The 144,179-nt window shown below is 41.5% G+C and overlaps 1 protein-coding gene across 1 annotated transcript; it reads left to right on the forward strand.

The window, feature by feature from the left end:
• The first annotated feature begins 3,993 nt into the window (after positions 1 to 3,993).
• Cd109 (CD109 molecule) lies at positions 3,994 to 109,808 on the forward strand. The gene is made up of 33 exons (XM_059268272.1): positions 3,994 to 4,472; positions 5,550 to 5,722; positions 24,104 to 24,132; positions 25,948 to 26,178; positions 30,845 to 30,970; positions 45,015 to 45,054; positions 49,289 to 49,373; positions 51,007 to 51,103; positions 51,638 to 51,779; positions 52,423 to 52,532; positions 54,726 to 54,950; positions 56,235 to 56,336; positions 56,425 to 56,487; positions 58,010 to 58,186; positions 60,285 to 60,437; positions 65,062 to 65,136; positions 65,826 to 65,886; positions 71,126 to 71,267; positions 72,122 to 72,239; positions 75,392 to 75,505; positions 78,867 to 79,085; positions 79,855 to 79,999; positions 81,249 to 81,425; positions 90,104 to 90,185; positions 92,504 to 92,732; positions 93,791 to 93,956; positions 95,656 to 95,843; positions 96,293 to 96,448; positions 97,315 to 97,380; positions 101,677 to 101,816; positions 104,812 to 104,959; positions 107,207 to 107,309; positions 109,332 to 109,808. The coding sequence occupies exons 1-33, from the start codon at positions 4,390 to 4,392 to the stop codon at positions 109,496 to 109,498; spliced, it is 4,332 nt and encodes a 1,443-aa protein (XP_059124255.1). The 5' UTR covers positions 3,994 to 4,389; the 3' UTR covers positions 109,499 to 109,808.
• The last annotated feature ends 34,371 nt before the right edge of the window (positions 109,809 to 144,179 follow it).

A 144,179-nucleotide genomic window follows, 5' to 3' on the forward strand; every position in this document is an offset into this window, starting at 1 on the left:
CCGTCACATCCCAAGAGACCTTGTTTTACTAGTCAACCTTTGAGACTGCCTTCCATTATTCTACTGATTTTAGCGTCTTTGAGCTCCTTTGGAGGAGTCATGTTGCTTTGCTCTTTTATGTTCCTTGAATTTTATGCACCATGATTTGAACACCTGTTGGTTTAGAGCTCTCTTCTGGATTTATATTGATCTTCTCATCGAACAGCCTACTTTGGACAGCTCCATCCCCAGTGCAGCTCAGAAAGGAGAAAACAAATTGCTGTAACATCCACCACATCAAACTGTCCAAGATATAAACATATAGCTATATACCTAACATTGGTTAAAACCACTAATATATCACCAGTGTTCATGAAATAAAAAAAAAATTGCAAAATTAACACCAGGTGTCACAAAGTTAAAAATTATTTAGGGAAAAATGTGCAAACGGTTAATGAATGACGTACAGGAAGGAGGCAGGGGAAGGGGAAAAATAGAGGTGAGGAAAGGTTAAATAAATGAGAGGTAGAAGAGGAGGAATGTAGAAGAAGAGAAGCAAAAAGAACAAAGAAAGAAAAGAAAAAAACCCCCGCTGTTTCTGAGGAGTTTGAGAGAAAAGTTGAATAAATGTAAGGGAAATAAAAAAATACAAATGAGAGGGAATTTTTTTTTTTAGACAGGGTTTTTCTGTGTAGCTCTGGCTGTCCTGGAACTCTCTCTGTAGACCAGGCTGGTTTCAAACTCAGAGATCCACCTACCGCTGCCTCCCAAGTGCTGGGATTAAAGGCACGAGCCACCACACCCAGCTGAGAGGAATTTTTAAAACAGGAAGATAAAGTCAAAAAGTGACTGAAAGGATAGTAGAAGAGGGAAAAGTGACAAGGCAGAAATGAAGGAAGAATAAAAAGGAGAAAAAAGATTTTCCAGTAATGAAAACAGTGTGCACACACATCATATATAAACATATGACAAGGAATAAAAAACAACACGGTTTTTAAAATGGAGGAAATCCAGGACAGTGCCAAGAGGGTGGGAACAGAAAGGGGACAAATGGGGAATGCGCAGGACTGGACAGCCTGCTCCTCAGAACATGGAGACTGTGATACATGCACCGGGTGGGGGAGACGCGGTGAACTGGGGACTCCTGTCTTTCCTATGGTTTATGCTACTGCTGAGTCTGTATTGGACATGTGCCCAATGTCTGCCAGAGCTGTGTTCACTTTGATAGTTCCCCTTCTATGAATCAGGGCCTCTTTAGCTTTGCAGTCTGTGAGCCGACTAATCATACACCCTGGGTGGCTAATGTTGTAACTGGAAATTGTCTCCCGAGTGTATTAGGACTGTGGGACTCAGCGCAGCACTGAGTTTGGTACAGGTAGAGGGCCTCTTCCCATGCTTTCAAGATCTTCCAAGTGCTTATCACCATGCTGGAGGGATGCTCTTCAGAGTTCTTGGGTCTACAGCGATGCAGGGCAGTTTCCTCTCTCCCCGTGAACCAATCACTTGGGGAATCTTGTCTCACTGAAACCTGCAGCTGGTTTTGAGGCTTCTGAGGGCAGGGAGCTTTTCTTGGTTAGAAATGCCAATCTTTTAACCTGTGCTGTGTTGGTTGGCTTTGGGATGGGACTTCTCATGTTGCCAGACTGTAGGTGCTGTGTCAAACTTTTAAAATTTATTTTTATTTTTTGCACTTTTCAGCCTTCTAGCACCAAGTTTTTGAATTTCTGAAGCTTTTCCTAATTTTTTTCTTTCTTTCTTTCTTTCTTCCTTCCTTCCTTCCTTCCTTCCTTCCTTCCTTCCTTCCTTCCTTCCTTCCTTCCTTCTTTTCTTCCTTCCTTTCTTTCTCTCTCTTTCTTTCCTTCTTCTTCTTCTTCTTCTTCTTCTTCTTCTTCTTCTTCTTCTTCTTCTTCTTCTTCTTCTTCTTCCTCTTCTCTTTCTTCTTCTTTTGAGTACAGTCTATTCTTTCTTATAACAGAGTTGATGCCTATATTTCTATAAAGCTGAGTCTGTTACCTAATGTGTATTGTGAGGAGGAACACAGAAACCTGGAGGTTATAGCAACTTAAAGTCTGCACAGTTGGAATTAACCCTTTGGTGTTGGGGGAATATTATTAAAAAGTGTGTTGCATTTTTTCCTACTGCTTTTGTTAACAATTCAAAGATATGTTTGATTCAATAAAATTAACCTGTGAGCAGGAGGCTGAGTCAGCAAGCAGCTGACAGGAAGTGGTAGGGAGGAACCACGTGTAGCCACCCTGCGGCCAGGGGTTTTTAAGTGGGGGCTGAGAGAAGGATGCTGGGTCTTTTGGAAGATGCCAGCAAAGGGAGAAGGTTAACTACTAGCTATTCCGCCTCTCTGAGTGAGCAGAATTCCACCTAAATATTGAAGGTGAGTTTTTTAGATCTAGATAAAGTTTTCCTTAGTAGCTTTGAAAGAGTTGGTGCCTCTCAGGCTGCAGCCCTTGCGGCCTCACTGCTGCTGGTAGCAGTGGAGTTGCAATCTGGTCAGGACAGCTGTTGCTTAAGGGGCATTCACTGCAGATAATAAAAAACAGATCACAACACTTTGGTCTTAACCCTTTCTGTTAATCTTGGAATGCAACATTATCCACCCACAGCTTGGAGTCCCTGGCTGAATTTTGTCCACTACTATGAAATCAAGTATTGGGAAGTAATTCACTTACTCCAACTTCTTTGGCTCACCAGAGTGCCCCTAGTTGCCCCTTCCTGGAGAGACTCCCTGTGGACGACTGTCTGGATGGAAAGATAAATTGCAGTTCCCACCCAGGACCTGCTGAGTCGACTTCCACATCTTGATGTGATTCTCACACACCCTGGAGTGTGACCAATACAGATTTAGAACTCTTTGTCCGCATTTGAACCTGCTCCTCCTCCCTGTACCAGGGAGGTGAGGAGACCAGCCCAGCAGTAGCAGCTGTGCCAAGAACCAGCTGCACCCCAGGGCATGGTCAGACACTTCTCACCATACCCAAGTCCTGCTTGCACAGGAAGATGACCACTAACAATAGGCTGCCCTTAGAACAGGACACAAGGGACATCTTCAGACATTCAGCAGGGCGAACAAGGGCGGGACAGGAAAGGGAGGAAAGCAATTCCTGTTCTTCCAAAACCCTCACTTTGCCCAGGTGCCTCTTCCTCCCCCTTTTTAGCACACAGCTGTGCTCCCATGCAGCTCTTTGGTCGACGTTTCTCTAGTTTCCTTTTGCCCCCAACTCGACTGTCACCATCTAAAATTCCTTTCTGGACCGAGAAAGTTCAAGTCGTCAGGCACTGAATGTGCCTGTTTTCCTAGTCGTTGGCAGTTGCCCGCTTTTATGGTGTAGCCATGGTGAAACCTGAGTCATCTCAAGACAGGGATGGTGCCGAACAGGGTGTCAGGGAAGCAGCTTCAGAAAACCTGGGCTCCGAGGAGCTGGGGGTCAGTAACTGCCGGGGACCAGCGCCCCTGGACACCTTGCTTCTCAGCGGAGCCTTTCTCTCCCGACCTTGTGTTCTGACAAACTGTTAAAAACTCGGGATTTTAGTGAGGACTTTCCGCAGAAAACGTGTTCAGCAATAGCTTCAAGGATACAAGCATCTTCCCAGGCAGCTGCTTCTGAGTTTCAAGTGGCATTACCTAACTTTTTGCTTGGGCCAGAATGTTTTTTCCCCCACTATGTCTTTTTTTTCCAAATAAAAATTAGGTGCTGGGGTTTCACTCATGGCTAGGTGCCGCCCTCTTTTAAATCAGAGAAATCATAACATTTTCTTAGAGAGGAAAGTATACCTCAATTTTTATCTTAAGAAAAAAGTTATTTTCTGTTCTTATATATATACACGTTAAATAACTACCAATATATACCCACTGGTGTGTGTGTGTGTGTGTGTGTGTGTGTGTGTGTGTCCAGGCACGCGCGCGCTTGCCATTTCCGTAAACTTCTGACTCATCGTCTGAAGGACAATGATTGATTTTTTTCCACTTCTCATAGCTGCTATGAATTGCTGCTCACAAGGATGGGCCTGTTTATTCACTCCGGGCATCGCTGGTAGAGCGCTAGAGTAAACAAGTCCCCTGGTTCCCCGTGGCCGAGGAAGTGGGCGCCCTCTGTTCTCTCCCCGGAGCAGGGAAGGTGGGGCCAGGTTGTGGCCACCGCGTGCAGAGACCGCTTTTCTCAGCCACCGGACAACCGACGTTAGCCCAGGAGAAGCCAGAAGCGCCATTGTGATGCAGCGGGATGGGTGGAGCCATCAAGTCTCAATTTAGATCTCTCTGCTTTTAGGCGCGCCCATTTCAGATTGCTAAACCCTGGCGCGGAGTGGGGGGGGGGTGAAAGGCAGGCAGGAGGTGGCCAGCCACACCCCGCAGGGCGCACACTCGGTGGGCTGCAGACCCCGCGGGCAGACGCCGAGATGCGCAGCCGGAGCCTCCTGAGCGCAGCCCACCTTCTCTGCATGTGCGCCGCCGCCGCCGCCGCCGCGCTGGCCGCCCCGGGGTAGGAGCGCGGGCCGGGGTAGGGTGCAGGGAACGCGGGGACGCGCGCGCGGCCTGCGGGACCCACCAGGGGGCTTCTGCGGTGCCCTTCTGCTGCGACAACTTGCCAAAGAACGTCGTCCTGGCTCTAGTCCACGTTGCTTTGCCTTTTGCCTCTCAACTTGTTGCTTCTAAGTAATGTGCCTCTTTTTTTTTTTTTTTTTTCCCTCAGAGACTTTTCTAAACAGGATGTTTCTACTGTGACACTGTCGGTGTGACTGAGGGGACTGGAGAGTGCCATATCAGAGATTGTAGGAAGATTAACAAGCAATTAGATAGTATAAAGTACTCCATTTCTGAAGCTTTTTTTTTTTAATCATCAGGAAAGAAAATTATTATTATTATTATTATTATTATTATTATTATTATTTTTATTCCGGGGGTGATCATTTATAACTCAGGCTGGCCCCTATAGGGAGCCTGGGCAGCCGTCCTGCCTCAGTAGCTTCTTGAGTGTCAGGGTGTTAGAAGATTAGGTGTGCACCACCACACCCGGCCTCTTTGGGGGACTTAGATGCTTACTAACCTGGAGATTTCATTGCTAGCATTTATTTTCAGATGGTGATTTCAATCATTCCCCCCATCTCTCTTGGGTGGATAGGCAAACACGAAGATTTGAGCAGGAAAAATCCCAATTCTAGGTGTGTGTGTGTGTGTGTGTGTGTGTGTGTTTCCTAATAACGTGGAGATGAGGTCATCTCTGAAGAGACTTGGAGACTTGCATTCTGCAGTGACTTCTGCATGTTTTGTTTCCCCCCTTTGGCTCCTGTGCATTTGAACCGGTTGAGGAATTACATTTTCTGTAGCATTTTTCATGGCATTACCAAACGAAACATCAGTGGCGCCATTTTAATTGTAATTACTGTAAGTGGAGTAGTGTGGAGACCTCACTCTTCCAGAGAGTGCGCACAGTGGAGGTGTGCAGGAGGAGAGGAGGGAGGGGAGACTGTGGTCGGGAAGTAAAAAAAACGAATACATTTAATTAATAATTAAAAAAAAAAAAACCACCTCTGATTTTCTTTTGCTGGTAACTCTTCAGGTCCCGCTTTCTGGTGACAGCCCCAGGAATCATCAGGCCCGGAGCCAATGTGACAGTTGGCGTGGACCTTCTGGAACATAGCCCCCCACAAGTCACTGTAAAGGCTCAGGTGTTAAAGAAGGTTTCCAACAGAACGGTCCCCGTCCTAGAAGCAGAGGGAGTCTTTGAACGAGGTAAGATAAACTGGGCAGTCTTACAGGCATAGCTGGAGTGTGGTGATAGAGCCATGGGTCTGGTAGCCCAGCAGAGGAACACACGTTTTCAGCTGTTTCCAGAATGCCCGTCTGATTCTCAGACCTGGGAAGTCTGAAATTGTCCCTGAGTGTTCTACCAAGTGGACAAAGACCCAGCCAGGTTCCTTCCACACGTGGCTTCATCACAGCGCATCTCCTGAGACTGCAAGGGAAGAACACCCGGAGTTTTCTACGGGGGAGGTGTTTGGGGGCCAGGCCCGGAAATGGTGCTTGCCACCCCTGCTCGTGGACAGACAACAAGGAGGCCGGAAGAGCAGGCGAGAGTTTGCCCCAAGAGCCATGGGCAGAGCTAAATGCTTGTCTCACATCATGCCAAGCTTATTGGGTGTGGTGGATTTTACTAAATAAGCCGGTGGGAAGGAAGAGAAGAGCGATTTGGTTGTGTGGAATAGTAGACCCAGTGTTATTGAGCAAAAAAACCCCCAGTGACTTAAAAATGATGTGAGTATGTGGGAAGTGGAAGGGAGCCGTGTGAAAAAGTATCAACTATTTATAAAAAAACCAACATCTTTTGTTTCGAGTTTGAATTCTAATCTGGTTCAGGATTATATTGGGCCCAGGAGTATCTTTTTTTTTTCCCTTCAGTATTAAGGGAAAATTAAATCTAGGGGTTATTAATTAATATATAAAACATCTTTTTTCATTAAAATGGATATTTATTATGTTTTTTTTTCCTGGCTACAAGAGCACTATTTGCCCAGTGAGTTCCAATTAAATGGCACCCAAATGTTAACTAAAAGTGTGTGTATACCGGAAACTGAAGTGTAAGTTTCTCTGTTGTTGAGTTATTTACTTTGAAATCATGTAGGAGTACATAATGCAGGGTGGATGGGATTCCACAGTAGTTCTTTATATAAAACTGTATCCTTGCCGGGCAATGGTGGCACATGCCTTTAATCCCAGCAGTTGGGAGGCAGAGGCAGGTGGATCACTGTGAGTTCGAGGCCAGCCTGGTTTACAAAGGGAGTTCCAGGACAGCCAGGGCTGTTACACAGAGAAACCCTGTCTCAAAAAAAACCAAAAAAAAAAAAAAAAAAAAAAAAAAGAAAAAAAAGAAAAAAAAAAAGTATCCATTACCAGTATAGAAATTGGAAGACATCATCAAATGGGATGAAAGTTTCTGCATACCTGTGACTCTTTCTCTATAGGAAGTTGGCTGGCTACAGGAAATTCAAGCTGGGGTTAAATTCAGAAGAGGGTTATATGTGCTGGGGCTAGGGTGTTTTGTGTATGTGTGTGCATTCACATGTGTGCCTTGTTTTTGAGAAAGGATCTGTCATAGACCGGGATCTTGCTCCTACGAGCTACTGTGATTCTAAACAGGCCACTTAACTGTTCTGAGCTTCAGGGTTCCTCATCAGTGAAACATCGGTAATGCACCTGGCCGTCTTGTGCTGTTGTTACCAAGTTAAAATCTTTTAGTATGTAGTCCTACACATAATAGCTACTAGCATTAGTAGTAATAGCCCTAAAGAAGCAGATCTAGGAAGCACATCCCTTCATACATGGGGGCAGACCTTAATTTCTACCATTAGACTTATCATTTCTGGAAATGAGCAAACCTTGGTTGAGGTAGTAGCTAAAGACACACTGGAAAATGTGTCAAGTCAAAGGAGATAGTTCTTAAGCAGCTTCATCTTCATTATTTATTCATCAGGATTGTATGATTTTTGACGGCAGTTTCCCTGGAATGTAGTGGACCAGAAGAACGTGAATGAGTTTGACAAATATTTGGGCTTTGCTTGGACATTTACACACTCTTGTTTCATGTTTTAAATTTAGCTGTGTTTTATTTTGTGTGTATGAGTGTTTGCCTCCATGTTTGTATGGGCATCATGTACATGCAGTACCTGAGGTGGCCAGAAGATGGCATCAGATCTGGAACTGATGTTATAGACAGGTGTGAGCCACTATGTGGGTGCTGGGAATTGAACCCAGGTCCTCTGGAAGAGCAGTCAGTTCTCTTTTTTAAAAATTTTATTTATTTATTTATTTATTATGCAAACAGCGTTCTGCCTGCATCCCTGCAGGCCGGAAGAGGGCACCAGATTTCATTACAGATGGTTGTGAACCATCATGCGGCTGCTGGGAATTGAACTCAGGTCCTCTGGAAGAACAGCCAGTGCTCTTAACCTCTGAGCCATCTCTCCAGGCCCGTAGCCAGTTCTCTTAACTGCTAAGCTATCTCTCTCTCCAGGCCCCCTCTTATTTTAGAATTCTGCTCTTTCCCACACTTTATCACTTTCTCCTCTATAACAAATAGAAACTACATTAGGGATTCATATTATGGCTTGGTTTGAATGTCGTTATTCAATTTTTTTTTTTTTTTTTTTTTTTTTTTTTTTTGAGGAGCATCCCTCCTCTGTTCAAGGTTAGAATAGAAGACCCTGGACCAGAATGGACCTTTGAAAAGGGAAGTGGGAAAATGCTGCTTTGCCTACCCCGTGTCTCTTACTTTTGTTGACTTTTCAGGCCATTGACACTCACATTGCTAGAGGGACTCTCCCTCTTTGAAAGGAGGATCTTACTCTACAGTGGGAGGCTGTCAATTGTTCTCTGGAGCAGATGCTTCCTGTAAGGTTAGGGCTTAAGGATGAAGACGTTCCTGCCTCCCTTTCCTCACATCCTTTGCTTTATCTGCCTTCTGCAGTCATGACAGCAGGCAGATGAACGAGGGCTTCTAAGTCTGCAGGGCCTGAGTCTTTATAGAATTTGTGTTTTATTTTTTCCCGTCACATACATTCAAACAGGTTCATTTTCAGTCTGATTAGTTCATCAGTTTCCTCACATAAAGGTTTTTAATAGAGAGTTATCATCTAGCAGAGCTTAGGAGAGAGATGCCTTTGAGAGATTAGAAAAAAATCCCTGGGCCAGGGCTGTGTGCCACAGCACAAGCATGTATTTCTAGCTTAATTTGCATCAGAAATACTATCATTACTATTATTAACAGATTCAGATTGCACAATGGGCTTAATTTTAATGATTTTGGTGGGTTTTATTTTAATTATTAAATCATTTTTATATGTGTGTTTCAAGACAGGTCACATCTATCCCAGGCTGGCCTTAAACTCCTTATGTAGCTGAGGTTCACACTGAACTTCTGATCCTCCTGCTTCAGCTTTCCAAGTGTGAGTTACTACTCTTGGAATGTCCTTGAAATCAGCCTTCATCTCTCTTTCCCTTCTCCAACCCGAACAGTTTGTTTAGAAGCTCCCACTATTTTTTTCAAACAAAATTTACTTCAATAGCCAACAGTAACCTTTCCCTCAGTCGAAGAATTCATTGCCACTGGTTCCGTGTAAATCTGGTTTAAGAAAAAAGCCTGAACCGGAAATGCCGTCTGAAACATGGAGCTCCAGTTTGGGAGCTCTACCTGGGCATCTCTGGTGAGTCCCTGCCCATCTGGAGGCACTGTTTATTTATTTGGTCTCTTTGAGACAGGCTCTCACTATACATCCTTGGCTGGCCTGGGGCTCAATATGTAGACCAGGCTGGCCTTGAGCTCACAGAGCTCCTCCTGCATCTGTTTACTGAGTGCTGGGATTAAGTTGTGTGCCACCACCCCTATGCTGCTTATTTTTTGTGTTGCTTGGTTCTTTGCCTTCCCTTTGAGAGAACGAGATGAAATGGGCTCCATATCTGTGTCCTCTGATAACTTGCTTTTCGATTTTGTGCTAAACTCTTGGCGAATTAAAAGAATCTGTTTAGTTTATTTTTTAATAAGGAAAACTCTGGGGCTGGAGAGGTGGCTCAGCAGTTATGAGCGCTTGCTGCTTTTTGCAGAGGACATGAGTTCTGTTTCCTAGCACCACCCACATTGGGCATCTGTAATTCTAGTTCCAGGGTATCCTACACCCTCTTCTGGACTCTGTGGGCAAGTGTGTAAAGTAGTTAAAACAGAATTTGAAATACTACAGTTGCCCTCCCATACAAGGTATTAGCTGGAAAATGAAAGAAAAATCATGCAGCCTAGTTAGGATGGTCATTTGGTGGGGACAATACTGTCAAATGTACCTTTCATCTGCGTAGATCAGGATCTGTCCCATGGTTTTTACGAAAGTACGTTAATTAGTGTAGTGTGTAGGCGGATCCCAGGGCAGGTTTTTACAGGCAGCTTTGGAAGGAGAACTCAGTCTAAACCTGTAGTTACATGAGAATGACTTCTAAAGGGTGTAGGTTCTTCATTTGTGCGTCTTTGCCGTTGTGTGGGATAGATATTAGTAGGGGTAGACACTGGGGCCGGAGGACCTAGACATGCTTGGCTTTGGAGCCAGATCATGTGTTGCCAGTGCTGGCCGTTCCCTCTAATGGTCTTTTGACTGTGGGGCTGGAGGACTGCAGCAGGGTTTAATTTCATTATCTGATAACAATGATTTCTGACTTAGCATGACTATGTGCTTATTGCGAGGACTGAATGAAGAAAGATGTAAAGCACTTAGCAGGACATAGTAGCTACAGTTCAAGAAAATAGCTACTGTTATTAGAGGAGAGTATTAATAATTCATGTCCAAGGTGATTATTAATCTCCTATGGAGATGACCCTGAACTTGGGACTCTATAAAAAGCATTTACATCATGCGAACGGGAAGGCATATAGCACATCAGTACTGTTTGTTTACAATGCCCAGCACAAAGCATTTCATTTCTACCTACCCAATGAAGCAGGCACTCTGATGCTAATTTGGAGACTGAAACTAAGAGAGAACATTGAGTTTCTCTGACTTAAACAACCTGAGGTCGGCTCTGTCTCAGTTGCAGACAGAGGTATATTTATCTATCTTCCTCTAAACCATCTTTGGATTTGCTTGCAGTAGACTAGACTCACATCTAGACCTAATGTGGATCTAAGGAACTGTAAGCTGAATTAGGCCCGGTGATACACGCCTGTAATCCCAGCACTTAAAAGGCTGAAGCAGAAAGATGGAATTTGAGGCCAGCCTGGGCTACGTATAGAGACTCTGTTCCAGAACAAAAAAAAAATAGGGACAACAACAATCACAAAAGAATTGAAAGATGAAGTGTCACCTTCTCTCTGAACTTAGTTATGACCACTGGGGAGTTTTGGACCTGGGAGGGGACATCAGAGTTAAGTCAACTCAATTACCTAATTGGTGGCTGAGGAGAGGCCTGGTGTCTGAGGCCCTGCCCAAAGTCTAAGTGCTTGTTGCTGGCAAAGCTGGGAATGAATCCTACTTCTCCAAATCTTCAGCCCAGTGTTTTTTCCACTGTCTTCTAGAAAATTCTCCTACCATCTTCGGAAGCTGTATCTAAGATCTAGGATATGTTTATAAATGTCAATTCTTCTTATATGGAAGGAAAGAAAAAGGCGAGTGAAGCTTACAAACCCCTGAGTACCGTGCAGTGTCCTGTTTTAGCTCAGGGTGGAGTCGCTCCTGATGGACTGCTGAGAAGCAGCGGGAGAATTAATTGGTCAGGGCACACCGGAGATCTAAATTCCATCGCCGTGTTTCCCAAGGTGTGAATTGCACTTATAAAGTGTAGATTCACTGCCACCCTTTAGACATGGCTGAGGTCCAGGTACCTATGTCTCCTCTACCATCATCTCAGATGATTCTCAACAACATTCAATGAGAACACCAACCTGCTAGTGTCTCCCAAATTGTAGTTGACCAAGTTTGGGAAGCCTTGGGAGTGAGAGGCAAGCCTTGGCAAGCTTGATGACTCACTCACTCTGAGAGAAGGCCCCTCCTGATAAATTTCGATGCTTGCTTTTCAAGTATCCCCCAACCTTAAGCATTGGTGTTAATTTTCAGTACTAAAACAACATGTTTGGGGGTTTAATTGTGAATCAGTGACTGAAGTTGAAAGTAAACACACGAATTCTTTTAACTGCAAGTTAAACATGCGTTGCTCATCTAACACTGAGTCACTGTCCTCATGACTCACCGGAGGGCTGTGGTGGAAATAGAAAGCAGATCCTGTAAGAATTTGGGATGGGTTACTGTCGAGCCTTCATATGCTGTTAAGTCGGCTTTGTTATGCTAAAACTTGTCATGTTTTCAGAGATGTTCCTTTTCATCAATTTAATATTCCGTGGATGAATGAGGGGTGAGGAATAAGAGGAAGGATAATAGTGGAAGGTCTGGAAGAGTAATACTTGAAATTAAAAGTGCAAAGCTGAGTGAGTGTAGTGGCTCACACCCAGAACTTGGGATGCTGAGGCAGGAGGATTACCATGCATTTGAGCCCAGCCTGGGTTACAGAGTGAGACTTTATTTCAAGAAACCAAACTCACCAGGCAATGGTGGCCCATGCCTTTAATACCAGCACTTGAGAGGCAGAGACAGGCAGATCTCTGTGTTTGAGGCCAGTCTGGTCTATAGAGTGAGTTCAAGGACAGCCAGGGCTACATAGAGAAACCCTGTCTCAGAAACCTCAAAAAGCAAAACAAACAAAACTAAACGAAGAACCCAAACTCTACCCTCCCCAAAAGAGTGCAGAGAGGTTGGTCAGTGGGTACTATAGTATAGGTACCTGGGAGGAAGAAGTCCTGAGGAGCTGTTTCTCAGTAGAGTGACTAAATGTAGTGTAATGGATTGCATATCAGAAAGCTACAAAAGGTGCCAGTTACGTGGTTGAGCAGATAAAGACATTTGCCACCAAGCCTGAAATCCTTAGTGTAGTCCCCAGGACCCACCCACACATGAGAAAGAACAAGCTGTCTCTACAAAGTTGTCCTTTGATCTCCATACACGGTCTATGGCACACACACACACACACACATACACACACACACACACACACACACACACACACATAACTTAAAAATGTAAAAAAAAAGCTGGGTGGTGGTGGCTTATGCCTTTAATCGACAGGCAGATCTCTGAGTTTGAGGCCAGCCTGGTCTACAGAGTAAGTTCCAGAACAGCCAGAACTACACAGAGAAACCTGTTTTGAAATCCCCTTCTCCTCTTTAAAAAAAAAAATCTACAAGATGATCTTGAAAGTTTAAACCATAAAGAACTGACAAATGTTTGATCTATGATTTAAAATTTATACAATCTATACATGCATTGAAACTTCACATTGTATTCCACGAATATGTATAATTTTAATGTATCTCTTACATTAATTAAATTTGTGGCTTGGAGGATTGGACCAGTTCTAGTCTCACACACTGGGTGTACCCAGAAGGGGAGGTGTATTTCCTTCCCATATGTGCAGATGAAATTCAACACAGTTTGCAAGCAACATTTTTTCTCTTTGACTCTGCACAATACTGTTGTTACCTTCTACTTTTAGAGGGCTACAGATGCTCATTCATAAACCCCCTCCTTGGCTATGACATATCTGGTGTTTGGTGGGAACCATTATTTTACACTTTAGAGAAGGGAAGGGTGTGCTGGAGGAAGGAGCTGACTTCCAGGGCGGCGGTTGGAGTGGAGGTCTCGAGAGGCGGAGAGTGGTTTCTGCATTTGTTTTCTGAAAACATGCTTCAGTTTTTCTCTGTGAATCTGGGGAGGCAGCCAGGTGGAGGCATCCGACAGGTGGTCTTGAAACTGTAGGCGGGGAAGGAATCTTAGGCCTTGTTTTCATAGAGAATGCTAGTATTTAAGATACCAAGACTACCTGAGCTGTTCTTGTAAGAAGAACGCTGATGATGACAAGCTTGGGCGAGGAGGCAGGTCACCGGAAGGCATCGACAGGCAGGAGTCGGGTGGCTGGAAGATGGCGCAACACCTCCGAAAGCCAGGGGGGAGAGCGAAGAAAGTTCCAGGCAGGCAGCTTATTTTTGTTCTTTTTGACACACTCTCACCAGGTAGCCCAGGCTGGCCTCAAACTTGTGATCCTCCTGCCTCTCTTTTCTGAGCGTTGAGATATACAGGTGTCTGTTCCCACCCCAGTACCACTTTTTTATTTGATGAAAGAGAAAACTGCAGAGTATGGGTCAGGGAAGAGATATTTTCTGAATGAAGGGGTAAAATTAAAGTGGAATTTGAGGAAGACTTGGGCATAGTTATAACCTTCCTTTTAACTGTGTAGATCTGTCTGTCTTCTTCTGGGTGGGGCAAAGGAGAGGAATGTCAAAAAGAAAAACAGGTGTTGAGCTCTTCCCTGGTGGTGCCCTAGACTGGGCCACTGCTGGATTGGAACAAAAGGGTTGGGTCGCACGCGCGCGCGTGTGCGTGTGCGTGTGCGTGTGCGTGTGTGTTAGGATAAAAAGGAAAGGACTGGCCAGGCAGTGTTGGCACACTCCTTTAATCCCAGCACTCGGGAGGCAGAGGCAGGCAAATCTCTATAAGTTTGAGGCCAGCCTGGGCTACAGATTGAGAGGACACCCAGGACTATGCAGAGAAACCTTGTCTCAAAAATGAGAAAAAAAAAAAAAAAAGGGTTGTTTGTGATGGACGTATGCCTCCCAAGAGGTGCAAGGGGATGGGATGTAAGCTTGTTCCCCCATGATTGCTAGTGTATGAGGTGGCATTCTGACTCACCATATTTTAGTCTGGGTCAAGATAACGATCACGCAAAGGTACAGTGACAGGGCTTGAGGTGGAGGACTGTGCTGGGTCCCAGTCTGGCTCTCTCTTCTGCTCTTTACTTTTCATAGGAAAGTTCTCGGGATTGACTTTCTTTAGACAACCAGTGTGTATTGCTTGTGCAAACTGGTGTATTTCATGATGCCATTTTCACACACATCTGTCATGCTCACTGCCCCCTCTCTTGTCCCTGTCCCTCCTGGTTGTCTCCTTTCTCTCAATCGTCCCCGTTCCTTCATGTCATGCATGTAGCATCCGGGTTCCACACAGGAGGAAAGCACATGGTGCCTGTCTTAGGTATGGCCTCAGTTTGCCTGCCAGGCCCTGGCTGAAGGAGCTCCAGGGTCTATCGGGGCAATAGCAGTGGGTAACACGTGGGCAGGTCTGTGGGACTTTTGGTTCTGAGGAAGTGATTCACGAACTGAAGTCTAAAAACCAGACTGAGTGGTGAAGAAGTTGGCCTAAGTGGAGAGGAATGTTTTCTAAGAATACCTCGTAGCTTCCTTGTAGCAGGCACAGTTAGGGATTTATGTTTATGAAAAAATAGCTACAGGACAGTTTAGCATGACTCTGTTGAAATGTGTTAAATATCTTAAGGACTATAAAGAAGGCATTCATTATATTCAGTATTTAAAATATTTACTGTGTGACAAACTCTATGAGATTATGTTGTACTGAGTGTTTTGGAAATAATACCTGGGTCTGTACTGTCCTATTGGGAGGCACAGTGGGTCAGATTGGGCGTTCTAAAGCCATGTTCGAGCTGAACTCCTTATTTTATTTGTTTTTTCTTTTTCTTTTTTAAAGTTTAATTAATTCATTTATTTTACATTCTGACTGCAGCCTCCTCTCCCTTCCCCACACACTTCTCCCCTCCCCACTCCACCCCTCCTGGTATTTGCTCAGAAAGGGGCAGGCCTCCCACGGGCTTCAGCAAACCATGGCATAAGACCAAGCACCTTCCCCTGCATTCAGGCAGGGCAAGGCAGTCCAGCATGAGGAATGGGTTCCCCAGAGCCAGGCAAAGTGCCGGAGACAGGCCTGCTCCCGTTGCTGGGAGTCCCACAAATAGACCAAGCTACTTAACTGTCACATATATGCAGAGGGCCTAGGTCAGCCCCGTGCAGGCTCCCTGGTTGTTGGTTCAGACTCTGAGTTCCCATGAGCCAGGCAAGCCGTTTCTGTGGGTTTTCTTCCGATGTCCCTGACCCACCTGGCTCCTACACTCCCTCCTCCCTCTCTTCAGCAGGACTCTGGATCTGGGCCCAGTGTTTGGCTACGGGTCTCTGAATCTGCCTCCATCAGTCACTGGATGAAGGCTCCCTATAACAATCTCTGTACGTTTCAAAGCCAAGAATTGCTTTTCCATTTGCACTGAAACTTAGTTTAAATTTTTCTTACTTTTAGTGAGTTTCTGCTGGACTTTATTTCACTGAGCCACATACATGGGATGAAACATTATGTATGAATGTCATATCAAAATATTTATAAGCAAAGGGGGGTAGGAAAAAACAAAAAAACAAGAAGAATATGAAAGAGTCCAAGGGAAGGTTTAAAAGAGATTGTGAAATATTTATATTTTCTGTATTGACTCAATTAATTAGTATTTTTTTTTTGCCAAAATGACATTAAACTGTTAAAAAGAAACACTGTATTTTTAAAGTTCTATTTTCCACATATTTGTGGTGGAAAATTGTCCTCCTTTTGTAGTTCATCTGGAGATGAAATAATTTCTGCATAAATAGAGAATATTTAATAAACTGGTAAAGAGGTAAAACATATTAACAGTGGGGAAAACCATAAGTTTATTTTTGCACATGACTGCATAGCAAAGAACTGCCAAAGATATTATGCCTGCCTCAAATATTAAGTTGGGCAGATACATGGTGGAAAAATCCTTTTTTTTTTTTTTCATAGAAAGTATTTCTGGACCTAGTTTATTTCCAAATGTACACTATTCTTTCCGGTCGGTGATTCTCCGGAGCTGCTTGGTGGGGACAGTTGTCAGGCAGCAGATGTATTACAGAGTACGTTTCAAGAGCTAAGGAAAAGGTTCGTTCTTGTGTATGCTTATTACACAACTTAAAAATAGCCTTGACTCTATTTGTAAATCAAATGGCCAGTTTTTTGGCTGTGCCAAGTGTGAAGTCAGCAAACAAGGCTTCTTTTGAGGTGCTGGCTGCTGAGGGGCAGAGGCAGCAGTCTGGAAGGCTCTGAGATGGCCTCTCTCTGGTCATATGTGAAAGTGATCTGAGGTTCCAGTTGTCCAGAACAAGGAACTGTAAGAACCTTACATCACGGAGTGCATCCTCAGTGGTCGAGAGAGTGTGGCTTGCCTTTCAATAGCCATTGCCCTTTTCTGAGTGGAACCTGACCAAAGGAGAAATAAAAATGTTCCCAAAGGGTTGCAAATACTGTCTCAACTGTTAACTAGCAACCACAGAGAAAGGGGCTATTATTTCCTAACTATCCTGCTTCCCCATCCCCACCCCTACTTTTATCATTTGGTGACCCAAGTTATTGTAAAATCTTTTAACTTTCAAATAAGTCTGGTGCTAGGACTTAGTAAGTGCCTAAGAAATTCCAAGATGTACTTTTAAAGAGAAAACAACAGCAATAGCAATAAATAACATTAAGCATTTATAGTTGACCTTTCAATAAGGACTCATGGGATGAGTGGTAGGCCTCTAGTGTGTCTGTCTACACAGTGTCTGAGATGCTCCCTATATCCAGCAGGAGCTAGAGTCTGGGCTGAGACCTCTCTGCCTCTGGACTCTCAAGGCTGGCTCTGTATCTTTCCTGGTTCTGGGACTGATGTGGTCATAGGTCTGTAGTGGGACCCAGGCAGGCAGCTTCTCCAGTTTTGCTCTCATGAGAGAAAACCTTCAAAGGTCTGAGTTGACTAAAAGCTACACCCCAAACAAAACAAAACAACCAAATGAGTGCTACTGTGGAATGAGATTTCTAGCGAGCCTGTTAGGAATTGCCGGCGTGCTTGCCCTCCAGTTAACCAGTTATGGCAGATTCCCAGCGGCTTTCCTCTTTCCCTTGTCTGATGTCGCTTGGGTAGAAATCCATGCCCACATCCCCACCCCTCCTCAGTCTTTGTAAATCTGGTGGCTGTGGGAGGTGGCCTGCGTGTCAGACCAGAGGAGAGAGGAAGCACATGGTTTCTGACATTCCCTGGGCTGACAAAATAGACGACCCTAAAAATTTCTCCTGAGGCGACGAAAACCGAGTCCCTCTCAGGAATGGGCTGTGGGGGAGCAGTTCCCTGCAGTTCAGCTTTTTGTTCTTGATTCTGCCGCAGGATTCTGTGGTGGCTGCTGGGTTCTAGCAACCCACATCCACTGCAGGAGCAAGATTCTTTCATCTAAGCTGTAGGGTGTGTCCCAGCCCTCTGAATCTAGGGCTTTGTGGGCCTGTGTCCCCCCCCCCCCCAGGGTTTCCTCTGTGTTGTCCAGGAACTTACTATATAGACCAGGCTGGCCTCGAACTCTCAGAGATCCACCTGCCTCTGCCTCCCAAATGCTGGGATTAAAGCCATGAACCACCAGGCCTGGCTTTTTTTTTTTTTTTTTTTTTTTTTTTTCTTCTTCTTCCTGGTTTTTCCAAACAGGGTTTCTCCATGTAACAGCCCTGGCTGTCCTGGAACTTTCTCTGTAGACCAGGCTGGCCTTGAACTCATGGAGATCCACCAGCCTCTGCTGGGATTAAAGGAGTATGACACCACACCCTTCTTTTGTAGTCCTGTTAGCTAGAGACCTGACTTGCTCGGGTTGCCCCCTCCTGGGGATGGCTTGTATAGGTACCAGGATCTGCACAGAGGCTGAGGAAAGCTAGGGATTCCAGATGACTGAGATTTTAAACCTTTATGATTAAGGAATTGGGGACATTTGCGAACAGACCAACCAAACGAAACTCTGACAATACTCAGCAATACAAGAGAGGTAAACTGCTAACCATCCTGAGACCATCCAGATCTGGGTTGGTCTAATGCTGGGACCCAAGAGTCAGGCTGCCAGTTGAGAGTCTTGGGTGATCCAGGGCTCCAGATCTCACTTGTAAAATAAGAATAATAGACTTATTGGAACATTCACCCAGAATACCTCTTTCCACGGAGCTCCTACTTTGAACGGACACTTCTTTTTTTATTTTTTTTTATTTTTTATTTTTATTTTGCAGTACAGTTCAGTTCTACATATCAGCCACGGATTCCCTTGTTCTCCCCTCTCCCGCCCCTCTCACCTTTCCCCCGGCCTACCCCCTATTCCCACCTCCTCCAGGGCAAAGCCTCCCCTGAGGACTGAGATCAACCTGGTAGACTCAGTCCAGGTAGGTCCAGTCCCCTCCTCCCAGGCCGAGCCAAGCGACCCTGTATAGGCCCCAGGTTTCAAACAGCCAACTCATGCAATGAGCACAGGACCCGGTCCCACTGCCTGGATGCCTCCCAAACAGATCAAGCCAATCAACTGTCTCACCCATTCAGAGGGCCTGATCCAGTTGGGGACCCCTCAGCCATTGGTTCATAGTTCATGTGTTTCCATTTGTTTGGCTATTTGTCCCTGTGCTTTATCCAACCTTGGTCTCAACAATTCTTGCTCATATAAACCCTCCTCTTTCTCTCTAATTGGACTCCCAGAGCTCCACCCGGGGCCTAGCCATGGATCTCTGCATCGAGATCCCTCAGTCATTGGATGGGTGAACGGACACTTCTACCCTGAACTGAACTGAAGTGGCAAGGCCCATGGTGTCACAGCCTTTACACTTTGCCCAAGCTGCGGAAAGACCTCATAGGCCGATAGTTCACTTTATTTCTGTCTTTTGAAGAGAGTTGGAGTGCAGGTCTGTGGAAATATACGTATTGCTTTGATTCGTTAAATGGAAAAAAATTGTATTCTGTCAGGTCTGTTGGCTGCTTCATTGTTTCTAAATAAAAATTTCAGAGTCCCATCCTCCAGGACACGGCTGTAGAACAGAAATACAGTTCAACAGTGTAAATAATTGAGCATTCTCCAGTGCCTGTATTACAAAAGTAAAACAAAACAGATAAAAATTAATTTTGATAATTCATTCTATTTGAGCTAGATGACTTATTATTTGTAATTGCAGATACTGTGATGACACAGAATCCTTATAAAAGCCATTGCTGAATGTTTCACTCTATGCTTTGTTATAAGTCTTAGGACTCAGGTGTATTTTACAGATGTCACAGGTCTGGTACCTGCTCTGTGGGATAGCATAGCTTTAGAGGTTTGCTGGAGTTTTTTTTCTGTTTCTCATCCCCGTGTGCTTGTTTGAGATTTGTTTCCATATTAGTTATTTTTGAGCTCAGGCTGGCCTCAAACTTGCTGTCCTCCTGCTTCAGCCCTCCTGGGGGTACTGGGATTGTGGTGTACCCAGCACTCCAGGCTTAGCTTTGCTAGGTTTATCTATCTATCTATCTATCTATCTATCTATCTATCTATCTATCTATCATTTATCTATTTATTCATTTATTCATTCATTCATTCACTCATTTATTTATTTATCTATTTACTTGTTTATTTATGTTTTATTGAGGCAGGGTTTCTCTCTGTAGCCCTGGCTGTCCTGGGACCTGCTCTGTGGACCAGGCTGGGCTAGAAGTCACTGAGATCCACCTGCCTCTGCCTCCCAAGTGCTGGGATTAAGGGCATGCACCACCACCACCGCCCAGCTGCTAGGTAATCTTGTTTGTTTCAAATATTTATTTGAGCAAAGCAACCCCCAGGTGGGTTCTCCAGTCCCAGAGAAGTCACATGCCCAAATGAAAGCAGGGAGCTTATATAGCCTGTAGGCGAGGAGGCATGATGGCGAGTCTGCCACAAGCTGGGTTTAGTCCAGGACTTGAGGACTTAAAGCTGAGACCACCCTAGTCGGCTGGTAATCTCAGGGGAGGGAGCTGCAGTAGCTGCCAAGGGTATAGAATGGACTTGGTGGTGTCTTCCTGTTGTTTGGAGATTCTCTGAGTGGGCGGGGCTTGGAGAGAGAGGAATGGGGTTTTCTGGGTCATGCAGGGGAGAGCTGGAGGTTCCAACTGAACAACACACACACACACACACACACACACACACACACACACACACACACAAATTAAATATAATTAAAATATAATTATATCATTTTCTTTTTCCTTTTCTTCCCTTCATCCCTTCCCATGTACCCTTTTCCTCTCTACAATTGATGGATTCTGTGTGACTGTCTTTTAAGATTTAACGTTCTGCCCTCTTATGTTCTCTTTGCATAGCCTCTCTCCAGCTATATTCATGGTTAACTGACTCTTTTGTGAAGTTCTGTTCCCAAATTCATGCCTGGGAGGACTACCTCATTCCTAAGTGTGTATAGAGAATGCCTGTTAGTGTATTTCAACAACTTTAAAAAAAATTTTGTGAAGTAAGTTGTATTTACATATCTTTAAAAGATTTTTACCAAATATAGTTGCTGATACAGCCTTTCAGTTTCATTTAAATTCAGTACAGAATTTATGTATCCCATGAGAAGTGAAAGCTTAATGAACATAGATTGTTCATGTATAAACTATGTTTGGACCCAACAGGCATGAAATGGGCATGTCAGAAAGACACCTGCATGTCCGTGTTATTGCATCACAACTCATCCAGCTAAGAGGTGGTAACAACTTCAGTGTCAGTGAACAGATAAACGGGAGAGGAAGATAATGTGTGTTTTCCCAGTGGAATACTGCTCTCCTCTGAGAAAGGAACCCTGCCATTTGCAACAGCGTGGATGAATCCGAGGACACAGAGTTGTCTCATGACACGTGGTCTTCAAATGTTGAGCCTAAAGAAATGGGGAGTAAAATGGTGGTTATCTAGCAAGGGGCTTCGGGGGAGATGTTGGTCAAAGAACAAAAGATTCCAGTTAGACAAGAGGAATAAGTTCCAGGGTGCATCATGGCTACGATTCCTACTGGCATTTTTATGTCCTCAAAAACTGCCACCAGTGAAAGGTTCTAGCAGCAAATATGAACACCTGTGAGGTAATGCATCTTGAATTAGCCATTCCACAGGTTATACATGTATCAACATCATATTGTCCATCATAGATTTATTTAATCTTTTTCCTGTTAAATAAGATAATAAAAGCCATCAAAAGATAATAGTCAAATTGGCCCCATCTCATAATTGCCCTCTCCTGGCTCTGGGCTCTGCCTAGCCAACTCTTGGCTTTGGTGGGGTCCCAGTGCCCTGCCCAGCTATGCATTTTCTTCCCTGTTTCTTCTCCTTCCTCACCTGACTGATGCCTCCTATCGCACAGCACTAGAGGTCAGGGTTAATTTCTGAGGTACCCCTTCAAAGTGCTCCTTGTCCTCAGTCACTTTTTCCACATTTTGTCTAATGTCCTATTATGTCAGACTCCTGCCCTGTGCAGGAGTGCTTACAGTCATTAGATAAGCTGACCTATGCTGGGTAAGAATGGTGGTGAATTGCCGGGTGGTCCCTGCAAACCTATTCATGTTCTCTTGAGTTTACCAGAAGAGTGGTGTTTGAAGTGGATGTGCACACATCTGGGAATATACAAGACTGTTCATAATAGTGAAGGCAGAAGATATACTAATTTTTACTCATTTTATTTTTGAGACAGGTTTTTGATATGCTGTAGCACGAATCTTAACAGGTCTTATTAATAAAATCAAACCCAGGGCCAAGTATTGGGGTGAACGCTGAAAGATCAGAGAAGCAGAACAAGCCACAACAACCTCACCTCACCAATTCCTCAGCTGATCCTGTTTCCTCAGACTGGAAGCTTCTCAGTCCTCATCCAGAATGGATCTCAGCTGAACTGTTGCTCAAAAGCCTAAAAGCTTAACCAGGCTCTAGTTCACTCCTTAAATACCTTTCTACATCCTGCCATCACTTCCTGGGATTAAAGGCTCTTGTTACCATGCCTGGCTGTTTCCAGTGTGGCTTTGAACTCACAGAGATCCAGATTTAATGCTAAGATTAAAGACGTGTGTGCCACCATTTTCTGGCCTCTATATCTAGTGGCTGTTCTGTTCTCTGACCCCAGAAAAGTTTATTAGGGTGCACAATATTTTGGAGAACACAATATCACCACAATATGCAGCCCAGGCTGGTGTTGAATGAACTATGTAGTCCAAGCTAACCTCAGACTCAAGGTGATCTTTGCACCTTAGCATCCCAGGTGCTGGGGTTAAAGGTGTGAGCCACAACATTCAGCTGCTTCTGTTATTATTTTTGAGCAAGACTAAGCAATTTGCACTTTTGATATTTAATATCTTGAATTAGAAAGAATATGTATCCCACTTTATAAATGTAGATTGAGGGGTTGGGGATTTAGCTCAGTGGTAGAGCACTTGCTTAGCAAGCACAAGGCCCTGGATTTGGTCCTTAGCTCCAAAATAAATAAATAAATAAATAAATAAAAATAAAAATAAATAAAAATTAAAAAAAATGTAGATTGGTATTGGCAATAAATGCCACATGCTTTACTGATGACATGCTTCCTCATAACACTTGGAGAACTCTGCTACAGAGGCAAGCTGTTATCCTGATGGATGCCTCTCCAAGCTCTCTTATACTTTGATGAACATCAAGTGCTGCTATGTGTCCTGAACCATTCTGTATATTGAAGGCAACAACAGTCTTTCCACAAATCACTGTATGAGTTTGGAACAAATATTAACATTTTTTTTTTTTTTTTTTTTTTTTTTGGTTTTTCGAGACAGGGTTTCTCTGTGTAGCTTTGCGCCTTTCCTGGGACTCACTTTGTAGCCCAGGCTGGCCTCGAACTCACAGAGATCCACCTGGCTCTGCCTCCCAAGTGCTGGGATTAAAGGAGTGCGCCACCACCGCCCGGCAAATATTAACATTTTATGAATGAAAATACTGAGCTGGAGAATCAGGTTCAAGGAGAGGGCAGGAAAGGAGCAGATTCATGATAGAACCCTGAGTGTGGTCTGAGTTCAGAGCCTGTTGTTAATGCCTGCTCTGTACTGTGCCATGTTCTATTATCTCCCTGCTCTCACATGGTAGACTCACATGAATTCTAAGAGGAGAGGGACACTGTGGTTCCTTTAATAAAAAAGTTTTTCAGTGAAAGAACCAAGGGCCTATTATCACATCTGATCGGAGCTTTGAATAAGTACTTTGTCGATTAACTTGAAACCATTTTTCCTTGAAATAAATGGATCTGATGAGAAACTGGCATGCGGTAAACTATTGGTCCTATTTTTAGAAACTGTACATGAAAAATAGTCTGTACCACCCTGATCCTCATGAGTCACTTATGAGTCCCAGCTCACCCCTGACATGACTAATGCCTTCCTTTATCATGAGTATATGAGAACATAAAAAGTGAGCCTCACCGTGGGTGGAGCTCAGGGCAGAGCACATGCTGGATGGCATGAAGCCCTGGGCTTTATCCCTTGTACTACAATCCCCAAGTAAAACAGATCAATAAGCTTCGAACCCCAGGTTTTCCCCATATCCTTTCTGAAGCATCCCTCAAACATCTGTAACCTTAACAGTGCTAGAGCAGTGGAGACTGAGTGTGACAGAGGGGCGGAGCTTACTGGGATTTGATCACTGGCTGATGACTTTTTAATCTGGATCTTTGCCACAGGATAGGTTACAACTTCTTGGTTATTTTGGGCATTAATAAAGCTGTTTTGGTTTGGCCAAGTAAGTTTGTGGTTCTATCCATATCTCAAAGAGTGCTAAGAGTTTGGTAAGTCTTGTGCTGTAACATTATATTTAAATTTTGACAAATACTTTTTCTTTCATGTTTTCTTTTTCAGGCTTTTTCAAGATTCTTACCCTTCCATCAGTAAGTATCTGTTTAAATTATTTGGTTTCCATAAATAAATAAGTTAAAAAATTGGTTTCAGAAATACTTTTCAAGCTGGGTATAGTGGTGCGTGCCTTTAATCCCAGCATTTGGAAGGCGGAGGCAGATGGATCTCTGAGTTCGAGGCCAGTGTGATCGATAGAGTGAGTTCAAGGACAGCCAGGGTTACACAGAGAAACCCTGTCTTGAAAAGAAACAAACAAACAAATAAACAAACAAAACAAAATCCTTAAAACAACCACAACAAAAAGAAATACATTGTAACTACGGCATATGTACCTTTTTATTGGCTCTTTATTTACATTGCTTGTAAATTTGACTTGAGTTTAGTGCAGTTTTCAAATATTTAAGAGCAATAATACTTTAGGGAGATTGGCTATTATCTTCTCAAAACTCCTAGCAGGGATTTTTCTTCAGTAAACTGGAGTATTAGAGCACCTCAGTGTTTGCCCTACTTTCACTTCAGTGAGTTTCTTTTCTTCCTTTGTTTGTATTTTTAAAGACAGGATCTTTCTCTCTCTATGCAGCCATGTATTCCTGGCTGGCTATGAGTTTATGGAGATCCGCCTGTTTCTGTCTCCTTCGTACTGGGATTAAAGGCATGCATCACCACACCCAGAGGATTTTTACTTTTTTTTTGGTTTTTCGAGACAGGGTTTCTCGGTGTAGTTTTGGTGCCTGTCCTGGATCTTGCTCTGTAGACCAGGCTGGCCTCAAACTCACAGAGATCCGTCTGGCTCTGCCTCCCAAGTGCTGGGAATAAAGGCGTGGGCCAACACTGCCCGGCAGATTTTTACTTTTTTAAATTAACATTTAAAAATTACACAAAGTAGTTTTCACTATGATATTTTCATGCTTTTATACACTCTATTTTCATCATCCACCCTTATTACCCTCTCCTGTCCCCCTCCTATCCCTGCTGACCCCTTCCTGTTCTCAGCTAGTTTTCCTTTTATTTCTGTGTCTTGTTTTAGTGAGCCAGTGCAGACTCCATTTTTTTTGGAAGAGTGGTAGATCAGAGACTTTCTGAATATATTGAAAATCACCACATCAAGTTGCTACTAGATTAGTAAAGCACATGCTGGCTTTGGATGTGAACTGGTGTCCTGGACTCCCATTCATAACTCTCTAAGCCTGTTTTCTCTGTGAAATAGTTTTAGCAGGAGAATCCAGTTAAAGAGTGGGTGTGGTATTGGATTGAGGGATTATCTTCGGGTCAAATGATATAGAACATGTCAACTGTTCAATATGGCTTCTGGCTTGTTCATACTCAATGGTAGGATTTCTGTTGTTATTAATTCATTTTTAAAAAAATGGTGGTATAGCCAGCAAGACACATGGTGAACAGGGTGCAGGAAAAGAGAGCATCCTAGAGGAGGGCCTGAGAGAGCGCATCAAGGAAAGAGATTTTGGCCTTTCATAGGCTGCTTGCCTCAAGCAGAGAAAGCATGGGAAAGCTTATCGGGGAGTCAGGTGCCCAGCCTCAACAGGTGTGAGTGAGCACACACTTGGAACGGAAGCGGCCAGGTGATGTAACTGTTGCTCAGAGACAGCTGTGGGGCGTGCGTCCCTCATTCCAGACACTCAGTGATCTAACTGAAGAACAGAGGGCAGGATTTGAAAGGAGAGAAAACAAATTGTTCTGCTTCAGTGCCTGTGAAGGATACGTTTTCCCCAACACTGGAATTCCTTCTGATAATGCCATGTGCTTAAGTTTTCTATCCTAACTTGTAATTACCACCTTTTTAAGGTAAAATGGTGAGACTTTGATATGTCTGGTCTTTCCCCACCCAGCTACCTCTGAACAGTGCAGATGAGATTTATGAACTACTTGTAACTGGACGTGCCCAGGAAGGGATTTTATTCTCCAACAGCACACGCTTATCATTTGAGACCAAGAGAATGTCTGTCCTCATTCAGACAGACAAAGCACTCTATAAGCCAAAGCAAGAAGTGAAGTTTCGTGTGCTCACACTTTTCCCAGATTTCAAGCCTTTTAAGACGTCGCTGAACATTTTCATTAAGGTAAGTGGCAGACAGAAATGAAGGAAGGAATCCGTGCCATCTTGATAAAACTGTCTTGAGACTTCTGCTCATGTTACAGTAATTCCTTAGCATTTCACCTCAGAAAGGCTTCCTTTCAACATGGCCATCCTCTGAATGGGAAGGGAGGTGGTGGAACCTGGGTCAAGGGTTGAGGCTATGGAGTCTGTCTGTTCATATCTAGTGCTGGCTCCATCGCTGACCTATCCATTCATCAGCTACTTACTGAACTTCTGTATTCCAGGAACTGACAGAAGGCACTGGGCAGATTAAACCCCTATTCACGTTGAATTCAGTTCTCCATGGGTAACGGGAAGACTGATTAATGTACAAGCATACACTTGAGGTGGTAGACATTCATGTATCTGTGTGTAGGTGTGTGACAGTGCATGGTGGGGAGAAGCAGAGAACCGGAGACAGGATAGAGAGAGTGAGTTCATCGTTAGTGCTTTCTCTAGAGTTGCCGGAGAAGAGCTGTGTGAGCAGAGACCTGAAGGAAGTACAAGAATGAGCAAATGAAAACCAGAGGAGTCAGCGCATACAAAGGCCTGAAGCACACTGAAGAAATAGTAGGCCATTGGCATACGGAGATCAAGGAGTAAAGGGACAAGCATTAAGAAGTGATGTTAGCTCTAGGTGCTGGGTTGGAGGATTTGGCTCATATTCACTCTTGTTGGCTGTTAGATGGCCTGAATTTTACATGGAGTGAAATGAGAATGTAGAGAGCTGCACTTGACTTTCTGGGAAGGATGCATAGAGACCTCCCTCTGTTAGGTCTGGCACTAAAGGATCCTACCGGCCTGGCCAATCTGTAGTGCTCTTGCCCAGGAGAGGACGTTTATACCAAAGTTCAGTGCTTAGAAACAGTGAGCAGGGATGGCTAAAAATCCCCTTTGATCCTGGGTTGTAAGTTCAGGACACGGGTTCAAGTCTAGCCACACTCCTCACTGCAGAGACCAGGTTGCTATGAATGTCTGCTTCATTGTTTTCCAGTGGAAAATAGAGATTTGGAACAGGATGGGTTAGGCTGAAGTGGAGAAAGGCTTCTAGGGTAGCTTGTAAGCCAGCCTGCCAAGAATGGCTGTGACTAAGATGCTGGTATGCAAAGGAATCATAGTTGGGGTGAGATAGTTATCATCGCAGCATGTTGATAGGCTCATAGGCTATTTATTCTCTATCCATCTTTCCTGTCTCAGTAACTGACCACAGGAAGGACAGGGGCCTCAGAGGCCTTTAAACAGCCATGGAGAAAGCATGCTCTATGTTGCCCTGAATTCTCTCCTACAGGCAGTTTAGCATTACAATATGGAAGTGAGTGGCTTTGACACTGTGGTGGCAGCTGGCACAGATGGCTTCTGCTTTATTTTTCTGGATATTCTGCTTTAAAATTTTGCTCTGAGTGCAGGCGAATGACCTTGTATGGATATAGTCGTATCTAACTCAGAGGGGTACATCCCGTCTGAGTGCAGGTGAATATGTGTGGATACAGCTAGTGACGGTGTGGAGGGTGTATCCCGTGACTGTGCTCTGGCACTCTGGCCCTCCCGCCCCAAGAGCGACTTCTTGAAGCAGAAACATTAGTTCAGCCTCCTTTTGCTCGAAGGGCCGTGACACCAATAGAACACCCCACCCCACCCCCGTAACTCCCCAGCAGAGTTTTTGTGTTCCTTTTCCCTTAGGCAACACTGAGAATTACTGTTTTAGTATTTCTTTAATCTTTGTCCATCTGATTGAAGAAGCCCAGCGTTTCATTGTTTTTATTTCCTCAATCACTTGACAGCATGTATTTATAACCATTTGTATTTCTTCCTGAGCCCTTTTGCTCCACAGCTCTCCCATGCATCAGCATGGTGCAGCAGAGGTAACTGCTGCTTACGATGCCTGACCCAGGAGTTTGCCCAGGAGACAGTGACCTGCCCACTCTTGACCTGCTTTCGGTCACTGATTTTCAGTTCCTGGCTGCCACTGCCTCCTCAGTTCTCAGCACCCTATTTACCTCCAACTTTCATACCCCTTCTCTAGGAGGATTTTTTTTTTCTGGTTTCTAGTAACTGGACCAGCTCATTATGTTTAGACAGAGGATAGAGAATAGGAAAACATGCGTGATCTTTGCTCTCAAGAGTTCATAGTGTAGCTGGAAACAAAGATTTTTTTTTTTAAAAAAAAAATGAAATATTTTAAAAAAGGACTTTGCTCCATTTTACAGTATGTCATATTCAAGAAGAGTAAACTCCAGATGTGCAGAGGCTATCCTCAAAGTAAACTCCAGATGTGCAGAGGCTGCCCACAAAGAGGTCACTGCTGCTGGAGGCTTATGCAGCAGACAGGAAGTTGAGCTTACTTTACTAGTAGACAGGAGAGGGAGGACATTCCTTGCAGCAGAGTCCAGAGGTCTGGACTTTGGTGGTGAACAGCAAGTGAATCTGTACATTGGGAAGAAGGTGACCCTTGGGTCTGCAAGTGTGTAGACTTCACTCTGTGGACAGAGCGAAGCCATCTTCGCCTAGGGTCCTGCTGTGATTATAACCGACACCGTTTATTTGCCTGGGTCTGTGTCAAGCATTTCAACCCTCTGCTTCCTTCTCAGATCCGTTGTTCCAGATGAGAGTGGGCAAGAGTGAAAGGATGTGGTTAGTGGCGTTAGTTAGAGAGTGGGGCGTGGTGGGCATTGAGCTTGGAAAGGAGACAAACTAGAGAGAGAATGGGACAGAGTCAACAGAGAATGGGACAGAATGTGGAGATGAATGCTTTGCATGGATACTGCATGAAGCCGTTCTTGTCTGTGAGCTTATGGGAAGACTAAAGCATTTCCCGTGGTCCCCTGGTTAAATAGCTCTCTGGCATATTTGGCTGACTGAAGAGTTGACATGGGTTTGAATTCTGAGTCCCATCATGTGTTGTTGCTATAGTATGGGGCCATGCCAGTCAATTACAGTTGAGCGTGTACTTAACCTCTCCAGCAATCAGCTTTTTTAACTATAAGGAGAGGTTACTTCTGATCCTCTTTCTGCCTCCTTATAGTATCATTTCTACTTTCATATCACACACGCATGGGGCATACACACACACAGACACACAGACACACACACACCCCACTCCCTCTGTATTGAAATGTAGATTCCATGTATGAGAGAGAATGTGTTATTTGTCTTTCTGAGTCTGGTTTATTCATGAAGGAGAATTATAATTAGAGGCAAGCTGGAGTACCCAGCACAGTGGGCCTTTAATGAATGATGGTGCTGTCTCAACTGTGAGAATTAATGTCTTCCCTCCCTCTTTTTCAGTAAACATAGTCATTTTTTTATGACATTTAAATACATGTATATCATTTATTTTGTTGATAGTTATTCTCCATCACCCTTCCTTCTTCCCCTGGTTCCCTCCCCTCCCCTAGAGAGGCTTTCATGTTATATGTATGTGACATGAATATATATCTGTGTATGATGGCCAAAGTAGTTTTTGTTCTTTTTCCTCTCATTTCTCTGTCCTTTAGAATTCTTTCTCCCCTCACATAGTACCATTTCTACATAAAACACACACACACACACACACACACACACACACACACACTCCCTCTATATTGAAATGTAGATTCCATGTATTTGTCTTTGTTAGTCTGGCTTATTTTGCTTAATATATTGTCTTCAGTTGTTCTGTTTTCCCATTAGCGGCACAAATGACAGAACTTCATCCTTTATTGTGTGTCTATACCACATCTTCTTTGTCCATTTCTATGTAGACAGCCATTTAGGCTGGTTCCATTATCTTGGCTATTGTGACTAGTGCTCAATAAACATGGACGTGCAAGTGTGTTGACCTAGATTCTTTCAGATGTATGCTGAGGAGTGGCAGAATCAGATCATGTGGTAATTCTAGCTTAGTTTCTTGAGGACCCTCTATTCTGATCTTCGTATTTCACTGGTTTGTATTTTCGTGGGGGTTTCTTTAGGCCACTGATGTAGATTTTCTGGGGTGCATGCTGGCTGTGTGTTCTCTGTAGAAGGAACTATGGCACCAGGAATTAAAAGGTGGATCAGAATCAGCGTGGTCTGAGGAGAAGTAATGGGAAAGGAAGAAATTTTGATTTTTTTTTTCCCTTATTGGTATAGGGCTGTCATTTTCCAAAAACTATGTGTTGTTACTTTTCTGGGTGCCGTGACAAAATACCTTTTAGGGGCACCTTAAAGAAGGGTTGATTTTAGCTTATAGTTTGAGGGTACTGTCTGTCATGGCACGGGATGTGGTGGTGATAAAATGCAGCGGCTGCTGTGGTGGCAGGAGTGAGAGTCAGCTGGTCACGTGACATCCTGTTGAGGCAGCAGAGGGAGATGAATGCTGCCTGTCTTCAGGCTTCCTTTCTCCTTTCCCCTTTGATTCAGTCCGGGTCGCGAGCCCACTTCTAAAGTAGGTCTTCCGTCCTCAGCTACACCTTTACAGATCCCCCCAGCGGTGTATCTCTTGGTGGTTCCAAACTCTAATCCAGTTGACAATGACGTTTAACCATCACACTCTCCTAGTGTCGTATTTTGGGGAAAGTTTTGGATTGACTAGGGGAGGTGGGTACTGCCAGGCACCGTTCCCAAGTAGGAGACACTTGCACTTGGATAGCCTTCCACAGTTAACACACATGGTTTGGTTTTTGTTTTAGGATCCGAAGTCTAATTTGGTTCAACAGTGGTTTTCTCAGAAAGGTGATCACGGAGTCGTCTCCAAAACTTTTCAATTATCTTCTCATCCAATACTTGGTGACTGGTCCATTCAGGTTCAAGTGAATGTGAGTATAAATACGTTTTTTGGGGAGGACATCAAAATTATTTAAATTGTTCATGTGGAGAAATTTCTCCCAAGTCATTCTATGAACAGAAAAAAATTACTATGAACATCGAGACAATTTAAGTGACTTATTGCTTATTTGTTATATTTCTCAATAGGTTGGCCTCCATTACAGTCATTGTCTTTTTCCATCACAGGATGTTTGAAGGTTTAAGCATTTTGTCATTTTGTTCTAACACAGAATAAGTATTTGCTTATTTATTAATTGCACGCATTGACTCTTTGAAGACTGAGAACTGAGCACAAAGCTGTTCATCTGGCACATTTTCTGTTTCAGAATAATGATTAAAATGAGTGATTGGACAAACCTGCTCTGTTCTTGCGACAAGAAGTAGTGGCTTTACAGAGTCACGCTGACCCTGTTCCTCAGGCCTTTCTCCTCAGAGTTCCTACCTGGTTCCTGTGTTTGCTTCCCTCATGAGCGTGTCTGTAGACCTAACAGGCAGGAAGTGCCCTCTGTAGCTCTCGGCCTCAGCTCTCTCCGGTGCACCACCATTTTTATTTTTTAGTTAGGGTTTATACTGCTGTGATGAAACACCATGACCATAAGGACTTTGGGGAGGAAAGGGTTTATTTCCCTTCCTCTTCATCGTCGTAGTGCATCATTGAAAGAAGTCAGGGCAGGAACTCAGAGGCAGGAACTGATGCAGATGTCACAGAGGAGTGCTGCTCACTGGCTTGCTCTCTCCATAGCTTGCTCAGCCTGGTTTCTTATATCACCCAGGACTACAAATTGCCAACTCCAGCAGCCATCAATTGCCAGCAGTTGCCCAGCTAGCGGTAGGACTTTATGAGCTCCTCCCTCATCCATGATGGGATTTTGTTTGGCTTGGTCTTGTGCATGTATTACTCATGAATTTACAGCCCCTTTTGAGTTCATGTGTGCTGTGGCCCTGTCATGGCTGTTACCATTGGCTCTTTGTAATTGTAAAAATTGTAATTCTTTCATCCTCTTTTCCATGATGATACCTGAGCCTTGAAGGTGATGGGGTGTGACATAGATGTTCCATTTGAAGCTAATTACTTCATAATCTCTAACTTTCTACATGTTGACCAGTTGTGGGCCTCTGTATTAGTCACTGTCTGCTACAAAAATAAGCTTCATTGATAAGAGCTGAGAGATGCATTAATCTATGGTTTTAAAGATGGAACTTAGGGGGAAATTTAATTCTGTGTCAACTTAGCAGAATAATAGTATTGGGTTCTCCTCTAGGGCCTGTGACCTAGCCAGCCATGGGCTTTTGGCCTCGTTAGTAGTACCTGGCATGAGTTCTGTCTTGTGGAGTGGGCCTTAAATCCAAGTAAAAAGTAGTTGGTTACTCAGATAACATTTGTGCAACTATTACACAAGTGGGCATGTCTTGCCAGGCAACTCACTATTGTAGACATGTGGTCACACCTGAGTAAGACTTGGTTATTTTCATCCCCTAGTGGCACATATAGGACCTTCCAGATAGCCAGTAGGGAATAAACTTCCAGATTGGTACCAGCTTGATTTCTCCATGTCCTGTAATTCAAATCAGGGTTTTACCATTACGTTCTGGAGGGTAACCAAGAGCAATGGCAATAGCCGGTAATGTTTGGGGGAACTATGGGATCACACAACAACAACTTGAAAGGAAACTCATACCACGAACTGGACTTTTTATTTGCTAGTTTCTGGTGTCTGGGAGAAGCATCCCCCATCTCCCCATTTCATTATAGGGTAACTCCATTTTAACTTCTTTTATATGTATATATTTTAGGAAGCTTTCAAAGTAGTAGTTTTCTATATGTTGCAGGTTTCTATATGGCCTTTTCAAAGGTCTTTATTATTAGTTGTCATGACCCGCCTCCATGTTCCTTTTTCTACAATACAGATATTCTTGATTCAAACGAGACTTATTGATAAAAGGCTTTGGCAAGTATGTAGAATGCAGATTTTATGACCTCTTAGAATTGCCATTCCATTATTAAGATATTCTCAAGGGAAAAACTCAGAGGAATAATTTAGTTCAGTTTTTGAGATATTAAGATATTTAACTTCTTGGATCTTTCTAGTTGGTACTTTTTCTTTTTATTTGTTTATTTTTAAGAGAAGGTCTCATTATGTCTACTTCTGTCTCTGGGGTGCTGGGATCACAGGCATGTACCTCTACATATGGCTTGCTCTATTTAAAAGTAAAATGACCAGGTGATGGGTCAGTGTCCCTGTCACATCTCAGTCTTGGGGTGCTCCTCCTTAGGATTGGATGAAGGGGTCATACCTGATGTAACTGGTAAGCTCATTTGTCTGGTCTTTCTGATATGAGTTGAAATATTCACAGATATAATTCGTTATTGGCAAAAATTACTCATCAGTTTGTGCTTCAAAAAAGTAAAGGGGTAACCTTAGAGAGGAAGGTTATTTGCCATGGAATAATCCTCTTGTACACTATAAAGATTTGTCACTTGAATTTGCTTAATAAAATGCTGATTGGCCAGTAGCCAGGTGGGAAGTATAGGCAGTGTGACCAAAATAAGGATGATGGGAAGAAGAAGAGCGGAGAGAGGAGTTGCCAGTCAGACGCAGAGGGAGCAGGTGATGGATGTGTCATGCTAATAAAGGTACCACCATGTGGCAAAACATATGAGTTAATTTAAATGTAATAGTTAGCTAATAACAAGCCTGAGCTATTGTCTGAACATTTATAATTCATGTTCAGCCTCTGAGTCAGTTAATAGGGCCCAGTGGTCAGGACAGGAAATGTCTGTTTACAGTTATTCAGTCGTATGTTGAAACTCAAATGAACCTTGATATTACTCTGAGTGAAATCAGTCACAAAAGGACAACAGCTGTGTGATTTCAAGTAAATGCAATATTCAGGATATAGAAAATCAGTGAAAGACAAAGTAGAATGGGGGATGCCAGGGAGTCATGGGACAAGGAGGTGGAGTTGGTTTGATGGTGTAATTTCTGTTCTGCAAGATGAAATTCCAGAGATCTGTTGCCAACAATGTGGGTAACAACACCACAGAACAGTGCTCAGAGCAATGGTTAGATGGCAAATTCATGCCACTGTAATTAAAATAAGTAAAAAAAAGCCGGGCGGTGGTGGCGCATGCCTTTAATCCCAGCACTCGGGAGGCAGAGCCAGGCGGATCTCTGTGAGTTCAAGGCCAGCCTGGGCTACCAAGTGAGTTCCAGGAAAGGCACAAAGCTACACAGAGAAACCCTGTCTCGAAAAACCAAAAAAAAAAAAAAAAAAAGTAAGTAAAAAAAATCAGTGTTACCTATTTGTGAGATATGTTGGTCATCAGGGTATAATATTTACATTACTCTATAGTTTATGATATGCAGATGAGTTAATTTTTAATAAGTTTTTTATGTAAATCCCAGAAGAGGTGTGAGATGATGGGTCAGGTGAGATGCATGAAATAGCACTTGCTTGAAGCAGCATAATGAAGGAGTCCTGTGGAAACTTAGTTGTGGGGACTGGCTGACAGGTCAGGGTCAATGCTAAGGTCCTTTGAGGCTCTTACATCTGCCGAATGGCCAGCAGTGTCTTTGCAGATGTTTATATACTTACCAACTTTAACCTTGTTAATTTTGCCTATCTTACTGAATGTATGACATGGTTTTAAAGACTATTGAAGGCAGTGCTATAAAAGAGGTTCATACATGCAGTGAGTGTTCATAATATTTAAGTATTCATAAGTATTAAAATAATATTTTCCTGATTTGTAGCTTAGTGTAGTAAAAACCAAAACAAAAATCTAGACATTAGAAAAATATGAAATTTGAAAAGATCCAGGAACTTTTGGACACTGTGAGAAATGCTGATCTTCAAATTTGTCTCAGTATAAGCACTGGGCTGACAGACTACTATAATTAAACATATCTATATTATATAATAAGTATATAATGTAAATTTTATGATAGTTGACATCTACTATCGATAAAGCACAGACACAGTATTTATATATGTTCTCATTTGTTCTTCATATGTAATTCTGTGATATGGGCACATCTGTGTCCATTTTACAACAAGAAGACCAGACCCTAGCAAATTAACTTCTCAAGTATACTGGTATAGGAGAGGAGAGTTGTTTTGACCTCTCATTTGATCTTTATTTAGTTCAGTCCAGAATCAACGGCAGCTTTCTGGCCCCTATATTCCTTTAAGACTCAGGTCATCCACTCTAGAGCAATGAACAACAATGGTAATCTACAAATAGGTAATGAGTATGTATGTGTTCCAGACCTTGGACCTGACAGTGTTTGCATGTAAGTTAACAGTTATTAGATGTCTTGATCTAAATGCAGTTTTCCCCTTTTCATGTTTTAGAAGGTATCGTTATCCTTTTCAAGACAAACGCTAAGTGCTTATTGTTGATAAAATGTCAAAATGAGGTATAACAACTACGAAAAAAAAAAATAGACCCCCCTTTAACAAAATTGATGGCCACCAGGGGTCAGTATAATCAAAGGCATGTTTGAACATTGGCCCTGGCTGCGGCCCCGCTTCTGGTTTTCGTCTGCTTGACTCCTGGTTTGCACTCACGGACTTGTGTTTTATCACCTACTTTTGCTTTAGCAGGGAATCATGACTACAGATGGAATATACTCATTATTTGGATGCTCCACTATTAGATAGTGTGTTTGCATTTTTTTTGAGGCAGTGACCATTCTCAGTACAGAACTGGGGAGAATTATTTTCAAGAGAGAAATTTGAAACCTCATTCTATCTATAGAAAAACTATAAAATAACATCAGCATCGCAATGGAAAGACACTGTCAGAGGTCTCACGTGCAGTGACTGTAGATAACCAGGAAGTACAACTTTTAGTCACATGTCCCCCCAGGTCAGGAAAGGGATGCTTTAGTGAAACACTCTGTGGGTTCCTTGGCATTTATCCAGTTCTAATGTTCATTTATAGGAGAAGGCAACCAGTCATTTGCTGACTGTTAGCCTTTCTAGAATAACTTAAATTGCATTTGGTCATCATGCATTACTTCCTTTCTTTTTTTTTAATTATATAATTTAAAAAAATTTGATTCTTTGGGAATTTCACATTAAGCATCCCAAACCCACCCAAGCATTGCTTTCATTTTCAGGGTTTTGAAGTAATGAAGAGTTGTGTGTGTGTGTGTGTGTGTGTGTGGTATGCATGTATATGCATGTGTGGAGGCTAGAGCAACTTCTATTGTTCTCCATCCTATTTAAAAATATTTTTTTTTTTTTAAAAAAAGTTTTAAACTTAACTACTGAGCTCAATTTTTTTTTTTTTTTTCGAGACAGGGTTTCTCTGTGTAGCTTTGAGCCTTTCCTGGGACTCACTTGGTAGTCCAGGCTGGCCTCGAGCTCACAGAGATCCGCCTGGCTCTGCCTCCCGAGTGCTGGGATTAAAGGCGTGCGCCACCACCGCCCGCAATTTTTTTTTTTAAGACAGGATCTGTTTCCAAATCCAAAGTTCCTGCGGGTATCTTTCTGTCTGCCCCTGAGTTCGGGCATCTGTCTGTCTGCCCCTCTCGATTCTAGATACATGTCACCACACCCAGCTTCTATGTGGTGGGTGCAGGAGATTTGGGCTCAGGTCCTCATGCTTATGCACAGCATCTCACAACTGAGCATCTCCCTAGCCCAGCTGCTTTCGGTTGACATTTCTCGGTCTTTATCCCCGTCTCTCGGTCTTTATTCCCATTTCTAGGTCTTTATTCCCATTTCTAGGTCTTTATTCCATTTTTAGGTCTTTATTCCCATTTCTAGGTTTTTATTCCCGTTTCTAGGTCTTTCACATGTAGATGAGGCTGATTGCAGGTCTAAGTGATTTTTCTATGCATTCATAGATATGCCAGTTTTTCACGTTGTTATGTAATGTTACAAAGCAACATAATGTTGGGTTTGTAAATGGAGGCAGAAGTTTCTGTCCTGCCAGAAACTCTTAAATACCCCGCTTCCCAAATCACCACACAGAAGCTTGTATTAATTATAAATGCTTGGCCATAGCTCAGGCTTATTTACTGACTAGCTCTTACACTTAAATTTACCCATAATTCTTATCTATGTTTAGCCATGTGGCTTGGTACCTTTTCTCAGTTCTGCCTTGTCATTTTGCTTCCTCTGTCTCTGGCTGGTGACTCCGGACTCTGCCTTCCTCTTCCTAGCATTCTTAGTTTGATCGCCTTGCCTAGACTTCCTCTCTGGCTACTGGCTAATCAGCGTTTTATTAAATCAGTTTGAGTGACAAATCTTTACAGTGTACAAAGAGGATTATTCCACAGCATGGGTTTTAATGCTGGACCTCACAGATCACTTAGATCCATCTATTCATGGAGGCAGACACTGAATAAAGGCATGTGACTGATGAGGATTATACCATTCTAACAATGTTGGGACAACAAACTAGACTTCCTAGTATTTTCAATTGCATCAAATTAAATTAATTTATGTGGCCATTATTGCAGCTTTTAAATAATAGCCCTTTTGTTGAATTTCAGTTTCATCAGGTCTTGCTTTATGCATTGGTGGAGACTTTTCATCTCTGCTACATGGTTTGAGGGAGACAAGGTGGATTAAATTCTCACACATTACTTTGTTCCCAAGGTGTCTCAGATTTTGGCCACAACAATCATGCTTTCAGTTGCAGATCTGAGTCCAGGAGATTCATGTTTTAATATATAAATTACTAGATAGCTTCTATCCAGGCATATCTTTTATTATATTATTAGGGATTAGCTGTTACCTATTCAGTTTATAACCTTGACTACATGAGGCATAATAAGATTCACTTTTACTTATTCTTTTATTTTTAATTTATTTTTATTTTATATGTGTGAGTATCTTGCCTGCATGTATGTATGTGTACCATGTGTATGCCTGGTGCCCCCAGAAGCCAGAAGAGGAACTGGAGTTATAGCTGGTGGTGAGCTGGTGTGGTAAGCTGGCATGTTGGTGCTGGGAACTGAACCTGTGTCCCCTGGAAGAGCATTCAGTGCTATTAACCATGGCACCATCTTCCAAACCCTCATTAAAAAAAGTTTTATGTTTAATGTGTATGGATGTTTTGCCTGCATGTATAGTTTTTTTTTTTTTTTTTTTTTTTTTTTTTTTTTTTTTTTTGAGACAGGATTTCTCTATTATGTAGCTTTAGCTGTGCTGGAACTTGCTCTGTAGACCAGCTGGCCTTGAACTCACAGAGATCCACCTACCTCTGCCTTCCAAGTGCTGGGATTAAAGGCAAGAACCAACACCACCTGGTACATGTGTATTTTTGTATTACATGTAGGCCTAGTGCCCTTGAAGGCCACAGAAGAGAATGTTGAATCCCCTGAAACTGGAGTTACAGATGGTTGTGAGCTGCCGTGTGGGCTCTAGGATTTCAACCCAGGTCCTCCTCTGGAAGAATAGCCAGTGCTCTTAATCACTGAGCCATCTCTCCAGCTCTGTTAAGTCTTTCATGTGAAAGATTTCATTCAGCTTATTAGGTTTTATGGAAAGACCCAGGAGAAGAAGGGATCTAAGTTGAAGATGTAGAAGAAGTCAGGGATTGACGATGCTGTGAATCTTGTGGGGAAACAGAAAGGAGACTCCAGGTGTAGAAAAGTCTATGCTACGGACAACAAAAATGGAGACACAGAAGAGAAGACGAATCTTTAAGAGAGACTAAATTGAAAGGATAATTTGGACTCTACTCCTTCCGTGGTGTCACTCTCTGGTTGGTCTTCCCAAAAGAAAAGCCATCATCTGACCTCTCTGCCTACTTCTCCTCAGTCACTGCAGTTCTGGCTTGTAGGTTCCTGCTTGCTTGTGTTTATCCCTTGTTACCTCGTACACACTGGCATTTTGCAAAGTTTGCTTTTCAGTTCATTTCATAATTCATTTTAGGCAAGTCTGCTCATAGGCACGCTCTCAGCTTCCATCTGTATGCCAATGACTCTCAGATTTGTCTCTTTGAGAAAACCTAGGCCTCCGAATCATCCTTGCCATTGTCCTCCACCATAGCTGGCTGTTCTTCAGCATTTTCTGATTGACTGAATTATTCCACCCTCCTTTCCGGCTGGTAGCTGGTAGCCTTAGCATTCTCCTTGACACCTTGTGCTCACTTAAGCACCCACATCCAGCCTCTACCAACTTCTCTGGTGTCTATGCTTATGTACATTTCAGATGGGCTCATTTCTCCTTTCCTGCTCTACCTCCTCTTTCAAAGCTGGCATTAGTTTCCCTAGATATTGTCAATGTCTCTTAGTCATCTTCTGTAAATTTACTTATTTCCATACTTGCAGCTCATTCTCTACACAGCAGTAAATGTAATCTAAACAGTAGTTGGATCATGTTATCCTCCAGCCTAAGCTTTCCAAACACTTCTCATTGCTCGCAGAGTAAAATTCACATTCCACTGTTCCTTTCCCAAGGCCTTGCTCGATCCCGTCCAGCTTCTCCATCTCATCTCCAGTTTTATTCTCTGCAAATCTGACCCATACTGTTGATTATAGTTTGTAACTACAAATACGTATATTTGATAAGCATCTTTTCACCAGACCAGACTCTCCTTGCAGGGAAGATACCTCCCACGTCCACCATAGTGCCTGGCACTCATTTTCTGTAGAAGGAGTAGGTAAATAGATGGATGGATGAATGGTTCCATTATACTTGCACTCCTGCCTTGTGATTCTGATTCGGTGGCTCCAGGGTGGGAATTGGACATCTCTTATTTATTAAGCTCATCATAGATGGCTCTGATCAATTTGGGTTGAAATCCCTAGAGAAATACATCATAACTACAGTTTAGAGCACAGATGTTTGTGCTCTAAACACAGCAAGGAAAGGGCAATGTAAATATTAATAAACACTTTCAGTCACTTGGCAAATCCTTTTGTTGGCTGTCATTCCTCCAAGTAAGTCAGCCTAAATACACTTTTATATGGCACTTTTATATGATGATGATTCCATTGTGATTTTTTAATTTTTATGTTTTTTTTTAAACCAATTTTATGGTAAAAATCAAAGAGGAAGAAGATTGCCTAATACTTTATAGATAATAGGTTCAAGCATATCCAGGTTAGTAAGGATTCAAATGATGCGAAACATGGGACTTTTCTCTTGTGTGCAAGGCCAGAGGCAGCATCAGTGGGCACACATGTGAAAGTGGCAAGACATGGCCCTACAACAAGGAGGTGAGGTGGTTTATATAACAAGTAGAGAGAGCTCTGAACTGGGAGTCCCAAGGTCCCCAGAGGGCCTTGGCTTCGTTCAGCAAATGCAGAGAGCGATAGACTAGGAGTCATTCTAGTCTAATCTTCCTCCCCCTCCTCCTCCCCCTCCTCCTCCCCCTCTTCCTCCTTCTTCTTCTTCCTCTTCCTCCTCCTCCTCCTCTTCTTCTCCTTCTTCTTCCCCCTCCTCCTCCTCCTCTTCTTCCTCCTTCCCCTCCTTTTCTTCTCTTCCTTCTTTCTTTTTTTGGTCCTGGGGATTGAACCTAAGGCTTTTTTTTTTCCTATTTATTTTTAATTTTTAATTTTTGAGGTAGAGTCTTATGAAGTTACTCAAACTGGCCTTGAACTCAACTCATAACCCTCCTGCCTCAGCCTCTTGAGTAGCTGAGATTGAAGGCCTGAGTTGCCACAAGCAGGACTTTTCCTTCTTTGAACTAACTTGTGGAATTCTTGACACTCTTGGTATTGCTAGGAGATATTTTGTTAGTCTCCATTGATTGGCAGCTCATAACCCCTCCTTCAGCTCCTGCGCATCCAGAGCACACACCTCCTTCTTGTCCTCTTCATGTTCCCACCCAACCTGAAGTTGTTTGGATCTGTACAGAATACGCCCACCATGATGATTTACTTTTTGTATATCCAGTTGAGGGAAATTTCTAATGCCTTCTTTGCTTTTCAGCATTCAGGTGGTACAGATCAACCCCATCACAGCATGTACTCTTTGTGTTTTCTTTCTTTCTTTCTTTTTTTTTCTTTTTTTTTTTGGGGTCTTGAGATGGGGTTTCTCTTTGTAGCCATGGCTGTGCTGGAACTTGCTCTGTAGACCAGACTGGTCGAGAACTGAGAGATCCACCTACCTCTGCCTCCTGGGTGCTGGGATTAACGGTGTGCACCACCCCCACCAGGCACAGCATGTACTCTTGGTCCTGCTGTTCCTTGTAGTGGGCCAGTGAGTAACCTCTCTTTAGTTTTCCAAGTGTTCCGAGAGCATGTGGTAGATTTATTTTTAGCTTTTTTGAGACTTCTCCTCACTGATTTCCAGAGTGGCTGCACCAATTTGCAAACCCATCAACAGCAAGTGAGGGTTTCCCTGGTCGCCACAATTTATAGATTCAACGCAATTCCCAAAGTCTCCATAACACATTTCACAGAAATAGAAAGCAAAAATATCCTAAAATTCACAGAACCATAAACAAACCCCGATAGTCAAAGCAATTCTGAGCAAAAAGAACAGTGCTGGATGGATTAACATTCCAGATTTCAGGGTATTTTGGGTGCTTTTCACTATCATGACACTGTTGTATAGTTGGAACGGAGACCATCTGGCCTTCACAGCTTAAAGTGTTTAGTGTCTGGACTGTCTAGCCCTTTACAGGGAAAAAAAAATGTGGATCCCTGTGCTGGACCACCGGAAGTACTTGGTATCCACATTTTGGTTTTTGTTTATATATGGCACTAATGGCTACTGACTGTCAGAATTGTTATTAACTTTAGGTAGTTCAGTGTTTTCTGCCTTTTCCCCTCTGTTACAGGGCCTCACCAGGGAACCCAGACTGGCCTGGAATTCTTTTCTAGCGCAGGCTGGTCTACTTTACACTTGCTATTCCCCTTTATTTACTTTATTTACTTATTTTACATTTTTTTATTTTTTGAGACAGGGTTTCTCTGTGTAACAGTCCTAGCTGTCCTGGAACTCGCTTTGTATACGAGGATCCTTGAACTCAGAGATTCACTTGCCTCTGCCTCCCAAGGGCTGGGATTAAAGGTGTGTGCTACCACCCCCCGGCTTGTATATGACTTTGTCTCAACAGAGATCATCTCATTCCCCAAGCTTTTTTTTTTTTTTTTTTTTTTTTTTTTTTAAATTTAAACCTTTAAAGATTAATTTACTTATCTGATTTATAAAATGTCCTGTCAGCATGTAGGCATGTATACCATGTGCGTGTCTGGTACCCTTGGAGGTCAGTAGAGGACATTGGATCTCCTGGAACTGGAGTTACAGATAGCTGTGAGCCACCATGTGGGTGCTAGGAATTGAGTCCAGGTCCTCTGGAAGAATAAGTACTCTAAACGCTGAGCCATCTCCGCTCACCCCTGTACTTACTTGTGTTGGCCTCAGTAGGGAGGCCAACTGTTTCAAAGACTAGGATTGTGTATCAGCAAATCGGGCAACACAGATACATCACTGAGAAGAGACTAGCTCTCTGAATCCTATTTAGAGTGACACCCCCTTGTGGTAAGCTGTTCTGTGTGCCAGACTGCAGCAAAACGAGTGCCGCTTCCCATGGCTGGACATGTTTGCTGAGACCATCAGAATCCCTGATGATGAGACAGAGTGCAAATAAACAGAGAACATGCCTAGAGTCTGTCTTTGTCCCTCACAGTGTCTGAGCTTGTAGTCATTTATACTTTTTTTTTTTTTTAAGAACTACTTTGATATTCTTTTTTTTTTTTTTAAAGATTTATTTATTTATTATGTATACAGAAGAGGACACCAGATCTCATTACAGATGGTTGTGAGCCACCATGTGGTTGCTGGAAATTGAACTCAGGACCTCTGGAAGAGCAGTCAGTGCTCTTAACCTCTGAGCCATCTCTCCAGCCCCATTTATACTTTTTGTCGTTGTTATTTGGGACAGAGTTTTTCTGGGTGGCCCTCTCTGTAGGTCAGGCTGGCCTCGAACTCAAAAGTCTGCCTGTTTCTTCTTCCCGAGCACTGGGACTAAAGGTATGCACCACCATGTCTGGCTCACTTCTGCTTTTTAAAACTGGGTAGCTCTCTGTTGTCTGAGCTTGTAGTCACTTCTACTTAACACTATGTAGGACTCTGAACGCAGATCTGTATACATTCTACCTTGACTTTAGAGTCCTAGAATATAGGAACTTGGTGGTGATAGTAGAGACAGTTTCTGAAAAACGCAGTTATCTCTAGTTATCCACCACTACATAAGTAAGCCCTAATAAACTCATTTTTTGGGGGCTGGAGAGATGGCTCAGTGGTTAAGAGCACTGACTGCTTTTCCAGAGGACCCAGGTTTGATTCCCAGCACCCACATGGCAGTTCACAACTGTCTATAACTCCAAGATCTGACACCCTCACACAGAGATGCATGCGGGCAAAACACAAACGTGCCTAAAATAAAAACAAATAAATTAATAAAAAACAACCTATTTTACTCATCATGACCTTTTATGGTGCTGTTGTTACTATCTCATTTTGGGGGCAGATGTTAATTTTATATCTCCCTGGAAAAGCCAGGCAACAATTACCTTCTTGATTTGGTTTTTGAAGATAACAAAGTGTAGTGAATCAGATACACGCAGCTTATAATATTCCTATATATGACATGCAAACAGTTGAAGTAGGGATCATCAATATGGAGTTTCTTAAGGCTGATCCAAATGACACATTTATTTAGAACACACACATATATATATATATATATATATATATATATATATATATATATATATATATTTAGAAAAGGTTCATTTCAAATTATGTCGATATGCGTGTGTGTGTGTGTGTGTGTGTGTGTGTGTGTGTGTGTGTGTGTGCAGGTGCCCACAGAGGCCAGAAGAGGGCATCAGATGTGGAGCTGGAGTTACAAGGGATTGTGACCTGATTGTAGGTACTAGAAACCAAACTTGAGTTCCTTGGAAGAGCAGCAAATATTCTTAACCACTGAGCCATCTCTTCATTCCCTATTCAGTACAGCCTTTAAATGATGATATTTAAACCAAATGTTAAACTACTCATTTCTTTCAGCGTTGGTGATTAAGCCCAGAGACTGACATGTGCTTATTAAGTGCTCTGCTACTGATCTACATCCCAGACCTAGACAACTATTTTGTCAGCATATGAAGATTTGTTTTATATTTTGAAGCGAACTGTGTTTTTTCTTTTAAGGTTAAGTAATATGAACCAAGTGTGGTGCCTCTGGGAGGCTGAGGCAGGAGGATTACCATTAATTTTAGCTTAGCCTCCTGGACTACATAGTTTGTTCCAGGCCATCTTGGGCTCAAAAAAAAAAAATTCTTAAAGCTGACACTTTAGATTAGTTGTGATTTCTAGGAAAGATACTATTTTTTCATTATAGCTCTGTTTGCTGTGATAAACACAGGAGATCAGGTTTAGAGTACAGGTTCATAGTGAAGTTACTTAGCTATTTGACCATGGTTTTTGTTATTTAGACTTCGTAGTTAGTATTGTAAGTTAGAAAATGATATAGTAGAAGACCTGTTTTCTTGTGACTCTTGAAAAAGAGATTAATTAATGATATCTGTTAAAGTAGGGTAGGATTTATTGATTTAAATGCTACAGCAGAAAATAATTCAAGGAGTTAGAAGGTGGAATATGTTGATTCATGATGACTTTGTCTTCTTGATTCTTTGTAAACATTTTAATTATGAGTAATTTCATTTTTTTCATGTTTGTCTAAAGTCATATCCAAAACAAACTTGAAGTCATTTTCTGTTAGTTTGATATGTATTATCATGGCTTCATAAATTTATGAACTCTTTAACCTAATTTTTGTTTTGCAAATGATGTATATCAGATTAAACAGTTTGTTTAAATGACTTGTAATTAGAGAAGTTACCTTTTTATGTGAACAAATTGGGAAGAAAAACTGTCTCACAAGCTTGGTACTGCAGTTGACTAAAAATAAATTTCTACAGATGAAAATAAATTATTTTGATCTTTAAACCATTGTAAATGTAATTCAAAAATTAATTTTATAAATAGTTTTATGCAGATAAGAGGACAAACTAAACTAACTCACACTTTGTTTTTGTCTTTTTTTCCCAATAGGATCAGCAGTATTATCAATCATTTCAAGTCTCAGAATATGGTAAGAGTTCCTCTATTTATTTTGAAGGAAAACATCCATTTATTACTATCTATAGAGATGAGAAATTTTCAAGAGACATGCTTCTTAAAATAAAAACCCCAATAAGGGTAAAACTTTAGTATTCCTTGTAGGATCAAACATATAATTTCCTTTATAAATGTTCTGAAATTTCATTATAAAGAAAAAAGTAGGCAAAATATCTAACATTCCATAATGTCAGTTTTTCTTTCTTTCTTTCTTTCTTTCTTTCTTTCTTTCTTTCTTTCTTTCTTTCTTTCTTTCTTTCTTTCTTTCTTTCTTTCTTTTTGTTTTTGAGATAAGGTTTTTCTTGTATAGCTTTGGAGCCTGTCCTGGAACTCACTCTGTAGCCCAGGCTGGTCTCGAACTCACACATATCTGCCTGCCTCTGCCTCCTGAGTGCTGGTTTAAAGGCATGCGCCACCACTGCCCAGCTGTCAGTTTTTCTTAAGAGAATTTTTCATTTTGTTTTTATTTTGTTTTTTTGATATTTATTTATTTTTATTTTATGTGTATAAATGTTTTTTCTTCATGTATATCTGTGTACTACATATGTGTAGAGCCTGTGGAAGTTGGAAGAAGTTGTTGGATTCCCTTTGAACTGGAGTTACAGATGGTTGTTAGCTACCATATGGGGGTGCTTGGAATAAAACCTGGAAGAACAGTCAGTGCTCTTAACTGCTGAGCCATCTCTCCAGACTTGTTCTCTTTTTTTTTGAGAGAGGGTCTCTTTACATAGTATTGTCCAGAACTTGCTTTGCAGACCTTGCTAGCTTCAAATCTCATCTCAGCATCCCGAGTACCGGGCTTCCCCCATACTGTTGTATATATAAAACAAACTTTTTTGACTCTTTGAAAACTGAACATTGGAGTTGAGGACATGGTTTCATTGAGAGCATGGGCAATTCCCTGGGTTTAGTTCCCAGCACCACAAAAACCAAAAAAGACCAATTTGACATTGGTGTTTTTCTGTATCTTGATTTGGTCAACATGGTGGAGACAGGACGTCTGACTCAGGCAGGTTACCTTCTTGCAGGTTCCACATTGCTTTGTAAGCTCACAAACGAAAGTAGTGGATCTAGCTGTTTCTCTCAGTGGATAGAGAGGAGGCAGAGACGAGAAAAAGCCCAGGACCTCCCTAATAGCTGATAAATTAAGTAGTGGCTTTTTGTTTATGGGTGAGCCTTTTAGTTTGATTTGCCTAACATTCGATGATCACTCTTAATTTAGGCAAAAGAATTCTGAAACACAGTTTGTTCCATCTTTGTGACTCTAACTCCTGTGTTTCCCAAAGTATTTTCTTTTCTTTCTTTCTTTTCTTTTTTTTTTTTTTTTTTTTTCCCCGAGACAGGGTTTCTCTGTGTAGCTTGTGCCTTTCCTGGATCTTGTGGATCTTGCTCTGTAGACCAGGCTGGCCTCGAACTCACAGAGATCCACCTGCCTCTGCCTCCCGAATGCTAGGATTAAAGGCGTGTGCCACCACCGCCCGGCGTGCCCAAAGTATTTTCACATCCATATGTCATGGCCTGGAACAGGACTAGCAAAGTATTTTCCTGTCCTGGGACTGAAAGTAGTAATTTGGTCTCAGTAGGCCTTAGGCATTTGTTATAATTGCTCGTCTTTGTCTGTGTAGAATGTAGCAGACACAGACAATACGTAAGTGAACGCTGCTGTCATGTGATAAACTTATGCATCACCACATATTTCTCTTTTGATTTTTCCAACCAATTAACATTAGTAAAAGCTGCTCTTAGCTTATGCTGGCCATACTGTTCTGACCCCTGATCTGGAACTGTGTGTGTCACCCAGAGGCCCTCACCATACACAGGTGTACAGTCCTTGACGTGTATCTAGTCCCAATAGAGATATGTTATACATGTAAAATTCACACCAGATTTCCAAGACTTCATGTAAGAAAAAAAAAGTTGATTAATAATAAATTTTAAGTTTTGGCTAAATGTTAAAACAAGATTTTAGGGCTGCAGAGATGGCTCAGAGATTAAGAGCACTGGCTGCTCTTCCAGAGGTCCTGAGTTCAATTTCCAATAACAACGTGGTGGCTCACAACTATCTATAATGAGATCTGGTGCCCTCTTCTGGCATGCAGGCACACATGCAGGCAGAACACTGTATACATAATAAATAAATCTTTAAAAACAAGAACAAAAACCCATGATTTTAGATGAAGTAAGAAAAATATTATTGTACTGGTTGGTTTTGTGTGTCAAACTGACACAAGCTAGAGTCATCAGAGAGGAAGGAGTCTCAGTTGAGGAAAGGCCTCCGTGAGATCCAGCTGTAAAGCGTTTTCTCAATTAATGATCAGTAGGAGAGGGCCCAGCCTGTTGTGGATGGTGCCATCTCTGGGCTGATGGTCCTTTGTTCTTTAAGAAAGCAGGCTGAGCAAGTCAGGGGAAGCAAGCCAGTAAGCAGCTCCCCTCCATGGCCTCTGCATCAGCTCCTGCCTCAGGGTTCCAGCCCTGCTTGAATTCCTGTTCTGAATTCCTGCAATGGTGGACTTTGATCTGGAAGTGTAACCCAAATAAACCCTTTCCTCCCCAGCCTGCTTTTTTGTCATATCAGTATAAACTCTAACTAAGACAGTTACAAAATTGATTTTATGTGTTGTTGTTGTTGTTTTTTAAAATGTGATCACTAGAAATGAAAAATTATAAATGTTTTATTTTTATTTTATTTTTGTTTTCTTTGATCAATGTTCAGTGATTCTCAACTTGTGGGCTGTGACCCCCTTGGGGTCGTGTATCAGATATTTACCTTATAATTCATAACAGTAGCAAAATTACAGTTATGAAGTAGCAACAAAATAATTTATGGCTGGGGGTCACCACAAAGTGTTAGGAAGGTTGAGAACCACTTCTCTAGAAGAAATCATAAGGAAGCAACCTTTTTTTTTTTTTTTTTTTTTTTTTTTTTTTTTTTTTGAGAACGGATCTTACTGTATAGTCTCTGCTCCTTGGAACTTACTAAGTAGACCAGGCTGGACTTGAACTCGCAGAGATCCACCTGTCTCTGCTTCCCAAGGGCTAGGATTAAAGAAGTAGGCCACCATGGCTGGCAGTATCAAAATTTTTGTGTGTTGTTTTCATATTTCACTGTACTAGGTGGTTACATGACCTAGATGAGGTACAGTTGTGGGGTGATTGGTGGGCAATGTATAATATTTGAAGAGAGAGCTTTTGCGTTTCTTTGGAGAGGAGTGTGTAGGAGGATCATAGTTGCTCTATGGCACTTTTCTAAGCCTCCCTCCCAGACTGGTTTAGAGTCTAGCAGTGTTCTGGCACATTCAGTGCCTTTGGCCCATGGGTTTGCCAGATAATACTGACTTACTAGCCCTTTTGATATTTATATAATGTTAATTGTGTGGTGAGGTCCATTATAGGAGTCTTATCTGTTTCTTTGATCAGTGACATTATAAAAACATTTCTGTAGGCCCAAATCAAAATATCAAACATTTTTTACTGTGGTAGAGTACTTTATTTAAAGTAGTATTAATGGTAAAACATATTATGGCAGCCATAGAGATAGTTCAGTGGTTAAGAATGCTTCTTGCACTGGGTGGTGGTGGCGGCGGCGGCGGCGGCGGCGGCGGCCTTTAATCCCAGCACTCAGGAGGCAGAGGCAGGTGGATCTTTGTGAGTTCGAGGCCAGCCTGGTCTACAGAGTGAGTTCCAGGAAAGATGCAAAGCTACACTGAAAAACCCTGTCTAAAAACTTAAAAAAAAAAAAATGCTTCTTGCTTTTGTAGAGGGACCAGGTTTGGTTCCCAGCACCCACACGATGGCTCTGTAACTCCTGTTCCTCCAGGAACACCTGTAACTCCAGTTACAGGGGATCCAGTGCCCTCTTCTCATCTCCACAGGCTCCTCCTGCACATGTGTAGTGCACATACATACACTCTGGCACTCACACATACATGCAAAATGGATGAGCAACTAAATAAATAAATAAATGTAAAGCAGTCAAACAAAATCTATTTCATTATTAGATAAAGTTGACCCTAAGTAAGTATTTCTAATTTTAAATTACCTAAAGGGCTTTTAAATTTATGTTAATGTGTGTATGAATAAATCCAAGTTCAAGAAATACCAATTATCAACTAGTTAGAACAACTCATTTTTTTTTTTGTTGTTGTTGTTGGGTTCAGCTGAGGATGTCGGTAAAACAGAGTCTTTAAAAGATTGCTTTTCTTTTCCAGTGTTACCGAAGTTTGAAGTTACTTTGCAGACACCATTGTATTGTTCTTTGAACGCTAAGAATTTAAGTGGTTCTGTCACAGCAAAGTAAGTTGCATTTTTTTCCTTTGGTATGGCTCTAAACTATTGTAAAACAGCATGACAAACAGCTCTGTACACACTTAATACAAGCACAAGGTTTTGCTTTTTAAAAAGACCCTAATGTATAGTAAGCAAACGTCTGTAATACTTCATTTAGCACAGTGCAGATCTCCACAAGTCTTTGCATCTGTAACTCTACTTCGAGCTACCATTTCTAAAATGTTTCTCACAGACTAGTGACTAAGGGGTTTGTAGAATACATTGTCAGGTTTCTACAACATTGTGTATTTAGTTGTTGGGAGATGGCTCAGAACAGGAAAACAATCTTAACCACGGGGTCATCTCTGTGTCCCCAGCTTCACATTTAAACCAAAATAAAAAAAATTGTCTTTAAGAATATATTAAGTTATTATTTTAAACACTCTGAGCTATCGTATGATATGACTGTTTTAAAATATAATATTCTGGCATTCTGATTTTGCTTGTACTTAATATTTAAGGAGACAAAGGCCATGTTAGGTGCAGTAATTTTGATGCTGAGGTTTCCAGCCAGGTCTCCACTAACTTCACCACTTTTGTTTGGAAGGATGGTATATTTGAAGGTGGATTTTTTTTCTTCCTCATAATTTGGAAACTTCTGTATTCGCTTTGGAGTTGGCCCAGAAGAGAGGTTATTTCTGTATCTAATTAACAGGTTCAGGAAACGTCAGTTTACTATTACAATTTGTAAAATGCAAAGCAAAACTGGCTGTAAGGGTTGGCCCAGTGTTTGAAATAGAGATGGGAGGAGCACAGCAAACACATTTAAAAAGATTTTCTGGCAGTGAAATGGTTTACTGAAGATCACCTTTCTTTTACATGAGGAAATGTTTCTACTATGAGAGGGAATAATTAAGGAAATAAAAAAAGACTGTGAAGTAGCCGAGAATGAAATTTGACACAAGAAGATGAGTTTGAAATGATGGTTAAAAAATACTATTTAAAGTTTCCTTGCAAAAAAATAAAGTCAGTCTTTTGGTAGCTGTATATGCATTTGGTACTCTATAGTCTAAGATATCCCCTCCTGGTGAATCCTGGGATGTGTGACAGTTGGCTATGGTGATTATAACTTCAATTAACATTCAAACATTTTTACAAGCTGTAATGGCCAGTCTAGCGTTGAAAGATTTTTCAAGTCTTTTAGAGCTCACTGCGCCTTCCTGTAATGCTGGCACTTCCTCCTTGTCCTCTCAGTGGGCGGAGGCCATGGACAGGCAGTGTTTGAGCTGATTTTAGATTCTCTGGTTCCGAGTTCCATCTGGACCTAATCTGAAGACTCACCATTGTAAAGGACATTCCTTGTTCTTAATGTTTTCCTTGTTGTTTCATGATTTCTTGAGACAGATGGTTGAGAAGTAGCTCACTCCAGCCTTGAATTTGTCCTGTCTCAGCTTGCTGACTGCAGGAATGACAGAGCTAACATGACTCCCTTGTGCCCCCCCCCCCTTTTTTTTAAATTGTAGGAGAGGTGTGTTTTAAACATAATTCTTTTCTGTTGGATTCTAGTGTCTGCTTATAGAAAGTGATATGTTTGTTGTGTTCCTCTGACACCATCAAGTTGAAAATGTAATAATACAACATTTTAAAAATTGTTTTCCAGGTATACATATGGGAAGCCAGTGAAGGGGGATGTAACACTTACATTTTTATCTTTATCCTTTTGGGGACCGAAGAAAAATATCACCAAAACCTTTGAGGTAACTTTTGTAGATATTTTATAATTTACAATGGGGACATTTTAAATCTTGATTAAAAAAATAATTATAGAACCCAGCTGGTTGTGGTTGTGGTGGCATATGCCTATTATTTCAGCTCTCGAGGGAGATGGAGGAAAAGAGGATCAGTAGTTCAAGACCAGCCTCTGCCATCTAGCAACTCTTAGGCCAGCTGGGGCTTTGAGACTGTCTCAAAAATCAAAAAGGAGCCAACAACAGAGATTAATTATAGGAACCACAAGAGAATGTAGTACTTATTGAAAGTTTATACCTGTTTTCAACATAATGATATAAAGAATTATGACTCAAATCACAGTGTGGAAAATTTAACTTTTTTTCTAAAAATGAAGTTTCATACAGAATTACCAAAGTAATACTCTAAGAACATCAAGAACTTTCTAGCATTAGAGATGAGTGAACAGAGCAGGACAGAACTGTCCAATATGACTTAGAGTTTTGTTTCTAGAATTTGAATTCCTAAAGTGAAAAGTAAAATGGAGTTTTTAAACAAAACAGATACATGGATCCACAAACTTCTCTTTTGATGATAAAGAGATGAAGAAGGTAATGGATTCCTCGGATGAGCATTCTGAACACATGGGCCCGTTCATCCCCGGGCCCATAGAGATTGTAGCTACTGTGACGGAGTCACTCACAGGTTTGTAGCCATAAAGAAGGTAAAGTCCTGTGCTGTTTCTTAGCTGTCCACTGTACCACTAGTCTCAGGAGAGGGTGTTCACTGCTTTCCTAGAGAGGTTATTTAACACTGAAAACTTTAACTTGTAGGGTCTTTGACAAAAAAGTGAAATTCACTTTCTATGAAAGTCTGTACATCAACTACCTATGATAATAGTAGCTCCTGCATATTTTCCCCATCCCAACTCTGTTTTTCTAGCATGAAAAAACACACAGGAGGCCTACATTTTCAGCAGACTGGCTTCCTGCTTTTTTTCTTCTTCATCACTTACTCTGAAGTGTCGCCTGTTCCTAGACAGTTTGCTCTTTTAATAAGAACACAAGAGTTAATTGTTAGGAGCCTTCTATTACTATTTTAACAGATTGATTCCGTTGACTTAACAAGCAAAACCTCTCCTGTCTGTGTGCTTTCTTCTCTTGGTGTACAAACCACTGAGGGAGACCACCATGCTGGAATTCTGTGCTGATCTTGGGACCGTCGTCAGTAACGGGAGTAGGCTTATGTGCCCTGATATCTTCAGCCCCCTCAGTAAGAAGCTTAGGTGGGCACAAGCCATCGGTGAAATACTGCGTTTGCTTTCTAAATGGTGCAATCCCCAATACAGGTATCTCAAGAAATGCAAGTGCCAATGTGTTCTTCAAGCAGTATGATTACGTCATTGAGTTTTTTGATTATGCGACTGTCTTGAAGCCCGCTCTCAACTTCACAGCCACGGTAAGTCGGTGTACTTGTTACCGTCCATGAGCATGAGTCTTAGTGGGAGGTCACGTGCTCAGTGTCTTTAAAACTAAGTCAAAGAGGAGATTGGTTACTTTTCTTCTTTAGCTATATGAACATGGAGAATTGCTCCCAAATGACCTTTGTGGTTTCTAAGAACAGCCCCCATTTTTTTTTCCCCCAAAATACACTTAACTAGCAGTTTGTTTGATATGGAACACAACATTGAAGCTTTTATTAATGAAGAAATGACTGTCAGAATTTTTTGTTTGATGTTAAGGACTAAATTTTAATTTCATCAAAGGTATAGTGTTAAAAATTATTATTGCCGGGCAGTGGTGGTGCGCGTCTTTAATCCCAGCACTTGGGAGGCAGAGGCAAGTGGATCGCTGTGAGTTCGAGGCCAGCCTGGTCCACACAGTGAGTTCCAGGCCAGCCAGGGCTGTTTCACAGAGAAACTCTGTCTCAAAAAAAAAAAAAAAAAAAAAAAAAGATTAAATAAATAGATAAATAAATAAAATTATTATCAAGGATGTTCTTTTTTTCAGAAAGAATATTGAATTAGTACTTAATATTTGAGTAAATTAAGAAAATGAACTTTTCATTTCTTCATCTTCATAAGTATGCCGTTTGCTCATTGCTCATATTTATGCTCCCTCCCCCGCAATTTGAGTGAATTTTGACGATGTGCAGGGACAGGCTTATGAAACTGAGGGAAAGTTTGCTTTGGGGGTGGGGATGGAGGTTATTAAGGGGTGGTTTATGGAAGAGGAAGCCTTGAATGATGACAAGATTAGCAGTGTTTTAAATGTCTGAGCCCTGGGGTGGGAGTCAGGGAGAAGATGACGTAAGACCAAAAGAGCTGCTGGAAAGGATCAGGGTGCGTTCAGGAAAATGGCTGGACCCGGGCACACGCCGCTGAGGACTTGGCTTGGTTAAACAGGAAGAAAAGCTTAGGGAACTCTAGAAGACCTCGAGCTCGGGAGGGCCTCATGATTGGGTTGAACTTTATGCTTTAGGCAGTGAGAAGACTTGGAACCTCTGAACATGGTTGGGTAGGGGTGGGGTAGAGCATGCGTGGGGGAGGGAGGGGGGGAGGGAGGGAGGACAAAAGCAGTGCTGGTGGAGGACTGTTTGAGGTCTGCGAGACTAGGAGGAGCCCTGTGGTGGTGGCTATAGGCATGGGGAGGGAGAGCAGGGAAATATGGGACTTGGTACTCACTGAGTTTAGGAGATGGAGGCTAGTCTGTCAGGATGGCGGTGGTGAGTAAAAACAGGAAAGGTAAGATGGTTGCTGGATGTTAATGAGCTGAATTTGAAGTGACTGGGTGTCAGGTGGAGATTTCCTCAAATGGAGCAATTGCGTATGAGCTCCAGGGTACCGGGAGGATAGGAATTTTGAATTTGGGGTATAATCACAAAGAACTATGATGCTAAGCCAGCTGAGTGTTGGACATTTTGTAGAAAGGAAAAGAGTAAGGAACCAAAGGGGACGCAGAGTGTTACCAGACTTGGGGTCATAGCTAGGGACCCAGTAAGCCTTGTTTGGCCACCTGTCCTTGAGAAGCTAATTAAAGCAGACAAATTAGTGGTGAAAACCAAAAAGGAGATTTATTCATTGTGGCCACAGTGGGAAGAGGACAAAGAGATCCAGCGACCCCATCCCTCCAAGTCTAGAGGCCCAAGTTGGCATATCTAAGTAGTCGCAAGACACGGCAAGGCATGGTCCCACCAACCGATGGTCCATCATTGTCTCTCCTGTAAGGTATCTAATCAGCCGAAGCTCTGGGAGAAAGGTTTTTCCTCTGGCTGGTCCAGGCCTTTCTCATCTCCCAGCATGAGATTCCTGGGGAAATTCCAATGTCTTATGTTCCGTATTTTAGTAATCTGATAGCCAAAGCACAGGATACAAGTGTCTATTTCAAATATCTTCCCTCTTGCCAGGCCAGTTACAATAGAGTGCCAAAAGAGTGATAGGAAGCAAAAGTGTTGTGGAAGGCAAGGAAGCCATGAGTAAGGAGGCAGTGATCACGTGTCAGACACTTCCTGGAGAAGGGTTACGGAATGTAGTAGATTGGGGTGCTACCAATAATTGTAGCATTGTGGGTTCAGCATTTGGGAACAGCACAGACAGAAACTACATTCAGCTGGGCTATTACCTGTCTTAAAATATTTTGTTTTAATAATCAGGTGAAGGTCAGTCGCTCTGATGATAATCAACTAACCCATGAAGATAGAAGAAATAATCTAAGCATAGAAGTGACCCAGAGGAAAAACACCAACATCTGGAACATGTGGAACAGTGGAGAGCAGGAAACGGATGATGTCCAGATCCTAAATTATACCGTCCCCCAAAATGGAATCTTGAAGATTGAGTTCCCGATCCTGTACAATTCCAGTGAGCTATACCTGAAGGTGCAGTCTCTTTCCATGTCACAGCAGGGGCATTATTGCTATTGTAATTTTGTGGGAGACACCTTCTCAGAGTTCACAGGGCACAGGAAGTGGACACACATCTGCTTCAGACACAGGGAAAGTGTTAGAAGTCATTCCCCACAGTGGCTAAAGATTCACGTTAGATGTTTCCTTGTAATTTCATTTTAAGGACCATGGAAAAACATACCAATGTGAAGATTTCATGGAGCAGCTCCCCAAACTCTCATCTTGGTTGATTTTTCAGTTATTTGAAATCACTGTTCCTGAGCTTTCTCTCCCAGTGTGGTTTGTCTGGGAATGCCCCGTAATTCCTGTAACCTTTCTTTTGGTATCAGTGTTACCCAAGTCAGAGCTCTAACTGGGTTGGGACTAACACTGTTTCGAGCTCTTTCCTTTCTGTTATTCGTTTTTGAGATAGGGTCTTGTTAGGCAGCCCAGCCTGGCCAGGTGCTCACTGTGTAGTCCGGACCACCCTCAAACTCGTGATCCTCCTGCCTCCACCTCGTGAGAGTTGGCATTACAGGTGTGTCCCGCCATCCCCGCCTGATTTTTTGACTCTTTATTTTTGTAGGTCAAGAAGGCACGCTGTTTCTTACTTCTGTCTGAGCATTGTGTAGAAAGGAAAGGATCAATTTTTTGTTTAATTCCCTCTTCTGCCTGTGTTTTGTAACAAGACAACTTTGTCTGAAGTAATTGAGGGCTATGATGGCAAAGACCCTTCCTTCCTTCCTTCCTTCCTTCCTTCCTTCCTTCTTTCCTTCCTTTCTTTTTTTCTTTCTCTCTTTCCCTCTGCCTCCCTTCCCTGCCTTCCCTCCCCCTCTCTTCATCCCTCCCTCCCTCCCTCCCTCCTTTCTTTCTTTCTTTCTTTCTTTCTTTCTTTCTTTCTTTCTTTCTTTCTTTCTTTCTTTCTTGGTTTTTCGAGACAGGGTTTCTTTCTGTGTAGCCCTGGCTGTCCTGGAACTCACTCTGTAGACCAGATTAGCCTCAGACTCACAGAGATCTGCCTGCCTTTGTTTCCTGAGCATTGGGATTAAAGGCGTGTACCACCACCACCCAACAGCAAAGATCCTTTCTTACGCTTTAAAGCTATCACTTTCTTTATAGTATGATCTGTAAAATGATGAGGAGCCAGTGTCTGGTGAATGTGTTTCTGTCTGAAAACAAAAATGCAAGTGATCTGGCTTCCCATAGTTACTCCGCAGCTCACGTTCTTTCTCAGGTTACTGAGGCTGAGCGTTCATAGCTTCGTTTCTTTTGTTGCAGGCTTCTTTTCTTGACAGTGTAAATACTATGGCCGTTCACGGCATGTTCACCTCCCCTAGTAGGACCTACATCCAGCTTAAAGCCAGACATGAACTTGTCAAGGTAATGCTTGTGACTCACTTGATAGTTACAACATGATTTGATATTCTTATAACTAGGGTGTACATATTAATTAATATTTCTTTTCTAGGTGGGATCCCCTTTTGAATTGGTGGTTAGTGGCAACAAACCCTTTGAAGAATTAAGCTATATGGTAATTTCTTTATTTTAAGGTTTTTATTTATTTATTATTGTGTGTGTGTGTGAATATGGATAATGTGTATGGATGAATGCTGTCACATGTGTGTCATGGCATGCATATGGAGGTCAGAAACAACTTTTGAGAGTCAGTTTTTTCCTTTTACCATGGGTTCTGAGGGTCAAACCAAGGTAATTAGACCTGTGTGGCGAGCACCTTCATTCACCTTGCTACCTCGAAGGCTGGTGATTTCTCACAGTTTAGGTTTATGACCTGTTAGAGAACATCTCAAGGGTTGTTTACCTTACGTCTTCACCAGACTTACTAAATTGTTACAGATTAATTTGCTCTTCTTATTGTGTAATTGGTTTTCTTTCTTCAACTATATTTACATTTTCATTTAAAATAGATAACTAAATGTTGCACCAAGTATAAGATGTCAATTTCTAGTATATAGACAACATCGATCCACTGTGGAGAATCATAAAGTATAAGAAAGAAAATAAAACTTGCCATCATGGCCTTGTAGTTTTGCTAATCGAGCCCTCCCATTAGATCTCTCTGTTCCTTTCTATTAAATAGTAGTTTTCAACACAAAGAAATGGTCAGTGCAAGTGAGTGCTGTCTCAGAAATGACACTGATTTGACATACCAAATTCAGTGTTGGACTAGAGAGATGGCTCAGAGATTAAGAGTATGTGCTGCTTTACAAAAGGCCGGAGTTTAGTGCTAAGCGCACACATCGGGCAACTTACAGCCACTTATAACTTCAGTTCCAGGGGATTTGAGGCATCTGACCTCTGTGGACACCTGTACAGACCCCCATACAGAAACAGACATAGACACATAATTAAAAAAGTACATTAAAATATTAATGTAATAGATTACATGAAGAAAAAGCACTTGTCTCAATAGATGCTGGAAAAGTTTTTAACAACTACAATTTTATGTTAAAAATATTCAATGATGTTTTATTGGTGGGAATTTACTCAACTTGACAAAGGACAATAGTAATAAAAATTACTGCTGACACTCAAAAAATAAGTGGTCAGTGTATGAGGGGCTAGATAGATCAGTTACCTTAATTAAGACAATATATAATAGTCATTATACATTGTATGCATTGTATACATGTATTGAAATGTTGCATTGTGTTCCATAAATATGTATGGATATTATATATCAATTAAAGATGCAAAAAATTGGAATAAAGATAACATTTGTGAAGGATAACATGATTGTTACTGCAATCTAGTGTTTGTTTTAATATTATCATTTTCTTTTTTAAACTATTTTTGTCAACTATCATTTATTGTTCATTGATTCATTGCTGGTCTTAACAACTACAATATCTATTTTTTGTTGAAATTTAACTTCCATCTCAAAATTTATCATATAGATTTTTGCATGTAAAAAGGTTGTGAAGATAATTTAAGAATTTGTGTGTATGCTTAGATTATTATAAATATAACTTCAGTTGAAATATGATTGATAATCTTTAGCAAATAATCGCACTCTCTTCTTTTTTTAATTTTAGGTAGTATCAAAGGGACAGCTGGTGGCTGTAGGCAAACAAAATTCCAGAAATTTCTCTTTAACACCAGAAGCTTCCTGGACTCCAAAGGCCTGCATAATTGTGTATTACGTTGCAGATGACGGGGAAATTATAAATGATGTTCTAAAAATCCCTGTTCAGTTTGTTTTTAAAAATAAGGTATGATTTAAGGTGGTGATGTTTAAAACTTCATTTTAGTGAAGTCTGAGAAATGTAATTTTGTGAAAAGTATCTCCATATTGCCTAGAATCTTGTATTGCTCTCTATACTCAGTAGATATGTATTTTCATATTAAGCCCACAGTTACTGTTTGTCAGCTGTGATTCCTGGCTTTAACTTAAATTCATCAAAGTCATTTCGGTATTTTTTAAATAGTTGAGTCAATATTGCTCTGGCCTGGAATGCCAGTGGCAACATAGACTGGCTGTAGTGTTGACCTTGGTGTGATAATGAGGTGGGTGTAGGGAGAGAGCAGGGAGGGCCATTGAAGATGTGTGTGGAAGCAGAGCTGGGTTTTAGATTCTCTCCTTCATCAGCTGGAAGCTAATGAGGACAGACTGTCAGTGAGCCTGATGCCTTACTTCTGGGGGTCTGTATGGAGCCTGGTCTCCAGTATTGTATTGGAGTACTTATCCTGAGTCACCAGCTTGCACAGGAGACTGCCTCAGCCCCAGCTCTAACAAGAAACCCAAAGCAATCATCTCACAGACTCGAGAATGAGCCATTGTTCTCACTAAACAGTTCTGCTTTGTCTTCCTAAGTGAAAGAATCAGTTTCAATGTCATGATTTGTAGAGTATAGCTCTCTTAATATTTCCTTTAAAAATTGTGAAAATGTTGAGAAGTAGCATCACTTATTTATACTTTCTTTTATTTAAAATACTTTATATTAAATTTTTGCATGCCAGAGGGTGAATGAATCTAGGGCCTCGTGCATGCTAGCAAATGTGCTAGTATTGAGCTGCACCCTAGGCCTGAGTAACCTAACTTTCTTTCTTTTTTTTTTTTTGATTTTTTTTTTGTTTTTTGAGACAGGGTTTCTTTCTGTGTAGCTCTGGCTGTCCTGGTACTTACTCTGTAGCCCAGGCTGGCCTCAAACTCACAGAGATCCACCTGCTTCTGCCTCCCGAGTGCTGGGACTAAAGGCATGCGCCTCCACTGCCCGGCCTAACTTTCTTTAAGTATAATATAAACTTCTATTTTTTATTTTATGAAAAGTTTTTTTTTTTAAAGAAGTAGAAATATATTTTCTTAGTTTCAGGCAAAAAAATTCATTTTATAATAATCACCTAAAACAAGTGAATTTTAGAAAGGAGTTATGGAGGCTTAAATCAGGATACACACCTCTATGGACCCGGCATGAAGCCAAGAACAGTGTGGAAGATTACTGACAAGGAAAACAGAGCATAGTAAAAGATATTTTTCAAGAAATATTTTTGGACAAGTGAAATAGAAAAATTCAATTTCATTTTCAAAGAGAGACTTTCTTTGATTTTATTTTAGATAATGATGATCACGTTTTCAGACTGAAAGGAAAGGCCCCAGTTAGGGGCCACACCCGGAAGGAAGCCAGTCTCCAGTTCAGTGACTTAGAGGGAACATCATGGTTGGGCAGTGTAATCGAGGATGCAGTTTGATGTTAGGACCGAGGTGGCACGGAGGTCCTCAGTAGGAATGGGACTTTCCCTCATGACAGACAGAGTCATGGTCTTTTTGAAGTATAAGTTGGACCATGCTTTGAGGAACATAAAGATGAAGTTCAAGGAGCCATGGAGTCAGAGGAGCCTGATGGCAGTCGGGTCCGACCACTCCCTTTCTGGAAAGAACCTTTTCCACTCACACCGCAGATAGTTCTGTGAGGTCCCAGAGAGCTGCCATTGCGCTCATTTCTAAGTCAAGTTACCAACTTGTAGGGACCTATAGCAGTTTTCCTCTTTCCTGTCTCTTCCTCTCGAGGGTGCCTTTCCCAGGGATGCTAGAGACTGCTGGCCTGCATTCAGCACCAGCTGAGGACTGAGAAATGGAACATGGAGACAGGAGGGAAGCCAGGTGGAGAGATGAGGGATAATTGGTGTTTATGTCACAGGGAGATGTTTCATGGATCACAGACACGTGGGAGCTTAAAAAATTCCTTCCTTAGAGAAACGTCGTTTATGGTTTTGGAATTATCCCTGGGCCAAGGCAAAGGCAGAATCAACGGTTTTGAGTCTTAGCTAGAGAAAATGAAATAAATTAATCTTGCTTCCTCCTTTTCTTAGATAAAGCTATTTTGGAGTAAATCTACTGCCAAGCCCTCTGAGAAGGTCTCTCTCAGGATCTCTGTAACAGAGCCTGACTCCGTAGTTGGGATTGTAGCTGTTGACAAAAGTGTGAATTTGATGAATGCCTCAAATGATATTACAACGGAAAATGTGAGTTTCATTTTTTTTTTGGTGAAAATGTATGTTAAAATAACTATTGCATTACCTTAAATATTTAAAGGAAATTCCTTAGTCCCTCTGGATGTATAAGCTGGGAAACAGAAAAGCCTTCAAAGAAGAAAGTATCTGCGTTTCATGTATGTTGGGCAGAAGCACATGTGTAGTTTAAATTTACTTTTCTTTTGGTACCTATTATATTTTTAATACCTATTTATTACCTTTTGGATCTTAATTTTTGTTCTTATTACTAATACATATATATTACTAATACTTGTATTCCTTATGCATATTTACTGTGCTTACTTTAACAATTTTAATTTGTTTTAATATTAACTTAAGGTGTTTCCGAAGTTCTAGAATTTGATGATCAGAATTTTCTGGGCACTTGTGAACCCCTATGAGTCATGCATGTGTGCGTGCATGCGTGCATGCGTGTGTGTGTGTGTGTGTGTGTGTGTGTGTGTGTGGTTAGAAATTCAACCTAGGACAATGTACCATGCTAGACAAGTCCTCTGCCACTGAGCTACATCCTGTGGTTATTTGTTTTATTATTATTTTTTGAGACAGATTCTTCCTATGTGACACAGACTGTTCTCAAACTCACGAGTCTCCTGTGCCAGCCTCCCAGGTTACAAGCATGTGTGACCATGGCTTTCCTATGCTTATTTTAAGTTCTAGAACTGACCTTTGCCATAATTCTGCATCACATGATGTGTGCCTCATTGGATTCCTTTACAGTAGGTCTAGTTGATCTGTGACTGCCATGATACTGTCTACTGGGGAAGGCTGAGCATCAGGTATATTAGGACACAGGCCTGCACCTTGAGGCCTTATCCCATAGCCTGAATCAGAAGATGCCTCCCTGAGGCTCTGTCTGGATCAGAGAGTTAAGAAGCAGTTTGTGCTGTGACTTGTCAGCTCACAATCTATGGTTCCTGCTATCATATGGCACTACTCCTTGGGAGATGTGAACAGGCATCACTCCCTCCAGATAGGGAGCTGATGGCGAGGCAGAGTAAGGATACTGCCGAAGTCCAAGAGGTAAGCTGATGAATTTATTAGGTTCACTATAGAAGCAGAAAAGACTCAAAGACAACTGCATCACCAAAAGTCCACTGTAGCATAGGTGATGGCTGGAAGCCTGCAGATAGCTCAGTAGGTAGCTTAGTGCGTGTGAACCTTTTCCAGGCAGCTCGGCTGGTCTCTGTTTCTTCCAGGCAGCCTTGATGGTCTGCCTCTTTCAGGCAGCTTGGCTGGTCTCTGAGTCTTCTAAGTATCTCAGTTGTCTCTTTATTGCTTATGTGTACTTGGGGAAGGAGGGTCCTAGTGACTCTGCTCGGTTTCAGGAACTTTCTGAAACCTTTGGGTTGCTTACTTCCTGAGCTTAACAAACTCCTAATGCTAGATGGAATGTTTGTTGTACCCTCTCTGTAGAATATTCTATGCTACCTCAGAGAGTTCCCCTACAAGACAGAGGTTTGATCTCAGCAAGTTCCTACACAACATTGGCTCCTCCCTGAATCTAGTCATGAAGCTATGGTGAACTAAATCATGTGAAATGAAGCATCCTACCACCTCCAAAAGCTGAAGAAGTCACGCCTTACCCTTTCTCTGGTGATTAGGAGTATTTGGACCAGAGCAGAAAGGCTGCTTTCTAAGGAAGGCTTCCCCCTACATCCCCTTCATGGGGGCAAGCTCTCTTATTCTCCCCATCTCTCTCTCATTCTCATTGTATTTATTTTTGAGACAAGGTCTCTTTATGTGGCCCTGGCTGTCCTGGAACTCACTGTGTACACCAGGTTAGCTTCGAACCCACAGAGCTCCACCTAGCTCTGCCTCTTGAATGTTGGGATTAAAGGTTCATGCCACCATGTCAGACTCTCATTCTCAATCTCAATGAAGCTACTTTCCAGGCTTTAAAGCTAAGCCTCTCCTTCCCTTTAAGGCCCTATCATGTTAAATATCTTCATATATTGCATTGTTTCTGTCTAATGCTCTTCTCCTTGAGGCCGACCATGGCCTTGAGGACATTTCCCTACAATAAACATCATCCCTGAAGGGAATTTATGGGTCAGTTTTCTTTTGTGGCTTGACCACCGAGGCCTCCTTTTATTTCTTTTTAACAAACTCCTAATTTGTATTGTAAATCCTGGGGGTTTAAAAAGAAGGAGGAGATGGAGACTTAGGAACTGGAAAATTACCCTGGATCCTCAAGGTTTTCTGCCATCTTTTTTTTCAAGACAGGGTTTCTCTGTGTAGCTTTAGCATTTGAGGAAAAACCGGCATGGAGTCTCCAGAGGTTACAACCCACCAGCTGTGAGAGGCTGGAGGAGAGCTGAGGAAGTGTGGGTGCTTGAGGACTTTGTTTCTCTTTCTCACATCCAAAGGGTAGAGAAGTGCTGAACAGGAGTCCTCAGGGTACCTGCAAGATGCTGCTGCTGCTGCTGCTGCTGCTGATTTCACAAGGAAGTACCCGAGGCTGCTCCACATGCCCAAGCAAGAACAGAAACTTAAGGCCTGTCTTCCAGTCCGCAGTCTGCTGACTTCCGCTCTTGCTGTCTTCTGCCTAGTGTCAACCCACACACTTCCACCGTTAACTCAAGATAGCCTCAGTTTTCCATTAAAAACAAAACTTTCTACTCATCCAGGTTTCCTGTTTGCTTCTTCTTTCTCCAGAGTTGGCTCTGGCGTGGGGTGTAAGGAGCCTGTGATACATAATAGCTTGCCTTTGTGTTAAATTTACATGTGTTGTCATGACTTCCCCGAATGCATTAAGGATATTTAAATGTATGGGATCTTCCGGGCATGATTTCCACATGCAGCTTGGGCAATGCTCTTTTACTGGGGCAGGGAGAAAGGGAGGTTTCCTGAGGTAGGTGCTGCCTGGGGAATGCTTCATCTGAGCAGGAGTAGAAGGGGATCCTCATGTGAGCCAGCGATGCGGTCCTGAAGCCTTCTCCCCTTTTATGTCTGGCTCTGGCTCCGACTCCGTTGTCTATCGTCGGGCTGAGGACACTTGGCGGCTTGTTGTGGATAAAGCGTTTCTGTTTGATCTCTTGGTGATTTTCTTTTTGACGTCTGTCCCAGCATTGCGTGTGCACTGTCCATGCAGGGAGGTTGTTGCTCGCACAGCAGGATGCAGCAGCGTGGTTGTGAGTGTTTCACTTTGTGACAGAAAGTCTTTTCTTAAAGAAGGTTAATTTTATTGTTTTTATTTCCATGTATGTGTGCATGCGTCTGTGTGAATGTATACCTTACGTGTATGTGACTGAGAAGGCCGAAAGAGGGCATTGGATTCCCTGTAACCGGAGTAATAGGTGGTTGTGAACTGCCTGATGCAAATGCTAGGAACCGAACTCAGGTTGTAGTAAGGGCAGCAATTGTTTTTAGTCACTGAGCTGTCCCTCCAGCTCCTAGGAAACCTTTGTTAACTTTGGTTTCTTCATGACTTTTAATCCTGCCTTTGTCTCCTTGGTGTGTATAATGATAACACCAGTAAGAGAGAAGTATCAGACATTACCTAAAAGCATATAATACGTGAGGCTTTTTTTCCTGGTAAAATACACACAAAATTGCCACTATTAGCATGTGAGTGTACACAAGTTTTCTGTTGCTCTCCATGTAGACTCTAACCATTAAGCAACAATTCCCTACCCCCCACAAACCCCTGCACCTAGCTTCTATTAATCTCTATCTACTTCTTATAATTTGCCTGTTCTAGATACGTTACGTTAATGGAATTCCATCGTCTTTGACTTTTTGCTGGGTTTAGTTCACTCAACACAGGGTGTTTTCATGACTTAGCTATGCTGTAGCATGCTCCCTCAGAGTGCTTTTCATTGTATAGCTGTCTAGTATTCCATTAAATGTGTGTGCTACATTTTGTCTAGTCCTCTGCTGGTGGGCACTTGAACTTCCAGCTTTTGGCTGTTGTGAATGCTGCTGCTGTGAACGTTGGCAGGGAAGTACCCCCGAATTTTTGGTTAGTTCTTTTGAGTACATATCTAGGTGTAGAATTTCTAGGTCAGATTCCATGTTTACTCTTTTGAGGAAAAGAGAAAGAATTTTTATCAATCCTTTTAGCCTGCTTTACCCAGTGTTACTAGCAGTGCTCTCAAAAACAACTGTATTACTAAAGTGATGCATGCAACTATCTCATTATTGAGAAGAAACTCTTACTGACGCTATCCTAATGCGTTTGTTACCAATGAAGCTGAGTATTTTTCTGAGTATTAATAACTTACATTCACTCTTTTCTGAATTTAAGTGACTGACTTCTTACAGAATTCATGTCAACCCCCCTCATGTTAGCCTGTTTGTCTCTGTTAAAAGTATGGATACATTTTAATGCTGACCTCTACGTGTTGATCATACCAATCGGTGACATTTCAGGAACTCTGTATTGCTGAGCAGAGTAAACATAGTTTTAAATAAGAAATGTAATTGTGGTTGATTGAATGATGAACAATCATTTATATATTTATGGTACCTTGATTTGTGCCATTTTCAAGTTCAGTGAGCATGAGGACTGTAGACTGAGTTACTTCCAAGGAATGAGCGGAGGGCAGGAGAGACTGATATGAGCCAACTCACTCTGTGTCTTTTCTTTGTGCAGGTAGTCCATGAACTGGAACTTTATAACACAGGCTATTATCTAGGCATGTTCATGAATTCCTTTGCTGTCTTTCAGGTATGGATAGTTGGCCAAACAATCTGAAAAGATGTTAGTGTCTTTTTATTTTTAGGTTTTAAAATTAATTAATTAATTAGTTTAAAAAAAGATTTATGTGTGAGTGCTCTATCTGTATGTACACTTTTATGCCAGAAGCAGGTCCCACTTGAGATGGTTGTGAGCCACCATGTGGTTGCTGGGAGTTGAACTCAGGACTCCTGGAAGAACAGCCAGTGCTCTTAACAGCTGAGCCATCTCTCCAGCCCTGATATTAGTGTCTTTTACTATTGTAAACACTTTCATAACTAATTATAATGAAGACTAACCTCTATTGGAAGTGTGACTGAAGTTCACTGTTCCATAAATCTAATCTGAGTGGGGAGGTACATCCTTTCAGTTTTAAAAGCAAATGGAAAAATTCACTGATTGTAAGGTTAGTGGAATTGTCATTAAACACATTTTTTTTTCTTTTAGATTACTGTATTTGACTTTGAAAAGTATGTTTGTGTGAGAGAAGAAGGGAAGAGGGAAAGACACACAGGCACACATGAACACACACACACACACACACACACACACACACACACACACACCTGTATACCTAAGTCCCCCAAGTGGGAGTGTGGGGGATTTCTATGATTAAAGAACATTCAAACTTTGATTTTTATTTCATTTTAGTAAAAATTTTTATTAAACTTTTTTTCTAGGAATGTGGTCTCTGGGTGTTGACAGATGCAAACCTTGTAAAGGATAACATTGATGGTGTTTGTAAGTAAAACCTGACAACATGCGTAACTGGATATATTTTACCTCATATATTGAATATTACTTATAACGGGGCAGGCACTTTCTGGTTCAACTTGACTGCTATGGCTAAAGTATTTGGACTTTGGAAGTACGTGGGAGGGTGACAAGTAATGTTCTCTGGGCTCCTGACTCCATCTTTGAAATTGCCTTCTGCAGTTTTTAAAGGTGGGATTATAGTTTGGGATGTGTTGGATGAGCCTGTGATTTTAAGTTGTATTGCAAACTGTGTTGTTATTTTGGAATTAATTGAAAGGAGCAAGTTTTTGAAGCATTATTATTCTCTAACTTTTAGGTGCTTACCTAAAAATAGTCCAGACCTCTCTTACACACACACACACACACACACACACACACACACACACACACACTCCTTATCAGTCTGGCAGGCATAGTTGTATCTGTGTGTCATAGATCTCCAAGTGTGTCTTTAGGAGCAAGTCATTAAAAGTTTTGACTGGGGGTTGGGGATTTAGCTCAGTGGTAGAACACTTGCCTAGCAAGCGCAAGGCCCTGGGTTCGGTCCTCAGCTCTGACAAAAAAAAAAAAAAAAAAAAAAAAAAAAAAAGTTTTGACTGAAGGAAATATATAAATATGTAAATAATAATGGATAACCGTGGAAGTTATTTTTTGTAGGTAAAATTATACTGATATCTTCCTTTTAAAAAATAATTTATTTTTATTTAATGTTCATTGGTGATTTGCATGTCTGTGTGAGGGTGTCAGAAGTCCTGGAACTGGAGTTACAGACAGGTGTGAGCTGCTATGTGGTTGCTGGGAATTGAACTCAGGTCCTCTAGGAGAGCAGTTAGTGCTCTTACTCACTGAGCCATCTCTCCAGCCTCGCTAATATCTTGTTGAGAGACACTGGCATTGTTTCTTTCTCAAATTTTCCTGTTTCCGGTAGCAGTTCTTGGTTAGTTCTCAAGTCCCAGGTTACTGCAAGACACCTTGATCTCTCTGTTTTGAAACTTCAAAAGATAATTTTGTTATCTTGAAGGTTTATGATGTATTATCATCTCTGTGCATTAAAATCATTGGCATATTTAAGTTTTCTCATCTTATTCTCTGTTCTACATAACTTTCCAAATCTGTCTGTATCCAGTTTTTACTTACAACGTTTTTTCTGTTGTTCCTCTACACATACAGCCCTGTCTGATGCCCACAGCAGTACTCAGTTTATTGTCAGCAATGTGGCTACGTCCACGTGTTCCACATTGGTGGACTCGCCAATATAATTTTTTAAAAAGATTTTTAAAATTTATTACATATACAGTGTTCTGCCTGCATGTATGCCTGCAGGCCAGAAGAGGGCACCAGATCTCATTATAGGTGGTTGTAAGCTACCATGTAGTTACTGGGAATTGAACTCAGGACCTCTGGAAGAATAGCCAGTGCTCTTAACCTCTAAACCATCTCTCCAGCCCACCAATATAACTTTTAAAGAATGATTTCTGTACTGAACATATATAGACTTTTTCCTTGTTATTGTACTATAATAACTTTTTATAACCTTATATTTTATTATATTATATTAGGTATTAGAAGTAGTACAGAGGTGATTTAAAGTACATGGGGGCGCCGGGCGGTGGTGGTGCACACCTTTAATCCCAGCACTCGGGAGGCAGAGGCAGGCGGATCTCTGTGAGTTCGAGGCCAGCCTGGGCTACCAAGTGAGTTCCAGGAAAGGCACAAAGCTACACAGAGAAACCCTGTCTCGAAAAACCAAAAAAACCAAAAAAAAAAAAAAAAAAAACCCAAAAAAAACCCCAAAAACAAAGTACATGGGAATGTGTAGGTTATCTGAAAAACTACACAGCTTTGTATACAGTACTTGAGCACTAAGAGATTTTGGCATTCACCTAGGAACTGGGGGAGGACTGTACCTATTATGTCCTTGGTTGAGAATCTTTTACTTTTTCACTACAAGAGAAATCTTATATTCTCAATAGCAGATATGTCTCTGGACAGCTACTCAAGCGATGGACATTCACTTCTCTTCTGTCTCAGAAGCTACATAGGGATCAAGATATTCTTGGCCATTTTTAGACCATACTGAGATAAGAACTACCTATGGTTTGAAGCTTAAAACCATCAATCATCAGTCTTTAGTTATTATTAATGTCATCAAATTCCTTTTATAGCTAGTATTCTAAGTCCTTAATTTTGTTACCCTGGAGGATTTGAAGTTTCTTCTAACTTCTATTATCTTTTGATCATCATTATGCAGGTGCCAACTCAATTGTTTAATCTTGCTTTTGTTTCTATATTTTCATGCCTTGCAAATAGCTCAAATTCACTATGTTACAAATCAAGTTATTAGTCTCTACTGTTACAGCCTTGCATTTCCTTTCTTTGACAAACTTAGTTGATATATTTTTATTTTTTTCTGGTATGAAACAATTGTTTTTCTCAGATGACTATTTTTAGTTCTTGCTAGAACTTATCCTTAATTCTTCTCTGTCTCTGAAAAATAGTGTAGTGTTTAAGACAGGAGTTTGTTGTCATATACTGTTGGCTTTGATTCAGGAATTATGACTGTCTTAGTTAGGGTTTTTATTGCTGTGAAGAGACAACATGACCATGACAACTCTTATAAAGAAAACATTTAATTGGGATGTCTTGCTTACAGTTTAAAAGTTTCAGTCCATTATCACTCATGGCAAGGAGCATGGTGATGTGCAGGCAGATGTGGTGCTGGAGTAGCAGCTGAGAGTCCTACATCTTGCAGGCAACAGGAGGTTGACTGAGACACTGGGAAGTATCCTGAGCATATGAAACCTCAAAGCCTGCCCCCACAAGGCCAAACCCACACCAACAAAGCCATGCCGCTCAATAGTGCCACTTCTTATGAGATTATGGGGGCCAGTTACATTCAAACTACCACAATGACCTTAAGGACTCAAGAGATGGTTCAGTGGTTAAGAGCACTGGCTACTGTTCCAGAAGACCTGGATTTGATTCCTAGTACCCACATGTAGGTTCACAACTACCTGTAACTACAGTTCCATCTAATGTCCTTTTCTGGTCTCTGCACGTGCTTCTTGCACATGGTGCACAGACATATATGCAGGCAAAAACACCTATATACATTAAAAAAATAAAAGTTGTGTGCTGTAGAATATTATTTTGAAGGTGTGTTACTTTTGTTTATGTTGCATTTGTTTAACTCTGTGAAGCTGTGTTACTGTGCCTGTCTAAAACACCTGATGGTCTAATAAAGAGCTGAATGGCCAATAACAAGGCAGGAAAAAGGATAGGATAAATAGAAGGAGAAATCTGGGAGAAGGGACAAGAGATCTAGCAGCCAGATAAGGAGGAGGACACCAGAAGTCAGCCACCCAGCTACACAACCAGCAAGCCACAGAGTAAGAGATTAATAGAAGTAAGAGAATGGGAAAAGCCCAGAGGCAAAAGGTAGATGGGATAATTTAAAATAAGGAAAGCTGGCAAGAAAGAAGCCAAGCTAAGGCTGGGCATTCATAAGTAATAATAAGCCTCCATGTGTGAATTTATTTGAGAGCTGGGTGGTGGGTCCCCCCAAAAAGAGTGAAAACTACTAACAACAGTAGTGACCCAGGGCAAATCAGTCAAAGCTTTTAAGCCTTAAATTTTCCCCCTTCTACATAGAGTCAATAATATTATGTATTTTGCAGGATTGCTAGGAAGTTAAATGTAAAATCATAGATTTATCCTGTATGGAACAGCTTCATATAGTGTATTGTTTAAGTGACTCAAGATGTGTCACACGTGCTTGACACTTTGTTAGTTTTCCATTTATCTTATCCCTTCGATCCAGATCATTTATTCACTATTCAATTGACAGTGATGAAATTAAGCACATACCTAGCATGTGAAAGACAATGGGGGTTCCAACTTGGGGGCACTCCAAGACACACAAACGGCTGTTCTAGGGCCATGTTGGGAGGTATGGCATGCTATACGAGTACCGAAGGGCACCCAGAGGCAGAGCGGAGTTGTGTCTTAACTAGTTTTGAATTTTAAGGTTTTTTTTTTATTTTTAAAAATTATTTTTTGAGATTATAATATAGTTATATTCTTTCCCCCTTTCTTTTCTCCCTCCAAATCCTTCCATACATCTCTCCTTGCTTTCTTTAAAATTTATGGCTTCTTTTTTCATTGATTATTAAATATATGTCTATATTCCTATATATATGCTTATTCATAAATACACAAATATAGCCAGCCCTGTGTTTATAATGTTCCTTATATGTATATGTTTTCAGAGCTGACCATTTGGTATTGGACAACCAATTGGTGGCTCTTTCCTGGGGAAGACTATTTCTCCCACTGTCCACATTTCTTAGTTGCCTGTAGTTCTTTGTATAGGGTTGAAGCCTCCTGGGCTTTTCCCTGTCCACGTTAGCATGTCCACATAATTCTTGTTGTCCTTGTTCAGCTCATGTTTAGGAAGTCATATTGGTGAAGCTATGGGTGTAGCTTATGACATTCCTAGTAGATACAGTCTCATTCCCTGGTCCTCTGGCTCTCAAAATATTTCCATCATCTCTTCTGAAATGTTCCTTGAGTCTTAGGTGCAAGAGTTGTATTGTAGATGTATCATTGGGACTGGGTTCCACATCTCTGCGTTTTGATTACTTGTAGAGATTCACCTGCCTCTACGTCCTGAGTACTGGCATTAAAGGTGTGCACTACCATGCCCAGCTCATATTTTGAAATAATTTTAGACTGACAGAAATTGAAAAAAAGGAGATAGGTGACCCAAAGTCTATATAGCCTCATGCATTTTTTTTTTTAATTGTAAAATCCAACAGATGAACTGACTATAGTGTCTTAGGCTGACAAAGCCAATGATAATCAGCATCAAGGAGTTTTCAAACAAGGAGAGTATAAAAGTCAGGTGGGATTAAAAATGTGATGTATTTTAATAATTTAAATTAAAAAAAGAAAGACAACTAACCCCTTAAACTTTCAGTTATTGATCATTGGAACAGAGTAGATTGAAAAAATATTTGTAGTTCTGAGGTCACTGTCCATGTGGTTTTGGTAAATCATATGACTTGTCTGCTGCTCAGGCTGCTTCTTCAGAAATAAGAGAGTTGAATACGAAAATTTCTAAACTTCACTCTGCTGCGAGGTGAGGGTTCTGGGAGCCAAGCTCGCAGCCCTTCCTCTCCAGTGCCCTTTCCTTCCTCACTGTCATTGTCAATGTTTATTGCAGATGATACCGCAGAGTACGCTGAGCGGTTTGCAGAGGAAGGTGTGGGCAACCAGATTGATTTTCAAGACTTTTCGCTGGTTAGCAATCCACACGTCAGGAAGCACTTTCCAGAAACGTGGATTTGGCTAGACTCCCACATGGGGTAAAGATTTGTCAAGTTCTTTGTCAGTTTATGTTTGCTTAATATATATTTTGGATAATACTTTCCCATTTTCTAGTGTATTTGAAGCATAAATGTTGTGTGTCAATGGACTAAGGGGATTAGGGAGTTTGGGGTTTAGAATGATGTTGATTGAATCTAGCTGTAGTGTTTGGTTGAGCCATATGCAGATCGAGGCCGTAAAGTATTATTCAGGAGGGGGTGAGGTTTTGTAGAATGAAGGGTGAATTAAACTTCCTTGAAGTCTCCTAGTTTTTGTTGGAAGAAAATCCATAACAGAATTGATAAGGATTCAAACAAAAACAAATAAATAAACACACACTCACAAAGTTATCTCTAAATTGAGAGAGGAATATTTGGAGTAAAGTTTAAAAATATGTGTTGAAAAAAAAGTTTGTGAAAGCCGGGCGGTGGTGGCGCATGCCTTTAATCCCAGCACTTGGGAGGCAGAGGCAGGTGGATCTCTGTGAGTTCGAGGCCAGCCTGGTCTCCAAAGCAAGTTCCAGGAAAGGTGCAAAGCTACACAGAGAAACCCTGTCTCGAAAAACCAAAAAAAAAAAAAAAAAAAAAAAAAAAGTTTGTGAAAATATAGTAATCAATTGTGAAAGTATGAAGCTTGTAGAAAGATTTTATTGGAGTGTGCAAAGTATGATGCTATAAAGTATTTCCTGAGAAATTGAAATGCTACGTGATTTTAAACTTAGAAATATAAATGATGTAAATATGAAAATTTTTCAATTCAATTCAATTCCAAAAATTGCTGGTTATGTTTGTTGACTTATTTGGGATTATGTGAAATCTTGGTTTTGTAATTTCTGCATTTGTCTTGACTTCAGATCCAAGATTTACGAAGACTTTGAAGTTACTGTACCTGATTCCATTACTTCTTGGGTGGCTTCTGCTTTTGTGATCTCGGAAGACTTGGGTCTTGGGCTAACAACTGCCCCAGCAGAGGTAGATACAGAAGAGGGTCTCTCCAATCTAATGAAATGAGGCTCAGAAGATGATTGACTATCCACTGCTTTATTTATCACAGTTTACTGTGCCTTTACCTTTCTGCTTTCATCTGCATTAACATCTTTGAAAAAATTATTGTATTATTATCTATAATTTTATTTATTTTTATTTTATGTGCATTGGTGTTTTACCTGCCATATATGTCTGTGTGAGGGTGTTGAATCACATAGAACTGAAGTTACAGATAGTTGTGAGCTGCCATGTGGGTACTGGGAATTAAGCCTGGGTCCTCTGGGAGAGTAGGCAATGCTTTTAGCCACTGAACCATCTCTCCAGTACCATCATCATCATCATCATCATCATCATCATCATCTGTGTGTGTGCGCACGCGCGCGTGCGAGCGTGCGCATGCCACAGCACATATGTGGTGGTCAGAGGACAACTTTGTCGAGTCAGTTCTCTCCATCTGTCTTTACATGAATTCTGGGAATGGGAATTGAACTCAGGTTGCCAGATTTCCAAGCACCATTTCCCACTGAGCCATCTTGGCGGCCCTGTGTTAAATTTCTGAATATGAGTTACATTAAATTGATAGATTTGGTCCTAAAGTTAAAAATATTATTACTTAGACATTTTTCTACATTCTAGGTTTTTTTTACATTCTTTTAGGCAGAAGTCTTTTAGTAAAATCAGAAAATGCAGACATTGTTGAAGTTTGTTCTTTTGAAAATGAGGTCTTCTACCGTGTTGTAATAATGCCTGTATAAACTCTTGACAGAAGAGCATGGTGTGCACGGCAGTGCCCAGCTGTGGTGGTCCCACATCCTCTGCCTTTACTGTAGGCTGGAGGCAGTGTTCCAACTTTCCATACACAGAAAGAAATTCTAGAGTAAAACTGAATGTTCTGTCAATGGTGCATATTTTCTGAATAATAAATACATATAGCTAATTATAATTAAGGTAAATTCATCAACACCACTAATAATAACTAATTTAGTACATCATAAATGTATCAAAAATATTCAAATTTAGATAACGTAATATTTTATAGAATTTTTTTGTACTAAATTTTAAGTGTCAAGATTTGTTTATTTTTTTCCAACAGTGTAAGCCTTAATTCATCTTGTCACGTATTTGTAGACATTTCTTCCTAATTATTCAACTCAAGTAATTACTATTATTCTTATTGTTTTTCAAAATTTCAATGTTGAATGAATTTTTATTTTATTATCAATTACTTGCCACTACCTCCACCAGGATAAAGTTCCATATTATAAATAAATTTACGATAACTTGAACATTAATATGTTATGTATGACTTTGTTGATAGACATTACTATCTATGAAATGAATTCTTCTCTAGGCAGGAATTTCCTTCTTATTTGTTGTTAGAAACAAACAACCGGGTATAATTTGTTTTATAACTTACATTTAAGCTTGTAATAACAGAGAAAAATAGGCCTTTTGCTAAGATCAAGTGTAATATTTTAAAATTTTATATATATGAGTGTTTTCCCTGCATCTATGTATGTGCACTGTGAGTGTGCCTGGTACTCAAGGAAGCTAGAAAATGGTGCTGGAGCCTCTGGAACTGGAGTTGCAAGTTGACTTGTGAGTGCTGGGATCAGGTCCGGGTCCTCCGCAAGAGCAGCAGGTGTACTTAACCTCTGATCCATTTCTCCAGCCCCTATTTGGTTAAACAATTTATTATTGACCTAATGCCAGATTACTTTAAAGATGAGTCAGCTTCTCAAAGTGTCCAGCAGACAGTCCTTCAGGTCTGTGCTTAGGAATATGAGGATCACGGAATGGCCTTAGCCCAATAGCTATCACTCCTATTATACCCCAAAGCCTCTATAACAGATGTTTGTGTTGCCTCCTTACCATTTCCAAGTGAAATTTGTAGAAATAAAAGTGCTTTGGATTTATATATGGAATTATGGTGGAAGCTCAGGTCATTTAAACAGATGGTTTATTTATATGAATGTCTAAGCAAATATTCAGCATCTATATAGATACTTACATGGCGTCTTAAATGATATGATCTGTAGAGTCAAATGCACCAAGCCACAAATTGTATTTGTAAGTCCCAAATACCAAACTACATGCTAATAATAGACAAGTCAAGAATCATGAGGGATGAGGTAGTAGTAGTTCATTGTTTGGGACAATCCTAAGTATTGTAGAACTTCATTCCACAAAGTGTCACTAGTGCCCTTCAATCACTGTGACAATCTAAAATGTTCAATCTACAAACGTCCACAGAAACCTGGCTGTATGTCCAACTTTTTGACATTTGTGTGATGGTCTTGTCATCTACAAAGTTCACAATTGAGAAATAGGCAATTAAATTTCAAAAAATAAACATCTCAAAAAACCCCTCCATGTTTAATTTTGTATTGGTCCGTAATCATGTTGGCTTTGGCTGCATGTGGCCAACAGGGGCATAGGTTGGACATACTTACTAGAGGGACTTACTTCTGTTATTGAGACCATTGGTCTAAAGTAACCAGGCTTAATTTCAGGCAGGGGAGGAGCTTGGCCTCTCCTGTAGGTCTTGTTAACAGTTTCAGAGTTCCAAGAGGGAGACATGTTTGTCTGTGTACATGTGAGAACACAGTAAGTAGAACAGTACTGGGCTGGCCACATTGAGATTTCCCCACGGGAGTCTCAAACACAGACTGATTGGAGAGTAACTTTTGAAGCAAATGATGGCATCAATACAGACTCGATAACAGAGGGGCAACTTGTTTTGGTATCAGAGAGAATGGGGTATGGTTCTGGCACTTTCACTTGTAGGTAGTATGAGCTTGTAGTAGTTTCGGAGATTTATGAACATGATTTTTTTTAACAAATAAAATAGGAACATAGCACCCTTATAGGTGTATAAGGATTGTGTGAATAATTTACAAAGTGCTTGGTCTCTACTGGGTCCGTAATGCAGTACAGTCGTTACTATGCTAAGTAGCTGTCAAGTCAGCTTGCTACTATTTATTTGGTGTAAGTTGTTAACTGGTGTTGGTTGATAGGCAACAGGATACCTCTATGTGTTACAGGCTGTCCAGGTTCTGTGGATATTGTTCTTACTTGTGTATAATGTGAAGCATTTCTATCTGAATCAAAACATGTATTCATTGTGTTCTTTCTAGCTGCAAGCCTTCCAACCATTTTTCATTTACTTGAATCTTCCCTACTCTGTTATCAGAGGTGAAGAATTTGCTTTGGAAGTAACCATATTCAATTATTTGAAAGATACCACTAAGGTAATGTGTTCAAGGTTTTGTTGATTATTTATACTTTGGGACAAAATTGAGGGATTGAGGATTGATTGGTTGCATAGTACTTGAGCATCAGGGTCTCCAAGCATTTTTAAAAAACCATTTTAACCTTATTTTGCTTACACACACACACACACACACACACACACACACACACACACATTTATTGGTTTATCCTTTTAACTTGGTAATTTATATTTTTAAGGAAAATTTAATTTATTCTTTGACAATTTCACACCTGTATATAATACATTCTAGTCACATTCACCTTGACTTCTCTTATCCTTCTTCTCCTCTCAATAGGTTCCTTCTCCAACTTCCATGTCTTTTTCTTTTGCTTTTGTTTTTGTATTGTGGCCCACTTGCCTTTAACAAGGGCCACCCACCCACGTGAGCATGTGTGTGGAGCTGTTCACCAAAGTATAGACAGCTTTCTGGTGGCTACACCACTGAAGACAGTGACTCTCCCTCCCTCCACAGTTACTGGAACTTCCAGTAGCTCCTCAAGGATGGGCTGGACCCTGAGTGTTGTGGGCCAAGTCTTGGCATTAACCTCTGCTCATTGCTTTGGCTGAGACTGAGAACAGCACTAGTCTATGGGTATAAACATAGAGTAGGCCTTAGAACTAGTCAGAGGCAGTTGGTTACAACCAAAGCTGTCATTCCACTGTTGCACTGATGGGCATATCTTGCCTGACAGATTGGTACTATAGCATGCAAGATCCACATATGGGGAATTATTTTAGTTTGGGTTTCTATTGATGTAAAGAGACACCATGACCACGGCAACTCTTTTACAAAGGGAAACATTGAATTGGGGCTGGCTTACAGTTTCAGAGGTTTAGTCCATTATCATCATGGTGGGAAACGTGGCAGTGTTCAGGCAGACATGGTGCTGGAGAAGGAGCTGAAAGTTCTACATCTTGATCCGCTAGCAGCAGAAGGAGACTGTGAGCCATACTGGGTGTAGCTTGAGCATATGAGACCTCAAAGCCACCTCCACAGTGACACACTTCCTCCAACAAGGCCACACCTACTCCAACAAGGCCACACACACTCCAACAAGGCCACACCTACTCTAACAAGGCCACACCTACTCTAACAAGGCCACACCTACTCTAACAAGGCCACACCTACTCCAACAAGGCCACACCTTCTAGTAGTGTCACTCCCTATGGGCCTCTGGGGGCCATTTTCTTTCAAACCACCACAGTAATGCCATTGATAATTTTTCTCCTTAAGTTACCTGCATAGCAGCTTTTGGCATTATGAGGGTTAGCCAACAAGGAGGAAGTTTCTGGCTCAGTTGTAGCATGTTTTTCTTTGTAGTATAACTAGAGTATATGGTTATCTTTGGCAATAGGGACTTACCTCTGGTGGGCAGTAACTTGTATTTTTCTGGGGTCCTTTGGGGCCTCCCTGACCAACAGCTCATAGGGACAAATCAGATACCTGACATTCCTCCAAGCTTTTTGTACTTTGCTGGGAGACTGAAAATATACATATGCTGTTAGTGATTTCTTCTGCTTATTAATGTCTGGGTGTATCATTAGAATGTCTGCACATTCTCTTAGTTTCCACTATAGATCCTCCCATTTAGCCAGGGGACTTCCTTTTGGTCTTGGTAATATGCCTTTCTCTCTCCCACCTCTCTGCATTTCTTACTGGTCTTCTGTATCTACAATGTGTTTTCTCTTCTCATTACCGTTTTGTACCTGCAGCAACTGGTAAGGATTTATTCTCTCTGAGACAGATTGCAGCTCGGATTACTTTCCTGAGAAACTTCACCCGCTCTGTTATGTTCATTGTCTCCATGGCAATTCAGTGTGTTATGTTTTCAGGGGTTTATTTTATGAGTCATACTCCTGTGTCTCCTCAGGCAGACGGTTTGCTGGAAGGTGGGGCTTAGGACTTAACTACTGTTTGTACTGCACTTACAGTTGCATTAGCCAAATGGTTTAGTTTTCTGCCCTTGAGTTATTAGGCATATGCTGTTAACTTTATTGAATGAAATACCTTACTACCTTTAAGTATGCACATCTAGATGCATGGTAAATCAAAACATTTACTTACTGTTTTTTGGTGTTGCAGATTGGATAGGCACAAGTGTACCACTGAGCTGTTCTCTCAGCTCCAGCCTTTTGTTTTCTAATTGTGCTTTTTAATGTGGTCAGAATGTTATAGTATAATAAGTAGAGATCTGACCAGAAAGCCTATTATCCAGTCTGCTGATCATTAGCAGATAACTTAATAACATGATTATAGCTTTCTTTTCTTTTCTATGAGAGTCATAGTTATTAGTGAACAAATTGTCCTGAGAAAATAAGAAAATAAATTGGAAAATACTTTGTAACATGTAAGGCTCATGCTGGTTGTGGTGGGAACCACCTATAATCCTAACACTTGGGAGGCAGAGTCAGGAGGATTGCTGCAAGTTTGAGGCTAGCTTGGCCTCCGTAATAAATTCCAGGCCAGCTAGGCATACAAAGTAAGACTCTAAACCCTCCCTTGCCTCTGGGCGTAGTAGTGTACATCTTTAATCCCAGTACTCGGAGACAGCGGCAGAGGCAGACATGTATCTGTGAGTTCAAAGCTAGCTTGATCTACATAACAAGTTTTAGGTCAGCCAAGACTACACAATAAGACCCTGTTGCAAACAAAACAACAAAAACCTCAAGCCTGGAAGAATATTATTTAAGGAGAGTAGAAACTTTTGGCATTTTAATAAAAGTGTGTAAATCAGGTATGCTTTAGAGCTGACAGTGATGGTGTCACCTTTAATCCCAGCACTCAGGAGGCAGAGGCAGGCAGATCTCTGAGTTCAAGGCCAGCCTGGTCTACAGAACAAGTGCCAGAAGTTCCAGAACAGCCAAGGCTAATATCTATCTCTATCTCTATCTCTATCTATCTATCTATCTATCTATCTATCTATCTATCTATCTATCTATACTAGAATAATATTTCAACCCATTTATCTCATGCTTCCCTAATAAGACCTGTATCTCTTAAGATGGCACAGTTAAATCAAGAGGTGGTGAAACTAATATTAGAAATGGCTTTTCTGTGTATAGTCCCACCACTCAAGGGGTTTGTGTAATAAGAGAAGTTAATGAAAGGGCTGGTGATGAAGCCAAAGAATGCCTTTCCCCAGATGTATCTTGAGGGAGAAGGGGAATGCATATAATACATCCAGTTTTCTCTGCTTTCCTTTCTGTTTGTCCCCCTTTTGGCCTCATCTTGGTCTCATTTTCCTCTGAGTCTCATCCTTGTAACAGCACTTAAAATAGCGATAGAAACACTTTTTTTTTTGTACAAAACTTTTGGCTTTTATTTTTTTCCCTCCCAGGTTATCGTGCTCATTGAGGAGAGTGTTAACTTTGATGTTTTAATGTCTTCAAATGACATCAATGACACCACATACCAGCAGACTGCCCTGGTTCCCAGCGAGGATGGTGTCACCCTTCTCTTCCCTATCAAGCCAACACAGTTGGGGGAGATCCCCATCACAGTGAAGGCTGCCTCACCCACTGCTTCGGATGCCATCACCCAGAAGGTTTTGGTAAAGGTAAATATTGGGGGTTTAGATGGATACAATAGAAACATAACATGGAATTGAAAAGCAAAAGGGAGACGGTGTTTCTGTGTCAAATTTGTTGACAATCCTAAAATGTCCTCTCCTCCACCCTCTTGATAATACTTAGTTGTTTTCTCATGTCGGTAAAAGTATGACACACAGACGCTATAAAAATATTGACGTTTTCCTCTTTAAATCTGAGTAGAGACATGACTATTAGGATGTTCAAGTGTTTTTAAACAGTCATTTACATCCACAAACTGTGGTACTGGGATCCTGTTGGGTCACGGTCAGGTTGATAAGGTAGAGTAGGCATTTTGGAACGCCTCAAAGTAGATTTTGAAGACTGTTATTTTGGAGGACATTGTGCATAAAAACACAGCCCAGCATAGTAGATGGCCGGTCAATCTTGTTCTGGGGCGAGATTGCTTTGGATTTGAATCTCTGTCTGGTGAAAGGTGATTTCAGTTAGGGTATTTAGTGCCTCTGTTTGGATAACAACAGGTGAATTTGCTCCCCAGTGGTTTCTTTGCCACATCTTCACCTTTCCCCTGGTCATTTCCATTCTGGTTCTATGAAACACTTTCTCAGTGTAATGAGAAAGCAAACGCTTAATACATTTGAAGTCAACATCAAGACAGGGTAGGTAGGTATGTACTTGTGCAGCTGCGTCCCTAGCAGGCTAGAATCGTGTCTTCCTATCTGCACAGCTCTCTGTTAACAGATAATCAGACACCATGTTGTGTTCCTTTCCCCACAGGCTGAAGGCATAGAAAAGTCATATTCACAGTCTGTCTTACTGGATCTGACCGACAACAAAGTACAAACTACCATGAGAACTTTGAATTTCTCGTTTCCTCCCGATACGGTCAACGGCAGCGAAAGAGTGTGGGTCACAGCCATTGGTAAGGGTAATGTGTGTCACCGCATACTGGCTGATTTGCACGTGAAAATAAATTTTTTCATCTATTTATAGATGTATTGTCTTACTTAGCCCTCTTAAACTGTGGAAGGTTTTAGTTGGCGTCAACTGCTGTAACATTGATCAGTGCATTTCAACATGCAGCATGCATGTGGGGGTCTTCCTTGTCAAAAAGTCCTGGTTTAGTATTTCTGGGGTGGGTCTGAGCTTGATTCCTTTTCCTTCCTTCCTTCCTTCCTTCCTTCCTTCCTTCCTTCCTTCCTTCCTTCCTTCCTTCCTTCCTTCCTTCCCTCCCTCCCTCCCTCCCTCCCTCCCTCCTTCCTTCCTCCTGCCTCTCTCACTTAAACTTCCTTCCTTTTTCCCAGGATGAACACAGGGTTTTGTGCGTGCTACACAGTGCTTTACTCCTGAACTATATCACTGGCTCTTTGTTTTATGAGATAAGGTCTTAGTATGCAGCCAAGTCTGGCCTTGAAATCCGTATGTAACCTGGGCTGTCCTTGAAATCCAGATCCATGCATCCTAGCTTCTTTGCTGGGATTCTAGGCATGCATCACCACGCCTGCCTGGAATCTTTGAATTTCTGAGGTGATGGTGTTGCTTCTGGGGTACAGATACACTGAGCAGCAAGGCCACACCACTGTGGCTAGAGGAGGAATGTCTTGTAGAGCAGACTCCTGGACTCTGTGACTCGTGGCTACTGCTGAGGATCCTAATCTTACACAAAATGTTTTAAAACACAAATATCTGGGTTTTTCTCTAAACCTACTAAATTAGAATTTCTTAGTCTATGATCAGGACAAATATAGTTTGAAAACTTCCCACCAGTGAGTCTGGAAAGCAAGACTTGAGAACCCTTGCTTAGAACAGGTTTCTGGATAAGATCTAGCAACCTTTACAGTAGGAACATTACTTACTTCTAGTTGCCTTAACCTAAAATGCTTTTAAATTAGACATAGCTTTTCCCATGCACCTGAGTTTCCTTCAGAATTAAATGTCAAGTCTTGCCATTTTGATTTAAAGGAGTACTTAGTTTATACCCTATCATTATTTAGGCAGAAGCATCGTGACATCACATAATCCACAAGTCAAGTTCTCCAGCATCACTGTTGCTTCAATTATGTCTTCTCTGCCCCACCTGCTTCTATCACAGATGCCAGCACTGAGCTGAGTGAGCCACTGGTATGAGCGAGTGAGCATTACCCATTGAACCGAATGTCTTGTGCTTTCAGGAGATATTCTCGGTCCTTCCATCCATGGCTTGGCCTCACTGATACGGATGCCTTACGGTTGTGGTGAACAGAACATGATAAATTTTGCTCCAAATATTTACATTTTGGATTATCTGACTAAACAGAAGCAGCTGACAGATACTTTAAAAGAAAAAGCCCTTTCATTTATGAGGCAAGGTAAGCACTAGATGTAAACTTTAATTTGTTAAAAAAAAAGTTTGTGTTTTATAGGTCAGGGTCTCCCTGGGCCATGTTTCAGAATAGATGGGGGTTGTGTCTGTGTATGACTGGTGGGACTAGATGGTGCTGACATGCTGAAGGTCAGGCAGTGGGAGGTTCCTCTTGTCTTCCCGAAGCCAATTGCTCTTTAACTGCTGCTAATTTAAAACTCTTTAAAAACCTGCAACGAATGAATGAATGCTCATTTGTGATCATTTATTCACTACTTTTTCTTGATACAGAGTCTTATGTAGTTTAGGTTAGCTTCAGGGTAGAACTGTGTGTATGGAGTGGATTGCTTACACCCCTCAAAATGATAGATGTGACTCTCTGAGCTGTGGGAACTGCTCAGCTGTGGTGACCACCTGCTCATAGCAGAGTTAGCATGGCGTGAGTGCTGCCTATGTATCGGGCAGTGTTCTTGTTTTCTTTTTTCTTTGTTTTTTATTGATTCTTTGTTGGTTTCACATCATGCATCCCAATCCCATCCATCTCTCTGTCCCTTCATGTCTGCCCTCTGCCCTTGCAAACCTCCCCCCAAAACAAAACAAAATTCAAAAGTAAAGCAAGAACAACAAAACAAAAACAAAAACAACAAAACAAAACAAAACAAAATATAAACAACCAAACTCACTAAAAAATCTCAGCTTGGAAGCTGTCGAGTGGCCCAGTCACGCAGTAAACCCTTTAGTCCATACATCTTTACTTGTAAATGTTCATTGCAATGAGTCATTGGTCTGGTTCAAAGTCTCTGGCTTCTGCTGCATTGATGCTGGGCCCTCACTGGGGCTTCTCTCTGATATCCTGTTGTTGCCCTGTGTCATGGAGATTCTGCAGCTTTGGATCTACAGGTCCTGCCCCTTCACATGCTTATTCATAGATGAGGTGGATGTTGGGCTGGGCCAACTAAGCCGTGGTTCTGGGCTTGGATGGTAGCTGGGTTGGTCAGCCTGCCAGCTTTCTCTCATCAATACCAACAGGGTGAGCTCTCCAGCATTGCCCCAACTAGCTCACCCACTGCAGCAGGCATTAAGGAGTGGGCCAGTTCTCCTGCTCTCCCGCCTTTGGGGCTGGTGCACCTGCCTCCCTGCCAACACAGTCAGCTCTACTGTGTTTCTTGGAAAGGTGCAGGGCCTGCTCTCCCGAGTGCTGCAGTGTGTGAGGGGCAGGGCCAGCTTTTCCACTCTCATGACCTCAGGGCCAGCTCTCCCACCCACCTTCAGGCAGCGTTCTAAGCATTCTCCATCCAGTAGCTCAAGGAAGCTGAGATAGAAGAAAGTTTACCAGGGCCATATGGTGAGCTAGTGGCTAACCTGGGATTTGGACCCAACATTTGTGTTCAGTCTTTACTCTCAGCATCCATGACTAGAGAAGTTGAAGAGTGGTGAGCCATTTCTAATAGTAATAAAAATGCAAATTTTGAGTTCATGAAATACTACAAAAGTCAACTTCAAATAATAGTCTCAGGTTGTATTTGATAGCCCTGTTTATATGATATTCACCGTATAGGAAACTCATGAAGATGGGAAGGAATTATGCAAAATAACTGGGAAGCACTTAACTTAGCATCATCTGGGAAAGTAAAGTTCAATTTGTGTGTGTGTGTGTGTGTGTGCACTTGTGCTTGTATGTATGTGTTTCTTTTTTTTTTTTAAGATGAATGGGTTAAATGCAAAGAGAAGAGAAGCCCACCACTAGCCATTGTGTTCCACATTTCCACAAACTGCCAAGCTCAAGTAATGAGAATATTTTAATATAAACCTTTCTTTTATCTTTTCTCATTGTATAGAAAACTGTTTATCCTAAACTAAATTCTGAGAAACAACAGCTAATCCTATTGAAAAGCTTTATGTTTCATTAATTCTCACAAAAACTATAGGTAGTAGGTGAACTACTATTTCCATATTATAGATAAGAATATTGAGGCACAGGGAAGGTCAATAAGCCGTGGAAACCCCAGGAGATGGACTGCGGAGTCCATGCATCCACAGGATGTCTAGTGTACAGAGTTCTTGAATATTTAGAAAGAAGCAATAGATAGAAAGATGGGGACCCAGAGTTGGACCAAGATACTTGAGTATACTGACATGTAGACTGTCTCAGTGGGGGTTCTGATAAAACAGTGGGGGAGAAACGTGGGGTACTGTGGAGAAAGGAACTGTAAAGGCTAGAATCTGCAGAGTCAGATTTCACCAGTGTGAGCTCTAAGGTGTCAATTCAGGGAGGATGGAGTGGGAACGAAGGGTCACACAGGAGCAAGACCATGTGTGGGAAGAAAAGGCAAGGGGCACCAGAGTTTGGGATCTAGCTGAATGCAGCCTGAGGAGGGGATAGGGTATATTTTTCCTCCCCTTAGGAACACACATGAGGCTGACACTCTGGCTGGCTCTTCAATCTAGGAGCTGATAAGGGCCCCAAGGAAGTTCTGAGAGACCAAGCACTTTCTAATTTTTATGTAGAGATGTTGATTTAAAGATGCTATTCTTAGCCGGGCGGCGGTGGCGCACACCTTTAATCCCAGCACTTGGGAGGCAGAGGCAAGTGGATCTCTGTGAGTTCAAGGCCAACCTGGTCTACAGAGTGAGATCCAGGAAAGGCGCAAAGCTACACAGAGAAACCCTGTCTCAAAAAACAAACAACAACAACAACAACAACAAAAAGATGCTGTTCTTTTAGCTGAGAGGCATCAGTGCACACCTTTAATCCCAGCCTTGGGGAGGCAGAGGCAGGTGGACCTCTGTGAGCTCAAGATCCTTCTTGTCTAGAGAGCAAGTTCCAAGACAGCCAGGCTTACACAGAGAACCCTGTCTCAAAAAACCAAAACCAAATCAAACAAAAAAAAACAAAAACTATCCTTTAAATGTATGTTTATAGGTCATTTATATTTTAAATATATACACAAGAACTATTATTTTTGAAAATTTTATATTTATATAAATATAAATATATATAATTCTAAAATTATAATTAGATTTAAGAGGGGGTATCAAGTGCTGTCTGTGGTAAACTGTGGCATGTCGATCTTTACATCTTGTCTTAGTAGTTCTAGTAAGGAAATGAGTGAAAACTATGACGGAGTGTAAAACTTAACTTTGTACTTTTAGAAACAAGATTTCATTTTTTATGAGATTTATTAGTTTCTCTGGTTTCAACTAGAAAGTGCATACAGATTAGATTGGCATTTTATAATTTGATATGAATCCATTGTTATATTTTAATAAAGCAAAATAGCTCATAAAATGCCACGTAATTCCATATTTATGTATGCTTTATGAACTGTAATTTTTGCTGATCAAATATTTTGAACTCTATTAAATTTTTAATTTGTTTTTATTATATGCAAAAAAGTGTTTTGTATGCTTGTATGTCTGTGCACCACATGTGTGCCTGGTGCCTGCAAAGGCCAGAAGAAGATGTCAGATCCCCTGGGCCTGGGGTTACAGATGGTAGTAACTTTCCAAGTGGGCATTGAGAACCAAGCTTGGTTCCTCTGCAAGAGCAGCAAGTGCTCTTAACTGTGGGGCTGTTGCTCCAGCCCTTTAAAATCTATTTTGGATGGTTTGAACCACTTAAAGAACTACTCACCCTTGGAGATGACTTGGCTTGTCCCTGTGACACTTTCCTCAGGGTTATTGTTGTTTTTGTTTTTGTTCTTTTAAGGGGCCTGCCACCCAGGTCCCAAATAAATCACACACAGATGCTTATTCTTAATTATAAATGTCCCGCCTTAGGTTGGCTTGTTTCTAGCCAACTTTCCTTAACTTAAATTATCCCATCTACCTTTTGCCTCTGGGCTTTTCCTGTTCTCTTACTTCTGTAAATCTTACTCTTACTCTGTGGCTGGCTGTGTAGCTGGGTGGCTGGCTACTGATATCCTTCTTCCTCTCTCATTCTTTGCTCTTTTTCCTCCCAGATTTCTCCTTCTATTTATCTTCTCTGCCTGCCAACCCCACCTATTTCTCTCTCGACTCACTATTGGCTGTTCAGCTCTTTACTAGACCATCAGGTATTTTAGACAGGTACAGTAACACAGCTTCACAGAGTTAAACAAATGCAACATAAACAAAAGTAACACACCTTAAAATAATAGTCTACATCAGGTTATAACAGCTCAAGTCCCAGTCCTTGCTATTTTCCAAAGACAGTATTAGCCTGGCACTTCAGTTCTGGCCAGGTTGTTGTCAAACCAGCTTTTCAAAGCTGGCTAAGGATGTAGCTCATGGGTTTATTTTTTTGCCTAGCATGAGCAAGGACCCAGGTTTCATCTCCATCCTGGAAACAAAAGGTTCCAAGTAGTCCTCTGGGGCTCTCCCCTGATGCTTCTTGGTTGCTAGAAGTGCATATCAGCTAGAGGGAGAGAAAGCTTAGGTCTCCAAGTGCCAAGTAGTCTTCCAGTGTACATCATGTTGACCTTATTGGAGCCATGGGAGAAAGGAGAGTGTAGTGGTTAGGACACTAGCCATGGGCCCTATCTTGGGGTATGTTTCCTCAACCTCTCAGAGCCTCAGTTTCCCACCTGTAAGATGAAATGATAAAAGTACTTACATGGTATTGAGAGACCAGGAGTTGGCCGGGTGGTGGTAGCGCATGCCTTTAATCCCAGCACTCGGGAGGCAGAGGCAGGTGGATCTTTGTGAGTTCAAGGCCAGCCTGGTCTACAAAGTGAGTTCCAGGAAAGGCGCAAAGCTACACAGAGAAACCCTGTCTCAAAAAACCAAAAAAAAAAAAAAAAGAAAGAGACCAGGAGTTAGACTCCCTGTTAAGCAGAAAGAGGGAGAGGGGCCAAGACTATGTAATAAAGGTGCGAAATTTCCAAGATGGTGGGCTTCTACGTCACCCTCCTTGACTTGAGACAAAAGCCTGGCAGCTTAAAACAAAAGTCTTGTAGGCTTTTGTCTCCCACCAGCAGGGTCTGCTCAGGACATGCCACATAACGCCTCGGGGCCAATCGACCATCCTGTCTTCAAACTGACCAGCCCTATATGAGGAGAGGAAAACTCTTCAGAGGTTGTAAAACCACAGGCCTTGGGTAGAGACTGGGGTTTCTGGCTTCCTAAGTCCCTCCTCTGCAGAGGGTCTTTTTCTCTGTGTGCCTGTTGCATGTGTGTTTTTCCTCACCCGAATAAAATCCTCCTTCAACTTTTGATTCTATCTGAGGTGTTTGAGATTGCTCTCCTGCTACCTGTGGCGCTTCAGATTTTTCCTGCCTTTTAATTCTTTAACTGGCAGAGAAAATGAACTCCATCAAGACCCCTAGACTGTATCATTTTGGGAACTTGTCTCAGCTTTCTTAAGATTGTATCATCTGTGTTGCTCCATTTTATATTCTTCATTTAACATTTAACAAAACTACCCTGATCATCATCTGTATTAATACTTCACTGGTGAGCTCTGTGTCTAATCCATTCCTCACTGAATCACCACCTGGGTACCTCAGTGAGTGCTGAGTAGGTGCATGAATGATCACTATCAATTTCTTGGACTTTTCAGTTTATCCTTCTAGTGTGGAGTTCAGGATTAGAGTTCTGATGTACTTTCTCAGTACAGTGATTACCTGGAGACACTAACCATTCTACCTAGCCTTGGCACATTCTACCAGCCAGGAAGTGGGACCAGTGTTTCTGGCTTGCCCAGCAGATTCCATCTGAAGCAGAGGGTAAATGTTTCCTGACATCATTCTTCATTGTGACATCAGACTCTCACTTTACAGACTAACTTTTTTTTTTTTTTTCGAGATAGGGTTTCTCTGTGTAGCTTTGCGCCTTTCCTGGAACTCACTTGGTAGCCCAGGCTGGCCTCGAACTCACAGAGATCCGCCTGGCTCTGCCTCCCGAGTGCTGGGATTAAAGGCGTGTGCCACCACTGCCCGGCCAGACTAACTTTTATAAGTCTTGTAAATGTAATGTAGTTTTTCTTTTTTAAAACATTAATATAATTTTCATGTGAATTATGATTATTCAAAGGTCACTTCGGAGAGCACATTGTCTTAAGTCTTGGTAGCCCAGGGGTCCTATGAGCAACAGCTATATCATTGTATGAAATACATTTTGCTCAAGAAAAGAAAATAGAACTGTCAAATGAAACTGTTTTTGACAAGGACTGGAAATCCTGAACCTATTTGTTAATTGAAGGATTAAACTGCTTATTTTCCTCAGATACTTACATTTTTTAATTACATTTTACTGATTTTTTATTTTGCCTATGTGGTTGTCTAGGTGTGGGTATATGTGTGTGTACACGTCAGAGGACAACTTTTGGGAACTGGTTCTCATCTTCCCAATGTGGGTGCTGGGAACTGAACTCACATCCTCAGGCTTGGCAGTAAGTGCCTTTATCTGTTGAATCAGCTTGATGATCCTTGTCTTCAGATATTTAAATTACAATGCCTGCTGTTTGCTTTCATGTGAGACTCCAACTGATTTGAAAACACATGTTATTCTCTGCCTTCCTCTTGAACTGAACCCTAAGCCTGGGAAAGCGCTATACTGCTGAGCTAACCCCAGCCCTGGGGTGTTTTTTAAATTTGTTTCTGTAAACAGTACTGTCATCTTTAGTTTGATATGTTGTAACTACTTTACATCCGTGATTAGTCCAAAGAAAACTTATGACCCAGGAAAGTTTGCATCTTATCCAGCCCATTGTAAACAGCAGTTCATAGGGTGTTATCCCAACAGCTTCGTGACTTGTGTATTTTAATTTTCAGAGATGTCTGATAATTCTGATTATATTATTATTTTCCAAACCAAAGAACTATGTGTAAAACAGTGAACTTGAAAGTGATGCTCTTATTTCTTGGTAAACTTTTAGAGAAAACCAAGCTTTTGACTTGTTCATCTCTAGTGGTGAAAAATCTCCAACTTTGGTAACTACAGTGGGATGAAGATTGTTATATTAACCATAAGCATCATAGTCTTGTCATCAGTGTCTTTTTCTGCAGATAGAGTAGAACTTAGGCCTGATACAGGCGGTTGCTGTATCAAGACAAGCAGCCAAGGCTTCTCTAAGCATGCATGGCCGGCTTAGGTTGAGGAAGGGAATCTCAAAAGAGACTCAAAGAGTGGGAGAGTCAAACCAGCTCTTCTCCCAGGTACTTCTTCCTTTGTGTTTCCACGGGAGCAGAGCTGGAGACCTGGGGTCTGTTTATTAATCCACTCTGTAACTGAAGATGATACAGCTCCTGTTTTCCTCTGGACCGGCTGCCCTTAGTGGAGGAATAAGGCTAGTCTTTGACACTGATGGGGAATGGTGGGAGGTGGCCACCTGTGCAGTAATTTCCATAAATGTTGACCTCATGCCTTGATAGTGTCTCGTCAAAAGTTAATGATGACGTCACATCTTAGGGTTGTTAGAGTCACCTGAGTTATTACTTGTAAGGGGCTTCTCACAGTTCTTCATACCTGCTGAGCACAAAATAAAGATTTGCTGTTTAATATTGAACAGTAATATTTCCTGTATAAACATAAGGATTATAACCTAATGTTCCCTTCTTAAAATCAAGGAAAAAATACTTTAAATGTGTATATATTCATTTTATTATCAGCTTCAAACATCACTGTGAAACATGCTGTTCTGTCTTATACCTTAATCCAGATGCTCAGGTACGGGGTTCCTAGTGGAAAAGCCAAGGGAGAAAAGCTTGGGACTTCACGGGAGAGGCAGACATGGGAGAGGCAGTGGGCTTGTCACATGGGCTCCAACACTAGACTTTGAACTCTTTGCATGGCTTTGCAAGCATGAACCAACCTCCCTTTATTTGAAATCGTTTATTTGGAAGTATAAAACCTCTGCTTTCATTAAAGCAGACACACGAGCCTTAACCACTCCCCAGTTTACTTTATTTCAGTGTGTATATTTGTGCATGCATGCTGTGTGTATGGGTACACGTATGCGCGCGTCCATGTGGAGTCCAGAGGCTGACTTCAGGTGTCTTACTCTATCATTTCTCCACCTTATTGTTTTCTTTGAGACTGGGCCTCTCACTGAACCTGAAGCTTGTTGACTGACAGCAAATTCCAGGTGTCCTCCAGTGTCTGCCTCCCCAGTGCTGGGGTTACGGGTGCGTACCTCTGTGCCCAGCTTTTGGGGTAGGTAGGTGATTGGGATCTGAACTCAAGTCCTCGTGCTTGACTGGTGAGCACTTTATGACTGAGCCGTCTCCACAGCAACCCTAGTTTACTTATATAATAATACTTCATTATAACCACTGTGTGTGTGTGTGTGTGTGTGTGTGTGTGTAAACTTGAAGTGTGGAATCAGTGTGGAAGCAGACCAGTTGGTTTTATCATTTGCCTCAGGTGTCCATGACCGCTTGGTTTTAGGAGACACTCCCTTAGATTGTCATTTTCCCGCTCTCTTGCCAGCCTAAGGGATGGAGATGACCTGTGTTTTCTGTTTGGCTTTAAGCTTTAATTCTGACATCATAGGTGGTGTTTCCCGAGACAGCAGATGGTTTAGATAGTGAACCAATGAGATCCTTCTGGTGAATACTAGAAGTAAACGAAACGCGACCTTGACTTTGCTTGCTTTTGGGTGACCAGAGGGGTGCTTGATATTACTCCTCATTTCCCCTCTCTGCCAATGGCCCCAACATGAGGCCACAGCAAGTGGATTGATTAGACATGGATTTGTGTCTTCAGGTTATCAAAGGGAACTTCTCTATCAGAGGGAAGATGGTTCCTTCAGTGCCTTCGGGGACAGCGACCCTTCTGGGAGCACTTGGTAAGTGGTTTTTTGTTTTTTTATTCTTCCTAATTAAACACAGCTGTATCACGGAACATGTGTTTACTAGGCCACAGTGGCCATGGAACTGACAGACATGCCTGTCTGTCTATGTGGACATTGAAACTGCTTGTTACAAAGCCTGCTTTTAAAAGAGGTTTCTTAAAAAAACAAAGCAAACAAAACAAAAACCCTAAATGATTCTAAAGCATTTGTAAACCCTACAACTCTTTTTTTGAGGGAAAAGCAGCAACAAAATTTTTTTTTTTTTTTAAAGATTTATTTTATTTATTATGTATACAGTATTCTGCCTGCATGTGTCCCTGCAGGCCAGAAGAGAGAACCAGATCTCATTACAAGTGGTTGTGAGCCACCATGTGGTTGCTGGGAATTGAACTCAGGACCTCTGGAAGAGCAGTAGGTGCTCTTAACCATTGAGCCATCTCTCCAGCCCATATGAAATCTTATAAGATGATGATATCAATGACAAGAAAAAAATAGGCTGTTGTGACATTGGCTTTGCCATATCCGATTAGTGCAAGAGCTTTGTTAACAAAATCGGTGCAGTTTTGTTTTTAATATATTTTTTGAAAAAGAAACTGATGGGATTAAGGAATGAATAGGCCGAGTATCCTCCTGCATGGAATGCTTGTGGTTGATTTGGGACAGTTAACCTGACTCCTTGTTCTGTCTGTCATGGCTGACTTCCAGGAAGGTCTGCTCTGTCCACCTACGGTGGGAGAGACCTGAATGCTACTGAGCATGCTCAGCACGTTAAGCTGAGCCGAGACAGATTGCTTCGGTTTTCTCTTGTCCGGGAGTCAGGATGTCAGTCTGTAAATAGGTCTCTGGAGTCAGGATGCCAGTCTGTAAATAGGTCTCTTTATTCTGTCACGGCTGTTCTTTGCACGTTACTGTGTTCTTCTTGCTGGGCACAGTGGCTCATGCTGGTGATTCCAGCCCTTTAGATGTGTAGGCGGGAGGGCGGAGGCCAGCATGGGCCACAGACTGAGAACCTGTCTCACCTCTAACCCTCCCCACAAATACAATGTTTTGTATCATGGTTCTGTAAAGTGTCACCTAGTATGATAAATACTAGACATTTTTACTATGAGGAGTCTCTGTTTTATAATCTCCCTTCCGCTTTTTTTTTTTTAAAACTTACCTACCAACCTACCTACCTTTCTTTCTCCTCATATGTATCACACACACACACACACACACACACACACACACACACACACACAAATAAATCTTCTCTCCTCTCCTCTCCTCCCCTCACTCCTTCTCTCCCCTCCCTCCTCTCTTCTTCTCTTCCCTTCATACCTCTTGCTCCTATTCTATTCTTTTTTTTTTCTTTTTCCTTTCTTTTCTTTCTCCCTTTAAACATCATTTATGGGGTGGTGGAGATGGCATGCTCAGTACCAGTTCCTATCATGTAAGCATGAGTCCCAAGTTTGGATTCTAGAACCCATGTAAAAGGCTGAGCATGGGTGACATATGCCTGTTACCTCAGGCTCGTGGGGGAAGGGATTGGGGTGTGTGTTGAGACAAGCACTTAAACTCTGTGGCCATCCAGTTTGGCACAATTGGTAAACTTCATTTTCAGTGAGATACCCTGTCTCAAAAAATAAAGGTAAGAGCTAATTTGGAAAGACATTCAGTGTTGATTTTGAGCTTCTAACACAGGCACACACATGCACACCTCCCTACTCATAGGTGCCAACACACACACACACACACACACACACACACACACACACACACACACCCCATTCCTAGGTATTGGTGGCAGGTAGTAGTTATACTCATGTGGGTCAGGCAGGTTTGACCCTTAGGCTATCATCCTGTAGTACCGAAAACTACCCATTTCTCTCACTTCAAATACTAAAGTTTGCTTGTGAATTCCAAATATTTTATCTTCAGCTTTGGGCTAAATGTACAAGATTTTCTTTGGGTGCATGTCCAGGGCAGTCAGAAGTGTTGGGCAATTTAACTATCATGAAAGGCTGGATTCTCAACCTGTAAAATACTGGGACAATATTATTTCTAAAGAACAGTTAGATGATCCATAAGTTCATTTCTAAATGGGATGTTTTGTGAATTGATATGAGATTTCTGAGCCATGTTCAAATGAAAATGAGCTCCACCAGCCAAGACAAGTTTTTCACGTTGTCTCTCTGCTGTCTTCCTGTTTGTCCTCCAAGATGCTACGTCTGGTGAATTGTCTGAAGGGGAACAGTGGCTTTGTTTCATGTGCTCAGCGTGAGTTCCAGGACTTAAATGTATTTTGTGTGCTCTCCCCTTCTTTCTCCAAGGCTGTCAGCATTTGTTTTAAAATGTTTCATGGAAGCTGATTCCTATATAGACATTGATGAGAATGTGTTACAAAGAACGTATAATTGGCTGAAAGGACATCAGAAATCCAATGGTGAATTTTGGGAGCCAGGAAGAGTGATCCACAGTGAACTTCAAGGAGGCAATAAAAGCCCAGTAACACTTACAGCCTACATTGTGACTTCTCTTCTGGGCTATAAAAAATACCAGGTACGTAATCTTCCGCAAATCCCAGGAGAGTGGATCTTGCAGGGTCAAATATGTGTCTTGGAATGGAAAGTACTTTGTCATTTTACATTGCATTTGAAATCTGCATTTGCATAGCCCTGTGCATTGCATTTGGGGCCACATCCCAAAATCTGGAGAGAAATAATAACCAAAGCTTACAGAGTAACTTAGGGAAATCTGCAAGGTTTTTAAATACATGCATCGTGCTTGCTATTGGTAATAAAAGTCAGTAATATTTCACTGTTAGGAGAAAGCATGTACTTTAGAATTTGGGAATGTGTCCTAAGCAAGTTGAGGTGAGGGGTTTTTTGTTTTCTTTTGCAGTGCTAAGGACTGAGCCCCAGGTGTTGATTATAGGTGGCGAGCACCCCGCTGAGCGATGCCTCAGTCATTCTGAATGATTTTTTTTCTTTGTTTAGATCTTCAAGCTTTTAGAGAGTAATTGCAGTGTCTGTTAATTTAGTGGAAACTGCTTACCTCTGAAAGTCTGTGGAAGGGGTATAGGCATGTGGATGAGAAAGAATGTGCATGGGAGGATGCTGAGGGTCACAACATCGCCTCAGAGCTCTCTGGCTGTTTGATGCCTTATTGCTTATTGAACCCCATTTCTCAACACCAGTAGCCATCCTCTTTACAAAGCTCTGACTACTTTCCTAGTTTAGCACTAGGCCAGTGGAAGGCAAACTTTTCTCTGAGCTTAGGGATTTAGTTCCTAGTTATAGGTACGAGAAGCATACTTCTGAAGCTGTGTTTTCTTCTGCTGTTTGGGTTTATAGTACTCAGTAGGATAAAAATTTTGCAGAAGTTTTTTTTTAATTCCCTTTAAAGAATAGTGTTTACTTAATTATAGCAAATGAACAGAGTATTATTACTTTCAGAATAGGTGACAGATGCTTAAATGTCAGTGAACGTTGTTGACTCCCATTGCCTAACCTGAGGCCAAATGCTTAGCAGGCCTGGAGTCATTATTGGGCTGAATGTTTCAATGTAGTTTTTATTTTCATATGAGGAGTAGTAAAATACTTATTTTTTCTTCCAAGTCTGCTGTCGATGTACAAGACTCTATCAAGTTTTTGGAGTCTGAATTGGACAGAGGAATTTCAGACAATTTCACGTTAGCGCTTATAACCTATGCCTTGTCGTCAGTGGGGAGTCCCAAAGCAGAGGCCGCTTTGCACATGCTGACCCAGCAAGCAGAAAAGGAAGGTAATGCCTGGGACCTGACTGAGGCTGATAAGAATGTGGGGCTTCGTGGAATAGACATGAAAAAAGTGTGTACGCTAAGTATGGCAGTGCTAATGTTTGCGTCTTTAGACTGAGATGAAAAACACAATGCAGAACACCAGCAGGATGGAATCTGCGTGCTTTACTGTTCCTGGCCTCCCTAGGAGCTGTCTATAGAACTGCAGACACTGGACTTGGACAGCTTATTTGTCTGTCTGCCTGTCTGTCTATCTGTCTATCTGTCTGTCTATCCTGTCTATCTATCTACCTACCTACCATCTATCTATCTATCTATCTATCTATCTATCTATCTATCTATCTATCTATCTATCTATCTATCTATCTATCTATCTATCTATCTATCTATCTATCTATCTCTATCTCTATCTATCTATCATCTATCTGTCTTGTATGGATGTTTTGCCCGAATATGTTTGTATACTGTTTGCATGCAGTACCCACAGAAGCCAGAAGAGGGCAGTGTATTCACTGGAACTGGAGTCATGCTGGTTGTGAGCTACCAGAAACCAGACATCTTTTAGAGGGGTTCTCTCTTGAGTTTTCCTTTGAGTTTGTTACTCTTTGAGTTTCTGATGTTATTTCTCCCAAAGTCCTTATAAAGGAGTCAGAGGTCAAAGTGTGTCTTAGGGTGAGTTGCTGTGTGCAAGTAACTTTAGATTCGAAGTTCTGTTCATTCAAAAAGGGTAACATGGGGCTGGAGAGATGCTGTGTAGTTGAGAGCACTTGCTGCTCTGTTATGAGAACTGGAGTTTTGAACTCAGCACCCAAGCGGAGCAGCTCACAAAGGCCTATAACCCCAGCTCTGAGGGGGCCAATGCCCTTTTCTGGCCTCCATGGGCACACACACACACACACACACACACACACACACACACACACCACATTAAAAATAATTCTCAAAAAATGGTTGTAGAAACATTAGTATTAGTAATTTAGATTCAGTCTTCATTGCTTATTCCAGGCTTGAGGAGTGAATGACTGGCACACAAAGGCTGAAATGGGACTTGACATTTGTTCTGTGCTGGGTCACAATCCTACACCACATCCCACCGACGTGCAATCTCTTAGGTCTTTGTAGCTGAGAGAAAGCAGAGGGCCTCCACCCAGGATGGTCTAGCGAGCTAGAGCAGGATTATCTCAGGAAGGTTGTTGACCTGGCTGGGATTGCTCAGTTTTTCTTTGGGCTTGGATTTTGAATTTTTACCATAAACTTTGAGAAGAGAAAAAAAAAGGGAGAGGTTTCTCAGAACATGAGAGCTGGTTACTGATAGATTCCTGGAACAGGATCCTTCCCCAAGTGCCCTAAATTATTTGTGGGAGGAAATTATATATATATTCCTTTTTAATTTATAACTATTTAGTCTTACACCAAAGCCATATGGTATTTCCCTTGGGAAAAATATTTTAAACAAAACATTCTCAAATGCAGGCAACAAGAAAAGGACGAACATTTGTACACTGTAATAGTTTGAAATGTAACATATAACGCACGTTTATGTATGCTTATATATGCGTATACTTGCATGTATTATATGTACACCTATATGTATATAACATCTGCGTTTTGCTAGTGAAGTAGAGCTGCGTGGGTACAGGATGATTTAACGGTATAAAACGTAAGCTTTTGGTGGTTGCCCAGTGTGTTATGTTCTCCTCCCAGGAGACACGCAGTTCTGGCTGTCGTCAGCACCCACGCTTTCTGAGTCCTGGCAGCCACGCTCCCTGGATATCGAGGTTGCAGCTTATGCACTGCTCTCATACCTGCAGCATCGTGTTTCTGAGGGAATCCCCGTTATGAGGTGGCTTAGCAGGCAGAGAAATAGCCTCGGAGGCTTTGCATCCACTCAGGTGAGAGATGATAGGTTGTTGTTTTTTTTTTCCCTGAAAAATTAAAAAAAAAAAATCTATGAAAACTATAGCCGCTTTTTCTTAGAGTCATAAAATCACTTAAATTACAAGTTCAGTAAATTAAATGACAGGTTTAAGGCGGTAATTTTAATGATTTTCTCATTTGAGCCTCGTATCTGGTATGTAAATTGAATACATTGGTTCCACATCTGTATTAGCTATTTTGTGTCTGTGGTAGCTGGCTTAAGGATGTTGCTCAGTTCTGTGTTGTAGTATTTTGTTGATCCTCTTATGTATGCCCAGCAAGAGACCCACAGGGGACCGAGGAAGCAGTCTTCTCGCAAGGGTAGAAAAATGTCTAGGAGGTTCCCAAATATTGCCAAATGTTTCCTTTGGAGATTTTTCTGGATATTTCTAAAAATGAGCTATCATTTTTCTTCTCTCAACAGGATACTGTTGTGGCCTTGAAGGCCCTCTCTGAATTTTCAGCCCTAATGTACACGGAAAATACAGATATCCAAGTGACTGTCACAGGGGCCAGCGTATCGAAACCTGTACACTTCCGGATTGACACACACAACCGCGTTCTCCTTCACACGGCAGAGGTGTAGACAGGGGTGGTCATTTAAAACCCCATGTAGGATTCTTGATTCTGGAATACTACTTTAATTTTTGCCTTTTGACCTCAGAGAGCCCCATAGAGAGATGGAGATGGGTTGCCCCCTTTTTGGTTAGGTTTCCTGAGAAGGAAGGGTGGAGGGGGTGGGAACTTTGGAAGAAAGATGGGCAGAAGAGAAGAAAATATGGACACTTCACACTGGGAAGGAGTGACACCCACTGAGCCCCAGTTTGCGTAGACACTGTGTTAGGTTAGAGAAGACATGCTACTGCATGCATTCTTCAGGCCAAGTGTGCCACCATTTGACACATGAGAAAGCTGGCCGAGGGGCTGTGTGGAGAGTAGTAGAGCTGATCTCGTAATTCTCCTGCCTCTGCTTCTGGGGTGCTGGGATTGCAGGCATGTACCACCATACCTGACTCAAATCCTTACTTTAAAATGCAATAAAAGATTATGCTAAGAGCTAAGTGGAGAAGAGGGGCCATGGCACAGGAAAAAAAGGATATAGCTGGGCACAGTGATTGTGTACCATTGTGTTCATGGTCAGCCCTGATGAAGGGAGGTTAGGGGAGACATGCCTCAGCCCCAACAGGAGGGCAGTCTGGTCAGGAGCATCCGTGTGCCTTCCCAAAGGCTTGAGGTGAGGGAGCTTGGAGAGCACACTTCACCCAGGTCCACTGGTTGAGCCTTTGGTATTTGGGACCAGGCAGAGCTCCTAGTATTCTCCCAGCATTCCCCAGGACTGCCCCTGCTTCTAATGTGGGGTACAGCACCAAACTTGTGTGCTCCTGGGAAGGATTTGTCTGTGGAAGCTCACCTTCCTCACTTTCTCTCTCTCTCACCTTTCCTCAGCTTACGGCGCTAGAGCCCATGGTCATTGACATTTCTGCACACGGTTTGGGGTTTGCTATTTGCCAGGTATGTGTATATGACTGTCTGTTTTTGAAGTTAAATGTGACTTTTCGTAACGATTCTTTGCTAAATCTTTAACTTAGATAGCTTGTGTGAAATTCCTAGTGAGGGCTGGTAAGATGGCTCATCCAATAAAGCTGCTTGTTGCCAAGCCTGAGTGTGATCCCCGGGACCCACCCGGTGGGAAGAGGAAACCTACCACATCAGTTTGTCTTTTGACCTACACACAAATGCCATGCCATGCATACGCCCTCACAATAAATAAATGAAATTATAATAAAAATAAAATAAAAGTCTTAATGATTTGCTTTTGTGACTTAGGCAAGATATGTTTCTTTCTTTAATAGAAGTATTGGAGCTATTATTAACTAGTGAGTAGACAGTAATTATTTGTATTTACAATCTGCTTGAAAAACATCTCTTAGAGACTACTTGCTTTTTGAAGTTAATATTGAAATCCTCCAATGTGATTTATGTGAACAGTTGGGAAACCCTTTTCCCCTTTTGAGACACAATCTTGCTATGTAGACACAGTAATATACTCAAATTATCAGGCTGGTCTCAAACTTGTGATTCTTTTGCCTCAGTCTCCCAGGTGCTGGGATTTCAGGCATGTGCCACTTTGCCTGGTTTCTACATTTTTGTTGTATTTGAAAATACAGTTAAAAATTATGATTTAACAGGTCAGAGAGAGAGTGGTTTAGTGGTTAGGGACAAATACTACTCTTCCAAAGGACTAGTTACCAGCACCCATGTTAGGTGCTCACAATTGCCTATAACTCCATCTCTAGAAGGATCCTGAACCTCTTGCCTCTGTGTATATGACCACACACACACACACACACACACATGCCCGCATGCGCACACACACATATGCAAACACACATGCACACACATAATTAAAATGAAACTAAAAAATTATAATGTTGATAGTTGATAGAATTTATATTGTAATGACCTGATAACAAATACATATTTTACTTATAGATTCTTAATATTTAATCTAAGAATATGAAGGTCAGTGTGGCTTTATAAGTTGTCTTGATAGACAATGTGTTTCTTTATGGTAAAATCTCACAAAATAGCAAATTCAAAAATCTGAGCGTGAGTATGTTCGATGCCATGGTACAGGCTGAAAATGCCAACCAACCCACTTTTGATGGCTGCAGTTAATGAAGTGCTGTGATTAAAAGGGAGATAGTACGGAAAGTACTGGCTGGAGTAATTACACTAAACACATCGCACATCATGGAGCCTTTCAAATAATCTTAATGGAAACCTAAGAGAACAAGTGATAAGGCCCAAAATGATTATGGCTTGGGTGGAAACAAACCATATAACCACTTAGAAGGTAACACTAGAGAGAAAAGGTATTTTTAAAAGTTTTTAGCATGGTATTTTCATAAATACATATAATATATATATATATATATAATATATATATATTTGGTTTTTCGAGACAGGGTTTCTCTGTGTAGCTTTGCACCTTTCCTGGGACTCACTTGGTAGCCCAGGCTGGCCTCGAACTCACAGAGATCCGCCTGCCTCTGCCTCCTGAGTGCTGGGATTAAAGGCGTGTACCACCACCGCCCGGCACATATATTTTGATCACATTCATGCCCTTAGTTACACATAATTATCTTGCCCACTGCCTCTCCTAGTTTGCTCTTTTTTCAAAATAGTTCAAAAATTACTTTTTAAAAATACTGGTACAATGTTGGGAGAATGGCATCTTCATTTGCTTTCTGTTGCTGTAAAAAACGGTGACCAGAAGCAACTTGGGCAGGTAGGGGTTTATTGGCTTCCTCATCCCAGTTACAGACCATCACTCAGGAAAGTCAGGGCAGGAATGTGGAGGCAGGAACTGAAACAGGCCGTGGAGGAGTTCGGCTTACTGGCTTTCTCCTCTGGCTTGCTCAGCTTGCTTTTTTATACAACCCAGGACCACTTGCCCAGGTTAGCTGGGCCCCCTCACATCAATCATTAATCAAAGTAATGCCTGCCCCTCAGAGAAGGCCACAGGCCAGTCTAATGGAGGCAGTTCCTCAACTGAGATGCCCCCTTTCTGGATGTCTACATTTGTGTCAAGTTGAAAGGAGGTAAGCAGCACAAGTGTGTTTATCACCCACACCTTATCAGACAGATAGAATTTGGAAACTGCCACAAATTCTTAAGATTTTCGGAAAGGATAATTATTTATTTTTGGTGTGTGTGTGTGTGTGTGTGTGTGTGTGTGTGTGTGTGTGTGTGTGTTGGTGCGCATGTACCAATGTGCATGTGTGGAGGTCTGTTTTCCCCTTGCAGAGTGGGTTCTCGGGAAAGAGCTCAGGTGATCTGACTTGTATAACAAGCATTTTTATTAGCTAAGCCACCTCTCTGGCTCTCTAAGATTACTTTGTATGATACTCAAGACACAGAAAGCATCTTTAAAAAAAACAAGGAAAAGTAATTATAGTGAAATGGAATGTTTTTCAGTGAGAAGGAAAGAAATATGGGATAATTTATGTGGTTCTTTAGTGAAGATCATTGGAAACTCTTTTTCCCCAAATTGCCATTCAATGCAAAAAAGTAAATTCAAAAGTAACTACACAGCCTGTTTTAGACAAAATTGGGAACTTAGTATTCTTAAATCATCGCATTTGTTGGAATTACCACATTGTTGGAAGCTGTTTTTGATCAATGACATGTAGATAAATCATTGAAACTAAATGATTGGTGATTGAGGTTTGAAGAACACTGGTAAACACAGACCTTCTGGTCAGTGTCTGTATCAAAATTCAAAAGACAAGAGAGAGGGACTAATAGGCATTTCTTATGAAGAAGGGAAAATGTAAAAATATTAATCACGCAGAAATGAGAACTGGGATTGTTTTTGTTAATATTTTTATAAGTGCTCTGGAAAGAAGTGCTCGGGTTTGTAGTAAATGTTTACCTACTTGGGCACTAAAAGTCTAAGCAATGATGAATGAGTTCTTTTGAAGTTCTGTGAGTGGATAGTTGAGCTTTACTGCCAGCCAACTATAAACTCCAATACTTAATAGATAGATGTTAATCATTACCCTAATAAGGAGCCTAGTCATCTTGCTTGAGGACATTGGTCCCTAAAGGGACAGTTGTATGCCATAGGAATGCTGAAGATAGCATACAGCTTTTAGATGTTAGAAAACTGCTCCAGGAATAATCCTAGTTAATATTATACTCAATAATTAATTGTTGTAGTTTAAAAAAGAGTTGGAAAATGTCCAGTGTAATACAACCAGAAGGATCAAGTGATGAAAGATGATATGAACTTCTGTTGTGGCAAAAAACAAAAATTAGAACTCTTAGATTTGAGAGGAGAAGGCTTAGCAAGAGATAATTTAAAGTGTATAAATTCGAGAAGGGTACTAGATGTTTGCTTCTGAGGTGTGTGTATACTTATTTATCTGTTTCAAATAGAATTAAAGGGAAATTCAGTATTACACAGTAATATTAAATTCTGTGAACTTGGTTCCAAAATAAGTGGTTGCATTAAATATTTAAAAGTTCCATTCTGTTTGGGATGAGGCAGCCTAGGAAAATTTGAACACGTTGCTAAGCTTCAGCTTTAGTGTGGCTTTGAGAAAGACATTGGTCCTTGCACTACTCCAGTGTTCCCATGGCTCCTTTCATATCAAAGATAGCACAGCAGACAGTTGTTTTTGTCATCTTTGAAAAATGTTTTGTGATGAACAAGAATTCTCAGCAGTTGGACAGGTGGTATATTAGTTTGATTTGTCTTACTGGGAGTTTATGAGGTTCCATTTGGGTAGCAAAACTTAGAAACTAGTAAATTAATTACACACCAGTAAATGCTTTCAAGAAAGTTGTCTGTAGTTTTTCTTTTTTCCTCCAGGGAGTGTTTTCTATTCTTTGAGAAAGCAATCCATAAGCATCTTTTCTAGTGTTCTGACATTTACTTTGGAATATTGCCTAATAATTTTCTCAATAAAAATGACGAACACTTATAAAAACATTAGATAATGATGCTTTCTTAGCTGGTAATTTTTTTTTTTTTTAGTTTGAAGACTATAAATCTAATTGGCTTTATTACAAAAAGAATCATTACCTACATTTAGACTACAGCAAATAGCTAATTTATCCCATATGCTAATTTTCAAAAATAGTGTTTTGATGAGGAAGGAAAGCTACACTCATCTGTGGGTATAAGGACAAATATTTAGACTGTAGTTAGGAACTTTAGTGATTTATTAAAGTGGCAGTTGTTGGTTTTACTGCAAGATCCATGACTTCACTTATGCTAATTTTTAAAATTTATTGCAGCTTAATGTTGTTTATAACGTGAAAAGTTCAGGTTCTTTTAGAAGACGGAGATCTATCGAAACTCAAGACGCTTTTGATTTAGATGTTGATGTGAACGATGAAGGTGATGTCAATCACGTGAATTTGAACGTGTGCACAAGGTAGGTGTCTGCTTAACAACTCCTTTAAGAGAACAGATTTTCAGGCTTAATTTACACTGTCATCAAGTGAGATCAGGTAAAGAGTCCTTTTTAAGAGACTTCATCCTACCACCCCACGGATTACAGACTAGAAGCACAGTTAAGTATGTTTAAACCCTTCTTGGGCATGCTAAAATTGGTCACAAGTTTTCTCTGTATTTGTAACAAATTTGGGTAGAAAAGAAATTCTTTAAAATGATTTTATTTTATTGAGGGAAGCCATGAAAGCCCTGAGTGGACACATTGTTGACATGGGCACTGCCATGTCCACTCCTTGAGGTCTCAACCCACAGAAATGGCAAAGCCTTTCCTGGGGGGAGGCTCGGGGGGATGGCAGAGTCTCCTTCTGTTTTAAGTATAGATGTTGGCAGTGTGTGCAAAAACGAGCAACAGCAACTTTCTCCTGCAGGATTACTGCAACCTTCTGCTGAGATGAGCTAACTCATGCCTCTGTGCTATCCATACCACAAGTGCTGAGATTCCTGGCTGTGTTCCTTGCTACGTCATCAGAGCAAGCACAGCCCACCTGATCCCAGCCTTTCTGCCTGTGTGTTCGTCCATTCTTTATTCCCTTTATTATTTTAAATTTTCTTTCTTTCTTTCATATGTATGAGTGTTTTTGCCTGTTTGTATGTCTGTGTACCACATGTGTGCCTGATGCTTATGGAGGTTAGAAAAGAGAATCAGATCTCCTGGGACAGGAGTTACAGACAGTTGTGAGCTACTCTGTGGATGCTGGGAATTGAACCCAGGTCCTCTGAAAGAACAGCCAGTGCTCGCAATCACTTATCTCCAGCCCCTAAAATTTTATTTTTAATTTATTATTGCTGTGTTTATGGTACATGTCGGTGAGTGCATGCATGTGACATGGTGTGTATAAGAAGTTGGAGAAGAACTTTCTGGAGTTGATTCTCTTCTTCCACCTATGGCTCACACTCCAGTTACCAAGCTTGTGTGGCAGACATTTCTTACCAAGTGAGCCATCGAGTCAGAAACTTTTAAACAAGAACCCCAGTACCAGCTGTGGAATACTTCCCTAGGAGTCGTTGGCTGGAGAGGTCTCAGAGGACCCCCAAAGTAGGCAGGCTATTACCTTGCTCTTGGTTGCTCGTCAGAACCAAATGGTAAAACCCTATTGATGAAGACACCACACTGGTTACAGGACATGGAGAAATCAAGGTGGAAGCTCTCTCCCTTCTGGCTCGTATTCATTTTGCTGGAAGGTGCTGTGTAGGGGGAGAAAACTCATTAACTGTCTCGCCTGCCCTGCTGTAGATGAATGTGTGTTACAATTCTAACCCAGCAGGCAAGAGTTGCCCATTGGTGTAATAATGGCGCAAGTATTTGGGCGCTAACTAGCTACTTTATGATTATATTTGAGGCCCATTCCAAGTGAGGGAATACAGACTTCTTGCTGTTAATCTAGTAAAAATCCTGGATGAATGGGGGTAAAAATACAAGCTAATAAAACTCAAGGCTAATGTAGGAAAACTGTAAAATATTCAATCATATTTAATGCTACAAATGTTTATTTTTTTGTTGAAATCATTTCATTTAGGGTTCAGATTTATCTTTAGCTTTTGTACTTTTGGCCCCAAATTTATAACAGCATGCAAATCTAGGAAAAAAGAATAGTTTTTTAGATAGTGAAAACACTTCTGTTCAGAAGATTCTGGTCTTGGGTAATTGTGTACTGGTAACTTAAGCTTCCAGAAGTGGTTCTAAAATTGGCCTGCAGCCAAAGCACCCAAGGGTCTCCTTTCTGCAGACATACTGACTTCACAGTAGAGATGCGGAGTTGTCCTCCCCAGCTCCTTGGTCATCTTGTGCACAGGATTTTGAGAACAACCATGAGAAAGTTCTTGAATCCAGAGGCTTCACAATTTCTCTTCTGTCAGTTTTCTCACCCCAGCAGTGTTTGGGGTTGAGTGTGAGGGAACTGTCAGAATGCACGGGCATTGAGGACCTGCTGTCTGCTCTTTTCAAATATCCCAAGGCATCGTGGTTGAGCTCAGCCTGTTGTTTGGCTGGAAGCCCCTGATGCTCCATGAGGGTCATCTCTGGGTGTTGGTCGAGCTGCTCAGCTTTCTTAGCCACTGCCTGAAGCAAGGCTTCCCATCATTACCTTCATCTGTTCTATCTTTGGACCTCATCGTCTGATTGAGGTGAAATATCCCATGTGTTTACCCCATTCCTCCCTTTCTGGTGCATTTTTCACCAGTAGCTGGGGCTGTTATCATTTCTATAGTGCCTTCCTTCTCAGCTGGGAAGGAAATAGGACTTCCATTATTTTATCTTAACTTGGTCTCTGTTAAGTAATAAAAATATCATATTATTATTTACTATCAACAGAAAGAATCTATATGTATCATAAACCTATATGCCAGACATTGAACAAAATCTTTACATGTTTCTCATTTAGGTCTTACTAGACTAGTTCTTTTCAGTCACTAATATCATGCCCACTTTTCTCTTTGATTTGTTCATTCATTCATTCATTCATTCATTCATCAAGGAGTGGTTGAGTATCCTCTGTGTCTCAGGCTGGGGTCTACCCTGAGTGGCCAAGTGACACTCTCTCTTCATTTGTTGGTTTAAGCTGGGAAGGTTGGTGTTGCCAACTTTTGAGAGAATGTCAATGTTTCGAATTTAGTTTAGAACCAGTACAAAACACCACTAGAATATACTGAATAGTTATGCAGTGTACCTGCTGTACCCTGCAAGCACACGCCTGCTTCCTCGCTGGCACTTTATCCTATTCAAGGGACCAAGTTAGCTGCCATTTTACTTGTCACTGAAGGTCATAAGACTGCCAACACTGTATAAAAAGGATGCATAAAATTCCCTCGAGTGAATTCTACTTGTGCTTGAGCGGTATTTAGAATACTGGGTAGCTTGAATTTTTACATCAAGAACATTTGTTTAAGTTTTTCTGTCTTCCTCATCTCTCATGTAGGTTTTTGGGTCCAAGCAGGAGTGGCATGGCTTTGATGGAGGTTAATCTTCTCAGTGGCTTCACTGTACCTTCAGATACAATTCCTCTGAGTGAGATGGTGAAGAAGGTGGAGTATGACCATGGGAAACTCAACCTTTATTTAGATTCTGTAAGTAGTGAGATGTTTCATAAAGCTAGGTATTGGTAAGGTTCTATGTGATGTGTTTAGAAGCCTGCCACCTGTTAAGTATGTTTTCCGTAAGTCATTATTATTTCAGCTCTTCATCTTTGAATGATTTTGGTATGTCAACTGTATGTTTTTTTCCATTAAAAAGGCATCACTAGGCCTGAGGAGATGGCTCATTGGGTAAGAGCACTTTCTGTACAAGTGTGATGACCTGAGTTCCAATCCTCAGGACCCATGTGAAAAGCTGGGTGTGACTACACATGCTTGTAACCCCAGCACTTTGGAGGGCAGAACCAGGAGTATGGCTGAGCCTTACTCGTTGTCAGCCTAGCTCAAGGTTCAGTGAGAGACCCTGTGTCATAGGAATAAAATGGAGATTGATACAATAGAATGCCTGATGCCCTTTTCTGGCTTCCACATGGATAGCTGAATGTATCCCCTGCACACAAATGCATATACACCACACAGACATACACATACCACACACACTCACAAACTTAAAAAAAAAAACTATGAAATTAATGAAAGTTACTGTTAATGATGAGCCTAAGGAAAGTCTTTTTAAAAAGAGCTTATTAATTGTTTATTGGACTTCTATGCATATCCATTATACATACACACATATAATACGATACAATCATGTGGGAGATAATTTCTTTTGTGTGTACATTTGGTGTACATGTATGTATGGAGACGAGAAGTTGACAGTGGCTGTCTTCAATTACTCCCTGCCTTGTCATTTTGAGTCAGGATCTCTCAGAGACCTTGGAGCTTATGATCCATATAGGCTGGCCAGTCAGCGAGCTCCAGGGACTTGCCTGTCCTCACCTCCTGAGTGCTGGATTGCAGGGTCGTGCCGTCATGCGGGGCTTTTTGTATGTGACTTCAGGAGATACGGACTTAGGACCTTGTGCTCACGGAATAGACACTTCACTGACTGCGCCATCTCCCCTCCCCTGATAAGCAGTTTTTTAAAAGTCGTTTTTAAAAATTATTTTTATAAATGGACAAACAAAGCAAGGAGCTTCATTGTGGCACCTTCATATGTACATGGTTTTATACGTTTTTCTTCCTCTGCTCTGCCCACTCTAGCTAGCACCCTTTACCTCTCCCAATATCTCCCTTTTCTGTTTTCATTTCATATAAATTCTGTTACCCTTTCCTCACATTAGGATCTTTCCCCCTCTTTTTCATGGCTTCCTCTTTTTCATGGCTCCCTCTTTTTCACGGCCCCCTCTTTTTCATGGCCCCCTCTTTTTCATGGCCCCCTCTTTTTCACGGCCCCCTTTCTAGTTTAATGTCTCACACTTCCTCCTCTCAAGCACACATCTTAGGATCTGCAGATGAGAGAACACATATTGGTCATTCTGAGAGTGACTTTAACACAATAATTTCCAATTCCATCTCTTTTCCTGCAAATACCACGACTTAATTTTCTTTATGGCTAAATTGGCCTTCCATTGTGTATACATACATTTTGTTTTATTCATTTTATTTTATTGTATTCATTTTATTCATTCACCTCTTGGTGGCCATCTAGGCTGGTTCCATTTCCTGGCTGTTATGAATAGTACAGGAAGAAACATGGATAGGCAGGTATCTCTGTATTATTGACTTAGAGTCCTTTCAGTACATACTCAAGAGTGGTATATCTTTGTCATGGGGTTGTGTGTGTGTTTACATATGTATATGTATACACACATGCATACACACACATATATACATAAACATCCACATTGATTTTCCATGATTGTGGGACCAGTTCACATTTCACTAGCAGTAAGCCAGGGTCATTTACATATATAAATAAGTAGCAGTCCCTCGTTAGTTGTGATATGCACCCTTCCCCTGAGGTTATCTGGAATTCTCCTATGGGCTGACCACTGCAGAGTTAGGCCTCTCTGAGTCATTAGCAGCAGCTGGAATGGAGATGCACTGCCTGAGAGGGATTCGGGTTATCCCAGGAACAGGCTGGATATTTACTAAATAATTCTAAATCTCAACAATCCCTTTAAGGACTAAATAGGACTAAGAAACATTCCTATTTTATAAGAATTGTTTTGGATTTAAATAAGATTAACTTAGCAAACATTCTTAACTGTAGTTCCTGGTAGGCAGAAGCCCTCTCTAGGTACTCAGCTCTGTTTGTTTCCTAAAGTGAAAAAAGTCTCTGGCTTTCCTTATGAACCACAGTGTGACAACCCCTTCAAACCTTTTGTATTTTTCCAGGTAAATGAAACCCAGTTTTGTGTTGATATTCCTGCTGTGAGAAACTTCAAAGTTTCAAATACTCAAGATGCTTCAGTATCTATAGTGGATTACTATGAACCAAGTAAGTGGGGGCTGGGGTTCGTAAGACTAGAAATCAAGCCAGGCATTTTACTCATTGAAAGTGACAATCTCACTGGATCGGTTGTGGGGTAGTTGGCTGGGAGTGAAAAGTGTTGATGGAGGAGATGCAGGAGGCAGGCTGTCCGTAGATGAAGTCTGTCCACAATTTATAAGGCTCACACGACGGCATCATTTAGCATGGGAATGTTCAAAAGTTGCTCATAGTGTTTTGTTTTTAAGCCACAATTACAAACTTCACAAGAAAAACTGATAGTGTCTAGTTATGTTTGGTTTCCAAGGTTTTGCTTCTTTCCAATCCTCCATTCTGTCTGACCCCTGACATGAATGGGATGTTCCTCTGGAGGCATACAAGCATGAATGGGGCGTTCCTCTGGAGGCATACAAGCATGAATGGGGCGTTCCTCGGGAGGGATACAAGCATGAATGGGGCGTTCCTCGGGAGGCATACAAGCATGAATGGGGCGTTCCTTGGGAGGGATACTAGCATGAGTGAGGGATACAAGCAGTGCACTTGGTGGAATAATTGTGGTGGAGGTTAGTTCTTCCTTCACCAGGAACTTGAATGCTTTGGTAAAACTTGTGCATTATAACATTATTTTTAGTATCAAGAAAAACTGAGTACTTGGAATGATAATTTGAACTTCTTTGATTTGACTGGTAACATCTCATTTTATAAAATAGGAATGTGACCTAAAACATGAGAGTAGTCAGCTGGTCTGGCAGACTCCCAAATTAATTATGAAAAGTTACGCTCGGAGTGAAGCTGTGTGAGTGTGTAATCTTGGCTACAGTTTCTAATATTCAGGCTTTTTTTCTGAATGAGCACTCATGGTGTTCAGAGACACTGGAGGGCATGAGAAGGGCAAACATAACCATGTCAGGTAGCTGCAGATAATATCGCTTGAAATAAGGTGAACCAGCTCCAAGTTTTGGTGATGCTTGGTAGAGTCCTCAAGACAAAGGTATGGCTCCAGGTAGTTCTCTGTCCTAGAACAAAAGCCAGCCCCTTTTGTCCTTTGCTTCCAGCTGCTGTTGATGATGGGGATATTTGGAACACAGGCATAGGACCTTTTTCCTGAGGTGAAGGGATTGGCTGTATTGTGAGGCTCCAGTGACAGTCCTTTGCTATCATTTTTTGGTGGAGAACAACTCATTTATGAGGGGGCCATTTTACAGTGAAATTGGGAAAAGATAAGGAAAATTAAACCTACTATTTTAAGTATCTGAAGATACATTTGTGACACTGATAAACAATCTTTAAAAGTCATGAAAAAATTAAAAATAGGATTTTATTAAAATTATAAAATGAGATGTTTTGTTTGCAGTGAGACTTTTATAGTGTGATATGCTCCTTATATAGTTTTTTAAAGTATTATCTGTACTATAAACTATACCCCAAATTGAGTAGTTATTAGTTAGTATGTGCTCAGTGTTTTAAAACATTGAAATGAAGCTGTTTTTGTTTTGGTGAGTTTATTATTTTGTGATTGGTTATTTATGCAGTTTAAAAACATGTGCTATGAATTGTACCTGGAGTGAACAGAGTTTGATAGTATACCCCTTGTCTAACAACAGGCACGGATGAACTCCCATCATCCTTTGATTCTCTTAGTAAAGCCTGGGTCAGACACTTCCCAGTAGTTCTAATGGCGTAGAAAACATCATCTCCAAATAAACTCTCGAGAAGATTAAATGACTCAAAATTTGAAAATTTGCTTGCTCCAGTTAGAGTTAAAGTCGTGTTTGCAGCTTCCACGAGCGGCTGCAGCCCATTTGCTGCCTTTTGGTGCTGGCCAACTGATTGGAGATGGATTGGGCTGAACACACTGTTTCTTGGCATTTGTTTACAGTCTGTGCCTCCTTTTGAGCATTTCATTTGTTTCCGGTAAAGGAAAAATAAACTGTGTGAGGAATGGTCATCTCATGATACATTTATGCTTAGCAAAAGCGCTGTTTCTCGACAAAGGAGACGTGTAACCCCGGTGTCTGCCTCTTTAAACAGGGAGACAGGCCGTGAGAAGCTACAATTCCAAGATGAAGCTGTCCTCATGTGAGCTCTGTGGAGAAGCCAGCTGCCGTCCATGTGAGGATGGAGCCGTGGGCTCCCTTCGACACTCTTCCAGTCTTTTTGCTTTTTCTTTCATCCTTCTGTACTTGGTGGAACATTGATTATGATTTATTTTTCCAAGGACTTCATCTAAAACTAGCATTTCCAGAAAGTCAAGTGTGATTGTTTTCTTTCTACAACTGATGATTGCCGCTGATGATTTTGAAAATCAATTGTTTCCCTTTCTTAGGGGGTTCTGGGAAATGTCTGCAACAGGCTGGAGCTTGTGTAGGCATGTAAACCTCTCCACTTGATCTTTGTGTGGAAGACTATCTGAATGATGACACTTGTGTCTTTTCATTTTCCCTTCTCAGAAGGATTTTTTTTTAGACGCATTTGTTTTCTCCAGAATAAAAATGTTATTTTCCATTATTCCTGTTTTGTAAGAGATATGATTTGGGGTGTGTGTGTGGGAGGCTCTCATCCATCTGTCCTTCAGTATTTGGTTTGGTGTTAAAGAAGCAGCAGGTGGTGCTTTCTCTATTCCTTCCCACATCTGTCTGACTCTGCCTTGGGTCCTTCCTGCAGTCTCAGCAAAGCTTTCTGATAAGTATGTTGTTTTTTTTTTTCTTTTTAGAATGTAGCTGGTAAAATTTTAAAAGTAAAACGGACCCTTTCTGATCCAGATCTGATGACATGCCCCAGCCTCTACTCTCCCCAAATTCTAAATAGAGAGACAGTGTCTGTTTCTGTCTTGTGCAGCTCAGGGGGTGCTGAGACACTGAGAACTGCCTTTAGGGGTGCTGAGGTGCCCTCTTCTGTCTTGTTGGCAGTCTCACCCTGGTTCTGCTTCAGGGGTGGAAGCTGGAGAGCCCTGTAGCATGTGACTGTGTGACTTGGACTAGAAGAGCTCAGTCCAGGAGACACTATGGACCAAAGACACAAGAAATACTGCCCAGGTCACAGTCAACACATCTTCCTGGCTCTGGGGAAGCAGCTGAGGTTGAAGGTCTCAGAGTGTCTGGGCATAATTGCTGTCCTGAAGTACTGTAGTACTGGTCCTGGCTTCTGTTCAGTCTCTTCCAGCCACAAGGTCTGGGTATTGGGTTGCCAGGTGTCCAACGATGCTGTGAACCATTATGGAGTGTAGCCGGGCTTTCTTTGGACTGCTAGTTCCCAAATAACAACTCGGAGACTTCTTATTAAATATGAAAGCTTGGCCTTAGCTTAGGCTTGTTTCCAAATAGCTCTTATAACTTAAATTAACCTGTTTATATTCATCTATGTTCTGCCATGTGGCTCGTTACCTCTCCTCCACACTGTACATCCAAATCTGCACACCTCAGAGTTCTTCTCTCTCTCTCTGGAAGTCCCACCTATTCTCTCCTGCCTAGCTATTGGCCATTCAGCTCTTTGTTAAACCAATCAGAAGGCACCTTAGTCAGAGACACATCTTTACAGTGTACACAAAGATTATCCCACAACCAAGAGTATGCCTGAATTCTGAGTTATACTTACTCTGAAGTATGAGATTCATTTATCTGTGAACCTGCAAAGAAAATTTATTTCCTCATCTCTTCACTCCTTCTCTTCCTTTCCTTCTGAGTATACTGAAATAGGTTAGATATGTAAAAAAAAGTTAAAGATTAAAAACCATCTAAGAAGTGGTTTAATTTTGCCCCTTAACTCTATGGCTTTTCTCTCAAGTGGATATGTAAAAATAATCACACAGACTCCAAAGAATTTGCTTTCTAGTATTTTCAGCTATTTAAAAATATCTCTTGATGATGGATTAGAAGTTGCCTCTGTGTGACCAGGTAAAGAAGGGTAAGGATAGAAAGAAGAGACTTTTTAAATGACAGAAAGAGCTGGAGGAAAAGGAAGGAGGCCGAGGGGAAACTGTTGTGGATATTTGTTTACAGTGTGTGAAGATGTGTCACTGTGATTGGTTTAATAAAGAGCTGAGTGGCCAATAGCTGGGCAGGAGATAATAGGCAGGACTTCTGGGCAAAGAGAGGAACTCGGGATGAATCTAGGTGTGGGAGAGACACCACGATGACACTGAAGAAGTTGGACATACGGTACAGAGAAGAGGTAACTGAGCCACCTGACAGAATGTAGATTAATAAAAACGTGTTAATTTACATTATAAGAGCTAGTTGGGAAAAAGCCTAAGCTAAGGCCAAGCTTTCATAATTAATAGTAAATATCCATGTCCTTATTTATGAGCTGGTGGCCCAAAGAGAAGGCCCAGGAGACACATGAAATCCTCTGCGCAGAAGCAGGCCAGAGCGACTTCTCATTGACATCTGATCAAACTGCAGTGGAGGTAGCCAAGGTACCAGGCAGGTACAGTCCCCCCACCATGGGGGTGTTACAGAAAGACAGACCTAGGGGGAGGAGCCTAGGGCTGTGGGCACTGATCATGGTCTGGAAACAACGTGGGCGGAGGTGGGCGGAGAGATGGCTGGAGTTGTGCCGGCCGGCTGTAGAGACGATGTGAGGAAGTGTGGTAAGGGAACCTGAAGCAGAGACTTTCCAGATGCCCCAGCTGCAAGTCTGATAAGGCACCACAGCTGCAGGTCACTGTGTTGGTGAGTAACCGCTGGAGAACTCAAGAAGTGTGCTGAACTTGGAGTAGGTCACAAAGAAAAGAAACATAAACACAAAACAGCTGTGATCCAGCTGGGGCGGTGAACAGAGCCCGCTAGCACTGTCAGAGCCTTGGGCACTGATGAGTCCAGTGGGAAGTGTGATGCCCGGCTCACCACACACCAGTAACAATGTTGCACCTGGGGAGGCCTGGGGGGGATTAGGATTAGGGAATTCCTATAGAAAGTGGAGTTCCACATAATGCCTCCAATTTCCAGTTGAGTTACCAAGGATGGCAGCCCTCTCCTTGTGCAGAGCCCAAGACATAAAACAACTAGAGGAAACTGGAAGAAACCATATTCAGTCCCACCAGGAAAAACACTGATGGCAAAGTATATTCTATTTCATTGTGTTTCTTCTTTTTTCACTTTTTAATCATTTATCTATTTATGCTTTTTACTTGATTGTTGTATCTCATGGGAACAGGCTTTTATAGTATTCTTTTTCTGTACCTCTCCTATGATATTGCTCTACTGTGATACATACTTCTAACCTATAGACTTTCTCCCATTTATAATTTGTTTTTTTCTCTTCCCCTTTCCATTCCCTTCTCCTTTTATTTCTTGTTTATATTCGTAGCTCTAAAAAACTATAAACAACACCTTCCCTGGTAAGTACCCCGGTAATATGTCTCTGAAACTTACTAGGGACAGAGGTGAAGGATCATGTCTTTCACTACATGGGAAAGATAGTCAATAATGTGTCAACTACCGCAACCAGATTTTTCTTTAAAAGTCAGTGGGGACATCAATGCCAGTGGAGACTTCTCACCAGGAAGGCTACATAAACAAAGAGCAGGAAGAGGGTGTTGGTAAAGGATGTGTTCTCCTCTTTCCTGCTCAAAGAACCCTGTACTCACCATCAGTACCTTCTGGTCTGCAACAATCGGTTCTGCTCATTGTCTACTGATGTGTGCTAGGAAACGGTAGATTGAAAGGCCACTGAAAGATGAGTTATCTTGGTGTAAAAAGGTTTCCTCATTTAAAAACTAGAATCCAGTGACCAGGATGTACAGCTCAGTATGTAGAGTGCTGTAGCATTCGTGCAGTCCTGGGTTCGATGCTTACCATTGAGTAACATTGGGCATAAGGGTGTACAGCTGTAATCCCTGGACTCAAGTGGATGTAGGAGGGTCAGAAGTTCAAGGTCATCATTCAATACATTGTATGAGTTTGAGGCCAGCCTGGGCTATATGGGACCCCATCTCAGAAAAACAAAGAACAATAAAAACAAAAACAAACTAACAAAAGCCCAAGACAAAACAAAATAACCTAGCATTCAGGTTGAGGGCATAGTGTAGTGGTAGAGTGCTTGCCTAGCACGCCCAGTGAGGCCCTGGGTGTAGTTCCTGATCCTCAACCAGAACCCAACCAACCAAACAAAAGTTAGAATTAAAATACTTTTGTGAAGTACTTTAGCTTTTCCGGTCCTAGTTTACCTTGTAACTCTCTTTTTCTTATCCATTTACTAAGAGTGAGCAGGGGGAGGGGCAGAGGAGAGCAGCAAGGGTTAACTGGCACAGCCTCATGGCGGAGTCTGTTAACAGCTTTGGTCTCTTCCTGTCTCATAGGTCTCTTAGATTACACTGGTTCTCAACCTCTGGGTCGTGACCCCTCTGGGGGGGGGTCACACATCAGAGATCCTGCATATCAGATATTTACATTACGATTCATAGCAGTAGCAAAGTTACAGTTATGAGGTAGCAATAAAATAATTTTGTGGTTGGGGGTCACCACAACATGAGGAACTGTAGTAAAGGGTCGTAGCACTAGGAAGGTTGAGAACCACTGTCTTAGAAAGCTGTTCTGCCACAGCAGTGAGGTAGAAGTGACTGGAAGGTCCCAAGCAGGAGAACTGGAGGGCTGAGTGGATGGTAGTGCATTAATGATGAACGGGGGGGGGGGGGGGGGGGAATTTTTGTCACGCGCTCTGAGCAATGATATTAAGAAATGTACTTTTCCTTTAAATTTGCTTTGGCTGATGCACTACCATTGGTGAATGCTGTCGATTTCACTTAGTGATGTGGTCTGATTGGAAGTCTTTCCTGCTGCTTTGGAAACTGGAGATGCCAGCATAACTCATTTTCACATTTGCCTGTTCACTGGTTCTGCAGACCGAATACTGTGGTATTCAGTGATAACCAGTAGCTAAAAAAACACCCAGAACACAACGTGCTTCTGTGTGTTACCACCTCACCACCTTTTGTTACTGTTCTAAAAAAGAGGTGAAGGACCTCTAAAACATGCCCTGTGAGCGAGACACTGCCTTGAGCATAGTACTCCATTGTACATGGAGTGCACACTGCTTTTTGAAATACTCTGAAAGTAGCATCTGTGGGTTAGCGTTTCAGCTGTAAGATTAGGAGAGTTGTGCTCATGTGGACTCAGATACACAAATGTCCCTAAGGATTTGTTACCCATACAGGGAATATTACAGCCAGCACGTGAGAGTTTTCAGAATTGTAGGTATAACTCTGGATCCTACTCTGTTGTACCTGGGTTTATTTTTTATTTCTTAAATCATGCTTACTCTGTACTTATACTGATATAAATATAGTTATATTTTTTTTCTGGGTAATATGACATCCATTATTTTTTTGTTTTGAAACAGTTCAATGTTTTTATTTGACATTTCTGGCTATCCCATGACATTAAAAAATGGCACTATATTTTTTTGTTGTTGACATTAATTTTTAAAAAGGGCCAGCATTTCCCTCCTGCGGGCATATACTCTGGAGTTCTTTGTAACAACCTTCCTTTTTTTTTTTTTTTTTTTTCTGATTTGCTTTGTTGAACTATTGATGCTTATCTAAAGAGAAGTTGCAAATTCTGCCTTAAATTCGGCCTTCAATCTAAGGATGATAACTATCCCGAGTCTTTTGAGAGGGTACAGTGGCTCAAGGTACCATTGCATGTGCTAGAGGCATCATTCTCACAGAATAAATTTAGGATACTCCGAGTGACCAGGCTCACTCTTGAATAAGTTTCAGAACATTCTACATTCTCAGCAGAAGCTTCCATTAAGCAGAAGAATTGCTCATTGTCCTCTGTTTTAAACGTCTAATCGAGTACAGCGCTTTTAAGAGCTTACACTTATCCTGTCATCTATGCCAATGATGCTCACATTGTTATCAAATATCTTAGTTGTGTTGGGAGCAGCGTGAACTGCAGTTTTTATCAGCACTTTGAATAGAGGACCTCTATCCTACTTCAGGAAACTCAGCAGTGGATGTAAGTTTCAGTTAAGTTCTTAGTTGAGTTAGCTTTGCTTTAATTCAAAGGCTTGTTTCAAATCTTTCTCAGCCAATGAGTTCTGTTTTCGTATGCCTTGTCCAAATTCCCTCACTGTGTTATGCCATAAAATATATGGTCATTGTCATCTCAGTTATAAGAAAACAGATATTTCCTAGAAGTATTCTGAGACTTACTTCAGGGCACTTATACATGGGTATGTGTTTGTCTGTAGTAGAGATGATCGTGATATATGTGTTGTTATATTTACATTTTCCCATCCTTTGCTGTCATGAGGCTGAGATTTATACTTGTCTACTCAGTTTATTGAATGAATGGTAGAGGGCAGTTCATGTCACATTGGTAGATTTTAAAGAATTATCTTTGATAAGGTAATGGTAAATCTTTGATTGTTAACTCGACAGAATCTGGAATCAACTAAGGGACATGCCTCTGGGTGGGTCTATGAAAGCATTTCCGGAAATGATTAATTGAGGAAACTTTCCTATAGAGTGGGCAGTCAGTCTTTCTAATGGGTGGCCCAGATTTAAAGAGGTCCAAGGAAGGAATGCTGCATGCCTTCACATCTTGTTCATTGGGTGTATGTATCCCACTTCCTGCGGCTGCTTCCCTTTGCTGAAACCAGACACCTGTTTCTTTAGCCTTCCAAGGTGGACCAAGACCAGCAAGTCTTCAGGAATCTACTAAGGTAGATTCCTGAGACATCCAGATTTGTGGCCTGAGCACGTTATTTGGTTCTCAGCTTCTCCAGCATGCAGGTAGCCATTGCTGGATAGCCAGCCCCTACTGTGACAGCCAATCTTATAAACCTCCTTTATAATATATACAGATTATGTCAGTTCTGTTCCTCCAGAGAACCCTGCCTAATACAGATTGCTTCAGAAGAGTGTGTCTTGATTTTGGTCCTTTGAGCCTCTATGTGTGGTGATATTTTAATTGTGCTGAAATGTGATTTTACTTGTATGTTAATAAATAAAGTTTTCCTGGAGATAAGAGGTCACGTAGGGAGGTCACATAGCAAGCCATAAGCAGAAGTCCGGCATCGTAGCACATGCCCTTAATCCAATCACATGGCAGGCAGAGTCTCTGTGTAGTCAAGGACATAGCCAAGTGTGGTGACACGAGCCTTTAATCCCAGTACCAACCATAGAGATCTAGAGGTTTGCTTAGACAGGAAGTGACGAGGAAGTCATGTGGCTGGGCTTAGAGCTAATGAGAAAGCAAAACAGAAAGGCAATAAAAACACAAATCAGACAGGAAGAAGCTCTCTCTGGGGAAGCTACAGCTGCGAGATGGTTAAGATAAGGTAGTCGTGGTTTTCTGATCTCTTTGACTGTTACCTCTGTATTTAACTCTGTGTTTTTTATTTAATAAGACTGTTCAGAAATTCATCTACATTTATGTTTTGGATTTTTAGTGGGATATAGTTGATATGGTAAATAGATCTCATCTGCATGCAGGAAACATAAAATTTCACTCAACAAATTATTTATTTCTAGAATTTACTTTGCATATGAGAAGAGTATTGTGGAACTGTAACTTTTTTTTAAGAAATGGCACTTCATATGTTGATTCAAGTAACTGCAAATTTTAATCTTAAATGTTGGAATACATTATTTTTTTAATTAATTAGTTAATTAATTAATTTTACATCCCAACTGGTTTCCCCTCCCTCCTCTCCTTCCATTTCTTCTCCCCACTTTCCCTCCCCCCACTCAATCCACACCTCTGTTTCTGTTCAGAAAGGGGCAGGCCTTCCATGGGTATCAACAAAGCATGGCATGTCAAGTTGCAGTAAGACTAAGCACCTCTCCTTGTATTAAGGCTGGGCAAGGCAATCCAGTATAAAGAATAGGTTCCCAAGAGCCAGCCAAAGTGTTAGGGACAGCCCCTGCTCCCACTGTTAGGAGTCCCACAAGCTACACAACTGTCACATAGGAATATGTTATTGTTAATTGTACTCAATTAAGTACTTCACAGGTGTGGTAGTTTGAAAGAAAATGGCCCTCATAGGGAGTGGTACTATTAAGAGGTGTGGCCTTGTTGGAGGAAATTTGTCACTGGGGGAAGGCTTTGAGGTCTCAGATGTTCAAGCCAGGTCCAGTGTGGCATTCTCTTCCTGCTGCCTGCTTGTCCAGATATAGAACAGTTAGCTCCTTCTCTAGTACCGTGTCTGCTGGCATGCTACCATGCTTCCTGCCATGATGATATTGGACTAAACCTCTGACCTATAAGCCACCCCCAATTAAATATTTTCCTTTATAAGAGTTGCTGTGGTCATGGTTTCTCTTCACAGCAATAGAAACCCTAACTAAGACAGAAGTTGGTACCAGGGACTGGGGCATTACTGTGATAGGCTTGACCATGCTTTTATTTGGAGGAATGTTGGCATTGGGATTTAGGATTAGAAAGCAGTTGAACGCTTTAAGTGAAGCTTACTAGGCCATTCTTGTAGGAACACGGAAGACAGTGGTGCTGAGGGTGATGTGAACTGTGGGGGCCTGGCTCAAGAGGTTTCAGAGGAGAAAAATGTTAGTAGATGTCCTAGAGACTGTTCCTGTGATATTTTGGTGAAGAATGTGACTGCTTTCTGCCCTTGTTCAAAAAAACTTTCTGAAGGTAAATCAAAGAGTTTTGGATTGTGTTTGCAGAGGAAATTTCAAAATAGCCTAGTGTAGATAGTTTCATGTGGTTATTAGTGGCCATGTTTATGCAGATCTATAATGAAAATGATGAGGCTGAGCAAGCGAAGTTACAAAACGTACATCGAAGAAAAAAGAGGCACCAGGAAATAGAGTGGAGCTAAGTCCTGAGCTCAAGGAGATAAACAGATGAATGAAAATCCTGACATTAAATGGAATAAAGGGAGTGGTGACCTCAGGGCAAGATTCCACCCAGCTAAGCTTCCAACTTGTGAAAAGGAATTAAAGAAAAGCTTAGAGGGGCTGGAGAGAAGGCTCATCAGTTGAGAGCACTGACTGCTTTTCCAGAGGACCCGGGTTCAATTCCCAGCACTCACATGGCAGCTCACAACTGCCTGTAATTCCAGTTCTGGAGGATCATGAATCCACACACAGACTTACATGCAAAACACCAATGCACATAAAAAAAAAAAAACAAAAACCAAAACCCAAAACTCAGAGCTGTGTGTGGTGGTGCATACCTTTAATCCCAGCACTCTGGAGGCAGAGGCAGGAGGACCTCTGAGTTTGAGGTCAAGCCAATCTACAGATCAAATTTTAGGACAGCCAAGCTTAGGCAGTGAAGGAAACTATTGAATACAGAAGAACAAGGGAGCCATGTTCTAGCCACAGCAAGCAGCAGAACTTGGCAGCTTCAGCCACTTGGTTCTGGCTTTAGAGTTAAGGATACAAGAAAAGGGTTACGGAATCTTCCTCCACGACTAAGGAAAGCTACTGAGGCCAGGCATGTGGCAGGGATATCCCTGCATGGAGGCCTAGAGAGGCCATTTTGTGGAAGCTGTGAAGATGAAGCTTGGATTGCCTTGGAGACCACAAACTATTGAAGATGAAGCCATGGAATACCTGTGGAGGAGAGCTGCTAATGGAGTGGAACCAGCCCAAGAGAAAGAAGTGTGTTGCAGTCAACAAAGCTGAAAAAAGTTGGAGAGCTGAAGAGCGTTTTGACTCAGACATGGAGATGCAGAGTTTGGAGTTTGCCCAGCTGGTTTTCGGTCTTGCATTGGTTCAGTATTTCCTCACTATGTTCCCTTCCCTACATTTTGGAATGATAATGTATGTCCTGTGCCATTATGTGTTGGGAGTAAGTGATCTGCTTTTTGATTTTGATTTTATTGATGATTACAGTTAAGAGATTGCATGAATTTCAGAAGAGACTTTTGATTTTCAAGTATTGTTGAGACTGTGATGGACTACGGGACTTTTGAAGTTGGACTGATTGCATTTTTGCATTATGTCACGGCTACAGCTGACCCTGACCCTAGAGGGGATGGTTACAAGAAGAGATAACAGACTATAACAGATATAACAGGGCATGAGGGCTCACAAAGAGGGAACCTCCCAGCCCCAGGAGCCTGAGGACAATGTCTCTATTACATTCTCCAAGACATGCTTTGCAGGATGTCAACAGGTGTGATCTGTTCTATTATTGACCAAGTTTAGCCAATTGTAGATATTGTCATTGATGTATGGAGATGATAACGTATATCTCAGAGTTAAGTGGTGGAAATGATAGTCTATTCCTCCCATACCTTTTCGTTGCCACACACATCCTATTTTCTTCAGAGTATTCCTCTCTGGGAGTTTTCCAGTGACATTGTTACTTTAAGATAATACACAACCTTAAAGTATGGAACTTTAACCTAATGGTATGGAACTTTAAAACACAGTGAAACATGTTTATTAAGATGATTTAAAAGTTTATAGTAGGTATAAAATACAGTAGAATTACTCTACTGGCAGAAATAATCATCTGATTGCATCAAAATCTGCTGCCACTAGAGGGCAGAGGAGGGGTAAGGAAAGAAAGTGCATCACCAATTCAAACTCCAAAACCAAATTCCTGTCGTGAACTAAAAATAAAATGAGATCTGAAGTTCTTCCCCGCCTCTCATTTCTGTGCAAACAGATATCCTGCTTATTAAAAGCCTGCTTACTCAGACTACCACACACTTTTTAGGATCCATCCTTATCTTGGGCATGTAGCTTATGTATATTAATTTGTTATTCTTAGAGGAAAAATCCAGCCAGAGTCGGGGGTGCCTTTTGACTTCATAAAAATAAATGCTGGTGTTTTAAACCCCGGCGATCGTTAACCTTTGGCCAGTTTAGAAAGAGATAAAGATTGCCAAATTCCACTATCATTCTTCTAGACTGTTTTGATTAGGGAATAAGTTACAGCAAGTAAAGCTTGACCCAGAATTTGTGGAATTTTAATCTCCTAATGGAATCAAAGAGTCTGGATTAATCATCTGACAAATATTTATTGCTATCTTTCCCTACCTACTTTTGCCTTGTGCCTTAACAACCCCCGTCCACACTTTCCTTTCACAACCACAGCCAGAGAAAGAATAGACTCAGAAAATAGATGCTGTGGGCAGCGGTTTGAGGGCTGTGTGTCTGTCTTCACTGTATGGCATCGGTCTCGCTCATGCTCATCTTCATTTTGAACTCATTTATGTGTGTAGAAAGGAGAGGAAAACGCCTCTCATTCTGGAGGATTGTCTAAGATCTCTGAGAGGAAAGAGTGTTGTTGTGTCCAACACTCTGTGAAAGGGTCCTCTTCTCCACAGCCTTCCCCACTTCCTTTAGACAAATTTCTGTGACACGATTTTCCTGGTGAGAGACAGAAGGTGCTAGGATGGAGGTTGCATCTTCCTCAAAGGGAGATTCAATCTTTTAGTCATATTTCAAAAAGTTGTAGGTCCTCAGGACACCAGAAGTCAAGAGATGAGAGAGGCAGCTTGCCTTTCTGGGTGTGTGTGTGTGTGTGTGTGTGTGTGTGTGTTTGTGTGTGTGTGTGTGTGTGTGTGTGTGTGTGTGTGTGTGTGTGTAGTGGGTAGCTGTTGCAGCTTTGACCTGGAAGTACTACCCCCATTGAGGCTTCCGGTAACTGTCAGGCCTACGAGGTGGGGCCGAGAGAGAAGCCCTTAAGACCCGAGATCCAGATGTGCTGTCTCTCTTGGTTCCTGGATCTTGGATGCCGGATGTAGACCGAGCAGAGTTCTCCAGAGAACACCACTGGACTGCATTTAACCTCTCCCAGACCACAGGAGTGACAGATTTTTTTTTCTCTCAGACACCCACACTGGAATATAGGTCATGGAAGAAGCAGGAGTAGTGTTTTTTCTAACCCCAGATGCTACAGCACACCCCCACCTCTTGACAAAGTTTTTCCAGATCTCTCAATTGTTGGGAGAGAGTAAAAGGAGTGATTCCTGCTGGTGGCCATGTCAGAGGAGCAGCAGGTGGCAACTGAGCTTCGGGAGATTGGCCCACCAGGAAGCAAAGCACTGATGGATGAATCTGGGATAGGCAAGACCTGAGGACTTCGGCTCCAGAATGTCTCCTGCTGCTGCTGTGCCTTTACGTGTTTGCTGCTGCCATTTTTCTCTGGTGTCTGGCATGGTGTGAATGGGTGTGGGAGGATCCCCACTGCCTTTAATGTAGTGTGATTATCTCATGGAAATATCCCATTCTACTGGGCATTTTTACCCCTGGATTATTGTGAAGATGATTTCTTCAAGCTGTACTGTTTAACTGAAGCAATGATTTTATAGAATAATAGTGTTAGCTTAAATAGAATTTTGATGGTTGGAAGTTTTTAATAAATATAGTAAGAGATTGTGATGGAGGTTAGTTTAGTGTGAAAACTAAAGTTTACTTCATATAGTAAAGGCATGATGGGGTGTTTTCCTCACCCGTGATAAAGCAAGGGCTGCAGAGGATGGAAAACAGAACTAAGGAAGTGTCATGCAGCTAGGACTTATATGAGTTTCTCTTAAGGAACTATATAGACTGTGTCTTAGGTTAATCATTAAGAAAAACAATTGAGTCCCAAAAGATAAGACAGCTCAGGTGTTTTTAATCTTAATGTTGGGAGATGTGTTCACGGGTTTCGATGTGCATCATAGCTAAGACAAAACTCTAGTTACTTAAAGTTAGGTTAAGATGTTTTTTCAATGGCTTTGAAGTAGAAAATCTTGGGGAACAATTTAAAGTTTATAAAGACACACTTTTAATAGTTGAACAAGGGACTCAACAAGTTGATGTCAGGGACCAGGAACAATGGCAGCCTAGCTACTGCTGGCTGATGTACCTTTCTTGCTAGGATGGGTTGGTGATCAAGGGTGATGATTAATTCCTTGTACCTGTTTCTACACTCAGCTTCCTGATATAAAATAATGTTGATGAACAGGAATGCACCCTGAAGATTTAAAGTAGAGCTGACTGGTCATTTTCATATATAAAAGTTTGGATTTGTGATTCTTGTAAGATTTCTTATCAGATTATCTTTTGAGATAAATACTAAAGTGGCTGATCCTTTCTTTGTAACTGCAAAATGCAGCTTGCCAGCAAAAGAACTGGCTGAGAAAAATACCTTCCTTGCTTACACTCTGTTAATCTATAATAAGTTGTTTGGGTATGAATGTATGTGGGTTCTTGGGACAACTTGCTTTTCACCTGTAATATGTAAAATGTTTAATAATGCCAGGTGGTGGTGGCACAAGTCTTTAATCCCAGCGCTCGGGAGGCAGAGGCAGATGGCTCTCTGTAGTTAGAGTTTTCCTGCCTGGCCCACAGTCAGGACAAATCTCTCTCACCTGCCAGTCCCACAGCTGCTCAGACCCAAACAAGTAAACACAGAGACTTATATTGGTTACAAACTGTATGGCCGTGGCAGGCTTCTTGCTAACTGTTCTTACAGCTTTAATTAATCCATTTCCATTAATCTATATACCTTGCCACATGGCTCGTGGCTTACCGGCATCTTCACATGCTGTTTGTCATTGTGGCGGCTGGCAGTGTCTCTCTGACTCAGCCTTCCACTTCCCAGCTTTATTCTCCTCCTTGTCCCACTTACACTTCCTGCCTAGCCAATGGCCAATCAGTGTTTTATTTATTGACTAATCAGCAACACATTTGCCACACAGAACATCCCACAGCAGCTCTCTGTGAGTTCGAGGCTAGCCTGGGCTACAGAGTGAGATCCAGGAAAGGCTCCAAAGCTACACAGGGAAACCTTGTCTCAAAAAGCCAAAAAAAAAAAAAAAAAGTTTAATCATGTAATGGATATGGAAAACATGCTGTTTTTTACTTCTATTCATTGTAATCATTTACTTAAAAAGGAGAATGTAACCACATTGTAATTTTTATATTGCCTGAGAGATTTTGCTGGGGTATGTAAGCTTTAAGGAAAAAATTAAGAATAGACAGAAGGGAAACAGCAGGGCAGAAGAACAGAACAGAAAAGGAATAGAGTAGAAGAAGCAACAGAAAGAATAATAAAACGGAGAACTAACGACCCTCAGAAACGTCCTTGTGTGTCTGTTTGTCTGTCCAGTAGTTCACCTGGTCTTCATTTCCTCTTCAGTTTCTCTGACCTACTGATGGCTTGTCCTTCATCAGCACCCTAGGTGAGATCCTGACATGTTGGAGATGTGTGTGTGTGTGTGTGTGTGTGTGTGTGTGTGTGTGTGTATGTAGTGTGTGTGTGTATGCGTATGTGTGTAGTGTGTGTGTGTGTGTGTGTGTGTGTGTATGTATGTATGTATGTATGTATGTTTTTCCCTTTCTCACCAGCCCCAAAGAGTCAAGTTTTGCCCCCTTTCTGGCCCCAGAGAATTAAGTTTTACTCCCTCAGATAGAAAAGTCAAGTCTAGTGATTAGTTCGCTGACTCTGTGGATCCCCTCAATCCCTGAGCTGCTGAAGGCTGGTCCTCACAGAAGCAATAGATTCCTCTATGTTTACTGACGACTAAGAATTCATTTCCTTATACAACTGTTTTCAAGAGAAGAAACCAAAAGCAGATTTAGAGTTGAATGCTGCTTCCAAGTTGCAGGGTTAAGGTGATGCCAAGGAGCTAAAACTATGTCTACAAGTTGCTTTCACGTTGCCCCAACAGGGACATTTCCAGTTTCTTGGCCACATCTTATCTGCAGTGAGATGAAAAGAGACAGAGAACAGTTAAAAAGATTTCTGTAGACTGATTTCTACCCAGAAATATTAACCAATATTGGACATTAACTGGATAGCTTCAGTTATGTTTGAAAACTGGGTCCTTTGAAGGTATCTGGGACCCTAGGCTGTGTGGCTTATTGTTTTAAGGGCAGACAGAATCTTCCTGAAACCATGGCCATGCCTGTCAACAAAATGTGTGTTTCAGAGGACTTCACTGGTGTGGGTCTGGATGTGTTTTTCATTATTTCTTCTGACTAGAAATGCTGAACCAGGATGGTGTCAATTCAGTATTCCTTTCCATCACCAGCACCACTGCAGGGTGAAGTGTCCATTCCCTGGACGGAGGCAGAAGAAGCACGCACAGTCAACTTCCAATAAAGCAATACTGATGTCACATTTCCTCCTCAGTGGAGGTTTCTACTCCTCATAAGAAAGGAGTACCCAGATGTTAATCGCTCAATAATCTCAGATTATCGACATATATGTTCTGGTGAGAAAACCAGATGATAGCATCATCAGCTTTCTCTATAGTGGCTGTCCAGGCAACCAGTTAATATGGCAGCTTTCTTGTAGTATCAGCTAGTGTGTGTGTGTGTGTGTGTGTGTGTGTGTGTGTGTGTGTATGAGTGTGTGCATACAAATGTGTATATGTGTGTAAATGCATATGTGCGTGTGTGTATGTGTTCTCACAAAGCGTCTGTGGGGACTTAAGAGTGGAAGGATTTATTTCAGCTCATAGTTTTGGTGCTTGGTTCAATGTCTCCATGTCTATGCAGAGAATGATGGAAGGGACTGGTCTGGTGAAATCTCACGGAATCCAGAGAAAAACACAGAACAAGAACCAGGGCAAGAGCTAGCTCCAGAAGAAATGTTAACAATGACTGGGCCCTCCACCCAGGCCCCTTCCCCTAAGGTTTCTAGAATTTTCCAAAATAGCACTACCACCCAAAGACCAAAGCTTCAGTACATGAGCCTGCGTGAGACATTTCACTTTCAAATCAGGAATTAGAGGCACTGACATTGATTGCTTACTTGCAGTGTTTCCTCATTGTTCTTAGCTTTTCATGTATTTTTTGGTGTTACCCACCCATAAACACTTATGGAGAAAGTGCTTGTACCGGATAGTTTTTATGTCAGCTTGACACAGGCTACAGTCATTTTGGAAGAGAAAACCTTAACTGAGAAAATGCCCCTACCAGATTGGTCTGTGGGGAAGCCTATTCTTAATTAGTGATTGATATGGGAGAGGTCCCAGTCTAGTGTGGGTGGTGCCACCCCTGGGCAGGTGGTCTTAGATGGTATAAGAAAGCAGGCTGTAGGCAGCATTCCTCCATGGCCTCTGCATTAATTCCTGCCTTGACTTCTTTCATTGATGGACAGTGATATGGAAGTGTGGAAGTAGCACTTCCTTCCTAAGGTGTTGTGACTGTGGGTGTTTTTATCACAACACTAGAAACCCTGACTGAGACGGTGTCTTAGCAGAGACGAAGGTGCTGAGGGAATGAGGTTAAGTGTCTACCACGTGATCTGAAGTGGAAAGCTCTGATTCACTCCAGCAGCCACACCATCACCTGTCCACTTTCACCTGCCTTCCATGAGCTCAAGGGACTAAGCATTAATCTTGCAGTTTATCTACAATCCCCCAGTGTCTGCTTGGTATGGGGAAAGCAATGTAGAGTAAAAACTGGAGTTGGATGATTAAAAAACATTCCAGTGCCATTTCAGCAATAGTCCAACCTGGAATGCTATTCCCTGTATTTGACTCAATATTATTTTCAAATGATAAAGCTTATGTCTACTGGGTTATTTTGTTATTAACTAAATACTTTATATTTATTACCCCTTGCTCTACCCAGTGACAAATAGAGTACTATCATTCTCCCAATTTTAGGGATGAGTTTAGGGCTAGTGAGTTATTTTCCAGTATTATAGAACTTCTTAAGAGGAAGAAGTGAGATTTGATCCCAGTACCAGTGCTCACACTCTTCATTGGAGTCATATCAGTGTCCTAGTTTGCTGGCTTACAATTCAGAACATCTTTCTAACCAGCTAGTCTTACTGTAAACCTGGGCATGGTACAGATTTGATCTCTGTGTTTCTACATTTTGTTTTGCTGACTCTGTTCTGCTCTTGAACCATCTGTGAGCCATTCATTCACTTTCTTTAGTATTCAACTTCTGTCATCTGGCTTTGATTTGCTCAGACTCATTTCTCTGTGCATATTTCTCTGTGTTTCAATTTCTTGTTTTATGTGGAAACCTTTTGTAGTTAGTTTAATAATACTCGTTTTTATCACTTTGAAGTCTTACACTTACATGATGGTAAAGACATTTATAGAGCAAAGTAACTGGTATTTTTAGTAAAATCTAAATGTAACACTACATGTAATTTTAAGCTACAAAACTTTAGCTCTTATTATCTGAATCGTCCAGTTGTCCTTATGAGTTACTTGTTAAACAGCTTGTAAATAATTCTCTAAAATGTACTTGCTGATGCCACCTTTTACATATGGTATAATTTAATATAGTAAGGACAAGTTTTTGCCTAAGATATTTAATGGCAAAGATAAAGTATAATACCCAGAAATTTCTATGAAAATTCAAACAAGATCATTTAAGATGAACAAGGCATTAGCTTAAGACTTAAATAGTTTGTTAGGAGTTCCAGAGGGAGGTGGGGACCTTGGTGAAAGGGTTTAGGACAGAAAGATTCCCTTTTAATACAGGGCCTTGTGGTCATGGCGTGTGTAGGTTGGCCAGCAAACTGGGAGAGTGTGAGAACCTTGGAGGAAGTGGGTGGCAGCAGGAGATAGTTTTTAAAAAGTGTTTTAAAAGTGTGCAAAAGTGCAATGCATTCATGGACATGTGGTGGTCATCTGTGCAGTGGCTGAGTCAACTCAGCGTCGTCTGCCCTTCTTTGTCCCTTCTCATCTTTTGCTGGTCCTTATCATGTAACCACAGTGGGGACAGCCAGGTCTACACAACGCATCTCTGTCTTCACAGTTGACAGGTAAGTGTGGTTGAAATGGTCCCACTCGGATTTAGCTGAGAACCCAAGACCTTCTAGTTGTTCCTCTGTTCTCCCAAACATAATGATATGGGGGTGGATGTGAATGGGCGAAATGAGGCAGATGTTGGCCAATGGCAGAGATGAGGTTGAGACCCAGGTTTTTAGTCTCTTCTGCCATCCACCTCCTGCTTTTCCTGACCTCTTCCCAAAGACCATTTGTAATTCTGCCTTTTGCCTTGACTATCTCTGGTTTATAACACATCTTCCTTTTCACGTAAATTATTTTTTTGAACTTCACCTGTGTTTAATGAATCACCATTTTATTGTGATCAAGCATGTGCACACACAGAGGTAACATTTGACTTTTCTGAGTGTATATTCAGTTGTAATAAGCAGATCTACGCCACTGTGCAGCTGTTATTGCCATACATCTCCAGAGCTTTCTTCATTTCCTCAAACTGAAACTCTACACCTACCAAATGACAGTTTCCCATTCTCTCCTCTCCACATCCCCAGAAATCACCATGCGGCTTTCCGTCGAAAGGTACCTTGAGGGAGTAGAATTACAGTCTCTGTACTGACTTACTTTTTTTAGCATAGTAGCTTCAAGATTCATTCATGGGCACGTGTCAGAATTTCCTTCTATTGATGCATGTTGTGTGTTTTGTTTGTTTGTTTATCTATCACTTGGATGGCTTTTCCCTTTTGGCTGTTGTGAATAATGCTGCAAGAAACATGGTTGTGCACATATTTGAGTGCCTCCTTTCTGTTATTTGGGGCATGTACCAAGGGGTGCCATTGCTTAGTACTATTTTTATGTAGCTCTGTTTTGTCTATTTGAGACAGGTTTCATGTAGGCCAGGGCGACCCTGAGCACACTGCAGCAGAAGATTCACTCCTGAACCACCTGCCTCCATCTCTGTGAATGCTGGGATTTGGGTGTGAACCTCCACAGGTGGTTTATGCCATGCAGGGGTGGAACTCAGGGCTTGAGTCCTGCTAAACATCGCTCAACTAAGTGAGCTGCATTCTTAGACCCACAGGTGATGTTTTTTGAGGAATCACCATCCTGTCATAGAAACATCAGCATTTTTCATTCCCGTCAGCAGTGGCCGAATCTGTTTACATTTGTTCAGATCATCGCCAACGCTTGTTATTGTCTGTCTTTTGACAACAGCCATCCACATGGGTTTACAGTTTTCACTGTGGTTTTGATTTGCATTCTCTTTTGGTTGTTTGTTTGCTGTTTGAGACAGTTTTCTCTGTGTAGCCCTGGCTGTCCTGGGACTACCTCTGTAGACCAGGCTAGCTTTGAACTCAGAGACCCAACTGCCCCTATGCTGGGATTAAAGGTGTGCTTCACCATGCCTAGCTTGATTGCATTTCTTGAGAAGTGAAGTTCAGTTAACTTTCTTATGGCTACTGACCATTTGTATATTGTCGTCAGAGAAATGTCAGTGCAAGCATTGGACCGTTCATCTTTATTGCCGTTATCAAAATTATACTACTGTATTCTGGATTATCAATGTCTTATGAGATGTACAATAAATATTTTTTTCTCATGTAGTTTTTTTTTGTATTGTTGATTGTGTTCTTTTTTTGTTGCTATACTTTTGGTGTCATATCCAAGAAATTATTCCAAAAGCTCATGTCATGAAGCTTTCCTTGATTTTCTTCAAAGGGTTTTAACTCTTAGATTTAGGTCTTTGATCCATTAAACTTTTCTTTCATGATGTAAGGACTCAATTTGATTCCTATGCGTGTAGATACTAGTTTTCCCAAGGGCATCGTGTGAAACACAGCCCCTTTTCCACTGAATGGTCTTGGATCATGTAAAAATAATTTGATCATGTATTTGTGGATTTATTTCTGGATTTTCCAGTTTATTACCTTGGTCTATATATCTGTCTTAATGCCAACATTATACTGTTTTAATTACTATAATTTTTAATGTTTAAGATTATAATTTAATTTACATTTCTCTCTTCCCTTTCCTCTCTCCAAACCTTCCCATATATCCCTCTCTGCTCTCCTTTAAATTCATGCCTCTTTTTTCCCTGTTTTGCATGCCTATATGTATTATACATATATATTTATATTCCTAAATATGATGTGTTTAGTACAAATAAGGTTGCTTGTTTGTATGTTTTCAGGGATGATCATTTGGCACTGGACAACTAATTGGTGTGCTCGTTCCTGGGGAAGATCACCTCTCTCATTCCCATCTTCCCTGGTTGTCTGTAGTTCTATACGAACTCTGGGATAGATTTTTCTATTTATGCAAAAGAAATCATTTGATTTAATGAGGACGGCCCTGTTTCATGAAAATATTTTCTTTTGTCATCTGTTTTCCTAGTCTGTTCCTCTTTTTCCCTTCTCTTCCTTCTCTTCCTCTTTAATTACCCTTTATCACACACACACACACACACACACACACACACACACACACACACTTTCTAGTGGTATTTGGGTGACATCTATCCAATGCCTCCTTTTTGTTTATTTTTCACTCATACTGGAACGAGTAGAATTCCTGTGCCAGATTTTACAAGATGTTTATACAAAAGAGAGATTAAGAATTTTTCTAGGCCTATAGAAACTTTCTATTACAAGTAAAATCCATTTTAATACTAGAGTTCCTTATAATAATTCCAGGTATTAAAGAAATGCAGACAAAGTCTTTTGATTTTTAAAAAATAACTTATCCACACTGCTAACAAGCACATCCTGGTTCTGGTGCCATACAGGTAGGGCTATTACAAATGAATGTCAAGAATACAGTTTCCTAGGAACTGAACTATTGTGGTATATTATTTTAACTATGTAAAGATGTGCTATATTTGTTTAAATTGCGGAATATTACTTTAACTGTGTAAAGGTGTGTTACATTTGTTTATGCTGCATCTGTTTAATTATGTAAAGATGTGTTGTTGCATTTGCTTCACCTTGCCTACCTAAGGCACCTGATTGGTCTAATAAAGAGCTGAATGGCCAATAGCTGGGCAGAGAAAGGATGGGAGGGGGGGCTGGCCAGCAGAGAGAGGATAAATAGGAAGAGAACTCCAGGCTCAAAAGGAATGAGAGAAGAAGGGAGAAGAGAAGAATGAGAGGAGGAGAGAACGAGAGACATGCCCTGGGCAAGAAGCCAGGCAGCCGCCAGCCAGGCAGACATAGAGAAGCAGGGAAAGTAAGGTATGCACTAGAGAGGTAATAAGCCTGAGCCAAAGGTAGACAAAGAGAAACAGGTTAAGTTAGGAGAGCTAGGCAGAAATGAGCCTAAGCGAGGCCAAGCATTCATAACTAATAAGTCTCTGCGTCATGGTTTGGGAGCTGGTTGGTGGCCCAAAAGAAAAGCCTGCTACACTGAACATTCTGGGAAAATAAGGGAGCGAGATGAAATAGCTCTGTGTTACTGTAGGTGGTAGAACAGCAACTTGGTGGGGCACAATGAGTAGAGTTATTTCAGATGTCGTCTGTGGACTTACCGCTCCTTTGAGAACTGGGAAACAAGAGAGCTGTATTTTCAAAGAAGATGGCACCACCTAATAAAAGGATCAGAATCAACAATAACCTGCTCATGCAGATATAAAAAAGAGGTGACTGTGAGGTAATGGATGGGATAATTTGCTTTACTTAGAGTAATGGCTTTTCTTTTTATCAATGTATTTAAAACATTATTTTTATTTTCATGTGTATGGTGTTTTGTCTACATGCGTCTGTGTACCATATGCATGGCTCTTGGGAAACTCATTGTAATATTTATTGCCAGCTAGGGTAGAAATAGGGTCTGTGTCCTGTAGCCCAAGCAAGGGACATGAAAATCATTAGTTTCCTTGAGCTCTAGGCGAGACCTGCTAGCCTGGGGACCAAGCTCTCTGTTAAGGCTGATCTTGCTTTATCTCTTCCCAGTGTGAGCAGTGCTATTCTGTCAGGTACAGAGGTAGTCAAAATGCACACTGACCAACCACATTGACTCAAAAGCCATTTTGTTTCAAAGATTAAAAAAAAAATTCTCTTTCCAATCCTTATCCATCCCAGTTTATGCTCTGTGCTAGTGAGTGACTTTAGACATGTTGACAAACTGTGAGCTTGGATGCCATATCAGCTCTCTCCTTAGAAAGGCAAAATAAACTGTGCAGCCAGCCCAGAGCTGGTGATGTGTCTAGTCCACGTGTAACACGGGGAGATATTACAAGGAGGCCTTTACTCTCCCCCTAAGTATCAGGCTATTGAAGCAATGGACAGTAAAGAATTAAAATTTCCCTAGGAGTGCAATGCTGGGGGAAGATAAAGAGGCTGAGGCCCTGTGTAAGCCAGAGGAAAAAGCCGCCTCCCAGGAAGGGTTTTCCTACAGCTCCAGCAACTTGTTGAAGGACCTTGTAGGACAGAGAGAGCTGAGAGAATGATGGGCCAATGATGGGCAGGACCAAAGCTTGACAAGGACTATTTCTATGCATACTTCTGACCTCCTATTTAAATCCAAATGTCATCTTAGTCCATTAATTATAGATTCTGGGGGAGGGGCAGGACATCAGATCCCTTCATTCTTCCTCTTCCCAGTGGGGCCACACTCAGTCTCTTTTCTTCGCTCGTCATTATTTCTTGTCTCTTTCATGGGCATATTGGGGTGGGTAGTTGAACCTAGTTTTGAGGGGTTGCCAGAATCTGGCCTTTTGACCTGTGACTTCTATTAACACTGGCACTATGAGGCTAACTCTGGCACCTTCAGAGTTTGCAGTCACATTGGAGGAGCTTATTTGCTTTGCAGACCTGGATGAGGAAACAGGGTAGCCTGAAAAAACTGAGATCTAGTCTGCTGATAACCAAATCCCTGCCCTAGTCTGCCTTTACCACCACGGCTTCTATCAGGATGCTGCAGAGTGTTCCCTGAAAGACACGGGAGCTCAGTGTTAGTTAAGCCTCATATCTCTTTCTTGACACTGTCTGTGTCGGGGTGAGGTGGGGGGTGGAGTGGGAGTGGCGTGGGAGGAGGGGCTCCCCTAATTGTTTGGGTCAGCCCGCCTTACACATATCTCAGTTGCAAATGAGAGAATCAAGGCCGAAGCCCATACTTGGCTGGCTTTCCTTACGCTGCTTCTCCCGTTTTTGCCTAAGGTCACTTTTGGTGAACCTGCGGCCCACGTGAATCCAGTTCCATTTTAGGCTGTGTTTCGCTGCACTGAGGTGAGCTCTAGTTAGTGGTGTAGCCTAATATCTCCTGGGCAGTCATTTAAAATAGGACGGGTTAGGGCTAGACTTCATGTTGTGGTGAAGATTTGAACCACATAGGAGACCTCTTCATTGCTGTCTTTCATTTATTCATGGGGGAGTGCCAAACGGGCTGAATAAAGTTTTTTTTTTTTTTTTTTTTAAAGAATACGTAGCATACAATCTGATTATGGGTAAAGGGAAGGTTGGCTTTTGGGGTGGATATGAGGGTTTGGGAGGCTATTTCAGCCATCGCGTTAGGATTAGTCCCCTGAAGACAAACTTCGGGTGAGGGTGGGGTGTCACTGGATCCCTTTATTTGCTCCTCTTCCCAGTCTCACCCACCATCAGCACTTAGCTTCCGGGAGCTGGCCAGAGTCCAGATGGTAGAAGTTCCCAGTGATCGCCTAACAGCCACGGCCTGACCACTCACAAGTGAAGTACAGATGTCTGTCTGGATGGTGAAACTCTGCCCAACGCCATTCACCCCAGAGGAAATGGGGGTGGGCTATTTTTGTCTCAGGAGGTTTTCTTGCTTCTGTCTCTTCAACCATTTGTAACTCATCGCTGAAAGATTTTAGTTTTTACTATTATTTTTAACTGAACTTCTAGCTGGAAGTAAAACAGCTGGAGAAATAAAATTTTGCTTTTTTTTTGTTGTTGTTTGTTTGTTTAAAGAAAAAAAAGCTACTTGACAGTTACCACCAAAATGGGTCCAAGGAAAAACTGAGGATTGCTTATGACTAAGGTGTTGGGCCTAATGCTAAAAAAGATTCAAAAATGAAGAGGATCCATATCAGTTAACGGGGAGTTTGTAAAGATAAGCCTCCCTACTCAGAGACAGGCTGGGCTGGTAGAATTGGTCCTCTTGAGCATCCCCCATCCTGCCCCAAAGGCGTTAGTGCAGACACTTCACTGGAAGCTGTGTCCCCATTTTCCAAAACTGCCACACTTACTGTTCCAGTGTTTGGAAGTTTCTTCACTGAAGAACCTCTGTAATTCAGAAAAGGGGGTTGTCAGCCAACGAGGAAGAAGTAATCTGTACTTGGGGAGACTATCTCCAAAGTCCAAGTGGGCAAGAAAAGCAAGGCCTTCCCTCTGTGAGGTCTTGGAGCAGAGATCCTGGCCCCTCTCGGCTCTGCTTGTCTTCACGGTGTTCTCCACGAGCAGCAGGCTGCCTCATTCTTGACCACACTCCCCTTTGACCCAGCAACTGCATTCCTGTGTCCCAAGTCCAAGCTTTAGTTAATCCCAGAAGAGTCAATGGTTTTTGTCTTATACTTTGCAGGCTGTTTTTCTCTTGTGTCCTTTTTATCCCTGTTTTTAGATCATGCACCTTAGGGACTGTGGGGACAGGAAAGGGTCTAGATGACCTCTTCTGTCTGCTTCTGTCTGTACATAGACAAGCCACAGATGACAGCTCTAGCAGGACTTTTCTTGGTCAAGATGCTTATTCTCCTTTGGGGAAAGCAAGGACAGTGGTTACTGGGCTAGGGATGGCATTTTTAATCTTGCATTCCTAATACACTTACATAGCTTATTTAATTAGCACCCCCTGGTTAGGAATGAACTTGAATATTTTCATATATTTATCTACCTACTTTTGTATCCCTGGAAAACTGCTTGCTCATATTCCCTCGGGCATATCATGTTTGCTCTGTAAGAGTGTAAATACCAGGCTTGACAGTATATTCCATTCTGTAAAATCAATGTTTTTTTCCCCTCATCATAAGCAGCGACTATCATGTTCTGAGAATTTTAGGCCAGATGAAACTCTTCAACTTTTATTTGTGGTAGGATACATGTTTTGATTTAGGGAACAGAGTGTTTAAAGTATTTCTTGTTTAGAAATAGGATGTGGGATTTACAATGAGTAAGCACGATAGTTACCTTATCCATATATTATTTTACAACTCAAAAAAAAATTTAAGCACACAGTCACATTTAGAACCCAACTGGTGTTCTCTGAGATCTCAAGCCAAACAGAACAAAGTCTTTTCATCTCTGTCAGAAGGGTTTGAAGTCCAGCAGTTCGCTATGTCTGTTTCATGGGCCTCTAGAGTGCTCAGCATGGGCACTGTGTTCTGGCTAACTTCTACAACTCTACTGTTGCTTAATGCTAATGAAGGCAACCTGCTCGTTGGCTTGGAAGTCCAAATGGGCTGATTCAGAATTAAATTCCGATTCAGAGCCTTTCAATTGGAGGTAGCGCTTTATATTTAAAAATATTGTATAAATGTGACCAAGAGCATAAAATTTGTCATCTTAACAAGATTTACTTATATAATTGTCATGTTAATTACATTTACTTACATTTATGCCATGTAACCTGGCTGCTTTCCATCTCCAGAATCCTTTCCCTTTGCAAACCTGAAACCACAGCTCCCCTGTTTCACTCCCAGACACTCCCACTTTATTGTGTATCTCTGTGAATATAACTACTCTCGCAGCCACATGGAAGTGGAATCACCAGCTCTTCTTTTGCTGATTATTTTGTGACCAGCTTATTTTATTTTCATCATTGGCAGTTTAAGTAGGATAATTTTTGGGTGGGTGGACAATTCTGACTGTTGCTTGCATGGGATGTGGCTTTTTTGGGTTTCTCTTAGGCACTAGATGGCTGTGGAAATACAAGTGCATGGTGGTGGTTGACGCTGGAGGATGGTATTACCCCTGCTTGAAGACTTAAGTCTTTGGCTAGGGCTCCAAATAGAACCTCTAAATCATCTGAGGTTGATTCTTGGAAAAGCAGATACGGATCTGAAACGTGAGTAGCTCTTACCGCAGTTATTATAAACAAGCCCAGATGCCACTCTCAGACCTGAGAAAGCCAAGCCAGGTTTCATCAAAGACTCTTTCAAAGTTCAGCTTCCTACCAGGCATTTGTAAACATTTCAACACTCTGCTTGGAGTATGTGGTTTGCATTTGGAATGTAAGGACCCAGAGTCCTTGCCATCTTCCTGTGGGAATAACCTGCACTCAGCTTTAGTTTCCAGCTTCCTCAACTTCCTCCCCGACAACTAGCTTTGACGATTTCACTTCACGCTCTCTGTGTAAGCTGTTCACTGACATGCTTTTGACTTACTGCATTTTCTGTATGCTAACTTTAGTAGCAATACCACAAATAGCTTCGAAACACTGTGAGTAGCAAGTCAGTTGTAAGTGCCCCATGGAAGCTGGAGCTGAGGTTAGCAAATTTCCTCGATGAAGTAAGTAGACGTTGCTCCTCCAAGATGCTAGGATTCACATAGTGCAGAGAATGGGCAATCTTGAGGGTTATGATCCTTTAATCCCAGCACTCGGGAGGCAGAGCCAGGCGGATCTCTGTGAGTTCGAGGCCAGCCTGGGCTACCAAGTGAGTTCCAGGAAAGGCTCAAAGCTACACAGAGAAACCCTGCCTCGAAAAACCAAAAAAAAAAAAAAAAAAAAAAAAAAGATTTCTGTAGTATGAAGATAATAAAAGCATAACAACATTTAGAAAATCAGTAACATTATGGAGAAAGAATGAAAAAGAAGAGAAAGAAAAGACTATGTATAATCTCATCCATTAAAGCCTATTGGTTGGTGTCTCAGTTTCTGGTACATCAAAGCATTTGACACATATTTTATGCTTCTTTTTTCAAAGGAAACATTTTTTTAAAAAAATTTTTTATTCATTTTACATACTAACCACAGACCCCCGTCTCATCCCTCCTCCTGCCCCCCCTCCTCCAACAGGGTAAGTTCTCCCATGGGGGGACAGCTAAGCCTGGTACATTCAGTTGAGGCAGGACCAAGCCCCTCCTCACTTTATCAGGGGGGAGCAAGGTATCCGACCATAGGTAATGGGATCCAGAAAGCTGGCTCATGCACCAGGGATAGATCCTGATCACATTGCCAAGGGCCCCTCAAACAGACCCAGCTACACAACCCGTATGCAGAGGGTCTAGTCCGGTCCCATGCAGGTTCCACAGCTGTTGGTCTAAAGTTGGTGAGTTCCAAAGGAAATATTCTTGTGTTCAGTCATGCTAAATCAATTAACTGTACAATTATTGGACTAAATTTGAATTCAGTGATGGGTCAGTCTTCTTTTATCTTCTAATAAAGTTCTCTGGGGTGGGTGAGTACTTCATCTCTGCTCACACTACTTCCTGTAGCTGGGTTTGTAATCATTCTGCTCATCGGCCTGGGAATTCCCATATTTTAAATCTGCAAGGCTCTAAAGTTGACCTAAAATGGCTTGTTCAAGTGACATCGTGAGCCGTATGCTGCTGGCTGTTTCTTGTGGCTCTGCCTCTGAAATCCCATTTAGTTTTTCTACCTTAGGCCTTTTGAAGGTTATCTGATCATATGCCAACTCTGCATGTATTCTACCCGAAGATACATCACAAGAAATCAAGCTTCAGTCTGGAAAGAATTATCTCAAAGCAAGAAGGCCCGAGTTTGCCTTTTCACAGGCAACCATAGGATTTCTCTGGCCCCCATTTTTCTCCTCTGTAATGACTGCCTACGATCTTCTAGAAGGAGTAATGAGGTAACTATAAGAAAATACTTTATGGATAAATGCTAACATCACTATATTATTTCCTAATCCTTGAACATATGCAGAAATAGTAGATGAAGATTCTCATTTTTGAAGAAAGAAGGCAAAGCTGAAGAATATATGGTCAAAATAATGTACAGAGATGAACATAGCCATTTATATGTTCTCGATGGTATTTCCCTTTAATGTGCATTAGCTGTGTGGCTGATCTCCACTTCATCGCACTTGAGCAATCTCTGATGGGTATTGATCTATTTAATCTTTCTAGTCAGACTGCACATCTTGGATGGGCCTGACTTATAACCTGTGTTCCCCATATTCTGCTTGCAGAGAACAACACAGATCAGCTCATGTAGGCTTCCGTATCGGTAGGGTTGTGCCTCCTGCAGCATGGTTCAAGGGCAACAGGAAGAGCCACTTGTCATGGTGTTGCTTTGCCTGCGAGGCTAGATGGATGGTGGAAAGAGGAAGATGATGGGTAGTTCGAGGAGTCAAACTTAGGAAGAGACTAAACAAAACAGTGGCCTTCAAGACTTCCTTCCAGGACACATTTCTATGAGACCGCATTTTGCTCAGAGGCAGGCTCAGAGGTAGAGGTTACCTGTGTCCAGCCTCTCTGAAAAGAGCTATTTGGAGAGAAAGACAATCCTGCTTTCATGGGCCCAGCCCTGCCTGGCTGCCTTTGCTGAGATTCCCATCTGCCTCCATCTTGCCCTGCAAACGTTGAGTGTATATGTCTTTTCTCTGAAAAGCTTTCCATGACCACTCCGTCTTAAGATCCACTGAAATAACCAGTTTCTTTTCACTTCTGGTCTCTTCTCTATGGAGTTTGTCATTAGTTAAAATAACACCAACTCTATAAATTTACCTATTTAGTGCTTTTCTATCCAGTAGATCACAATTTACCATCTGTTTCCTGATCTTCTTTTAGTTTTTTTGTTTATTTTCATTTATGTCCGTGTGTTCCTCTATGAGCTGGTGTGCACTGCATGTGTCTAGGTGTCTGCAGAGACCACAGAAGGTGACAGATACCCTGGATCTGGAGTCCCAGATGGTTGTAAAGCAGCTTGATGTGGGTGCTGGGCACTGAGCCCAGATCCCCTGTAAGAACAGTAAGCACTCTTAGTCATTGAACCATCTCTCCAGCTTCCAGATCTTTCTCCTGTTTGATCTTAGAATGACTTGGTACGCAAGAGGTGATGGTTGAATAAGTAAATGACTTTTATTCAGTCAAAATTAGCCATAAAGAGACTTTCAATTATTTTGCTGAGCTGAAATTTTATTGTCCCAAATTTAAAAACTTAATGTTCCATTTGGATAAGGATTGGGACCATTTAAACACAATTCTCACAAGGCAGTGAAACCTGAACTCTTATTGTTTTGACTTATTAGGTTATCAATGGGTGGCCACACAATATTTTGGTTAGTAATGAATACGGAAAAAAAACAAACTATTACAACCAAGGGAATAAACAGCAGGCCAGGAGTGAAGCTCTTTTTACCACCGCCCCCCTCCCTTGCCAGATCCAGGCTTGGGTCAGTGAAGGTTTCTGTAGTTCTGTGCTCATTTTGTAAGAGGAAATACAAGGAGAGTTTTAAATATGTGCATGCAAATTGACATATTAAAACATTCCATTTGAAGAAAATGAGACATTTTCAGCATTGTAAAGCATGTCGACTGATAAACTGTGATGTGGGAAGAGCGTAGGGAGAGAAATAATTTCCAATCAGGAAATAATTTCCAATCACTTTCCTTGCTGAACAGACAGCTGTGTAGTCCACACAGGAATTTTCCTTTAATTTAGGCCCTCATTGATGACATAAATTGGCTAGGCTGTGCATCCTGGGAAATTTATAGCCGAACTTGAAGGTTATTATTTTTTTTAGTCATTAGTTTTAATCAGAACTCACGTTCCAACTCAGAGAATAATGTGCCGTGGCTCTCCTTTCTAGCCGCCGGCTGTTGCTTTTAGTTCTTGAAGATTGTTATCTTGGGACTAACTTGGTGTATGAGCTAACAGAAGCTTTTGAATTAGACGACAGTAAAAGGTCAATGCTCATTATGAAGAATTTGGAACACTCCCCTTTCCATCTTTAAACTCATTACAAATGAATAAACAGAGTGACGGCAATGCTTCGTGAATGCAGCCACTGGATGACTCCTACAGAGGCTCCATTGTGGCTGTGACAGCAGATGCACAAAGGTCCGAGGGTCGCTTCACTTGCTTTCATTAGGTACCAGATCTTCCCTCCCATCTCCCTAACAGAATGCATCCACTGTGTAAGAAAGCGAATTTTTCTTTTTCTTTTCAATGTTAATGAGCATTCAGGTGATTTTAATCAAGTAAATAAGCAAACAAACAAAAACAGACTTGTGCAGTGGAGATCCTAGGCAAGCAATCTTAATTGTCACTTGTTCCTGTGGTATTTGAGTAAGGCTATAAATATGAATGATAGTTTTCTAGAGAGACACAAATGTGCTCTGATTGTGCAGCAAAGCTACTTGGCTATGGATAAAATCATGATGATTTTAGTGATATTTCCTTTCAGATTTATATTTAGAGATATGTATATGCATCATTATCAGAAAAGCAACTTGGGACATTAGAATTCTGGACAGGTGTTTACAATACCTGGGTTTATATCTTGGCTCTGTTCCCTATGTGGAGTGTGGGAGCCCGTTCTCAGGTTCCTCATGGCTTTACCCAGCAGGTCCACATACAGGATGATTAGGACCACGGGCCTGAGTGCAGGTGTCTGAGATGGTCTGCACTTGGCTGTGCTGGGGGAGGAGGTCTTTTGCTCCACCCCTTGGCATCTCTATAAAAACCCTGGGGCAGAGACAGTCGGGGCCGTTGGAATAGGTTCCAGGCCCTCTCGAGGCTATCCTTTATTTTCTGTTTATCTCCGCAAGATTCTCTGCAACAAATCCTTCTATCTAATATTTCCTGCTGCTCGCACTCAAGAAAACTCTGGGGAACTGTGGGGGTGGTGGGTAAACGCCCCACAGTGGAGCTCTCATGAAACTTCCAACCGTTTCTTGCTTTATGAAATATTCTAGTCTGACTTTTTCCAGTGGTACAAACCTAGGAATTTTAAGATTTACGCAAAAAAAAAAAATCATATTGAACTTTGAAAAAATTAAACTTGAGGAAATCTTAACTAGATTGTTAATAATGATTTGATGATGCTATTGACTTTTTTTAATTAAGATTTTCCTTATTCTTCTCTTATCTCTTTGTAAGGGAACACACACCCCCTTTAAGCTTCAAGGGGAAAATTCCTTTGCTGATGAGGGACAGAGTTGATTTCTCCCAGCAATAATGCTTCTGGTTGGAAAGACCATTCAACTCAAGATGCCGCTTCTCTTGGCCTCCACCTGGATGGAGGAAAGAAATGAGAGAGTGGACTGGGAAACCCTGAGTGACTTGACAGCCCCCAACCTGCTGCGTGGGGGTGGGGACTGTGTCCAGGGCTGTTGCTTGTGTGCTTGTGTGTGTGGGTGCATGCCTGCACATGCACTCAAGATTGCTTGTGCTTGCGGGTTCAGAGGGTATGTGCTGGAGGCTTGAGAATTCCACTTTTGTTTGCTTGGCATGATACAGTAGCTTTGGACTTTATTGACGAATCTGCCTCATTAAATGTCTCAAGTATGGCTCCTGAAAAGGATAGGGGAACACAGGCTTTCTTCCAAAGAACTTCATTCGGTGCCAGGAATCAGTCATTACTCCATACAAGTCATGTGACACAGGATGTGGTCTGGTATTCAGTCTAAACACATGCTCTGTTTTTTTTTTTTCTTTTCCTCTGAACACAGGAAAAATATTATAATACTTCTTTTGTTATGGAAAGATTTCTTATACAAGTGCCTTCTCTCCTCCTTAAAACTAGTATTATTCAGGCAAATTAGAACGAAACAAAAAAAAACCAGTAGTACCCAAACCAAATAAACTTGGAGCCTGGCGTTTAAGTGCTTTTGGGCTCACTGAGAAGGTGGAGGACAAGTTTTCTAGGCTAATTATTTCTAGGATGCACACAGGGCCAGGCTCCAGGGATCCAGCACAGGTCTGCTGACCTTGCTACAGCCCCCAGCCTCGCTGGTCACAAAGTCTACCCCTCTCCTTTGCCTTCCATATTGTATCCCTTGGCTCCTAACCATGAAGCAGTATTGGGATAAGTGGAATGTGTGTAATTCAACCTACCTTTTCACACCTGTCCGTTAGCTGTGTGCTATTCTATGAAGCAACAGGCTTTACTTATGTTTATCTAGAACTTCACCTGTGACGGGGATATATTTCTTATACATTTCAATACTCATTAAATCAAAGCAATATAGCTGTATGATTTTCCTATAGATGTGAATGACTACGATGCTTTCACTTGCTGATGTCTTCCTTAAACAAATAGAACTTAATCACTAGACAAAAGCTTTTGAGAGGCTTTTAAAATTTCTGGGGCATTGCTTTTGTTTTGTTTTTTTCCTTTCTACAAGGTTTTGATTATTTCTGCTGGGTCTAGAATGCTCATAGTGATGAGACTTTTTTTTCTTTTTAAAAATGTTTTTATTAGTTGCTTGAAAATTTCATATAATATAATTTGATCATATTCCCCACCCCCTCAACCTCTCCTCAAAGATCTACCCTCCCTACCCGACTTCATGTTTTCTTCTCCTCCTCCTCTTCTTCTTCCTCTTCCTCTCCCTTCTCCTTTTCACTCATTGGATTCATTTGTGTTGTTCAAATACTCTTGGGTGTGGGACCAACCCCAAGTGTGTGGTTGACCTACCAGGAATCATACCATTGAAGAACACTGACTCTCTTTAGACTAGCAGCTATCAATTGCCAATAGTTCTTCAGCTAGGGACTTTGTACCTACCTTCCTCTCCATGCTGAGATTTTGTCTGGCTTGAGTTTTCACAAATCTTGTGTAAGTTTTCACAGCCACTGTGAGTCCATATGTGCAACGACCCTAATGCGTCCAGAAGAAACTGTCTCTATAGTCACTCATCACCTTGGGCTCTTACTATCTTTCTACTTTCTCTCCCATTATGATCCCTGAGCCTTGGAGGGAGGGGTACGATATAGATGACCCATTTATGGCTGAGCACTTGGTAATCTCTTACTCTCTTCACTTTGAATACTTGTGGATCTCTGTGTTAATCAACCATCTACTGCACAAAGAAGCATCTCTAATGAGAGTTGAGAGATTCGATAGTCTGTGGGTACAAAGGTAAGTCATTAGGAGTCAGTTAACACTGTGTCCATTTAGTGGAATAACAGCATTAGGTTTTCACTTAGGCCTGTGCCCTGTATATTCACAGTTACTAAACCCCAATAATGATGCCAGTATGGCTTCTGTCTTGTGGAGTGGGCCTTGAATCCAGTCAGAGAGTGTTTGGTTACTCACATTACATTTGTTCTACTATTAAGTAGTTTTCCTTTTTTTTTTTTTTTTTTTTTGAGATAGAGTCTCGCTATGTAACCTGGCTGACCCATGGCCACAGAGAGTGATTATCTCTCCCTCAGAAGACATTAACTCCAAATTCCAATTCATACAAATCTGTATATCTTTGTAAACCCTTGCTTTTCAGTTTTTCTGTATAATTCCATGTTAAATAGTTTTTTATTTTAAAAAAATATACAACAATGCAGGATTTAGGTAGTTCAACCTGAGAGTTCTATTTAGAGGGTACGCTTAACTATTTTTTAAGTTACTATTTTATTATCTTCTTTTCTCTCCATCATGTTGCTGTTTTCTAGAATTTTAGTCTTTTACTTTTATGCTTTTACTTTTCCCTTTTCTTGGTGTAGAGTTTTTATTAGATCACCCCCTTACCTTATTTCTCAGAGCCCTTTGGCCATCTCCCCTCTTTCCTTTGAGTGTTTTCTCTAAAACAGTTGGCAATGTCAATCCTTTGGTGGTTCAAACTTTTTAGGCATCATATACTAGAGACCAGTCATCTTAATTTTGAATAGCATTTGACTGGATAAAAAAATCCCATAGGCAGTGGCACTATTAGGAGGTGTGGGCTTCTTGAAGGAAACGTGTCACTGGGGTGGGCTTTGAAGTCTCAGAAACTCAAGCCAGGCCCAGTGTCATTTTCTCTTCATGTTGCCTGCCAATCCAGATGTATAACTCTTGGTTCCTGCTCCAGCACCATGTCTGTGTGCATGCCACCATGCATCCTACCATGATGACAATGGACTAAACCTCTGGACTGTAAGCCAGCTCCAGTTAATGTTTTCCTTTATAAGAGTTGCTGTGGTCATGGTGTCCCTTCACAGCAATAGAAACCCCAACTAAGAGGTAGGCTAATTATGTACCCCCTAAAAGATGTATTGAAGCACTAGTCCCTAGTTCCTCAAAATGTGACTGTGGTTGGACATAGGCTCCTTACAAATCACTTTAGTTAAGGTGAGCAGTTGGTAGGCCACTAATCCAATGTAACTGGTGTTCTGATCAAGTAGCCATGTAAAGACAGGCAAGCAGGGAGAACTGTATGTAAAGGCAGGTGTAATGCAGCTACAACCCATGAAACTATAAATACTGCCACAAGACCACCAGAAACTATGAAGGATTTCCTTGTAACATCCAGTAGAAAGGCTCTAATCCCAGCAATAATTTCTGTGGTTTGGATTCCCTGAGTTTGTGGAATTTTCCGTACTCCTAAGAAACTAATACACCTATGAATGCTTTTGCTGACTTAAGACTCAACCACTTACACCTGCCTGTATGGGAGAGGCCAGTCACACTGCAGTGTTCAAAAAGCAGCAAGATTGTCACTTTGAAGTGTAAATCTTTTCAAGCCAACTCTTCCATTTTAAAGGAGTATTGTAGGTGGAGTTTTCCTGTTCCTACCACCTGCTCCCAAATAACCAGCAGCTGTTCTCAAATAAATGACTTAGACATAATATATATTATAAATGATCAGCCAATAGCTTAGGCTTATTACTACCTAGCTCTTACATTTTAAGTTAACCCATATTCCTTATTTATGCTCTGCCACATGGTAGTACCTCTATTAGCATGTCACGTTCATCTCCTTCTCCCTCTGCTTCTGGCTGGCAACTCCCAACTCTGCCCTTCTTCCTCCTAGCGTTCTCAGTTTGCCTCTTTCCTAACCTTATCCTGTTCAACTACTGGCCAGTCAGCTTCTTTATTAATCAATGAGAGTAATACATATTCACAGTGTACAGAAGGATTGTTCCACAGCCGAATATTCCCAATTAATGGGTCCATACTTCATTAAGGGATCTAGGTAAGACTGAACTTGATTAGTATTAAGTTTAGGTCACAAAATGTAAGCCTTTTCTCATATATATATATATATATATATATATATCTTCATAACATCTACTCTTTTAATTTTATTATTATTATTATTTTAAAGACAAATCTCTTTACATAGCCCAGGCAGGCCCCAGACTCACAATTTTCCTGCCTTAGCATTACAGGCCCATACCATGGTGCTTGGCTATACTCAAATTTTTAGTAACTGC

Source organism: Peromyscus eremicus, chromosome 7 (assembly GCF_949786415.1).
Source record: "Peromyscus eremicus chromosome 7, PerEre_H2_v1, whole genome shotgun sequence".
Taxonomy (NCBI): Eukaryota; Metazoa; Chordata; class Mammalia; order Rodentia; family Cricetidae; genus Peromyscus; species Peromyscus eremicus.

Bases quoted from the DNA above. Each gene is read 5' to 3' on its own strand.
- Cd109 (XM_059268272.1), top strand. From the start codon at position 4,390: ATGCGCAGCCGGAGCCTCCTGAGCGCAGCCCACCTTCTCTGCATGTGC. The intron at 26,179-30,844 runs GTAAGTGGCAGA...TTTTTGTTTTAG, and splicing joins CGCTGAACATTTTCATTAAG to GATCCGAAGTCTAATTTGGT. The intron at 81,426-90,103 runs GTAAGCACTAGA...TTGTGTCTTCAG, and splicing joins CCTTTCATTTATGAGGCAAG to GTTATCAAAGGGAACTTCTC.